Source organism: Lethenteron reissneri, chromosome 39 (assembly GCF_015708825.2).
Source record: "Lethenteron reissneri isolate LAM-NWPU_2019-01 chromosome 39, ASM1570882v1, whole genome shotgun sequence".
Classification (NCBI taxonomy): Eukaryota; Metazoa; Chordata; class Hyperoartia; order Petromyzontiformes; family Petromyzontidae; genus Lethenteron; species Lethenteron reissneri.
Genome location: NC_083817.1, coordinates 5796026 through 5912964, shown reverse-complemented (window position 1 = coordinate 5912964; position 116939 = coordinate 5796026). Strand labels below are relative to the sequence as shown.

The 116939-nt window shown below is 47.7% G+C and overlaps 6 protein-coding genes and 1 long non-coding RNA gene across 11 annotated transcripts; 2 read left to right on the top strand and 5 right to left on the bottom strand.

Annotated features, from left to right (window-relative positions):
- Window positions 1-3597: 3597 nt before the first annotated feature.
- On the bottom strand, window positions 3598-16626 carry GTF2F1 (general transcription factor IIF subunit 1). The gene is made up of 13 exons (XM_061567528.1): window positions 16383-16626; window positions 14922-14971; window positions 14238-14310; window positions 13582-13775; window positions 12717-12887; window positions 11031-11227; window positions 9050-9209; window positions 8347-8408; window positions 8068-8199; window positions 7382-7449; window positions 6423-6582; window positions 5114-5207; window positions 3598-4658 (listed from the first exon to the last, which is right to left on the bottom strand). The coding sequence occupies exons 1-13, from the start codon at window positions 16392-16394 to the stop codon at window positions 4445-4447; spliced, it is 1587 nt and encodes a 528-aa protein (XP_061423512.1). The 5' UTR covers window positions 16395-16626; the 3' UTR covers window positions 3598-4444.
- A 2290-nt stretch (window positions 16627-18916) lies between these two features.
- LOC133351925 (excitatory amino acid transporter 1-like) lies at window positions 18917-35702 on the bottom strand. 2 transcript variants are annotated; one of them, XM_061567535.1, is made up of 9 exons: window positions 35402-35702; window positions 32142-32279; window positions 28546-28750; window positions 27825-27867; window positions 26149-26603; window positions 25482-25715; window positions 24999-25193; window positions 24453-24587; window positions 18917-21825 (listed from the first exon to the last, which is right to left on the bottom strand). In XM_061567535.1, the coding sequence occupies exons 1-9, from the start codon at window positions 35580-35582 to the stop codon at window positions 21564-21566; spliced, it is 1848 nt and encodes a 615-aa protein (XP_061423519.1). In that variant the 5' UTR covers window positions 35583-35702; the 3' UTR covers window positions 18917-21563. The 2 variants fall into 2 exon arrangements, with proteins under 2 accessions (XP_061423519.1, XP_061423518.1); XM_061567534.1 differs by lacking the exons at window positions 32142-32279; window positions 35402-35702 and adding an exon at window positions 30546-30696.
- Window positions 35703-38124: 2422 nt separating this feature from the next.
- On the bottom strand, window positions 38125-40641 carry LOC133351995 (uncharacterized). The gene is made up of 3 exons (XR_009756242.1): window positions 40085-40641; window positions 39161-39194; window positions 38125-38326 (listed from the first exon to the last, which is right to left on the bottom strand). It is a non-coding gene; the product is annotated as an uncharacterized LOC133351995 (long non-coding RNA).
- Window positions 40642-47765: 7124 nt separating this feature from the next.
- ANTKMT (adenine nucleotide translocase lysine methyltransferase) lies at window positions 47766-54328 on the top strand. Its single transcript, XM_061567393.1, has 6 exons — window positions 47766-47918; window positions 48332-48512; window positions 51142-51246; window positions 51761-51901; window positions 52585-52635; window positions 53777-54328. The coding sequence occupies exons 2-6, from the start codon at window positions 48465-48467 to the stop codon at window positions 53975-53977; spliced, it is 546 nt and encodes a 181-aa protein (XP_061423377.1). The 5' UTR covers window positions 47766-47918; window positions 48332-48464; the 3' UTR covers window positions 53978-54328.
- Window positions 54329-54504: 176 nt separating this feature from the next.
- Window positions 54505-81971, bottom strand: CCDC78 (coiled-coil domain containing 78). The gene is given in 23 exon segments (XM_061567392.1): window positions 54505-55849; window positions 56528-56627; window positions 56720-56783; window positions 57358-57395; window positions 57838-58012; window positions 59183-59391; window positions 59913-60038; window positions 61015-61093; window positions 62122-62156; window positions 62158-62211; window positions 63054-63104; window positions 63766-63918; window positions 64376-64555; window positions 64833-64919; window positions 67757-67888; window positions 69002-69130; window positions 73813-73990; window positions 74850-75043; window positions 75671-75817; window positions 77082-77224; window positions 78224-78489; window positions 79420-79589; window positions 81836-81971. Coding segments are annotated over 22 exon segments (2802 nt in total). The 5' UTR covers window positions 79542-79589; window positions 81836-81971; the 3' UTR covers window positions 54505-55709.
- A 1300-nt stretch (window positions 81972-83271) lies between these two features.
- Window positions 83272-84951, top strand: RMI2 (RecQ mediated genome instability 2). The gene is made up of 2 exons (XM_061567819.1): window positions 83272-84225; window positions 84702-84951. Exons 1-2 carry the CDS (start codon window positions 83784-83786, stop codon window positions 84848-84850), a joined length of 591 nt encoding a protein of 196 aa, XP_061423803.1. The 5' UTR covers window positions 83272-83783; the 3' UTR covers window positions 84851-84951.
- A 1605-nt stretch (window positions 84952-86556) lies between these two features.
- On the bottom strand, window positions 86557-116114 carry MYSM1 (Myb like, SWIRM and MPN domains 1). 4 transcript variants are annotated; one of them, XM_061567814.1, is made up of 20 exons: window positions 116000-116114; window positions 114788-114857; window positions 109802-109872; window positions 109085-109165; window positions 106744-106776; window positions 103913-104030; window positions 103060-103158; window positions 101245-102086; window positions 100399-100529; window positions 98738-98868; window positions 97568-97645; window positions 96748-96851; window positions 95944-95998; window positions 95517-95567; window positions 93558-93632; window positions 92469-92657; window positions 91461-91590; window positions 89986-90091; window positions 88061-88118; window positions 86557-87283 (listed from the first exon to the last, which is right to left on the bottom strand). In XM_061567814.1, the coding sequence occupies exons 1-20, from the start codon at window positions 116077-116079 to the stop codon at window positions 87116-87118; spliced, it is 2670 nt and encodes an 889-aa protein (XP_061423798.1). In that variant the 5' UTR covers window positions 116080-116114; the 3' UTR covers window positions 86557-87115. The 4 variants fall into 4 exon arrangements, with proteins under 4 accessions (XP_061423798.1, XP_061423799.1, XP_061423802.1 ...); XM_061567815.1 differs by having other exon boundaries at window positions 101245-102083; XM_061567818.1 differs by lacking the exon at window positions 91461-91590.
- Between the last annotated feature and the right edge of the window lie 825 nt (window positions 116115-116939).

Here is a 116939-nt window from a genome sequence, read left to right as displayed (position 1 = left end):
CTTCTTGAGCCACTCCTTTGTTGCCTTGGCCGAGTGTTTTGGGTCATTGTCATGCTGGAATACCCATCCACGACCCATTTTCAATGCCCTGGCCTAGGGAAGGAGGTTCTCACCCAAGATTTGACGGTACATGGCCCCGTCCATCGTCCCTTTGATGCGGTGAAGTTGTCCTGTCCCCTTAGCAGCATAATGTTTCCACCTCCATGTTTGACGGTGGGGATGGTGTTCTTGGGGTCATAGGCAGCATTCCTCCTCCAAACACGGCGAGTTTAGTTGATCCCAAAGAGCTCCATTTTGGTCTCATCTGACCACAACACTTTCACCCAGTTGTCCTCTGAATCATTCAGATGTTTATTGCCAAACTTCAGACGGGCATGTATATGTGCTTTCTTGAGCAGGGGATCCTTGCGGGCGCTGCAGGATTTCAGTCCTTCATGGCGTAGTGTGTTACCAACTGTTTTATTGGTGACTATGGTCCCAGCTGCCTTGAGATCATTGACAAGATCCTCCCGTGTAGTTCTGGGCTGATTCCTCACCGTTCTCATGATCATTGCAACTCCACGAGGTGAGATCTTGCATGGAGCCCCAGGCCGAGGGAGATTGACAGTTCTTTTGTGTTTCTTCCATTTGCGAATAATCGCACCAACTTCTTCTTGGTTCTTTCGGTAAAGTCACGTAGAAGGGAAGTAATAAAATAATAAAAATAAAACATAATAAAACAATTCTCACGACGTTTCGGCCACAACGCAAGCAGCCGTCCTCAGGTGAAAACCAGGTCCGTCGAGGCGACAGAGTCTGAATGAAACAGCACACGAGCTTGGAGCATATATATAAGCTGGGCGCATTGACAAAGGAATTTGCATATCAAAAGGAATTTAGCATATTTATGGGAAATGCAGGAATGTGATTAGTACTGCATATGCATGTGCATTATGCAGGATTAACAGCATCAAAGGGAGCTGCTGTTACTGCTGCTGCTGAACTTGCTGCTGCTGCTGCAGTTGCTGCCTTATCCATTTTAATATAACACTATGTATTATTCTACCCACCCTAATGTGTATCATACTGCTATATGTTTACTGTACAATTACTGTACAATTACGTAATTGTACAGTAAACATATAGCAGTATGATACACATTAGGGTGGGTAGAATAATACATAGTGTTATATTAAAATGGATAAGGCAGCAACTGCAGCAGCAGCAGCAAGTTCAGCAGCAGCAGTAACAGCAGCTCCCTTTGATGCTGTTAATCCTGCATAATGCACATGCATATGCAGTACTAATCACATTCCTGCATTTCCCATAAATATGCTAAATTCCTTTTGATATGCAAATTCCTTTGTCAATGCGCCCAGCTTATATATATGCTCCAAGCTCGTGTGCTGTTTCATTCAGACTCTGTCGCCTCGACGGACCTGGTTTTCACCTGAGGACGGCTGCTTGCGTTGTGGCCGAAACGTCGTGAGAATTGTTTTATTATGTTTTATTTTTATTATTTTATTACTTCCCTTCTACGTGACTTTACCGAAAGAACCAAGAAGATGAATCCCTGCAGTCACGAAAGCTTTAAATCGAAATCGCACCAACTGTTGTCACCTTCTCACCAAGCTGCTCGGCGATGGTCTTGTAGCCCATTCCAGTCTTGCGTAGGTCTACAATCTTGTCCCTGACATCCTTGGAGAGCTCTTTGGTCTTGGCCATGGTGGAGAGCTTGGAATCTGATTGATTACTTCTGTGAACAGGTGTCTTTTACACAGGTAACAAGCTGAGATTAGGAGCACTCCCTTTAAGAGTGTGCTCCTAATCTCAGCTCGTTACCTGTATAACATACACCTGGGAGCCAGAAATCTTTATGATTGAGAGGGGGTCAAATACTTATTTCCCTCATTAAAATGCAAATCAATTCATAACATTTTTGACATGCGTTTTTCTGGATTATTTTGTTTCTCACTGTTCAAACAACCCTACCATTAAAATTATAGACTGATCATTTCTTTGTCAGTGGGCAAACGTACAAAATCAGCAGGGGATCAAATACTTTTTTCCCTCACTGTACTTATGTCATACTGATGACAATACTATATTCTATCATAAAAAATAAAAACATTTTAAAACATTTTTTATATGTTTCGGCTTGGCTCTAATCGTCCACGCTCAACTGACGTTGGCTGTAAATCACCACGGCCCCTTTCGTTATGGCAAGCCTCGGGGCCACTTCCTGGAGTCGTGGAGTTCTTCCATTACTAGTACGGTACATTACATTAAATTGAGTTTAAAAAAAGTTTTTTTTTAATATTACTTATTAAAGGTTTAAAATGAGCATAGCCCAAGCGTCCTGGTATCAGAACGAAGTGGGCAGGGCACAAGTGCCCTGCTACCAGCACAAGCGGAGATGGTTATGTTAATGTGAAATCAGGAGTAGGGGAGCCGCATGAGACGTGGAGAAATTAACAACTTGTGTGGTACGTCCAATACAGAGGCGACACCGCAGGAACTGGAATTGCTTGTCCCATCTTTAGTAAAATAAAACTAACATCGGAAGGTGATAAGATGGAAACATCTTCGCCAGTTATGACTTAAACTGGTTGATTACGTCCTTCTAATGATTGCTGAGTTTGTACCCATCCTCTCGGTTGAAATTGTCTGTATACAGTAAAACCTTAGATTTTTCGTCCTTTTTTCCACCCGATGACGGTCACTTGTTGTGATCGAGACGTCGTAGTTTGCTGTTCATTTTATTCTTTTTTAAACTATCTACGCGATTTTACCTAAAGACAAAGAACACGGTAGTTTATTTTAACCGGGCGTGAACTCAAGGCATCCGATGGTTCAGAAATGTCACTACTGCATCTGCGACCGGCCTCCGAAAGTGATTGAGAGCTTAGTTCGAGGGAGACGGCTGTCACCTTTTGGACACTTCACCTGTCGTGATGCGCAAACTTCTGGAGGAAGTTTAACACGTAGGCTTTCGCGACTAATATCCTTTTAAAATCCTTTATATTAAGTTCACTTGCTTGCTTGCGTGCTTGCTTACGACCGTGCAAATCTTTCGGTCGTTTTTTAACCCACTTCCCGTGATCCAATCGAGCTGACATTTTGCACACAGACTCGTTGTGCGTGACAATTTATTTTCGTGAAAAAAAAAATTAAAAAACGTTTCACTTTTTAGGTAAATTTTTTTATATTTAATTACCAATTGCTTAATGGTGGCAGGCAATCATCTGACCCATAGGTGGCAGCCATCTCAAGCCAGAGGACGAGAGGACTCTAGCCACCCGTTTCAAAGACCAATGTGGGCTGGGTTGTGGCCCATTGAACACGCATATAAAGGATTTATAATGAAAAACTTTGTTTTAACGGGTTAATTTTTTTGGGTTAGATTGTGTAAATGTCGTTAAACCTGCCACCACCAATGAGTAAGGTTTGTCACAAAAACAAAATATGCCAATTTGTTGCGAGTTCAGCACAACAGGTGTGTTCCTGCAGGAAATTGGTGGTTTGTTCCTTGACAAGATTTAGCAAGGTATTGTGGTTCATTTGTGGTAAGCACTTGGTGTGTAATGAGCACGACCTTATAACAAAAATGCACAAATGGTGTGTGCATTGGTACATTTATTTCTGGGGAACAAAAAAGTCAGTTACAAAATGTCACAAAATCTGGTAGAGTAAACAACATTTGCTTTTTGCGATGTCAACTTTAGTGTGCAAATTTATCGTTATTTATTCACAAAGGGGACGTCAAAAGCAGCAAGAAAATGTTTTTGATTGACAAATATGTCACACACTCAACATGACAAGTTACGATACTGCCGACAATTCGCTCTAAAAGTTCGCATTGAGCACACACAAACCACCACACGGCTCTGTTAACAGCTCTTGGGCATTTCACATCCGTGTGATGTCCCACACTTCGTTACAATTGGGACCTGGACTGCTGCAAACTCATCGAATGTGTGAAAATAACTTTTCAGCAAAGCTATGGTTAAGATGAGAATAACTCGACCCACTGACACTGACATGCAGACGAGATGCATTTATGATGAACACAGCTAAAAACAATTTCTGAAAAAAACACGGACGTCTGGATTAAAGAGTCCTTTACAAAGACAACGCTTCGAAAGTTTGTCTTCAAAGGAGTCCCTACATTACAGGTAACAACACTGCCTATGACAAACACTGATACTCTTACACACAGCAGCCAAAATGCTATGACTTTGGGGAACATGAAATCCATTCACACATCTTACAGCTGCAATGGAAGCTCATCACGTTATAAAAAAAAAACGTATGAGAAAGAATTTGTTTCATCCAATGCCCTGAATATGGCCAAGACCTTTGGTCTAATAGCTCAAGTTGTATTTCCCCTGGACTGCTGCTACCAAAGACCCACCAACTCTGCAATGACCATCCCCCCGACGTCCCCCAACATCATCTGAACACTTCAGCCACTGGACTCCTTGAGAAAGAAGTGCATCTTGTCGCTGATGAGCTTGCGCTCAGGGTTGAGCTTCTTCAGGATCTGTGCGATGATGTTCACCGTCTGGTTGCTGCTCAGCCCCGTCTTTTTGGTCTGAAACTTCTTGAGGAGGTCCTTGGTAGTCATGGGCTTCCTGGAGAGATACCTCCTCACCGCGTCCTCCGTCAGTTGCACGTCACTGAAGGAAAACGGGCGCAAGGGCATCAGTGTGTGTGCTTATCGTGCAAAACCGATTACAGAAAAAGTATGAAAGCCATTCATTCATCCATGTTTGGATTTATTGTCGCCCCTTAGGCAGTGCCCAACTGTCCCCACAAAAGTATGAGGAATGGCTTGTCCAAATCTAGCGCCTGATGCATAGGCAGCAGTAGGGCAATGATAGATATAATCCGATTCCTAACAAGGTAGAAAACATTGCATGATTGTCTAATTATCCTGCTGCTATATAAAATGAAATGGCCACTAAGGCTTTTTTGAGTTACCATAATACAGGCAAGTATGGCGATGCCATGTGATATGCAAGGCATGACGGAAGGACTGATCCACTGGTCACAACTTTTGCTGTCTAGAAATCACAATTTGCATGAATCATTACACTTAACTCTGCTACAAATACAAGCACAACAGCCTTACCCAGAGCTGGGTGTAGATTTCCCCGATGAGGGCGGAGTCTCCAGTTTCTGTCGCTTAGCTGCCGGCTTGTCCATGCCTTCTGCCAGCAGCTTGCCTACACCATCCGCAACAGCACAACAATCATCGCCGGTCCCCATTCAAAAGCTCAATGCATTTGTTTACAATTCTGGCTACAAAGTCATCTGTAATGAGGCTTGCCGGTGAAGGGCTCCGGCCCACCCGGAGGATGCAATGGGACTCGTTGGTGCTGCTCTGGCTGAGCCGGCTTTTTTCCCTCAGACTCAATATTGTCGTTGCTGGGCCCTGGTTGCTGCTTCATCAAGGGCTGTGCCACAGCATCTCTCTTCTCTTCCCAGTGTTTGCTTGTTCCGTCTCCCCCCCCCACGACCATCCTTCTACTCTAATGTAGTTTCTCATTTTAGCAAACAGTCTTTAGAAGTGGTGGCATTCAGATGATTTCTATTTTTTCTATATTCACATCACCAACCTTTTCCTTTCAGAGTTATTTGGTGCTCTCAAGAAGGGTCGTTACCTGAAATGTTGTCTATAAAATATTTTTTTCTTTTAAGGCAGTGATATTGATTGTGTTATGTTTTTAGTTGAGGACTAAATAGGACTTCCACATTAACACACACATGAGTGTTATCCAATAATAATGTGACAGTAGTGACTGGGCAATTAGAATCAGTGTTCCTGCCAGGTTGAAAACATTCCACTTTAGTACCGGATCAGTGCAACTAAGATGCTTGCAGTGACAATTAAATATTGTTTGGGCTGATGTTTCTCAGTGATTGGGCTCATGTGGCCACAGGCCGTGTACAATGCAGTCTCGGCCATATCCAGTCTGTAGAGTGTGTGTGTGTTCCCCACCCCCATCCTACAGCTCACCATCCAACTGTTGCTAGGTGACCCTTGCGAGAAACTTGTGCTCGTGCACAAGCGTGACTGGTTGTGAGCACACATGATTTGAGTAAACACAACGTGTATGTGCATGCGGGGGAGCGGTAGTGTAGCGGTTAGCGCACTGCACTAGGAGCCCGGCAACCCGGGTTCGATTCCCGCTTATCTGAACTGGTCCTGGGCCTCCCCTAGGTCGACTCAGTCTCAAATGAGTACCAGCTGCGATGTGTAAATATTGACACTGGGGGAGACAAAGGCGGCCAGGCGCGTTGATGGCCACCCACCCCCTAAGTGTGCCGTGTCGGCCTTCGTAAGTGCTTGCTAACCAACACTTGCCCCAACAGACTGTTCAAGCTATATGGGGGGGGGGATCTTTGTCTTTGTCTGCGTGTGTGCATGAGTAACATACGAGCCGGCGTGCCGCGCTCGAGCTTATTGGCGGCGGCGCGCAGCGTGGCGGAAGTGCCGCTCTCCACCGCGGGTGAGCTGGGGCGGCTATTCCCACGGCTCGAGCTCCGGCTGCCCCCCGACGGCTTCCTCGCCCGCTTCGGTGGGGACGGCTTCTTTTTCTGGAAATATTACATTTGTATTGTTCCGTTTCAGCGTAGCATGTGCAACAGGGGAGGCAACGCCATTCCACCGAAAACCAGGAATGAGTGGGATTAATAATACTTTGATTTTGTAAAGTGCCATTCGTGCTAATAGCATCCCATAACGCTGTACATTAATTATATATAAGGACCAAATCCCATATAAGCCACTACCAAGAAAATGAAAACCCTACTACCTAGCAAAACCAAAAATTAATAAATAAATTAAGAAATGGCACCAAAACAAAAAGCATAAACAGAAAAAAAAAGTTATCACAACAAATAAATTAGTCCATGGGGTCTACACATCTCAGACCACAATCCCAACTCCCCAACCAAACCAATGAAACATTCACAGGAGGGGTGGTAGAGTTCCAACATGTTACGACTCATTTATATCGATCGGTCCAGTGTCTAAAATGTGATTATCTATTTTGTCAGCGTATACCCTGAGTGAATAAAAAGGACACTTGGTTTTAGATTTGACTAATATTGAGTCCAGTGTGGAGTAGGATTGTATTCTTGGGTTTTTTCGGTAAAGTCAAGTAGGTAAAAAATTTAAATTAATAAAAGTAAAATAAAATAAAAATCACGACGTTTCGGAGGCAACACAAGCTTCCATCTTCAGGTGGAACCGTCACAGCACGCTTGCTGTATCAAGTAAAAAAAAACCCAAGAATATGAATCCTTGCAGTCACGAAAGCTTCAAATCTGGAGTCGGATGGTATTCCAGACTGCAAGGGCTTAGCCATGAGAAACAGGCATTCCGTGAACTTACAGCAATGAAGAGGGCTGAGGATGTGGCGTCGTCAATGTCACTTTCCTCCGAAGACTCCGTGTCGCTGGCTGTGCACACATTAACAGAGTGATTAAAAATATATGTCATAATACCGTCGCATCAGTATAATAATAAATTCGCCCCCAAATAATAGGCTTTTTAAAGTATGAAAAAATACCTTTTCCCGATTTGTATCCCAATTGTGCAACTGATGTCATAAGATGAAGTATCCATTCGGATCTCTCGCAGAGCAAGTATAACCTTTCATGGAAGACAATGGTCCTTGAAATCAAGAATCTTTATTTAAAATTGAGGAATCCGATAAGCTAGAAAGCTCATTTTCACAGGGATACCTCGGAGATCCCCTTAACTGTCCTCTGGCGCACAGTAAGGGCCACGACTTTACTAACCCTCTCTTCCACAACGAGTAATGTTCAACACGGTCACATCGATATTTGTAGCTAGATGAGTTGTTGAACCAAATTTTACGTGGTGGATTTTTTTTTGTGTGCAGTCATTCGTGAGACCATCAGAAACCAGTTCAATCACAGGCGGCTGCCTGGATTCGTGCTCAGTATCTCAGCAGTCTCATCTCAGACCTCTAAGCCACTCCCAGCAGCACAAGCAAAATGTGCTGAATGAAGGTGCACAAACGTGGGGCACAAGAAGTAACCCAAGATCTCAACCTTTCTTTTTCTTTTCCTTCTTCTCCAAGACCGGTGTTTTCTTTCCTTCCTCCTCCTCCTCTTCCTTCTTTTCCTCCTCATTCTCGTGCTCAGATTCACTCTCGTCGCTGCTGCCCACCTCCTCGTCCACGCCTGCCCCACAGCCACGAAAACAACCACAAACGGGAGCCTTCAATCGCACCGCTTCGCAGCACTGCAAGGTTCGCCACTCACGAGACCGTTCCACGAGACCGCCCAAAGAGATATCGCGCGACAAGCAAAAGAGAGAGGTTCCCTCACCTTTTTGTACGTCTTTCTCCGTCGACTGCTTCAGCTTCTCATTGTCGAGTTCCTCCTCCTCGCTGCAACAAACGACCAATCACGTTCAACACTTTTACACATTCTACGATTACATATCATTTCTGCTGAATGGGATTTCTTGAACAGATTGCATGTACTTGCACAAACCCTGTTGTAAATTCACTGCTGGAAGAAGGCCTACTCACACGACACAGATTGTGGTGGTTATTTGACCGTTCTTCCAGTCTAAAGATTCTTCCAGTCTAAAGATTCCGATTCTGACTTGACCATACTAGTCAGTGCGGGTTGGTGAAGGCGAGGAATATGTAGGAGCATACAAGTAAGGTACACAGCAATGGATTTTGCTGCACCGCCCTCTGCTGTCGATGGAAGTAGCATCGCCCGTGCACGCTATAATACCTAATATGCACGGTGATCACCAGTCCAAGCACAAGCTTAATCCTGTTAAGCTTCCGAGATCTGTCTTATTCCGAGTGGTTCGGTCGCAGGCAAACAGACTACACCTTGCTAATGACACTCAATTAATTCTTAACTGTTAAATCGATGTCTATGTTGACAACATACCTTTTTGACATATCAATGTGAAAGATAGCACAGGCAACGTTTTTGTATTGCATGCACGCGCGCAATCAACATGAAGCGATGCTTGAAAAAGTACACTGTTGCGAAAGGAGTTTGAGACCTGGACTCATCGGAAAAGTAGTCGACCTCCAGCCCCTCGTAATCGCCGTCGTCGCTCTCTTCGAGCACGTCCTCCTCGTCGCTGCCTTTCTTCTTCTTCTTCTTCTTGGCCGCGGCCTTCTTGTCTTTGCCCTTGTCCGGACGCTTCTGGCTTCCCTCTTCTGGAATTGGGAGAGACGGAGCGGGAAGGGCGCGCGGGGAAAAATTGTGAAGGTGAACTACGTGGGAGAGGCAGTTTGGGCTGCGCAATTATCGCAGGCAGGATTACGTGGACCAAGGCAGACGTGCTGTGTTTATTCTACTTCTTTGCTACGAGTGAAATTTCCTTCAAAAACTTTGTGCCATTACCCGTAAATAAAATAATGAGGCGCATCTGTACACAAATTAACACAGCATAAATAATTTTCCAGTTGGAGCAGTAATGCAGTGGTTGGCATGCTGCACCAGGCTACGGCTTACATAATTGGTGCATGATAACTCAACCAGTCATGTTTCTATATCAAAAAAACTTTTATTTTACCAAGTGAGACCCACTGAGATATATAGCTCTATAAGAGGTTTTTTTTGGGTTAGATCGCGTACATTTTTAAATGTTTCATTAAAACCTGCCACCACCCGCCACAGCCAACTAGTAAGGGTTGTAAAGACTAATTAGAGAATCTATCGAAATTGAAAGAAATAAAAATAATTTTAACCGTTCGGATAGCTACCGCCTTAGTGCTGCGTGGAAACGAATCATCAAAACATACATTATTTAAATTAATGCGTATAAAGGGCAGCATACTTCAATAGGGATTACCGTTGGTACAGCTATTTTAATACACACAATAGACAGGAAGGACAAGATCAAAGGGCTCGCATAATGCCCCCCCCACACTTTCCACAAGAGCGCAGAAGAGTGGTCACCACATCTACGCCTCTATATAAGGATCGAAGCGAGTCTTGACTTAAAGCTTTCATGACTGCAGGAATTCATATTCTCTGGGTCTTTCGGTAAAGTGGCGTAGATAGGTTCAAATGAATGAAAATAAAATTTAAAAAACTACGACGTTTCGATCACAACACAAGCGATCGTCATCAGAAGAGGGGGAAAGCTTCTGAGGCAGACTGTTTTAAAGGTTTAAAATGGGTGTAGCCCAAGGGTTATAAACGACTTGGGCGGGGCTAGTGATGTTAATGTGAGAGATTAGCATGTTACTGTAAGATCATCGAGCGGTCTCTATGACGAGGGCGTGGAGGTGGCTATGTTAATGTGAGAGATTAGCATGTTAATGCCGTCGAGGCCGGCGCGTAGAGGTGGCTGTGTTGGTGTGAACATTTTTTAACCTGTTAATGTAAAATCGGAGCCGAAGCCATGGGGAAAATAAAAACTAACATCGGAAAGTGGCAGGATAAGAACATCACAGCCAGTTATAACTTAAACTGGTTGATGACGTCCTTCCAATGATTGCCGAGTTTGTACTCATCCTCTCGGTTGAAATGGTGTCTGTATATGTGGATGGCTTCATGAACGAATCTTTGTTGATAGCCAGTGGGCTTACAAAGTACCTTCGTCTTAGAGAAATCAATTTCGCGTGAGCCAACCGCATTAAAACAATGATCAGCCACGGCCGACGCGAAGATAACATCACACGACCCGTGGTGCCCCTTAAATAAATAAAGAATATAAGTTGCATCATCAATTCTCAAGCTTGGGAAAGACACCAACACAATGGCACAAAAGTCCCAGACAACACCAAGACAACATTTTCCCTGAAGAAAAATTGCACATTAAAATTAAACTTTAAATACATTAAGGATCAAATTTACAAATCGCATTTGCAAATGTGCTAAATAGTTAAAATGTAAATGTTGTGGGTTTACTCTCTAATTTGGCTGTGTCGGGTGGTGGCGGGGTTAGAGACACATTTATATTTATGCGATCTAACCCAAAAACCCTTTATTGTGAATTAAACAATTCGGAGCAGGACAATCGCACTCACCATTGTCATCGGAGTCCTTCTCGCTATCCGAGGACATCTGCAGGTGCTCCTCCAGATCAGAGATGCGCAGGTCACCGCTCTTCTTCTTGCCTTTCTTCCCTTTCTTGCCATCCTCATCAGCATCATCGACCTCTTCCCCACCCTCTTTCAACCGCTTCTGCACCATGATCGCGAAGTGATTCAGCACCTTATTCCGCCTGCTCGAGGCGGACAGAGGATAGGAGAGGGTTATTAAAACTCGGAGAACCCGGAGAGAACACACACACATACAAGCGGATGCCACCCAGGGGTTCTCACAGACAGGTTCAACACATTCCTGCGGAGGGAGCTGGTAGGAACGTTGGGTTGCTCGGTCAATGGCCAGGGTCAACGGCGGCGTGGTGTATCCCGCAAATATGCCCGACTGTGAGGGCGGGCACAAGCCGGCGTGAGTAAGTTAAACGTTGAGTTTGTTAAGGGCATCACGGGGAGACCAGCCCCTCCCCACCCAGCCCCACCCTTCCCACCCCGCCCCACCCTCCCCACCCAGCCCCTCCCCTCCCAGCCCCTCCCTCCCCACCCAGCCCCTCCCTGCACTGACGGACACAATAATCCCCTGTGGGTTGGTGTAACCAGGAGGTTCCAACCAGTATTAATCCACTGCCTGTGCTGCCATCTCTTAAGCCAACTCACAGTCCAGAGGAGGTTGGTGGAATCACTAGTGTATATGATTCACCAATCATTGCATCAAGGGTAATGGATCACAAGTACCTTAAAACTTCGTTGATGTTCTGTGGGTTAAATAAATGCTGATATTAGATGCTGGGGTATGACACTCAAACTGTACAAAAAATATAACTTTCAGAAGCCCACTTGCTAAAAGATCAGTGCTGAGTTGGCACCGGTAAGATCCGGGTTTGAATCCAGGCAGCTTTGATTAAATCGGGTTCTCAAGTGTAGAGAGTGGATGGTCTCAGCTCAGTCGCCAATGAATGCTCTACACAACCATCAGAGTAAATCTGGTTTTACAACTAATTTGGCTAAATTACAGCTCTGAAAATTAAAAATATCTGTTTGACTATCATGTGATGAACCTTGCTCTGGACCGTGTGGAAGAAAAGTCACTTGAAGAGATTTCCAAGTCGGGTCTGTGGTATCCATTTCCGTTTGCCGTTGTCGAGCATTAAGGGTTGCACTACTCTGCAAGAGATCCAAAAGGATAATTAATCTCATGACATAACACTATTTTTATTCTTTGGGTCTTTCGGTAAAGTCACGTAGATAGGTTCAAAGAAAATAACAAAAAATATGAATTTCTGCAGTCACGAAAGCTTTAAGTCAAGATATTTCACTATTTAGCTAAATTTCGATTTAAAGCTTTCGTGACTGCCGGGATTCATCTTCTTGGTTCTTTCGGTAAAGTCACGTAGAAGGGAAGTAATAAAATAATAAAAATAAAACACAATAAAATAATTCTCACGACGTTTCGGCCACAACGCAAGCAGCCGTCCTCAGGTGAAAATCAGGTCTGACGGCTGCTTGCGTTGTGGCCGAAACGTCGTGAGAATTATTTTATTGTGTTTTATTTTCATTATTTTATTTAGCTAAAGTCAATTTAACATGACCCCAGCTGTCCAAGCGAATTGATGATGACGACGACGATGATGATCACCCAGGTGCACAGGGTCTGTGTGTGCGCTGTCTCACCGCCCCCACTCCTCCTCGGCCTCCTCGGCAGTGAGCGTGCGGTGCTTGGACTGCGCCGTGAAGTTGTACCAGCTGCTCACGGGGAATGCCTCAAACGCTCCGTCAGCGCACTGCGCAAACACGTAGTAGCAGGCGTTCTCCGTCACCCCGCCCTTCTTCACACCTTTGTACCTGCAGCCAACAGCGAAGAAGCCACTCATCAGCTACGACCTGTCAATTGATGAAGGCAGCCAGATGCTGTGACCATTTCTCCCAGTTTCACGATGCATACGAACTGAGCTCATCACTGCAAATCTGTGGTGAGTGTCATTTTGAGTGTGTTTCCTTCTTTGGCTACCACAACATTGTTAAGTCTCGACCACAGGCCATAATCTCTTCTAACAAAATGTTTTACCAAAGCCCACTTTTAATAGCAGTCAATATGATGTTGCTACTTGTCGTTTTTGTCATATTCGTATTGAGATGTACTGCATAAGAGTCGTGGTATAAATGTTGTGAGATGATTTAAAGTTTTCTATCTCTCAGTCTAATTCCCAGCATGCATATCCACATGCTTAAGTTTTAGCTTAATTTTTTTTCCCATTGTCTATGTTGTTGATTCATGGTCATGGCAGGTGAATTATAATAAAAATACTTAACAAAATATTAACATATTTAGAAGCCCATAATAGGCCAGTCAAAATATATTATTGCTTGCTTACAACGCTCAACACAAGTGGATGTTTGAGAGTAAAAATTCCGATTGGTAGATCGATTCCCTCTCGCCATCTCTCCTTCGCCACACACGGCACCTCACTAAGCCACACGCGGCACCTCACCAGGCCTCATACGGCACCTCACCAGGCGTCACAGCGATGGGTCTCACCTGCGGCCCGCCTTCCCATTGACCTTGAGCAGCCAGGGCTGGTCCTCGATCTTGAACTTGCGCAGAGTGATGCCGTATTTCTTGCGCCGCGCCTCCTCACGCTGCTTGCGCCTGAACTCGCTGCCAGCACCAAACTCGGGCAACTCCTCTTCACCGTACATCTTCTTGTTCGTCAGGTCCCGTTCCATCTTCGCCTACGTGAGATTGTGCGCCGGTCGTTACAGCGTGCTACAACAAGTACTTGTACAGCCCGTTCTGAAACCCACTGCTGAATGAAAGCCTTGTAGGCAGTGGGGTACATTTGACCATACTTCATCATGCTGGTCAGTGCGAGTTTAAGATGGGGGGAGTGCAAAACCATGAAGCACAAAAGACGGTTGCTTGTTGCAACTGTCCTTTGTGCTTGGTAGCCACCCATGCAGGCACTATCCAGGCTCACAAAATGCTGCTTAACTTTCGAGATCTGATATTGGGTCCATTCTGGGCGATTTGTTAATAGGAAAAGGAAAAAAAACCCGAAAATGAGACAAAAAACGTAAATGTACATTGTGTAAAAAATAAACGTAGTTATTCAAACGATAAAACCAAAGCTCCAAAGTTGAAATTCCCTCGACCATCTCAATTCTCGGCAGACAGGGGAGAAGGCACCAACGCACCTGTGTCCAGGCAGAGAAGTCCACCTTGTCAGCAGGGTTGAAGGCCATGAGGTTGAACCTCTTCGTGTTGTTTCTGCACAAATAACAGATGTGTCGAAACGCTCAAAATTAGCAATGCAATTGTCACCAAATACTTCCGAAAAATTTATATTTTCACGTACGGATGACGAATGAGGGAATCAATGAGGAGCAGTGAAATAGGATTTCTATCAGTAAGCTTAAGCGTGAATGTGCATTGACAGCCACATGACATTTCTGTAATTGTGCCATTTCTGGAAACGTCAATTTCATAAAGAGAATCACCATTTTTTGCCAAGGTGGCCCTCCGCCCGTTTTATATGCAGTATTTTCCCCAAACGATATTGTAACTGTGTTATTGGCTTCATGTCATGAACAACTCTTGTGTCACCCCATGTTGGTGAACTACCTCTTTAAGATGGCATCACATTACTACTTCAGTTTTTTTTATTTGCCTACTTATTCACGGTGTCACCTTCTCAGATGCCCTGCTGTCGATGTTCTCATGCTGTTCATCAAGAGCCCAGGAGTCAGGCTCTTGATGAATGTGATAAAGGCACCAACAGTAGATTGTGGATTAAATATAACCCAAAGTCATGTCATGTGGTTGCAGTAAACTGTGTGTCCACAGAGATAACTGCGACACTGGGAGCAATGGGAACTCACTTGGGCACACGCACCACATACTCCGTGCTCGTTGTCTGAGAGCTGCCACCCTGCAGGATATACACACACACACGTTTAGACGCACATACTATATGGGGCAAGCATTGTTAGTGAACACCTATTAAGGGCTAGCATGTCACGTGAAAGGGTGTTGTGGCCATTGAACTGTCTGACCGTCTTCATGGTGCTAACTTATTGCATCGGGTACACATTGATGGTTCAGTCGGCGTGGCTCAGGATATCGGGTTCGCTACGAAATATAAAGTACAACAACAACGCCATTCGCCACGAAGAGGCGGCTATGTCACCAAGATGCTTGTGACAAAATTCGAGTGCAACTTCGAGCCGACCACATATGGCACACGAACACTCTCGCAAAACACAAACACGCCTCCAGCCACACGCTTCCAGAGACGTCATCTTACAACATTGTCTAATTGAACAGATCCTGAGGTCAATATAATTAAAGCAGTCTTTGTTTTATTCTACACAGTTGCTGAACAAAGGACAGAAACATCAAGCGACCAACAGACAGCACAATCAACGTTGTGATGGACACGGCATAACACGTTTCTTGAATTTAAATACTACAGGTTTGACAGCTTGGGATATAAGAGACGATGATGGGTATGATACCTCAGGTCTTATAATAGACAAAGATCCCCTGTATAGCCTGTAAGACGATTGGGACCAGTTCTGCTAGCGAGCACCTATTAAGGCCGGCACGGCACACAAGGCGGTGGGTGGCCAACACCACGTCCGGCCGCCTTTGTCTCCCCAGTGGCGATGTTTACTTCACACCGCACCAGCTATTAATGTAAAACCGAGTCGACCGGTCTGATAATAATGACTAAAAAACCAACACAATCACCTTGTAGCCGCGCGTCACATAACGTCCCCCACACGAAGCTTGGTCAATGAAAACAAAACAATTTATTTTAAAGTCAAGGAACACGCTCGTGAGTGACGGTCACTGCGAAGCCAACCCCCCCCCCCGTCAACTTTATAACGAGAGCAACAACAGCCGTGACTTGACAATGGTTTCTTCATATTCTTGGTTCTTTCGGTAAAGTCACGTAGAAGGGAAATAATAAAATAATATATTGTTTATATTCTTGGTTCTTTCGGTAAAGTCACGTAGAAGGTAAATAATAATATAAAATTTGTTTATATTTCTATTATTTTATTCTTTCCCTTCTACGTGACTTTACCGAAAGAACAAAGAATATGAATCCCCGCAGTCACGAAAGCTTTAAATCGAAATAGGTTTCATTAGTTTACTCAAAACCATTCACGGGGATTAACGTCTCACGCGACGGGGAAAAACCAAGGACCGACTCCAGATTCCGGACCTGCGATTGGGCAAAGGGTGGCTACGTAGGGCGCAGAAGAAGTCCGCACATAACCTACGGTGGTACAGAGCACCATAACGAGGCACAAACACAAACATCGCTCGCTCACCGGGGTCGCCATGTCGTCTTATTCACGAGTTCACCTACTCAGTAAATGTACGTTCACTCTTATAACCATTACTATATCTATCACAACTGTTGCCTGTGATAATGAGGACGATTGTTTCGTTGTTATTATGATGATAATGATGATTATTATCGCTGCTGCTGCTGTTGATGTTGTTGATGGTGGCGGTGGTGATGACGGAAACGCCACCCGTCTCCTCGGTACAGTGCGACTCGAGGGGCGGATGTGACGCGTGGAAACGCGATGACGTCATCGCGCGTGGACACGCGTAACAGCGCGATGACGTCATCGCGCGTAAACACGCGTAACAGCGCAATGACGTCATCGCACGTAGACACGCGTAACAGCGCGATGACGTCATCGCGCGTGGACACGCGTAACAGCGCAATGACGTCATCTCGCGTGGACACGCGTAACAGCGCGATGACGTCATCGCGCGTGGACACGCGTAACAGCGCGATGACGTCATCGCGCGTAGACACGCGTAACAGCGCGATGACGTCATCGCTCGCGAACTGCGCGAGACGACGCGGCGACGTCATTGTTGTATCTTCTTGGTTCTTTCGGTAAAGTCACGTAGAAGGGAAATAATACAATAATTAAAATAAAAATTTTAATAATTCTCACGACGTTTCGGCCACAACGCAAGCAGCCGTCCTCAGGTGAAGAACAGGTCTGTCATTCAGACGCTGTCTTTCCGACAGACCTGTTCTTCACCTGAGGACGGCTGCTTGCGTTGTGGCCGAAACGTCGTGAGAATTGTATTTTATTATGTTTTATTTTTATTATTTTATTACTTCCCTTCTACGTGACTTTACCGAAAGAACCAAGAAGATGAATCCCTGCAGTCACGAAAGCTTTACATCGAAATTGTATTTTATGTTTTATTTATTTTAATTTTATTATTTCCCTTCTACGTGACTTTACCGAAAGAACCAAGAAGAGTGATGGATATTCTTAGGTTTTTTTCGGTAAAGTCACGTAGGTAAAACATCAAAATTAATAAAAATAAAATAAAATAAAGATCACGACGTTTCGGAGGCAACACAGAGTGATGGACCTGTTGTATTAACTGGTTGACCCCCGAGGCCCGATTGTACGTCTGTGAAAAGAGCTTCATTGCTGATCGGATTCCTCCTCCCGCGGTCTGAATCAACATTCTCATTCTTGGGTGTCCGTCAGCATGGCGATGTTACTTCTTAATTTTAGAACTTTCGTGACTGCAGGAATTATTATTTGGTTCTTTCGGTTAAGTCACGTCTAAAGATAAAATAATAAATTAAATTAAATAATAGAATACGACGTTTCGATTGCAACACAAGCAATCATCATCAGGTATAATGAAATAGCGACATAAATTCTAACCAGAAAACTATAGACAGACATATTAGCAGACAGATATCACCAAGATACAAAGCGAGAGCAACACAGGTAACAGAGGTGGTCGTCTCTGTGGGGATGGCGATGTTACTTCTCTACGCGATTCTCTTGTGCACATTGATTCTGATGTTGGACAGCAGATGGCAGCACGGGACAGGTTTAGGACCAACATTAGGGGCCGTCCTAAATGACGTCACGCGATTTTGGACGATTTTTGACCCCTCCCCCCTCCGAGTCACACGGCGTCACAAAGTCATACCCCCCCTCCCTCAAATATGACGTCACAAAGCTCTGCCCCCCTCCCCCCCCCCAAAATAAAACATGCTTCAAATCGCTTTAAACTATTGTCATTGTAGTGCGTGTTTAATGTGCCGCTGCACTCTGATGTTATAGGAGAAAACATTAAAAAGTCTATTTAATTAAGTAGAACGTGTTATCTATATTTAAAGTTTCGCATTTTGATGTGACGTCACATTTCTCACCCCCCCCCCCCCTCGTCACATATCGTCACAATTGTCTGACCCCCCCCCCCTAGGTGCGTGACGTCATTTATGGACGGCCCCTTACGCTGAATGATACAATAACACGGTGGCATATCCCTCGTTATTTGTGCCACCGCCTCGCCGCGTGTAAGGACGTCGTGTCTCGCCAAACGTTATCGTTACATTCATTCTCATGGCGAAATGCACGAGCATAATTTGACTGTGAGACCCCCCCCCCACCACCTACACATTCCACAAGTAGTGACTAATCCCATATCTGCATTTGCCATAAATATGCTAAATTCATCTGTTGATATGCAAATTCCTTTGTCAAGGCGCCCTTCCTCCCCTAACTTAAATATACGCTGCCAAGCATGGTGGTGTTCATTCAGACGCTGTCTTTCCGACAGAGGACGGCTGCTTGCGTTGTGGCCGAAACGTGGTGAGAATTGTATTTAATTATTTTTATTTTATTATTTCCCTTCTACGTGACTTTACCGAAAGAACCAAGAAGATGAAATTGTTTTCGCTCAACGCAGCACTTTTAAGGAACGCATCTGCCGCTTTAAACGAGGACTGTTTTGTTTGAGTATTCCACTTTATGCATCTCCGTGTCATTAAAAAACAAGTCACCCAACGCAAATTGCACTCCTTTACGGATAATGAACGTTTATATTCGGCACAAAGCACAGCGAACGAACGAATTTTAGTATTAAAATGTAATCACACAAAAACAAACACGCTACAGTACTTGGCTCAAAAAAACAATGCAAAATGAAATTTACTATATGCTACAATCTATAAAGGTTGGCCAATACACGTAAATAACCTCACTTCAATAAACATCATTCTTGTCGGTTTCAAACTTGCTTTTGCAGATTTTTTTAAACTCAGGTTAGCTTTGTCATCACTTACACAGCTTGCATAACATAGCCTGCACGTTGGTTAGACACAAACTCAACTGATACATCCACATTACATTAATGTATTTTACTTTAACGTAGTCTTATATTTGTTGCGTTTAATAACGATGATGTCGCACTATAATACCCTCTACTCCTTGATAATAAGACAAATGGAGAAAGCATAAATGTCGTTATCTAGAACAGTTTGAATTTTTTATCACAACTCTGAAGAGTTCGACTGAACCAAAGTATTTATTTTCATATTCTTGGTTCTTTAGGTAAAGTCACGTAGAAGGGAAATAATAAAATAATAAAAATAAACCAATAAAATTATCACGACGTTTCGATTGCAACACAAGCCATCATCATCAGGTGTGAAAACCATAGCAAGAAATTTTGAAACGTCGTGAGAATATTGTTTTATTTTTTAAATTTTATTATTTCCCTTCTACGTGACTTTACCGAAAGAACCAAGAATATGAATCCCTGCAGTCGCGAAAGCTTTAAATCGAAATTTATTTCTTTTCAATTAAAGATTGCACATTACTGTCAACTTATACTGGCTTCATGTTCTTAGTGCTCATCAGCACGCCACAATTGTTTCGTAATTTCCTTTAAGAGAATGAGATCACGTGCAAGACGCTTATAAAGTGAACCCGTATTGTTGTTATGAGTTGGTATTTAAGTTAATTGCTCTTCATGTATAGTATACCAAGTTCGTGTTAAGTCAGGTAAGCATGGAGTAGAACGTGCCATGTGATTATTGTGGCGTTACAAAACCAGCATAACTCACTTGTAACTTTAACTTCTTTACAGACCACTGCACACACACAAGATATGCACTCGGGCACATTGTACACAAATCTAGCTTTTACACCGGCACAGTAATATAACTCAATATCGAGTCTCCTACGACATAATACACAAGAGGGATTCATTTCAACCGGGTCTCTCCCAAGTCGGCGACGCGTAAAATATATTCTTACTCTGCACACCACATCCAGTATACCTATCGCTGTGGCTGTGGTTACTAAAGTAGTCACGTACCACCCCACTCCAGTCTACCGGTGACCAGGCAAATATTCAGAGAGAAGGTTGAACCCTGAGTAAATATGACTCCAGCACAGGACACAATCTCGTGATTAGGCTGTTGGGTTTCGCGTGTGGGAATCAGCTGGACTCCCTCTAAAGCTGCCCACAGCACAGTAATGTGTGTAGCACAATATTACTGCACTATTACACACGCAAATTGTGAGCCATTGTGTGCATATGATACTCATCCATAGAAAAAAAAACAATATAAGTGGGATGTAGTACAGCAAGTTGATTACCGGCCAATCTGTGCAAAGATACAACCGCTCACAGACTCAACAACTTTGTTCTGTACAGATACATTCAAGAATCTACTTGCTGTACTGCATCTCGTGGTCACCATGCAGTCATAGTTCACACCACCTTGTATTCCCAGGCAGTCTCCCACCCAGGCAAAAAACAGACTCAGCCCTGCTTAGTTTCTGAGATCGGATAGGATAGGATGCGCCACATTCTGGGTGACTTGATCGTAGATTCCCCCCCATCTTCATAGATAACTTGGCTGCAATGGGTCTGAATGAATACAACTGGCTTGCACGAAAAACTCAACACGTTCATCAATAACATGGCATTGGAGAGGAAACGATATATGAGGTGACATTTTGGGCAACGGTCCTTCTGCATAGCAAAGAGATTCCTAGCAGAGAGATGCTATGAAGGGCCATTCCTCTAAACGTCACTCATGTACATTTATATTTTTTCCTGTTGAGGGATGTCATTGACGAAATAGTTGCTTTATGCCACGTGTGCTTGTGCACGACTGCCAAGACAGTTTGTCACAGATGTGTTTAAATTGTAATAGGTCCGATTTAACGGAAGCGATTGAATAGACATCAGTACTTGCAGTGGATCTGGTTGAATAGATTACACAAAATAATCACGAACATCTTTGTGGAGAATATATATAACAAACTAAGCAAACAATACACATCCTTCACAAAAACACATCGTGTGAAGGAGGCCTTCATATTATGGAGAGGTACTAATTGAATAGAGTTGCCATGGCTGCAATTCAACACGGGTGACTTGTCACGGTGTTCAAAATCAGAATATTGATACTGGAGGAATCCGATGAGCTATGAAGCTCTTTTCACGGATGTCCAGTATGGGCGGGTCAGCAAGTTACAACGGCAAATATAATCGATCTGATTGGATAGAGCTGAGTTGTGATGGCTGTATGATTTAACACAGGTGACTTGCCATGGTGTTGATATAACAGATCTTATTGGATTGAGCTGGCCCACGTTTGCAATGGCTACGAGCGAACACAGCCGGCCCTGCGAGCACGTGGCCCTCTCCCCGCTTCACATGTTGGTCTCCAGGCTGCTGGCTGCGGCGGTGCCGCCGCTGTGTGGGACGCGTGCCCGACAGCCGAGAGGCTCCTCGGGACAGATGGGCTGGTACATGGAACCCTTGCGGGGGGCGATGCCACCGACGTCTCCCTCCATCCCGGCCTCCGCCATCTCGAGCGCGTCCTGGCGCGCCAGCTCGTGCCGGGACAGGTGCTCCACGATGCCGGCGCCCAGCGAGTCGCCCAGCACGTTCGTGGTGGTGCGCAGTCGGTCCCTGCGCGCAGGCAGGCGGCGGTGGTGTTGGTGGAGGTGATAGTCGTGGTGGTCGTGGTGGAAATGATGATCACGATTATAGTGGTGATGGTGGCGGTGGTGATAGTGGAGGTGATAGTCGTGGTGGCAATGATGATCACGATTATAGTGGTGATGGTGGTGGCCATGATGATGAAATGATTACGATTGTGTCCGTAGTGATTATGGTAGCAGTGATGTTTATGGTTATGGTGATGATGGTTGTGATGGTGGTGATGGTATTATGGTGGAGTAATAATGAATAGATTTGTTATCATGGTGGTGGTGGTCGTGTGATGATGGCAGCAATAATGATCATGATTGTATAGTGGTGGTGGTGGTGGTGATGATGATAATTATTTAACGTGGTGGTGGAGCCGGTGGTGATTTCAGTATCAGTGATCATGATGGTGATGGTGGTGGAAGGGTGATATTACGATGTTAATTATAATGACAGTGGTAAGTGGTGTTTGTGGTAATGGTGATGTGGTATGAGAAAGGCAAGTGGGCATGATTGTCAGAGAGAGGCGCTCAAATTCGAACATCAATGTAACTATAGCACTGAACGTGTAAGCAAAGGGTAGTAAGAGGTGACTCAAGTGAGCGCGTGGGACAGCAAACGCCAATGAGGAGCAAGAAGATTGGGAGAAGATGAGGTGGAAGAAGTTGAAAACGTAGAACAGAGCTTTACATACCCACCCAAGATATGTATTTACGAGATGAGAGCCAGATTGAGCTGGATTGTTTAACATGAATCTGAAGTCTTCTTGGTTCTTTCGGTAAAGTCACATAGAAGGGAAATAATAAAATAATAAAAATATTACATAATAAAATAATTCTCACGACGTTTCGGCCACAACGCAAGCAGCCGTCCTCAGGTGAAGAACAGGTCTTTCCGAGGACGGCTGCTTGCGTTGTGGCCGAAACGTCGTGAGAATTATTTTATTATGTTTTATTTTTATTATTTTATTATTTCCCTTCTACGTGACTTTACCGAAAGAACCATGAATATGAATCCCTGCAGTCACGAAAGCTTTAAATCGAAAAAAAATGACTCTGAAGCTTCAGTAAATAAATAAGGATTGTTAACATTATGATCAGACGCTTCGTTATAGTATCGCGATAGTCCGTAACATCACTAAGCCACTCCATTGCAGCACAACAAGACATCGCTAGCGTGCTGATGGAGAGCCCGAGTATGATTTCACTGCATATTTCTCATAAATAAAGCTTTAAACTTATTTCAGAAATCCATACACAGCTTAGGTGTGGATTCACCATAGATATTTGTAACTTCCTTATGGAAGGCCGCACAGCACTTTCAAATATATTTGTGCGGACCACACGTTGACACACACCCGAGCATGATCCAATAATAAACCAAGAAAATAGTATGCCTGTTAAACCAAGCTTAAAGAGGCCTTTGCAGTGACAGTAGTGACTGAGTGCAATGAAACCCCAAACATGGAGTGGTGTCGTGAAGCCAAAAGCATTCCGACCTAGTCGTAGTGTCCGATTCGTGCAGCTAAGATGCTTGCGGTGATGGAAAGATATAATTTGTAGGCCTCATGTGGCTATTGGCGTTGTGGGCCATATCTGGCCTGCGTGCCGTAGGTTATCCACCCACGGCCTAGGGCAGGGGTCGGCAACCAAAATAACAAGAAGAGTCATTTTTTTTTATTCCGTAAAAATAAACAAATAGATTTTTCACGAGCCGCAATGCACGTGAATAAGGTCACGACGAAGTAGCCCTTAAAGAGCCGCAGGTTGCTGACCCCAATGACCTAGGGGGTTGCAAGGGATGCATGCAAGCAACTAGCAGCCGGGAGGAATAAGATTTTACGACATTCAGGTGACCATCTTATCTGACAGGCACTATTTTACTTCACCGAGTGTTAACATCCCTAACGTTTAACAGTACTCTTTATTGTCAGCCAACACTGGTATAAACATGGGCATTTCCGCCCCTTTTCTATTATGTACATCCACAGTTACTTGCGCAACACGTCCCTGACCACAAGTCCATTCATCCTACAGTGACTTGCGCATAAACAGCATAACAAAGAGCGGCTTAATCGTATCTAATTCATTTACCCACCCAGCAGTATAACAAAAGCAGTAATTGACCACTTCACAACTCCTCCTCCCCCGCTGCCCTTCCTGGCTCCTCCCCTCTCAACCACTATATAAGGTACAGATATTTTGCTGTGACGGTTTCACCTGAAGACGGAAGCTTGTGTTGCCTCCGAAACGTCGTGATTTTTATTGTTTTATTTGTATTAATTTTACCTACGTGACTTTACCGAAAGAACTAAGAGTATGAATCCTTGCAGCACGAAAGCTTCAAATCTAGAATTATGTGGGTCAGGAGTCAGAGACTGGGGGGCCAGTGAGTCCCCCCCCCCACCCTGCTTTAAGTGGAAGGAGTGAGGAGGTGGAATGGGAGCAGAGATGCAGAAGAGTTCTTTAGGTGGAGATAGCGAGGAGGTGGTTGGGGACAAGGAGGAGGATGTGGAGTCCGAGGGGCAAGACGAGATGGGGAGGGAGGTCTCGGTGGAAGGCACCGATTGTATGGAGAGATCAGAGTGAGGAGACGGGAGCGGCACTCACAGGAACCAGTCCACGGCGATGATGAGGGTGATGTCCTCTGTGGGGAGCCCCACAGACGTGAGGACGATGATCATGGTGACCAGCCCGGCCTGCGGTATTCCAGCCGCACCGATGCTCGCGGCTGTGGCCGTGATACTGGGCCCCCGACGCACGTAACCGGCACACGAGGAGACAGAAGATCGCTCACTTAGTGCGGGTCGAGTGATGTGGCGAGCGCTATGCTGCCCTGAGCAACCTGTACCACAACATACAATGCTAGATGCTCAGTGAGAATCACATGATGATCATGGTGGTGGTTATAGTGCTGTGATGGTGATCTTAGTATTGGTGGTGGTGAGGGTAAGATTATGTTAATGATGGAATGATAGTGGTGCATTTTTAATGATGGAAAGGTGAGGACGGCATGACGGAAGCAGTGTATGTATGTCGTAGGTATGTATGTTGAACTTCTTTCGCACCGTACGTAGCCAACCGTACTAATCGGAGGTGTTGGGAATAGATTTACTCATCAGTAATAGTTAATCGTCGTCGTCGTCATCGCCGCACCTGATGGTGATGATCTGACCCAGGTTGAGCTCGTAGTCGTTGACCTGCGCTATGAAGATGGCCGCCACGGCCTCGTACAGCGCCGTGCCGTCCATGTTGATGGTGGCCCCGACGGGCAGCACGAAGCGAGTCACCCTCTTGTCCACCCCGAGGTTCTCTTCCAGGCACTTGAAGGTGACGGGCAGAGTCGCAGAGCTGGGGTGGGGGGGGGGGGGGGGGCGGAAATGGCCAGTGATTATCAAACGCACAATGTTATACAGGACAAAAATCCACCGTATAACCTTAACAGACTGTTGGAGCAAGTACTATGAAGGCCGGCACAGCATACGGTGGGGTGGGTGGCCAGCACCACGTCTGACCGCCTTTGTCTCCCGCATGGCGATGTTTACACACCGCACCCCGATCTTTCCCTGTCCTTGTCCCGACCATACCCCGGTCGCCCTGATCTTTTTCCTGACCCTGCCCCAGACCGTGCCCCCTCACCTGGACGAGGTTCCCAGGGCCGTGACGAGGGCCTGCAGGACTCCGCCGATGTACGTCCAGGGGTTGCGTCGCGTGAAGAGGAAGAAGAGCAGCGGCAGCACCACGAGGGAGTGCACGGCGAGGCCGGCGATCACCGTCACCGTGTAGAGGCCCAGCTGGCCCCCGACGGCGCCCAGGTCCTCCATCTCCAGGATGCGGCCCGTGATGAGGAACATGATGCCCACCGGTGCGTACCTGTTGGAGACGCACGCGTGTGTCAGTCCGGGCGTCGGGGGGGGGGGGGGGGGGAGCTGTAGTGTAGTGGTTGGTGCGCCGCGCTACACAACCCGGTGCCCCGAGTAAAATTCTTGCTCACGGCCCAACACCAGTGACGATTGTCTGAACTGAACTGATCCTGGGCCTCCCCTAGGTTGGCTCAGCCTCAAATGAATATAGTACCTGGTGCAGTGTGTAAACATCTCCACTGGGGAGACAAAGGCTGCCGGGTGTGGTGCTGGCCACCCACCCCCTCGTGTGCCGTGTCGGCCTTCATAGGTGCATGCTAACAGCACATGTTACAAAAGTCTGTTAAGACTATACGGGGCATATTTTTGCTGTTAGCGAGCATCCCCCCCGTGTCCCCCTGGCACAAACACCCCCCCCCCTCCACCCCACACTCCGCACTCACCACATGATGATGGTGACGAGCTTCATGATGGTCTCGTTGAGGCTGTCGAAGAAGTCACGCACCACCTGCCCGCGCTCGCGCACGCTGCTCAACACCAGCCCGAAGCACATGGAGAACACCACGAGGCCCAGCACGTTCATGCCGTTGCTGGACCCGGCGGCGGGCACCAGCTCCTCCTCCTCCTCGCCTGGGGCCGCCGAGCCGGCCGGGTCGGCCTCGCCGGGCCGCATCGCCGCCAGCGCCGCCGTGGCGTTGAGCAGGAAGCCGGCCGCCTCCTCCGCAGAGGTCGCATTCCCCCGGAGCAGCTCGGCCGTGGCGTTCATCACGGCCACCGTCAGGCTCAAGCGCTCGGTTGTTGCTGTTGCTGTTGCGGCGGTGGCTGCGGTGGTGGCGGTGGCTGCGGTGGTGGTGGCGTGGCCTCTTGGAATCTTCACCGTCTCATATTGAGTCTTGTACTGCGGTGTGGGTCGGTGTCGGAAGAGAAGGAAGGGGTGATGGGATTATGCACGTGTGAATGTACGTCGGAACTTCTTTTTCAGCCTACGTGGACAACCGTGCTAATCGGAGGTGATTGGAAGCAGAGTGTCTGTGTACTGCATGGGAGGAAGCAGTGTAAATAATACATGGTGATCTTTCGATTTAAAGCTTTCGTGACTGCAGGGATTCATCTTCTTGGTTCTTTCGGTAAAGTCACGTAGAAGGGAAATAATAAAATAAAATAAATTAAAAACAAACAATTATGAGAATTATTTTAGTATGTTTAATTTTTCTTATTTTATTATTTCCCTTCTACGTGACTTTACCGAAAGAACCAAGAAGACATTGGTGATCATGAGAATGATCTGACTCGATGATTGCGGAGAGCACCGGGTGCTCGGGCTGATGCGGCCAGTCACAATTACTTCACAATAGAATGCAAGGTGCTGTACAGACACACTGGGCATGCGTATTTTGTGGCGGCAGTCCACTCTCAGAGACAAACAGGAGCAGGTTTTGAGCCTGGACTTGAACCGGGGCAGGGAGTCGACAGCACGGACGGCTGCAAGAAGTGAAATTCAGACAATGGGGCCAGCAGAGGAGAATGAGCGACCTCACCTCCAAACTGACCGTATGATACCTACAGCCATTGCATTGGGAAGCATGCACGTATGTACATAATATTTGTACTTCTTATATTCTATGTATGTATGCATTGTGCTTGTATAAATTATGTGCCGTGTCCCTCCAAGTATGAATCTGTTGCAATATAGCAGTGGTACTGCACTGGAGGTGATAAATGAAGAATCTAATGGAGAAGACTGCAAACTGAGGCTAAAGATAAAATGTTTATCAACACAGATGTCAAGCGAAACGAAATATGTACGCAAGGCCGCACATAGGCGGAGGGGTGAGCAGGGTGAGCAGGGGGTGCAGGGCCCGGGGCAAACCGCCCCCCCCCCCCCCCCCGACGCCTTCAAACTAAACCGCAATTATTACAAATGACGCCGTGACATCAAAGCGCGGGGCCCCCCAAAGCGCGGGGCCCGGGGCTGTCGCCCCAATTCGCCGTGCTTCCTAGGCGCGGCTCTGTGCGTGTTGTTTCTGAAATGCATATCCTGCGCGAATACATGCAGCGTATACGCACGCATTACGTGTGTGCGTGTGTGTATGTCTGGACGGCAGGTGTTACTACGCACCTGTTTGAAGCACGCCTCCACCAGGTTTGGGGGAAACATATTCCTGCGGGGCAGAGAGGCGAGAGACAAAGTGTGACGATGTGACCGAGATGAACGAATCAGACGGGCCGTGGCAATAGCCCTCTGGGTCACGTTACCATCTAAACCAAAACGAAACTAAATTTCGATTTAAAGCTTTCGTGACTGCAGGGATTCATCTTCTTGGTTCTTTCGGTAAAGTCACGTAGAAATAAAATAAAATAATAGAATTCACGACGTTTCCATTGCAACACAAGCAACCGTCATCAGGTGTGAAAGAACGCAAGCTCGGAGAGAGACACACCTGATGACGCTTGCTTGTGTTGCAATGAGAACGTCGTGTATTATATCATTTTATTTTATTTCTACGTGACTTTACCGAAAGAACCAAAGCGTAATTCCTGCAGTCACGAAAGCTTCAGATCAAACATACGCACTGTCTTTGAAACTGATCGGCCTTCAGCATTTCTTCACGGCCTCGTCTCACCACCCCGGTGTGTTGTTTAATTTTTATTACTTTATTACTTCCCTTCTACGTGACTTTACCGAAAGAACCAAGAAGATGAATCCCTGCAGTCACGAAAGCTTTAAATCGAAATTTAACGCCAAAAAGGTCGAAGAGCGGCAACGAAGGCACCGCAATCATCAGAACCACGTTTAGCTCGCGTCGAGTTCAAATCCCCGAGCCGAGCTCCGACCGCACCGGATGAGGTCGAGGAACGCGTCGGCGGCGTGGAGTCGCTCCAGCTGATTGTGCGCCCTGGGGGCATCGCGACCCCCTCGGCCGGGCTGGATGGCCATCACCATCACGATGCCCACGAAGACGGCGAGCAGCGTGGTGATCATGTAGTAGACGGCGGCGCGCACGCCCATGCGGCTTGACGCGTTGCGATCCAGCGTGGACATCCCTTGGAGATGGATGGGGGGGGCGAGACGGTGTTTGTGTGTTAGCGCGCTGGGCTACGAACCCGGCGACCCGAGTTCGATTCCAGGCTCACGGCTACCAATGGTGACGATTGTCTGAACCGGTCCTGGGCCGTCTCCGAGGTCGTCTCAGCCGCAAATTGGAGTACCCGGTGCACTCTGTATGTTGAACTTCTTTCGCACCGTGCGTTGCCAGCCGTGCTAATTGGTGAGTAATCATCAGCGGTTGGGGAGATAAAGGCGGCCGGGCGTGGTGCGCCATTCCAGCCTTCATAGGTGCTTGCTAACAACACCTGCTCCAAAAGTCTGTTCAGGCTATTCGGGGGATCTTTGTCTTTGACACGGCACAGCAGGGGACACAGGCGGTGCATCCGCCAGTCTTATCAAGTCAGTCAACCCATGGCACCCTGGGGCTGCCCTGTGACCGGCCCGCAGCGAGCCTTCGACACTTCACGTGGCCTCGGAGTGCACCTGGCTTGGCACAGGCACGGCTGAGTTGGGGGAATCGCATTCGCCGCTCGGTGCGATCATCTGGTTGGGGGAAAAGGCGTGGCAGCGCCCCCCCACATGCCAATCAATGTTGGCACGTGGTTGGAAACGTTGGACCAACGTTAGCCCAACGTTCCATATTTGCTGGGTTGCTTCTGCGAAAATACTGCAGACTAGGCCTTGTTACGGACTTGCTACTCGCCATAAAACTGCTCACACCAAATTGCGCTAGTACTTTGATTTTCCAGAGCTGCTCGGTTTGAGCCCGGCGGCTGCCCTGGTTAATATTGCGTGCGTTATTAACCACGAGTTCAAACGTAGATCACAACACACCGTCTGCTTCACTGTGGACGTTGAAAATACCGAGCGGCCATGCGTGCCGGCGTCACGGTGCACACGTGCCGCACTTTAAGATGACACGGACCCCCGGCACACCACATCCACACCCCATCCACTCCCCATCCACACCCCATCCATTTTATGGACACCACATCCACTAAACAAAGAAATCTACGGGATGTGGCTGCTAGTCACGTGCTACCCGGCACGCCACATCCAGTATACACTTCGATATGGGGGGGGGGGGGGAGAGATGGGTGTCACATCATCAGTACATGGAGTGGAAGATGGCAGCCTTCACGCGCCCCGCTCTGTTAAGTGAGAAATCACGACTAATGCCATCAACGTGGGCGACCGAACATCGATCATCATCGATCTCCCGGTCCCCAGACCAACAACACAAGCACATGTATTATATTTCTATTTAAAACTTTCGTGACTGCAGGGATTCATATTCTTGGTTCTTTCGGTAAAGTCACGTAGAAGGGAAATAATAAAATAATAAAAATAAAACTATTACATTCTCACGACGTTTCGATTGCAACACAAACAATCATCATCAGGTGTGAAAACCATAGCAAGAAAACAAATCAAAAATGATCTTGCTGTGGTTTTCACATCTGATGATGATTGCTTGTGTTGCAATCGAAACGTCGTGAGAATTTTATTATTTTTTCAAAACAATTCTTGCTGTGGGTTTCACACCTGATGATGATTGCGTGTGTTGCAATCGAAACGTCGTGAGAATTTTATTGTTTTACTTTTATCATTTTATTATTTCCCTTCTACGTGACTTTACCGAAAGAACCAAGAATACACATGTATTATTATACATCTTTTGTTTAAAACAACAGTCGCCCCCCCCCCACCGCCTGAGCCCCCCTTCCCACCCCACCCTCCCCCCAATTCCACGAGGTCTCCCTGGAAGGTGCCCAGCGCTTGGGTTCGCACCCGTGACGAGGCTGGAGACGATGAGCGGCAGCACGAGCATGTGCAGCATGCGCATGAGCAGTTCTCCCGGGAAGAGAAAGTATCGCACCTCGCGGCGAGACAGCGGGTACACGCGCAGGCAGAAGCCCATCACGATACCTGCGGGCACAAAGACAAAGATTCCACCTGACCCCACTCCCACCAGCGTAGCCTTTAACAGACGGATGGGGCAAGTGCTGTTGGTGAGTAGCAGACGCTGTCTCCCCGACAGACCTGGTCTTCACCTGAGGACGGCTGCTTGCGTTGTGGCCGAAACGTCGTGAGAATTGATGATTGTTTTTTTTACCCTTCTATCTGGCAACAAAACTGACACCTTTTTACAAGGAGTCATGTTTGCATAGACCGCAATACCTGTAGTCATAATACAAACAAAAGACATAACTCTGATAATGTGCACTGTCCTTGAAGTTGATTGGACCAGATGACGCCTTTTGTGAGACTAGGCTCTAAGGAAAGTTGTCTCGGGTGTGGACCAATCAACTTCAAGGACAGTGCACATGATCAGAGTTATGTCTTTTGTTTGTATTATGACTGCAGGTATTGCGGTCTATGCAAACATGACTCCTTGTAAAAAGGTGTCAGTTTTGTTGCCAGATAGAAGGGTAAAAAAAACAATCATCAATTCTCACGACGTTTCGGCCACAACGCAAGCAGCCGTCCTCAGGTGAAGACCAGGTCTGTCGGGGAGACAGCGTCTGCTACTCACCAACAGCACTTGCCCCATCCGTCTGTTAAAGGCTACGCTGGTGGGAGTGGGGTCAGGTGGAATCTTTGTCTTTGTGCCCGCAGGTATCGTGATGGGCTTCTGCCTGCGCGTGTACCCGCTGTCTCGCCGCGAGGTGCGATACTTTCTCTTCCCGGGAGAACTGCTCATGCGCATGCTGCACATGCTCGTGCTGCCGCTCATCGTCTCCAGCCTCGTCACGGGTGCGAACCCAAGCGCTGGGCACCTTCCAGGGAGACCTCGTGGAATTGGGGGGAGGGTGGGGTGGGAAGGGGGGCTCAGGCGGTGGGGGGGGGGCGACTGTTGTTTTAAACAAAAGATGTATAATAATACATGTGTATTCTTGGTTCTTTCGGTAAAGTCACGTAGAAGGGAAATAATAAAATGATAAAAGTAAAACAATAAAATTCTCACGACGTTTCGATTGCAACACACGCAATCATCATCAGGTGTGAAACCCACAGCAAGAATTGTTTTGAAAAAATAATAAAATTCTCACGACGTTTCGATTGCAACACAAGCAATCATCATCAGATGTGAAAACCACAGCAAGATCATTTTTGATTTGTTTTCTTGCTATGGTTTTCACACCTGATGATGATTGTTTGTGTTGCAATCGAAACGTCGTGAGAATGTAATAGTTTTATTTTTATTATTTTATTATTTCCCTTCTACGTGACTTTACCGAAAGAACCAAGAATACACATGTATTATTATACATCTTTTTTTAAACAACAGTCGCCCCCCCCCCACCGCCTGAGCCCCCCTCCCCCCCCCCTCCCCCCCCATTCCACGAGGTCTCCCTGGAAGGTGCCCAGCGCTTGGGTTCGCACCCGTGACGAGGCTGGAGACGATGAGCGGCAGCACGAGCATGTGCAGCATGCGCATGAGCAGTTCTCCCGGGAAGAGAAAGTATCGCACCTCGCGGCGAGACAGCGGGTACACGCGCAGGCAGAAGCCCATCACGATACCTGCGGGCACAAAGACAAAGATTCCACCTGACCCCACTCCCACCAGCGTAGCCTTTAACAGACGGATGGGGCAAGTGCTGTTGGTGAGTAGCAGACGCTGTCTCCCCGACAGACCTGGTCTTCACCTGAGGACGGCTGCTTGCGTTGTGGCCGAAACGTCGTGAGAATTGATGATTGTTTTTTTACCCTTCTATCTGGCAACAAAACTGACACCTTTTTACAAGGAGTCATGTTTGCATAGACCGCAATACCTGTAGTCATAATACAAACAAAAGACATAACTCTGATAATGTGCACTGTCCTTGAAGTTGATTGGACCAGATGACGCCTTTTGTGAGACTAGGCTCTAAGGAAAGTTGTCTCGGGTGTGGACCAATCAACTTCAAGGACAGTGCACATGATCAGAGTTATGTCTTTTGTTTGTATTATGACTGCAGGTATTGCGGTCTATGCAAACATGACTCCTTGTAAAAAGGTGTCAATTTTGTTGCCAGATAGAAGGGTAAAAAACCAATTATCATATTTTTACTGGCAAATGAGGTTCCTGATGGTGTCGTGAAAATTATTTTATGTTTTATTTTTATTATTTTATTACTTCCCTTCTACGTGACTTTACCGAAAAAACCAAGAAGAGTAGCAACCTATGAAGGCCCGCACGGCAACACAAGGAGGTTGGGTGGCCAGCAATTACGCCCGGCTGCCTTTGTCTCCCCCCGTGGCGATGTTTGCTACACACCGCGCACCAGGTACTCATTTGAGGCTGAATTGGTCGAGGGGAGGCCCAGGATTGGGCACGCACTCGGGGGACGGATCTGTGAGCCATGGAGGTAACGAGGAGAGGCAGTGACATTTGGGTGATGTCTTTAATAATGTATCACTCTCAACTTAGCTTTCAGCTTCACCCGAGCTGCCACGCTAATCCGTACTTTAAGCCTAATCCTACCTCTAACTCTTAATTGCCTTAAGTTCGAACAATAACACTTTCCCATGAGCATTGGAATACGGGCATCGTGCTATTCAGAGGGTGAGAAGAGCACACGTACTGAAATGTGTGCGGCATCACTGTATGCCAGTGTCACTGTGTGTGTCTGAGTACGTGGTACATCAGCACTGGGGAGACAAAGGCGGCCGGGCGTGGTGCTGGCTACCCACCCCCTCGTGTGCCGTTCCGGCCTTCATAGGTGCTACTCACTAACAGCACTTGCCCCAACAGTCCGTTAAGGCTACACGGGGGATCTTTGTCTTTGGTGCAGTGTGTAAACATCAGCACTGGGGAGACGAAGGCGGCCTTTGTGGGCCGTGCCGACCTTCATAGTTCCTCGTTCACATCAGTTGACCCAACAGCCTGCTAGAAGCTACACGGGAGATCTTGTGTTTGTGTCTCTGTGCCCGTGTTGCTGTGTGTGCGTGTCTGCATTGCTGTGCGTGTCTCCGTCTGTACCACCGTGTGTGCCTCATCAATGTGTGTTACCAGTATCACTGTGCGCGCCCATCACCGTGTGCCAGCGTTACTCTGCGTGTGTCAGCGTTGCTGTATGAATCGGCATCTCTCCGTGCGTGTCACCGTGCCCCGTGGAGTCAACGCATTTATAATTCATGGGTCTCTCCGCGGTGCTTGGCGCCGTTCAAATGTCACCCGTGCGTACTTATTGGGGTGGGTGGTCCCCCCTTCTCCTGTGGTGCACCCATGGCGGGTGTCCCTCTCCCATTGACTGCCAGCACCGCAAAGTTAATTGAGTTTAAATCTGAACTCTGAATTCACATTTCAGCTGTTGTTTGGATAGTCCTGTATCTAACCTAAAAACAGTGCCGGATTAAGCTCGTGCGGGGCCTGTAGCATATGTTATAAAGGGGCCATAAAAAAACACATAAGTATTAAAATACACAATTTTTTTACTTATATAGTAAACTAATTGTATTTTTTCATTTGCTATACAGCCAGATAATACGACAAATCGCTAACCTTAAACACCCAGTCGTTCATAAAAGTTGAAGGCAGTATAGTACTATAGTAATAGAGCAAGTGCAGAATCACTGAACCGGAATTGATAGCTTGAAAGCATTTAGCGCGGGGTCCTTGAAAGTGCGGGGCCCGTAGCATTTGCTACTTTTGCTACGAGGAAAATCCGGCACTGCCTATAACCCGACTATAATTCAAAGCCCGTTTGTCAATCCACTGCTGGATGAAAGCCACCCCCTTCCGCGTCGGTCATGGGGGTTGCTTGACCATACTTCACCATGCTGGACAGTGCGAAGTAGAATTCAGGACCGGTTTGAATATCACTCGCTGCCCACGTTAGCCTGGGTAACCGGGTTCATTGCACCGTGTGCTAACCACTGTGCCACCGCTCCGCCCATAATCCCATCTCAGTTTCAATCTCAACTCAAGATTAATCTCTCCTCTGTTGTTTGGTTCATACTCAAATTCACGTATGTAGTCTCATCATAATTTTCGTTCTGTCAACACAATTGCTGATGGAATCCACACATTTTAGTCCTCATTTTATTGCGGGTCAACTCAAACCTTTTGCGATAAGAGCTTAGATGTCACTTGTGGTCAGGAATCAAAGCCAGGTCGCCGAGATTGTAGCACACAACCTGCGAACCACTTCACTTTGGCTCATACTTACACGCAAACAAAAATCCCCGTATAGCCTTAACAGCCTGCTGGGACAAGTGCTATTACAGAGCACATATGAAGGCCGGCGCGACCCACAAGGGGGTGAGTGGCCAACACCACGTCCGGCCGCCTTTGTCTCTCCAGTGGCGATGTTTACACATCGCACTAGGTAATCATTTGAGGCTGAGTCGACCTAGGGGAGGCCCAGGACCGGTTCAGATAATCGTCACTGGTGTTTTTCGTGAGCGGGAATCGAACTCGTGTTGCCGGGTTCGTAGCACAGCGCGCTGACCGCTACACTACCGCTCCACCACGGACACAATCACACGGACACAATCACACGGACACAATCACACGTACACAATCACACGGACACAATCACACGGACACAATCACACGTACACAATCACACGGACACAATCACACGGACACAATCACACGTACACAATCACACGGACACAATCACACGGACACAATCACACGTACGCGCGTACGTACGTACCCAAGACGACTCCCAGCAGGGTGAAAATGACGAAGGCGTTCCGGGCGAGGAACCTCCTCAAGGCCGCCACCGTCAGCCCCCGCATGCATTTGCTCGCCATGGCTGTGCGAACCCTCACCCCGTCGCGAAAACGAGGCCGTCCCGCCGGGACCCCCGCAGAGCCCCCCTCGGTGCCAGGCATGATGATGATGATGAGGCCCCCCTCTCCCCTTAATTTGAGGAGTGGATTCGACGATCGGCGGATCCGATCGCTCAAGGCTAACCGATGTCGATCCGGCAGATTGGGATGCCACTAGCAGATTGGTGCCTCCAGCAGATAGATGCCACCAGCAAATAGGTGCCACCACCTGCATGGGTGAAGGCAGGGGTGTGCAAACATTTATGAGACTTTCAAATACCACCGCCAAAACCACCATAACCTGAGCGCAGCTCTTCGTTGCTATAAGCGTCTTGAGAAACGCGGTTGCCCTTCGTCGTTATTTAAGTTGCTGATATGTGCGGGGAGCTTTTTACTTGCTGGAGGCTGAGTAGGACTTCTAAATTACCTTTCACGAGGTACATTGACACGAACCTCGCCGCTACCCAACAAGCAAGCGGCGTATAATGCGCGCACCGACCAAAATTAGAAACGCAGAGTTCTTCCCAGGACGAAGATACCCACCTCTGCTACCTGATTAGCGCGGCTAATATTCTTGCAAGTGACGGGACACATGTCGTTCGTTTATGGGCCGTTGTTTTATAAGGGGCAGCCTCACGTGGCCGTGAGAAACGAAGCTGTGTGCTGTATCCGACCCACGGGCCGTAGGCTACCAGGACTTTTTCACTCAACAATAAATATTTTTACGGCGCTTTACTGTAAAACAATTCCATACGAAAGAAATAAGAAAACTGTGAAACTACACGAATCTTAAACTGAATGTACACTTTTCTATAAAAAGGATCCTTAATTTACACAAATGAACAAGTTTTTTTTACATCACAAATATTGTTTCGTGAAATATTTGAAAGAAACAAAAGCTTGCAAAGTGGGTGTCTCACGCACGTGATCTCTTGATGATCCACTAACCCCATCTCCTAATGGCCGGGTCGCAGGCGTGCACCACCACACTCGTCCACGGCGTGGAGCACGATGACAGTTCAGCTGTTGTTCTTGCCATTGTTGTTGCCATTGTTGTTGTATGTGAATGTTAATAGCTCTTGACCCCGAATTAGGCCGGCAGCTTGTTTATGGGGTTTCGCCGGGTAAACAGAAGGCGCTAAGTATTGGACCCCCGGCAGAGTGGCATGGCACTGACCTTACATCAATGCGCCGCGTGTGATGTATAAATCATCACACGATGGGATGGACAGAGTGATGAAGCGATGGAGCGATACGGAGGGATGAAGCTTGGAGGTAGTAGGGAGGATGGACAGAAGACCTTGTCCCATTGCTGTGGCAGAATATTGGTGCTGGATACAATCACGTTTAGAAATGTGATTTGTTATTTTTTTTTTATCCTTACCACCCGTGTATCGATAGCTACATTTTAATGTGAACTTTCACTCAGGGACTGTGTGTTGTTGTCTTGGTGTGGTCCGGGATTGTTTTGTTGTTTTTCTGTGTTGCCCAAAAAGCTTGCATTTAGTCTTCTTGGTTCTTTCGGTAAAGTCACGTAGAAGGGAAGTAATAAAATAATAAAAACAAAACATAATAAAATAATTCTCACGCCGTCCTCAAGTGAAGACCAGGTCTGTCGGGGAGACAGCGGCTGCTTGCGTTGTGGCCGAAACGTCGTGAGAATTATTTTATTATGTTTTATTTTTATTATTTTATTACTTCCCTTTTACGTGACTTTACCGAAAGAACCAAGAAGATGAATCCCTGCAGTCACGAAAGCTTTAAATCGAAACTTGCATTTAGTGTTAACAAAAAATCATCACGAATTTCTGTACTTGTGCAATTTGTACTCATATGCTTTATTTGATACTTAGTTATTTATTTTTCGTGATGTGCTTTCTTTTTCTGTATTTTTTGCACTCCCATCGTTAGTCTTTTTAAAAGTGTTTTTTTATTGTTTATTGTTGAAACCTGCTGATCCGCCCCTACTGGAACATCTGTGAAAAAAGCTTCATAGCTCATCGGATTTCCCCAGTCTAAATAAAGATTCTAATAAATAATTTACGGGGATACTAACTCGGTTCGCAGCCCACGTTGGGCATTTCACAATGGGTACTAACCTTGTTCTGTATTTATTTATATGTATCGACTTAAATGTAGAAGACTTAATAATAATAATAATTTTTTTAAATACTGCTGTGTGTCAGTGGCGCACCCAGAAAAACATTCAGAGGAGGCAAATGAAAACTTCCCATGACTTAGAAAATTTACCTAAAATGAAATGAACAGCAAGAAGTCTACATTATTTACCTATAATTTAACATTTCAAACAAACAAAAACATTATTAATCACACAAGGACCATCTTAAAAATGATGAGCGAGGAGGAATTGCCCCCTTTTGCCCCCCTGGCGTCACCTCTGAAGTGTGTAAAGCCTCATTCACCTATTCTACCAGTGCATACTATCCATTTAATAGTGTGTTTTATACATATCTGTAATAACTTGAATAGTTTCGAAAAATTGAATGGAGATTGCTTGATGAACACGAACAACTTGCACGGCACATATGACGACATCGTTACTAACACGGCCGCAGTGCGCACGTAGCCACGATGTCCTCACCTCGCCCAGCGGTGATGTCCTCACGACCTCTTGCACCCGGTCCACGACAAGTGTGAACTCTCGGTCCACGTGGGGACAAGAGCCGGGGATCGTCTCCCTCCGAGAACCCTCGGCCACCAGCACCACCACCAGCAGCACCAGCACCGTCTCCTCCTTCTCCGCGGCTCCCACTCAGGATCCGTGTGGTTCCTCCTCTGCTCCGGACCTCCTCACCGCACGTTAAAGGTCAGCACATCAAACCACCTCCTGCGCACCGCGGCCGGGTCCTCATTAGCACAGCAAAGAGGAGGTGGGGGGGGGGCAGCGGGCGAGAGGGATTTGGACGGGGATGGCAGGAGGAGGAGATGGGCAGGTGCCATCTGTTTTGGGGTCTGCATCTAATCTGATGCTAATTGAGCACTGATTGCCTATGGACAGATAGCCTTTGAATGTGCCTGAGATCTCGTCAGATCTCGGAAGCTAAGCAGAGTTGAGCCCGGTTCGTGCTTAGATGGGAGGCCACCTGGGAATAGCATCTGTTGTAGGCATGGGTTGTGAGTTGGTCAAGAGATGGAAGTACAGAAATGGATGATTGAATCTATCTGTTAGGAGATGTGTGAATCGCTCCCCTTGTATGCGGGTAAATCTTGTAATGTGACTCCAGTTTCCTCCTAAACACATTACTATTATGAAACTGTGAAAATATTCCAATGCAGGACACCCCTGAAAACATTTTGAGACTCGATGAGGATGCCGTGAGTACCAAAAGGGCATCATTATTCATATTCTTAGGTGTTTTCGGTAAAGTCACGTAGGTAAAACATCAAAATTAATCAAAATAATAAAATAAAATAAAGATCACGACGTTTCTTTATTTTATTTTATTATTTTTATTAATTTTGATGTTTTACCTACGTGACTTTACCGAAAACACCTAAGAATATGATTCCTTGCAGTCACGAAAGCTTCAAGTCTAGAATCATTATTCATTGTAATAATGATTCAGAGCCAGTTAGGTTGTGTGGCTCATGCTGAGATGATGCACGTGTGAGGCACCCACCTTCAGGGCAATGATATGGTTGGAACTTGCTCACCTGATAAAGTAAAGAAAGTAGGTTACAATAGCCTAAATGTATCGTGTGGGTTTAGCATCAAGACTTGTAATCAGCACTTTGGAAGCAAAGATTGGTGGATCTCATACATTTGTAAACCTCCCAAATCCAATGGTCTGAATCCATCTGTGCGGACCTGTGTCATCTCGCTCATATGTGTGGTGGTTTACCTCTTGGAACTCCGGATTCCTCCCACACACGGAGAAAAATACAAAACTGGGCCAACCATGCCCTGTAGCAGGACCCTCCTGAAAAAAAGCCTCGATGAGACTCGCTGAGCCTCCCCATTATATACACTGGACATTTGTGAAAAAGAGCTTCATAGCTCATCGGATTCCTCCAGCATTAAATACATATTCAGATTCTGATAAAGATTCTGATATACACGGTGACACGGTAGCGAGATGTTAACTACCTCGCCTGATATTGCAGGAGGTCGTGGGTTCGATCCCGACCCTGACGCCTGCTGCTGTATATTTGGAGGTTGCATGTCTCTCTCTCCGTGGTCGTGTGGGTCCTCGGGTTTTTTCCCTCCACATTTAGAAACATGCGTTCAGAGTATTTGGCTGCTATACATTTCCACGTGATAAGCCACTTCGTTGAGCTATCATTTGTGGCCAGGTGGCTCAGTGGGCCTTACTTGGTAACATTTGTATTAGTCTATGTTGAAAAAAATACGCAACATACCGAGTCATCATTATGAATGTCGTAAGATTTTTCGATTTAAGTAGTGAGAATTATTTTATTATGTAATAATATTATTTTATTATATCATATTATTATATTATTTTATTATGTTTTATTTTATTATTTTATTACTTCCCTTCTACGTGACTTTACCGAAAGAACCAAGAAAATGTCGTGAGACTCACTTGCCCAGCTCAGGGCAGGAGCAGCAGCAGCACCAGCAGGTGCAGTCGGATGGGTGGTGGGAACTCCGTCAGCGCGTCCCGGTGCTGTGGCGACGGTGGTGGAGGTGGCGTAAGGAGCAGACCCGGGTCACGCACCATTCCTGGCCGGGCACGCGCTCTGCACCACGTGGCACGCGCCTCACCCAGCAAATACGAGCACCTCCACCCAAGCAATGGCACAGATCCCCCGGAGAGCCGTTAAACAGAACTTCACCGCAGACACGCAACCCCGCTGTGTACCTACGCGGACAAAAACGTGTCTATCTCCTGCAAAGAGTCTGCAGTGGAGGCTCTGGGTGGTGTTGGTGGTGATGGTAGTGGGATGTAGATTTTGCTGGTGGTAGAAGTGCTGGTGGTGTTGGTGGTGGTGGTGTCAGCTGTGAGGATGGTGGCGATGGTCGTCTGATTTTCGAGTGGGTGGTTTGGTGGATTTTATGCTCTGGAGCAGGCTGGGGAGTCGAACCCATGCGCCCCACACGTGCCTTGCTTGCATTGAGTGAGTCACCGTTGGCGATGAGAAATCTGCGGAAGTTACAAAATCACAACCTGCATTCGATGACGTCATATGATTTGTTCAGAGATCGGTAAAACAATTCTCATTATTTTTTTCTGATTAAGACCAGTTTTATCTTTGTTCTGGTGATACAGAAGACCCTGTTTTATAGTGCTGATTTACCCTGCTAATTGCTTCATGTATGTTGAATTTCTACGTACGGTGCAAAGGTAGTTCAACATATATATACAGCTGGAAAATTCTCGGGGTTGGCATTTACAAATAGGTATCGTAACTTTACTAACTAAAGTAAAATGTATAACTAAAATGTATAACTAAAGTAAAATGTATTCCTTCTCAGCATCCTCTTAGAGTTAAATATATTTCCTGTACTTAGACAATAAAGTGATTTAGATTTGCCCTCTCCTTTGTTTGGAATTAAAATTAAAGGAAGGGTCACAGTTTGTTATCCAGGCCATGGATTTTCCATTCTCTTTTGTAATCAGATTTTATTCGAGCAAAAAACGCAAAAAGTGAACCTATTATACATTGTAAGTAATATATATTACTGTGTAATTACGTATGGCCTTTATGCCAATCCACTGCTGTATGAAGGCATATGTCAGTCGCAGGGATTGTTTCTCATTGCAGGACCGCTGATATTAGCTGTGGCTGGGAATTGAAATCGGCTCACCTGGTTGAAAGTGGAGCGCGTGAATCACTGCCACCGTTTCGTCCCAGTCGTATTTAGACACTAAACAAAAGTTAATTACATTGTACTGTGATAGGCAGATTTTTTTAAAAAAATTACACTCAGGTGAGAGCCTATTGAGTCAAGAAGTCTCTCCATCAAGGGGCACTTGGTTAACAAAGGCACACATACAATATAATAGGTTCGGCCAAAAAAACAATAAATGTCAAATTCCGTAGATGCGATGTCAGATGTATATTTGACAGTGGAAAATATGAACACAAATCCGTGATGTAAACAGGGAAGGGGAGCGCTTCCAAGGATTTCTACTTTAATATTTTTGCCTACCGCGGAACCCCCACCACCATCAACCCTCCTGGCTCCCGGATCGAACTGGAGATTTCACCGAGTCCAGTATTAGCCTCGTGGGATCCGGTCAGCACCTGGTCCCTGCAGGTTTGTCCTGCTCCCAGCTCACCCCACTTATCGATAATAAATAAATAAGAACCCACCGATAAGTGGCTGAGTCTCTGTTTATCGGAGCACTCATCATGACCACGTCAGGGAGACCCTGAGTCAGCCACTGTTAAGCCAAGTCTCGGTCTAAACTCGATTTCCAATAACGGCGCAACGTGCAGGATTAATGGCGTGAAAATCACGCGAAATTAATTAAAGCATTGCAATCTTAAATCCACCCAACTATTGGATCCCGACTCAGTACTAAACCAACTGCTTGCGTGCTCATGTGTATTACACATTCCGTCTTCAGCACAACCAGAATCGCGTCCCCCTTGCTGAAGGGAGAAAAACCCCTAAACACGATTTTTTCGGGGTGTCTCGTAGCGACACGATTAACACATTCCTGCGGAGGGAGCTGGTAGGAACGTTGGATTGCTCGGTCAATGGCTGCAGGGTCAACGGCGGCGTGGTGTATTCCGCAAATATGCCCGACTATGAGGGTGGGCACAAGCCGGCGTGAGTAGGTTAAACGTTGAGTTTTATAAGGGCACCACGGGGTGACCAGCCCCTCCCCACCCAGCCCCACCCCTCCCACCCCCCACCCAGCCCCACCCTCCCCGCCCACCCAGCCCCTCCCCACCCTCCCCACCCAGCCCCTCCCCACCCTCCCCTCCCCACCCAGCCCCACCCTCCCCTCCCCATCCAGCCCCACCCTCCCCACCCAGCCCCACCCTCCCCACCCAGCCCCTTCCCACCCAGCCCCTCCCCACCCACCCTCCCCTCCCCACCCAGCCCCACCCTCCCCACCTAGCCCCTCCCCACCCAGCCCCACCCTCCCCACCCAGCCCCTCCCCACCCTCCCCTCCCCATCCAGCCCCTCCCTGCACGACGGACGGACACAATAATCCCCAGTGGGCTGGTGTAACCAGGGGGTTCCTACCAGTATTATCGATATATCGCTTCGACATTCTCGGTGCTGTCCAGTCACTGACGGGCACGCGCTGGTATCGGCTGCCCCCCTCATCCCGCCTCTCCCTCGCGAGAGGCTGCCCGTGTGTGGGATACCTCTCTGGTTATAAATATTAGGGATGTGCCGTGTCACCTCCGAACACAAGGACAAACACCCCCCCCCGACCCCCCCCCGTATAGCCTTAACAGAGTCTAGGGGGCTGTCCATAAATGACGTCAAGCACCTAGGGGGGGGTCAGACATTTGTGACGATGTGTGACGAGGAGGGGGGTGAGAAATGTGACGTCACATCAAAATGCGCAACTTTAAATATAGACAACACGTTCTACTTAATTAAATAGACGTTTTAATAAAATGTTTTCTTTTCTCCTCCAACATCAGAGTGCAGCGCCACATTAAATACGCACTACAATGATAATAGCTTAAAGCGATTTGAAGCATGTTTTATTTTTGGGGGGGGCAGAGCTTTGTGACGTCATATTTGAGGGGGGGTCTGACTTTTTGTGACGCCGTGTGAGGAGTGGGGTGGGGGGTAAAAAATCGTCCCAAATCGCGTGACGTCATTTATGGACGGCCCCTCTAGGGGCAAGTGCTGTTAGGGAGCACCTATGAAGGCCGGCACGGCACGCATAGGGGGTGGGTGGCCAGCGCCTGGCCCGACCGCCTTTGTCTCCCTCGTGGCGATGGTTTACACACAGCACCCGGTAGAGTGCTCGTTTGAGGCTGAGTCGACCTCGGGAAGACCCACTCCCGGGTCACGCACACACGCATGCACACACACACACACGTGCACGCACACACGCACACACACACACACGTGCACGCACACACGCACACACACACGTACGCACACACACGCACACATACACACGCACACACACACATACACTCGCACACGCACATGCACACACACACGCACACACACGCGCACACACACACGCGCACACGCACACACACACGCACACACACACGCGCACACGCACACACACGCACACACACACACACGCGCACGCACACACACACACACGCACACACGCACACGCACACACACGCACACGCACATGCACACACACACACACGCACACACACACACGCACATGCACACACACACACACGCGCACACGCACACACATACGCGCACGCACACACGCACACACATACGCACACGCGCACACACACGCGCACACGCACACACACACGCACACACACACACGCGCACGCACACACATACACACACACGCGTTTGACGTTTTAAAAGACCTGTCAGCTGTTGCTCTCCTGTCCCCACTTTTATGTCACAGTGTCTGCTACTTGTGGCTCACGTTATCGCGTCTGTCTCTACCCCCCCCCCCCCTTGTGTCTATTTCCGTGGCTGTCCGTGTCTGTGTGTTGCCGTTGTGCGTGCGTTTGTGTAGCTGCGTGCGTCACGAACCCGGCCACTCGAGTTCGATTCCCACTCACGGCCAAGGAGCCGTCCATAAATGACGTCACGCGATTTTGGACGATTTTTGACCCCCCCCCTCCCCTTCGTCACACGGCGTCACAAAAAGTGAGACCCCCCCCTCAAATATGACGTCACAAAGCTCTGCCCCCCCCCCCCAAAATAAAACATGCTTCAAATCGCTTTAAACTATTGTCATTGTAGTGCGTGTTTAATGTGGCGCTGCACTATGATGTTGTAGGAGAAAACATTTATTAAAAAGTCTAATTAATTAAATAGAACGTGTTGTCTATATTGTATTTAAAGTTGCGCATTTTGATGTGACGTCACATTTCTCAACCCCCACCCCCCTCGTCACAAATGTCTGACCCCCCCCCCCCCTAGGTGCGTGACGTCATTTATGGACGGCTCTTATGACATCCGAATCGATCCCGAGCCACACTCCTTCACCAACCCGGACTCACCATCGCGGAGAAGTATGGCCAAACAAATCAAAGCAACCGCAGTGAGCCCGCCACGACTTGGGTGGGGGAGGAGGAGGTGTGAGGGTGACTGCAGGGATTCATCTTCTTGGTTCTTTCGGTAAAGTCACGTAGAAGGGAAGTAATAAAATAATTAAAATAAAACATAATAAAATAATTCTCACGACGTTTCGGCCACAACGGCTGCTTGCGTTGTGGCCGAAACGTCGTGAGAATGATTTGATTATGTTTTTTTTATTTTTTATTTTATTATTTCCCTTCTACGTGACTTTACCGAAAGAACCAAGAAGAAGAGGTGTGAGGGTGTTGGGTTTCATCCAGCAGTGGATAGACGCAAGGCCGTAGCCATGGAGTCAACATTGGGGGGGGACCCAAATCTCCAAGGGGTCTGGGGTCCCCCCCCCCCCAGAAAAAAATCTAAATTTTAAAACGAATTTCGTGCCTAAAAAAAAATATTTCATTAACACATGGGACTGACTTTTAATTTATTTGTTACAATAATGTCTAATAGTGTATTGTATTACATTTCTCTTTTTTCTTTTTTTACCTTTTCTTGTTTCATTGTATGTAATGGCAGAGATTAGGGATTAATAAAGTACAACCATAACCACAATCATATCAACAGAAATCTATTTTATAGCAATATATTGGGGGGGACATTTTGAGCATATTTGAATTATAATATATATTGGGGGGGGGGGGGTGTGCCCCCCCCTCCAATATACATTATAATTAGGGCCTTGGATAGACGACACGGGGGGGGGGGGGGGATAAAGATAAAGATCCCCCGTATAGCCTTAACAGACTGTAGGGGCAAGTGCTGTTAGCGAGCACTTATGAAGGCCGGAACGGTACACGAGGGGATGGGTGGCCAGCAACCACGCCCGACCGCCTTTGTCTCCCCAGTGGCGATGTTTACACACCGCACCAGGTACTCATTTAAGGCTGAGTCGACCTAGGGGAGGCCCATGACCGGGTCGCCAGGTTCATAGCGCAGCGCGCTAACCACTACACCACCGCTCCCCACACACACACACCACGTGCTCGGCGCCTTTGGCACCTCCCACCTGCGTCACCAGCGGCAGCCGACCAATCACCGGGCTCAGTCTCACAACACGTGACGACAACAACAACAACAGTGACGTCATCGTCGTCATCATCGCTGTCGCTAAACACCATCACCAGCAGGACCGAAGCCGCCTTCCACCGCCTTCCACCGCCTTAACATCATCACCATCACTACCACCACCCCCATTACCACCACCCCCATCACTACCACCACCCCCATCACCACCACCCCCATCACCACCACCCCATCACCACCACCCCCATCACTCCCATCACTACCACCACTCCCATCACTACCACCACCCCATCACCCCCCCACCTCCTTCCATCACCACCACCCCCATCATCACCACCCCCATCACCACCACCCCCATCACTCCCATCACTACCACCACTCCCATCACTACCACCACCCCCATCACCACCACCCCCACCTCCTTCCATCACCACCACCCCATCACCACCACCCCATCACCACCACCCCCATCACCACCCCCATCATCACCACCCCCATCACCACCACCCCCATCACTCCCATCACTACCACCACTCCCATCACTACCACCACCCCCATCACCACCACCCCCACCTCCTTCCATCACCACCACCCCATCACCACCACCACCCCCATCATCACCAACCCCATCACCACCCCCATCATCACCACCCCCACCACCACTCCCATCACCACCACCCCCATCACCACCACCACCACTCCCATCACCACCCCCACCACCCCCATCACCACCACCCCCATCATCACCACCACCACCCCTACCACCACCCCCATCACCACCACCACCCCCACTACGGAGCGCTGACCCTGCCCTGCCCGTGAGTAATCAGCACGCCGCCCGTGCCGATGAGACTCGGACATGTCGCACCGGGCCGGTCTCGGGCCGCTTGAAACGGCAACGTTCGATCGTGAGCCCACGCGGCTCTACGGGTGGATGTGCGCGCGTGTGTTTGTTTGTGTTTGTTTGCGTGTGTTTTAAACATTGTACGTTTGACACATTTGGCATCTTTGTGCGTACTTGTCACCATTAAGAGAGTGGTGGCGCAGTGGTTAGCGCACTGCGCCAGGAGAAAACATTTATTAAAAAGTATATTTAATTAAGTAGAACGTCTTCTTGGTTCTTTCGGTAAAGTCACGTCGAAGGGAAGTAATAAAATAATAAAAATAAAACAATAAAAATAAATTCTCACGACGTTTCGGCCACAACGCAAGCAGCCGTCCTCAGGTGAAGAACAGGTCTGTCGGAAAGACAGCGTCTGAATGAACCATTGTCTTTCCGACAGCCCTGTTCTTCACCTGAGGACGGCTGCTTGCGTTGTGGCCGAAACGTCGTGAGAATTGTATTTTATTATGTTTTATTTTTATTATTTTATTATTTCCCTTCTACGTGACTTTACCGAAAGAACCAAGAAGAAAAACACATTTACTTGTAACTGGTATTGTTGGGCAAAACGTCCCAATGCTGAAAAGTTGCACTGCAGATTGCAGTGCCATTAGCGAGCACCTATGAAGGTCACTACCGCAGACGAGGGGGTGGGTGGCCTGCACCACGCCCGGCTGCCTTTGTCTCCCCAGTGGTGATGTTTACACACCACATCAGGTACTCACCAAGTACCCATACACATCTTCTTGGTTCTTTCGGTAAAGTCACGTAGAAGGGAAGTAATATTACTTCCCTTCTACGTGACTTTACCGAAAGAAACAAGAAGATGAATCCCTGCAGTCACGAAAGCTTTAAATCGAAATTTACCCATACACACACACCTAACATCAAGATCAAATTCAATCAGCGCCCTCTGCACCACGTGGGTGTCACCTTTAGCAATCATCAGGCTTGTGCGGCGTGTAACTTCCTATCTCGCAGCGGCTGCGAAGCTGGACTTGCGTGCTAGTTCAACCGCGACTGGAGATTCGGGAAATCTTTTGCCTAATTCGCCAATAAACGGCGCTGATTCTCGTGCAGGGTCGAGAGAGATTGAGAACAGGCATGGAGCCTGTGGATGCACACGAGGAGATGCATGGGGTCGGACGCCAAGAAGGAGGAGGAGGTGGTGAAGGAGCGAGGCTCGGTGCCTGGGGCCTCCTGCAGGCGGCCGGCTGTTGCGCGCTGTCGGGCTACGCCGTGTGGGCTCTGCTTCTCATGCCGGGCTTCCGCCGCGTCCCCCTGCGCCTCCAGGTAACATTCCCACACCCGAGTTGGATTCGCACGTCCGTGGGCCGTGGTGATTCTAGAACGCGGTCAACAAGGGGGACGTATTCTTTGGGTCTTTCGGTAAAGTCACGTAGATAGGTTCAAAGAAAATAAAAACTACGACGTTTTGATCGCAACACAAGCGGTCGTCATTAGGAAAAGGCTTTTGCGATCGAAACGTCGTAGTGTTTTGTTATTTTTTTGAACCTATCTACGTGACTTTACCGAAAGACCCAAAGAATATAAATTCCTGCAGTCACAAAAGCTTAAGTCAAGATTTAACTAGGGGGATGACCTACTATTGGGGGCCACCAGCTACTAATATTGTGGTGGTAATCGTATCACAATGTTTATTTAAACTGGAGGAATCCGATGAACTATGAAGCTCTTTTTCACAGATCTCCAGTAGGGGCGGGTCAGGAAGTTACAATTATTCTCAGCCTCGGTGTAGAGTGGCACACGAGTGGGACGGGTCTGTCAGGGAAGACCTCGACAGTAACCGCTGCGGATTCTGGCGCAAGGAAGGAGGCGATGGCGAGGTGCAGTGGCGTCCACGATTGTCACCTTGCCCACAGCACGGTAATGAATGCATGTAACCAGCACATTTTATGTAGATTATTCAAGTCAACAATCAATTCACCAATTGCTTACTTAATTAGTTGGTAGTTACAGTTAGAGATAGGGCTACTCACTACTACTAGTGGCAGCCGACAGCCGAAGCTACTCCTCGTTTTCCTCTAGATCCACTCAGCCTTAAAATGGGAAACTTCACAGAGCCCCGTTTACACCACCCCTCAAACTCTCCGAGCACCTTGCCCCATCTCCCCCCCACCTCCTCCGCATCTCCCCACTTTTACAGAAACACCTCGATCAAAGAGAATGAAGCCGATATTTTTTCTAAAAAAAAAAAATCCAACCGGCGCTTTCATCTCTTTGGCCGCTTAAAATGACACGAGAATTGGGATCGACGCGGGCTTTCATGGGGATCGCGATCCTTGGTTTAATCGAGGGCAGCAGTCACGCTTTGACCCTCCCGCCCCCCCCGTTGGAGGAGTTTGCGATGATTGGTGTGTGTGTGTTTAAAGGTTACCGTGCCCTTTAAACAAAACTACAACAAAAAAATCACTTCATTTCACGACTCCCAAATATAATCCGATTGTGTAATCGGCATCGCGTCATGGCGAGAATAAACTTCTGAAGGTTTCTCAGCGAGGTGTGCACCACCTTGTGTCGGAGAAAGATCCATAGCTGTCAACCGCTTATCAATGCCTACCTTATTACAGACCAATTCAGACCTCATTGGTAACCCCGTGCCCTTATAAATATCAACGTGCATCCTACAAAGTCCCATCACAAGGGAGAAACACAAACAAATAGACGCAAAACAAATTTTTGCCCGTATTAAAACGGCTGTACTCCGTATGGTCCTGAAACTAAATTTCCTTGCACAAGAATTCGGGTAAACCGTATCGGTTGACAGGTATGAAGGTCCCACAAGAATACGTGACACAACTTACTTATGTACGGTACCATTTGTGTGCTCGGCATCATGGCACGACATGGAATTAAAGCACATTACAGGCGGTCACCGCTTTTACTTTACGACACAATGCGCTCCTGGAAAGCCCGTCGTAAATCGGAGCCTATTTTACCATAGGCAGTTGTAAAAGTAGAAACATCACTTGCCGATGTGTGTTTTGTCCCCATTTATTAGCCATGTTTATTGGGTTTAATAGGTAAAAATACACAAAAACACTTGAAAACAGAAGCTACACGCCCTCACATCGAAAACCAGACTGACTCTGTTCAATTGTGTTCGGAGTCATGTCGGAAGGTGCGTCGTCAGCTCAGGGCTGGGGTGGAAGGGTGGTGGCGGGCGGCGAGTATTTTGTTGTTTTGTTACCGGGGATGTTGTCTGTGTTCAGTCACACGACCGGTTACACCAGGTCCGTGTTTGTTAGAAAAATGCGGCGTCGCAGTCGCGGCCTGTGGCGAGTGTCATCCGCGCTCACCCAGATCGCTCCTGCACTTCTAAAGTGCGTCACCACGTATCCTAACGTTTTGCAATTTTGCTTCTTTTGAGTTAATTCCTCCTGGGACCTGTATATGTAGCGTAGCTCAGCTCCACGGAGGGTGCGTGAGAGATCACTGCATGCAAATGCAAACTTACATTTTTGGTCGAAAAGTGGGACATTATAGTATAAATGTTTTTTTTTTTAGTCGGTGTCCAAAAAAAGCATCCTGGAGTTTTCAAGGGTACTATGCTAATTCAATTTTTGTAAAACAATTAGGACCTGTAGAAGACCGATCAGCATAATCTGATTATCCTGTACAGGTACACATTGGCAACACCAATGGCCAAATCACCCAGAATGCAAGATTACTCGATTTTAATTATACACGGCAATCATCGTCACCGACTGGCAGACTAACGTCCACAGGTGCATCTACCACTGGGGGTGCCCTTTAAAATGTGATGTGATGTACTGTACAACACCCTTGAGACGCCAGTTCTCGTCAGATCTCAGAAGCTAAGCATGCTTGAGGCTAGCTTGTGTTTTAATGGTGTGACCATGATTCATAACAGATGTTAGATCACCATTGGAACCTCCTTTGCCAGTAGCAAAATATGATAATTGTTTTTTTACCCTTTTATCTGGCAACAAAACTGACACCTTTTGGCGTAATCTGGTCCAACACCATGTGAGACTAGGCTCTTAGAAAAGCTGTCTCAGGTGTGGACCAATCATTTTCAAGGACAGTGTATACATTATCAGAGTTGTGTTTTTTGTTTGCATTCCGACCGCAGGTATTGTGGTCAATGCAAACATGACTCCTTGTAAAAAAGGTGTCAGTTTTGTTGCCAGATAAAAGGGTAAAAAAACAATTATCAGATGTTAGATCCTGTGGGGATACAATGTGGGCAGCGTCGGGCAATGCAGCAAACCCCAATGTGGTACAGTGCTCCTATGTTGCCGCACCTATGCTCCCTGCCTCCACCAACCCACACTGCTCAAGGTGGTGAAGTATGACGAAACAGCCCCCGGTGATTGACACGTCACGGAGAGTTCATCCAGCAGTAGACTCACGGTTGTTAACGACGATGGCGTTGATGGCGAAAAGCGGAGCTCGTGACCATCCCTCAATCCTCCACATTCAAACCCTTTCTCCCCTCTGTTCCCTCCATCCTTGCACCGCTATCACCCAGGTCCCCTACCTCCCTGCCAGCCCCCAGCAGGTGAATAACGTGATGAGGCTGCTCGGGGGTCGATCAGGACCCCTCGCGGACCTGGGGTCTGGGGACGGCCGGATCGTGAGTGCAGGTCCCACCGCTCACAAATTCCGTCTTCTCCGCTGTACAACTGACCCGGGCGCAGAAGGCACCAGGTTGTTTTTCCACTGCAGAAGCTGAACCGTGCTGCTGACGTTGAATGCAAAATACTCGTCATGAGTCCCACTCTTGACCCTGATTGGCCACCCGAGCCCAGTTCAGATGACTTGTGAGGGCAGCGTGTCGCTGTTTGGTTCTGGCTCGGTGCGGCAAACAGCCAATGGATAACCACCCGTACCGTGAGGGCACCGCGCTGGCTCGGATGTGCCAGTGGAATAGGCGAAATAGTGTACATACACATAGTGTACATATACACACTGTACTTCAACTATTAACCCATACCTACATTATTAGTGTTTACATTCAGTGTCTGTAAAGGCGCGTACGTCACACAATATGTCGACACACTTTGGAGAGTGTTCCCGGTAAACAAAACTGTAAACAAAACTGACGCTGGCGTCGCGTGGTCTCCGCGCGTGCCTGCCGGGGCGTGCAGGTGCTGGAGGCTTGCCGCCGCGGTTTCTCCCCGGCCATGGGCTATGAGCTCAACCCGTGGCTCCTCGCCATTTCGCGTCTCCGAGCCTGGAGATCCGGCCTAAGTGGGATGGCCAGTTTCCAGCGACGCGACCTGTGGAAGGTGCGTCGAGCGGCCCCCACTGGGCTCTCTTAACCCCAAACTCGGGGGTTCTTGAAACGTATTTTCTGATGGGCCGTGGAATAAAAATGTTTAGGGACTGTCAAAGTACCGTAGCCAGGATACCCTATACATTTCAAATGTAAACAGGCAACAGTGCAGCCTTGCATTGTCTTGCTCACTAGCAAGTCACTGTTGACGCAAAGGTCTCCAGCAGAGGGAGCTGTAGAGGGTATTTGGCCTACTCTTCTACGCTGGCCAGATGTCTTGGGAGAGGTGGGAGTACCCACACTTTATTCCACCTGCCGATCGACTCATTTAATGTCAACTGTATTTAGGATTAATGTCTGTTAGGGATCATCGGTAAATGGCAGTCCAGCTACGAAATTGCCACCGATGTGCTTTTTCGCCATTCATTTTTCAAACATGACACCTGGGGAAGCTTGAAAAGTATTTCGCTATTTTTCTGGAAAAAAAAAATTAACGCCAGTTGTCTTTCAGAGGGTTTATGAAAGTGATTTTCCCTAAACATCCAAGCTTGTGGCTTGTCACGTGTCAAGGGACACACGGCCAAGTCGTGCAGTTACAATTCGTGTCTGCTTATCGTTTTTCTTCCATTACTTGATGGCTTACGAATCACGTTGTAGAAATGCTTCACCTTTACCCGACCTTTTCCCCCACTGCAGGTTGACCTCTCGAGCTACAATAACGTGACCGTGTTCCTGGCCCCAAGCGTGGTGAGTGGAGGGACGATGATGTGACTCTGGCATGTTCATACTCTTAGTTTTTTCGGTAAAGTCACGTAGGTAAAAAAATGAAATTAACATTAATAAAAATAAAATAATAAAAATCACGACGTTTCGGAGGCAACACAAGTCTCCGTCATCAGGTGGGACCGTCACAGCCAGATTTGCTGTATCATACAGCAAATCTGGCTGTGACTGTATCATACAGCAAATCTGGCTGTGACGGTCCCACCTGATGACGGAGACTTGTGTTGCCTCCGAAACGTCGTGATTTTATTATTTTATTTTTATTCATTTTAATTTCATTTTTTACCTACGTGACTTTACCGAAAAAACTAAGAGTATGAATCCTTGCAGTCACAAAAACTTCAAATCTAGAATCTGGCATGTTCACTCAAGAAGAGAGCACGAGTCACTTTTTGATCACTGGTAACAAATAAAATTACACCGTGCTCAAGTTAGTTCACTGTTGAAGGCTTCCGCAAGCCATGTCGGTCATGGGGGGGGGGGGGTTGTTTGACCATATTTCACCACCCTGATCATTGCGTGTTGGTGATGGGCTGGCCCAGGATCGGTTCAGATATCACTCGCCACCAATGTCCATCGTGGCTGGGAATCGAACTCAGGTGAACGGCTTCATAGCACAGAGTGATGAGGAGTGGGCCACTGCTGTGGGTCCCTCCCCTTCACCAAATCGTATTGACCAGCACGGTGAGGTATGGTCAAAAACAAGACCCGTGACCAACATGGTGTGGCCTTTAATTTGACGAAAGAGACCATTTAAAAACATTACATTCACATTTCTACCAAATGCGTAGATTTTTGCAGTTGAGCTGTGTGGCTCTCTTGATGTATTTGCGGGTCATAGCGTGTGCTATTAGCCATGGTGTCCAACGTTTCACTCCAACTGCTAGAAGCTTCTTTAGGAACTGAATACTGAAGCTCCTAGCATGCTCCTGGCACGCTGTGGGCATGTGGAGCAAAATGTCAGACATCATGGAGAACCGAAAAAACATTGGAGAGCTGTTCACATGTGTACTGTAATGGTAGCCAACTGACTACATTTGGACGCATGTTGTGGTTTTGTGCCATCACTGCCATGGTTGCGCTCTCGCCCCCCCCCCCCCTCCAGCTGCACCAGCTGGAGCACAAGCTGGCCACCGAGCTGCCGGACGGCGCCCGCGTGGTCGCTGGTCGCTTTCCGCTGCCGACGTGGGCCCCCGCTGCCCAAGCGGGAGACGGGGAACATCGGGCCTGGCTCTACCACGTGCAGCGGTCCGACGGCACCCACGCGGAGCCAGGCCAACTCCCAGGGAGCCACAACAAAACGTAGAGGAGAGTGACGCGGCCCACAGGTTGCCAAGGGGGGACCCGAGTACTCCCTTCACGCTGGCATATCCGTGCCGAGCCAGTGCGGGGTCCCCACGGTACGGGTTCTTTTCCACTGGCTATTTGACATGCCTAGTCGTGACCAAACCGTAGTACGCTGGCACCACAAGAAATCTGAATCTACCTCTGGGGGTCAGGCAGGGTTACCCACAAGGTCAGTTACGCACGTCTCGACGTCAAACGTCACGTGTGCGATATTGGCGGCACGGTTTTGGTTACGTAGTGGAAAACGACGTGCACCTCCTGAGCCGCACTGGCCTGCTTCAGTCAGGCTCGGCATGGCTCAGATGCGCCAGTGGAAAAGGGGAAAGAGGAGAGCTTGCCCAAACCAGGAACCACGGGTGACCCGAGTGGAAAGTAGTGGCAGTCCTGCAGAGCAACCTTTGTTCTCGTTCACTCTACAGTCACTCCAGTGAGGTGCTCTGATAACAGGAATTTCAAGTTTTGCACACATTTGGACAGGCAAGCTAATTAAAACCGTCTTATACCCTGAGGCATATTTATTTATTATTTATTTATGGCATGGGTATAACATTTCATGGAAGCATAGATTTTAAAATATGTAGTTCTTGCACAGAGTTTTATTAAAACTAACAATTCAATATTCGCCTCAAATACACTACTTAGTATTTTATAATGAATCACCATTCATTATTTATTATATTGTAAAGCTATTTTTAACATTTCGGGGATTGTGCAGTTGTCGGTGCTGTGGGATTTCTCTCTAACTTTCGACGTTGGTTAATTGTACAATTTTTACAACACTTTTAACCTTTTCAGAATCTAAAAGTGTAACATATTGAAAATTATAATGTATATAAAAGTATACATTTATAACATGTACCTCCTCCTTGTGTTCATTTTCTGACCCATGCCGCATGTTATCATCATCATCATCATCAGTCATTATCAATCCACTGCTGCATTAAGGTCACCGCAAGCTCTTGTTCCCCAGTGGTGTGAATTCATTAAATGTCATGCATCCTATGTATACACTGTACACTCAAGATTCTAGTGGTTTGACTTGCGCCTGACATAGGAATTTCTACCGTGGGCCAACGTTTGTGAATAGAAAATATCAGGACCCCATGCTTCAGCAATACAGACTTGATCTTTTAGGCTAAAGTCACATCTTGATGAAATTGTCCAAAACATGTCTCCTTGGCAATGAGTGCTGTAATCTCTGATGGAGACAGTCGGACAAGTATATGTAACAACGCGTTTGTCAATCCACTGCTGGATGAGGGCCTGCCCCTAAAAGGTGGGTCGTAAGGGTTGTTTGATTCTACTTAACCACCCTGGTCAGTGGAAGAAAGAATTGGCCTGTTTGACAAATGTACGTGAATGACGTATATCACTAATAGACCATACAAGGTGTGGCCACAAACCATAAACCTGTGAGACGAAAGCCTTGAGTTGGGGCTGATTATGCTTAGGATCGAGAGTCTGATTTGGTAGAGAAACCTTTCTTAAACCATGCTAGGTCACGTGGTTGGTGGGCCTCTAAACATTTCATTATTCTGTTCCCAACGATCTTCGTGAACGATGTATAGTCGTGCCGTATGCGGGCAATGGCACTGTCGGTCTTCAAAATAATTTGTATCAACTGCTAACGATAGCACTCGCAGAACGAATGCTGAGATCACAACAAGGACGGTGGCGGGGGTGGGGTGGGGTCAGTACTCCCGGCTGCGCAGAGTGACCCTGCGTCTGGCAGCGCGGCCCGGAGGCTCGGGCGTGGAGGCGCTGGACACTCGCGGGAGGCCGGCCTCCTGGCCCAACATCCCTCGCAGCCGAGTCACCTCCTGCTTGTATCCTGCGAAAGGGGGTCCGCCGGGAGTGGGAGAGTAGCGGGCACGGCGGCGGTAAGTAACACAAGTGACTCGTCGGTGGCCAAGTGATTCAGTAGGATGATATATATTATCAGGACTCAGCAGGCGCAGCTAATGTCACTGGTGAATTCGTGTTTCAGCCACCCGTGATTAAAACTGGGTTCTCAAGTGGGAGCGAGGTGATGGTGTCAGCTTGTTCGCTATAGACTGGACAAAAAATGCGTTGCATTGTACTCTACCATACCCCAACATCTGTGCTCACTGCCGTCAATGACTCGCACTGAGCAGCGTGATGAAGCATGGTAAAACAATTCCCATTTTGTTACTTAATTTGGCTTATTCGATGGAGCTCTGAAAAAATATATTCTTGAATTAATGGTATATGGCAAACGATTGCGTACATCTAAACGTATACAGTATCTACAAATTACACAAAAAAAAGGAATTAATCACTGAATCAAACCGTGACCTCGCATTGTGACAAATCATCGATTCTCCTGCCTGTGCGTATCGTTAGACGCCTACTTTACATAATGACGGCCACACAGCTACACGTGGTGCGGGCACGGTGGTGTGAGGCAGAGCTTTGATTCGAGCTTCACCTGACGAGACTGGGATATTTTTTGGAGACTGACCGATCGAGAGACAGCGACGTTCACACCTGATCAGGTGAGTGTCCACGTACTCCTGCAGCTCCGCCAGCTGCTCCTCCGCAACGAGCGCTCGGCTCAGGAGCTGCGCGCGCTCCCGCTCCAGGTCCTCCTGCGTTAGCGAAGGACAAGACGCGGTCAACGATGATCGCAATCGCCCGCACGCCCCGCTACCACCCCATCCCTCGGGTGCTCGGCTCTCACCTGCGTGGTGTGAGTGAACTCTCTCAGCTGTTTCTTCAGCTCGGCCCAGCCGCCGTGCCCCGCACTGTGGATATACGTGTGACCTTTCAATTATTGGGGGGGATGCAACCCAAGTAACAAGTTAATGACTTTGAAAGATATGTACCGAGACTGTGTCCTGGGTCTGTGCGAAAAGTGTGAAGCTTTGTTTAGTGCAGCCCTTTGCCAATCCACTGCTGGATAATTGACCTCGCTTTACTATTGTTTTGGGGGTGGTGGAGTCCAAGAGCTTGCCAAAGATGTTAGCCATGGCCGGGACTCAAACTCAGGTCATAGGTTCGTCGCGCAATGTGCTTGCCACTCGACGACCACTCACCAATCCACTCGTGAGAAAACAAGACTGTAAAATCTCACAACAAGTGTGATTGCTGTGATTTTTATTCCACCACCATCACTGCAGCAATGTCACGAGGGTGCTCTCCTTGAAATCAATCTGACATCTGTTTTCTCAAATAATAAACCTTAAACGTGTGGGTGACAGCCCAGAACATGCAGCCATTCTGTGTATCCTTCAACATAAAATGATAAATTTTGGATCGTATATTTCTTGAAACACGTCTTTGTAAAAAGCATCAGCGGACACGTTTCTCCTGACTCACTCGATGTTTCCTGCTGGAGTGCCTCCCGAGACCTTCAGCTGTGAATGGAGGTCACACAAAGCGTTAAAACACAATTACCGTGGCCCAGGTTTAATTTAATACAAACAAAAATAAGTAACATTCGTTTATAACCAGGTAAGGGACAAATCGACAAAATAGTCCTTTATATAGAATGCGAGAAACTTGCATAAACGCCCATAAATTTACACACAGACCTATAAACTCACACAGACCTACAACGCTACCCATAGACCTACACAGGCTTTACGTGGAGACTCAGATGAGACCACCGCGACCAGCCAGACGTGTCTGTTTCACGGGCGACCTGGGTTAGGTAATTTAGCCCCCATTGTTCAAAAGAAAAGTAATCGACCACAAAACAAATTCACGTTGCTTAATCAGCTAACCCGACTGTAATCACCTGTCCGTCATCTCACAGCCCCCCCCCCCGCGACCGCCCCCCCCCCCACCGTGACGCACCTGGTCGCTGAGTTCACGGACGCGCCCCTCCAACTGCGCCTTGTTCTCGCGCAGCTGAGCGAGCTCGCGCGAGTGAGCCGTCTGCAGCTCGGCGTCCGTGAGCGAGAAGCGCGCCTCGGGCGGCCCCGGGTCCACGTCGGCGCGGCCCAGCGACACCACCTGGTCCCGCAGCACCCTGCACGCGGGCGGGCGGGGCGGGGTGTAACAACGCACGGACCGCGCTCGTTTAATTTCACACGCTCGCTCTGTCTGACTCTCTCTCTCTCTCTTGTGCGTATGGCTCAATGAATAGCAACTTCCATAATGGATGCTTTTGATGTTAGATCGCGTGAATATAAATGTGTCGTTAAATCCGCCACCACCCGACACAGCCAATTTGTAAGTTTGTCACGTACACAAAACGCGTCAATTCGTTACGAGTACAGCACGTCGGTCTGTTGGAGAGTAAACCCACAACATTTACCGTTCGAGTACAGTGTTTCGTGAGTAATTACAACCAGCCTCATCAGGCGACAGCCAGAGTTGTGGAGAAATCCTCCTGTTTCGGTCTTAAATAGAGACCAAGCGTGGGGATTGGACTAATAGCAATTTAAAAGTCAATGTCTGGAATAATAGGGCCAGGAAATGGCTTCGGTTGATGTGTGGCAGATTGCTTCGTTGCCTCTGTTGAACTTTCACCGCTGTAGAATCTATGGTCTGGTCGGCGTTCCCCACAATCGCACGGAGCTTTATTCGAGTTTCCACTTATGAAGGTTGTGGGCCGACCTGCCGTGAAACGTGGGATTGGATGTAACGTGGACCATGTCTTTTTTTGAGGTGGAGATGAAATCCCAGAGGTTCTGGGTTGGGTGATCCGGTGCTTCTTCGCGATATTGGCGGTTTCCCAAATCTGTCGCCGTTTCTATGAAGCATTAACAAAGCCCAAATGTCCAAGTGGTCTCTGGCTGTGCTCACGAGCGACACAGGTGAACGTTAACAACCTTCACTGAGGTTAGGCACTCTAAACACAAATTAACGTCATGAAATTTACTTCAGAGCAATTCATACGGCCCCAGTATAGCACAACTCATTGAGATGTTAACTACCTCCCTGACCCTGACGCCTGCTGTTGTACATTTGGAGTTTGCATGTTCTCCCCGTGGTCGCGTGGATTTTTCTCCGGATCCTCCGGTTTTTCCCTCCGCATTTAGAAACGTGCATTTAGAGTTTTTGTCCGCTATAAATGTCCACACGATAAGCCACTTCGTTGTGCTATAATTTCTGGTCGCTTCCGAAAATGACCTGCATAGCTCAGTTGGCCTGGTAACATATAAAAATAGACCGCCCCCCCCCGCCCGCACCACACCTGTAGGCAATGAGCAGCGGCTCGTGTTGTTTCAGCACGTTGCGCGCGCGTTTCTTGTAGGACCGTGCGGCGGCCGCGAGCTGCTCCTCGCGCGCTCGATGTGCCGCGCGCACGTCCTGCAGCATCGCGTCCACGTAGTGACGCGTTCGGGCGCCCTGCAGCCCACCGCCCTCTCCCATGCCCCGCGCCGCCGCCCCGTCCACGTAGTCCTGCCCGGGATGTAGGTGGCGCAGAGCGAGCAACGACGGTCATGCCAACGCGTGGGTACTCGCGGTTGTGCGGCAGTGTAGCGGTTAGCGCGTCGCGCTACGAACCTGCGATTATTTGAATCGGTTCTGGGCCTCCCCTTGGTCAAATCAACCTAAAATGAGTACCTGGTGTGGTGTGTAAACATCGTCACCGGGCAGACAAAGGCATAACGTTTGCATGATTTCAGGTTCCACCGCATGTCGTTAAGCACGGCGTTGATTTCTTTTCGGGTTGTACCGCACGTTGTTTGGCATGCTGTCAAGGTACAACCAGAAAGACACATCCCAGAGCAATCTTGGAGCTTGTCGCCACTGATCAGATGAACTTTCGCGAATCCCATTTGATACATGAAATGACTGAATGGTATTCTGCACTAGATAGACTGGAAGTAAAGTAATCTGGACAAATAACGACGTTGATTTGTGTGAACGTGACTGTCGGTCGCTGAACGAGTCCGAATGTTTCGCCCCTGCCAGCTTACAGCGAGGTCCCGCACGTAGCGCTGCAGCCGTGAGCGGTACTCCTCATTGAGCTCCTTGAGCTGCAGCTGCAGGCGAGAGTTTTCCACCTCCACATCCTTCAGGTTGCTCTCTGACGTGAGCAGCGCCTGTCGGGGTCGGGAAGTGAGGAGGTGAGAGCAACGGGATCGTCGGATCAAGGTTAGAGGCACATTAGCCAGGCAGGTTTGTCTTTTACAATTGATAAACCAGAGCACCTAGAGAAAATATACCATGCTCACAAAGAGATAAAGACACTCAAAAGTCCGCACAGATGGGTTCACAAACCTGCTTACTATGCTGCGATCTCCTGGAAAATTCACAGCCGTGCGTGTTTGGGATTCTCAAACATTTATGCGATACCCCCTTTCCTCAAAAACATTGCATTAGAGACGTGAGCCACTTCTCCCGGCTCGATGTGACGAGCGAGAGCATCGGCTGTCACAAACTAGTGACCTTTTATACATTTAGGTCAACGCGGCGCCATTCAGCTGCACGACGCAACACCACACAGCACCGCGCAACACCACGCAACACCACACAACACCACGCAACACCACGCGACACCACGCAGCACCGCAAAACACCACGCAACACCACGCAACACCACACAACACCACGCAACACCACGCAACACCACGCGACACCACGCGACACCACGCAGCACCGCACAACACCACGCGACACCACGCAGCACCTCACAACACCACGCAACACCACACAACACCACGCGACACCACGCAGCACCGCACAACACCACGCAACGCCACGCAGCACCACACAACACCACACAACACCACGCAGCACCACACAACACCACGCGACACCACGCGACACCACGCAACACCACGCAATACCACGCGACACCACGCGACACCACGCAGCACCACGCGACACCACGCAACACCACGCAGCACCACACAACACCACGCGACACCACGCAGCACCGCACAACACCACGCAACACCACGCAGCACCACGCAACACCACGCAACACCACGCGACACCACGCAGCACCACACAACACCACGCGACACCACGCAGCACCATGCAACACCACACAACACCACACAGCACCGCACGTACCGCGGCCTGCTCGGCCAGCTTGTGCTGCGCTTCACGAGTGGACCTCCGTGCCTCCTGGAGCTCACGTCCCATTGACACCCTGCTTGACACGGAGACAGGGTAAAATGTCCCTATACGTAGAGATGCAATTCGTGACATTGGCGAGCGCTGCCATGTGCGTCTGAACTCAGAGCGGGCAGCTGACCGTTTCGCTTGCAATGCCAACTCCTCGATATCCGCACTATGCCGGTGAAACTCGCTTCCCCTACCCCTCTGCCTTGCTGTTATCTGTCTATCAACGTTAGATCCTCTCTGGCGTAGGTTTTTGCCGTTGTGATATCGAGCCGAACAACGCGCAGCACAACTCTAAAACATATCGGCGAGTCATTAAAATCTCTTGCTCAAACTGTGTCTCTTATGTGCAACCTTTGCCGCCAGGCTACCGATGTGCCTGACCGGCGATGGGTCATCCCGACCTTGACTGCCAGTGGGTCGTTTCGACCTCCACAACAACCGATCAATCGCAGCGTTTCATGTGACGACCCAAGGCTCAAGGTCCGAGTCAATAGCAGAATTTCCACAACCTCGTGGTGCCTTCAGGGTAATCTGTCAGGTTCGTTCTGGTCTCATTCCATGGCAGATTTCCAGTGAGCCCTCCTTTTCATTTCTTCCCCTTTTTTCTGTGCAGTGTTGTAAGCTCTTCAGAGCAAAGCTTTACCACACCATCTGTTTGTGTTTGCATGTTTGTTGTTGTACATTTTTAGGTTATTACCCTGATTTAAATTGATTAATACGTGAACAGCTTTTCTCAGGAAATAAATACCTTGCTGATCTCATCAAGGAACATAAACCATCACGCGAACTCCCCGCAACGGCGCATCGCGTACTTTCAGATGCGCTTCTGCGGCCGTCTGGAACGCTCCTCCTTCCGATATGAGGAAGCCACAGGAGCTATGCACTTTGAAATCTAGACTGAAAACTCATTTAGAACTGCTTTTTGTGTTTGGTTTATTGTCCTTCCCCCGCACCTCCGATTAACACGGTTGGCTACGTGCAGTGTGAAAGAACATACATGAGAGTGCTGAAGAAAATAAAATAAAACTGATGGTCATGAGAGTGATGACTCACACTTTGTCCTCCAGCCTCTTCTGTTGCTCATCGTACTGTCTTTTTCAGAGACTCCAGCTCACCCCTCATTTGAGTCTGGTTGCCGAACAGCTGGTCACACGCAGGCCCATCAACAGAAATCAAAATCAGAAGTTTATTTTCCCTGAGAAAAGCCCACTGAGCTAAGAAGCTATCTTTCAAGGGCGACTTGACCCACGAACAACATCAAAGCATTCCATAATCATAGATTAAAAAAAACACAAAAAACTTAACAATCGCAATTATGTTGTGAAATTACATTCACACTTAAACGTTATTTATTTTAAGAGAGTAAGTTTCAATGAGGACAGATAGGGCAGAATGGAGATGCCAAGAGACGACACTACTGTGGTTCCAAAACCTTGGGGCAGCTACATTAAATGCTTTTGATCCGAATTGTGTGCAGCATCTGGGAACTATGTATAGATGTTCCAATGGTAATAACAACAGGCCAAACAAATAAAGAGCAGATCTACGGACAAAAAATAGCCTTGCAAATGAAAATATCCCTGCAGTGAAAATGTCTTCTTCTCACGTCATGGACTAGAGGTCACAATGATGTACGTATGTTGAGCTTCTTTCACACCGGACATAGCCAACCGTGCTAATCGGAGCTGCAGGGGTAGGCCAACAAACTCAAACACAAAAAGCAGTTCTAGAGAAATGAGTTTACAATCTAAATGGTTTAAAAGTGCGAAGTTCCAGTGACTTCGAAATATCAGGAGGAAGAGCGTTCCAGACGGCTGCGGAAGCGCATTTAAAAGCGCTCGATGTAGTGTCCTACATTGAGTATCCACTGGGAGTCGTAATGCAGCATGGAAAAACCGAGTAAAACAATGACACACTCCTCATTGCTTGAGATGGTGCTGTGGTTAAAGCTACGTGAGACAGAGCTGTAGAGTCAGTTCACTCACGCTCCTCTCCAGGGCTCTCCGCTCCCGCTCCGAAGCTATGATATCTTCAGGCTAGAACAAGATATGAAAACCATGAACAGAGCAAAAAGCAGACATTTCAATGACACGCTACGAGTAAACAAATGGTGAGTGTGTGGGTAGTTGTCACCGACTTCAGCCCTTATGATGAAGTGAAATCATGTATTTGATATGAAGGCAAAAATGTGTTAATTACAACTACCAAATATGATGTACACAACTCTCTCTTCTCATACACCGATCGTTAACTCACTCTCTCTTTATTCTCAATAAAGATACTCTGTATATCCTTAAGGAGCAAGTGCTGTTAGCAAACACAAATGAAGGCCGGCATGGTACACGAGGTGGTGGGTGGTCAGCACCACGCCCGGCCGCCTTTGTCTCCCCGGTGACGATGTTTACACACCGCAGCAGGTACTCATTCGAGGTTGAGCCGAACTTGGAGAAGCCCAAGATCGGTTCAGGTAATTGTCGCTGCTGATGCCCGTGATTGCGATTCGAACTCGGATCGCCAATTTCGTAGCACAACGCACAAACCACTACACTACCACTCCCCACAGCACCCCCCACACACTTTTCCTTTCACCTCCAGCACCTCTTTCGGCTGTCCTCCCACTCACCCGACCCCTCCTCCTCCTATTTTTTACTTTGATGGCTTCCTCCATCTGCTCCGCCTCCTCCTCTTGCCGCTCACCTTGATCGCTCTCTCGGAGAGGCGGCTGACGAGCGACCGCACGCGCTGCAGCTCAGCGGCAGCCTCCTGATAGGCGGCGTGGGAGCGCGTGAGCCCCTCGTGTTGCCCAGCCACGCGCATCAGCTCCATGCTCAGCTCCTCCGTTTTGGCCACCTGCAAACGCCGTGAGATGCGAGGAACGGCACAACAGCCGGTTCCGTGAATGCAGCATTTTGCCTTTATAACCTGTGTCAATCCACTGCTGGATGAAGGCCTCTGTCGCGTTAGAAAATATTCACAAGCACTGGTTAGTGCGAGTTGGTTATGGCGGGCGGCATCGAAGTTGCAGCATGGTACAGTACAATGCGATTGTTATTTTTGTGCAGTCATTGGTTACCGGACTGAGACCATCAAACTCCCCACACTTGACAACCTGGTCTAACCACAGCGCGGCTGAACCCCAGCATCTCAGACCAAAGATCTCAGTGGCGCCGGCTTAGAATCTCTGACCGCTGAAGCAGACCTGATCCCCTCCTGATTGCATCTTCCAGTGATGTTCATCAGGAGGTGTAAGGAGACAACACCTCCCCCCCCCGTGTGGGTGGGTGGGTGGTGCGTCAGAGCCCCGCACCTCCTTCTCGTGCTCCTTGGACAGCGCCATGTAGTTGCCCTTGAGAGCGATGTACTCGTCCGCCAGCTGCTTGCGGTTGCGCTCCACGTCCCCGAGGCGCGTGCGCAGCGCCTTGGCGTCGCGCGCGATCCGCTCGCGCTCCGACTCCAACGCGTGCACACGGCTCTCCAGCGACACCACCTGCGGGGGGGGGGGTGAGTCGGGGGGGGGGCAGCAAAGGGAGGCACGAACAATGGACGCAGGCAGGCACAAACACGGTAAAAGATGTCTGTAAGCGAGAGAGCTTAACGTATGGGAGCGATGTCACAGTGCGCCAGCATGCCTGCAGGCCACCTCAGAATCGGATTCACCTCCAGTGGTACCGCCAAGTGAATTATGTATTTACGTTGAATTTCACAATCGATCTCATCTGGACCCGCCGACGAATCGTGGTAGCCAACGCAACACGACCGCTCACCGTGTTTTTGAGCTCAAAGCCCTCAGCCTCGTAGTGCTCACGCATGTGGTTTGCTTGGATCTGCAGCTCGATGAGTTCCTTGGAAATCTGCACGGGCAACACATACACACGTGTACTGTGGGGGCACTGGTGTTCTACTCCAAATAGAATATCAGGGTCAAGGTTGGCGGCAGTGCAGTAGCACAGGCTGCGATTTTGTTAATACCCTCGCCCTGTCCCCATCTGCATGCACCCTTCACATCACCCACGCCCGCATGTATCCTGTATCACGCCCAACTCTGTATCATTCACCCCACCCAACCCTGCATGCATCCTTCACCCCACTCACCGCACCTGTATGTCTCCTCTACACCACCCACACCTGTAACATTTACCCCACTCCTCCACGCATCCTTCACCCCACTCACCGCACCTGTATGTTTCCTAAACACCATCCACACTTGTAACATTTACCCCGCTCCTACACACATCCTTCACCCTGTTGTGTATGTACCCCCTTTTTATTTTTTTTAATATTATTTTTTTTAAGGCTTATTCTGCCATCATATATAATATTGTTTTTTTAATAGACACGGGGCCACGTGGGAACGAACACGCCCCCACACTTCCACAGAGGCCCCCACACTTCCACAGATGCGCGCATACCTCATTTCAAAGGAAAGAGGACATGACAGGGGGGGCAATAAGGTAATAAAAAAAAAAACTCCCCTAAATTCACACAAGAGGAACAAGGGAGGGGGGGAATTGCAGGCGGGGGGTTGCAGAACCAGGAGACACGGAGGAAGAGATAATTATATTCTGAACAAAGATAAGCCGGGATATCAGATTAAATAATCACAAGAAGTCAAATAATAAGTACGGAATTAAAGTAGAAGAGGAATCAAGGGCGGAGAAGGCTCTCAAAATTAACCAAACACAACACCCATGGGAAGCGAGCAACACGGCCGCCTTTGTCTTTCCGAGAGGATCTCCACACACAGGCACCAAGCTAGGAAATGACACCCATAAAGGGGGCAATGGCTCAAAGGAAATAAACACGTCTTCGAATAAATAAGCGCATGCGCCGGGTGCTCCCACCGTGGAAACAACCGCCTTTGTCTCCCCACAACACGGACAAACACGCACGCGAAACACACGGACGGACACACACACGGACGCAGATGGTTCAGCCCACAGGAAGGTTTTATGACACAGCCTTTGAACAACTCGGGAAGCCGAGTGGAAGTTTCCGATATAAACCGAAGGAAAATCCATACAACTCAGATCGTCAGGGGCTCTGGCCCCCATCACAGAGATCGTCAGGGGCTCTGGCCCCCATCACAGAGATCGACAGGGGCTCTGGCCCCCATCACAGATCTCCAGGGCTGTGGCTCCATCTCTCCTCGTCGCCGCCAACGAAGAAGCTCCTGTCATTCAGAATGACGAGGTTTGCGGAGTAGCGACGCGTAGCTACAAGCCGAGGTCTGCACCACCTGAGAAGAATCGCTACCCTGAGTCGCAGAGCTGCGAGTGAAGCCAACAAAGACGCCAACGTCCACCCTGCCACGAACGAAGCATCGCTCCTCGTCAGAGTGACGACCAGCGAACAACCCGCAGGAAAGGCGGAGATCGCTGAACGAGCGACAACGAGCGACACCTTGCGCCACCGAGCGACACCGAGCGACACGAGCGACCGAGCATCTTCAAGGACAGCATCGTGCCAACTCGTCATCTAGCAGTAGAAAGAGAGAGCGCACGAGCAGCACCAAGCCCCGGAACCATCAAGCGCCAAGCAAGCAAGTTTCTTCAAGGAACATCGTGCCAACGCCGCTCAATCCAGCAGTGGAGAGAGAGAGAGAGAGCAAAAGCCGAGCGACACGCCGAGCGAGGGAGCAGCAGGAGCTGTTCGTATCCTCCCACACCACACAAGCTAACGACACAATTAATATTACGAGGGGACAACGCACACACAGCACGCACACGAATAAGACTTTAAAAGAAAAACTGTCTTTTCGTTTCAAAAAGGGTTGCCATTTCGAGGTGGTGCGTTCAATATCAACTGATCGTGCAAAGCAGTTGCTGCCGTCGAGTTACATAAATGCATAAGAGTTTTCGTTATTCATATTGCATAATTGCATAATGTCACAACTGCATAAGTTTTTGTCGTTCATATTAGTTAATTGCATAATCTTGCCCATGAATTATTGACGCATGTTTGACCTGCATGATAGAATGTCACGTGCTTGTTAGAATAAAATTGTAATCCAGAAGCATATCGAGTGTTCCTTCCAAGTCCATGCAAAACTGTCTTATTCTTGACAACTGTATCCTGTGATGAGATCTGAACCTGGAGACTAAAAATAATAAACACACTAAGATAATCAGCAAATGTTTAATCGATGATAATCGTGTTATCCTGATTGATATAACCCTGGATAAACGAAACCAAGCCTAATTAACATAACTGCACACATTAACATAACCGCAAGCATCCGCATAAATTACTACGATTATCATAATTTATGCATATAAATTACACGCATTATCATAATTTATGCATATTAATACACACACTATCATAATTAATGCGATTTGCGCATTTTTCGGAAAATTATTAATTTTTATTATTTTCATCAAATTTCATAATTCCAAGACATACAACAACCCCACTCACTGCACCTGTATGTCTCCTCTACACCACCCACACCTGTAACATTTACCCCGCTCCTACACACATCCTTCACCCCACTCACCGCACCTGTATGTCTCCTCTACACCACCCACACCTGTAACATTTACCCCGCTCCTACACACATCCTTCACCCCACTCACCGCACCTGTATGTCTCCTCTACACCACCCACACCTGTGACATTTACCCCGCTCCTACACACATCCTTCACCCCACTCACCATACCTGGATACATCGCTAAGTCCGGTCAGTACCTTCAGCTTCTCCTCCTCGCTCATCACCAGCTTGCTGGACAGGTCGCTGCGCGACCCTGCCAGCTGTCCCAGGCGCTCCTGAGCCTCCTGCAGCTTGTTGTACACGCGCTCGTTCTTGTCCCGCAGTTGCTCCTGCAGCGGAAAGCAAATGACATCACGAGTAGATTTGGTATTCACGCCGTTCTTAGAGCGCAGGGCAGTCACAAACGAGCTACGTTTCACAAGATGGAGAGAGTCTGCAGTAGTTTCGCAGTCGGTCACAATGTTTGTATGTTGCTGTACCTAATGAGGTAGTGGGAGCGGTAGTGTAGTGGTTAGCCCGCTATACAACGAACCCGGTGACCCGAGTTCAATTACCGCTCACGGCCAACACCAGTGACGGTTATCTGAACCGGTCCTGGGCCTCCCCTAGGTCGACTCAGCCTCAAATGAGGACCTGGTGTGGTGTGTAAACATCGCTACTGGGGAGACAAAGACAGTCGGGCGTGGTGCTGACCACCCACCCCCTCGTGTGCCATGCCGGCCTTCATAGGTGCTCGCTAACAGCACTTACTCCTACAGTTTGTTAAGGTTATATGGGGGATCTTTGTCTAATGAAGTAATTTACGAGTATTTTTTTATTTGGTAATTTGGACATTGAAGTTGCAGTGTTGGGATAACTGACCATGGTGGTCCCTGTCGAGCATCCACGAGTTACTAGTGGATATTAATTAATGTGACTATTTATTGGCTATTCATTTTAGAGATTTTCTCAAGTTACTCCACTGCTCTCTCACATGAACCCAACGATCATTCACGGAAATGGTCAAACATCCCCACATTCAGGACCTTCCTGAAAAGGAGTCTTGGGATTTAGTGAGATTTTCTTCGATTTTATTCGGTCATTATTATTATTACTTACGATAGTGTGTTTGTACTGTCGTGTGTTGCTGTTGACAGTGGGGAACACAGGTGGTTTATCTGCTTGTCATCTCAGTCAATTAGCCCATAACACCTGGGCTTGTCAAGTAACATATAACGAAATTACTAGACATCTATGAATATTACTGGACATCTGTGAAAACAAGCTTCATAGCTCATCGGATTCCTCCAGTATAAATAAATATTCTGATTCTGAAGCGAGAATTGGACATTCACATGTCGTCAAAGTGCACCGAACTTAGCACAGGCACCATGACAATGTGACCACTACTTAGTGGGGAATTGCGTCTGTTATCGTTGTTGTTGTTGTCGTCGTTGTCGTACGTTCTCATTGGTGAGCCGTCGCACATGTTCCCGCAGGGCCTGGGTGGCCTCGTCCGCTTTGGGGCCCATGCCTAGTGCAGCGACCCCACGCGCCGCCTGCAGTCGCGCCCGCAGCTGAGTAAGCAGCCCCTGTGACACGACACGGACCACGGGACACGGGCAAAGGACAACTCAATCGAGTGCACGTATCTCTTTACGTAAGGAAAACTGCGGGCGGTGCCGTGTGGTGGTCAGCATAGTGGAGCAAAAAAAACGATGTAGTGCTGTACATCTGTGTGTCTATGCTCCTCCCTGCGTTCACCAACCCGCACTTACCACCTTGGTGAAGTATGAAAAAAAATAACCGCCACGACATGCACGGTGTGTGGGGAGGCCACATCCACCAGTGGATTGACAAAAGGGCTGTGCGTATACATCTATTTCAGCGTGGGCGTGAGAATAAAGGGGGCTCAGAGGACTGGTGGCCCCAAATATTTGGACATGAGTGGCAAGTACATTTGCCATTCCCCTCAATGAAAGGAAGACGAGACAAAAACCACATACAGCTCTGAGTCCGCAGACACCGCTATATAATGAGTCGGAAGCTTCATTAATGAGAAAACACGTACGGCCGGGTACGGGTACCCGTTTGCGACTCTGGTGCGGCCAGGTACGGGTACGGGTAAGGAATCAAAACCCGTTTGCGACCTCTGCCCTACGCCAAGTGGTTATTAAATTAAACTGCGCCACGCTTGTCAGTGCAGCTTGCTAAAGGTGGGAGGCACAGATGTGGAAGAACAGAAGTGCAACAATGGATTTAGCTGCAGTGCCCTCTGCTGCCCACAACGTAGACCTGCAGCAGCCTATAACAACCTGGAGTACGCATTGGCAGTCACCGGTTCAAGGACTACCCAGGCTCAAGCCAGCTCAACTCCAGAGATCTGATGAGATCGGGTGCATTCCGGATGATTTGGCCATAGGCTCACTACTTTAAACTCATACTCTTTGGTTCTTTCGGTAAAGTCACGTAGGTGAAAATAAATAAACAAAATTACTGTAGGTGACAAGCTTGCCATAAACAGCTCTCTTTGCCCACTACAAAAATTTTGTTTCTTGCTATGGTTGTCCCACCTGATGACGGAAGCTTGTGTTGCTTCCGAAACGTCGTGATTTAATTTCGTTATTTTTATTCTTATTTTTATTTTCACCGACGTGACTTTACCGAAAGAACCAAAGAGTATGGATCCTTGCAATCACGAAAACTTCAAATCTACTTTGAATTCATATATGGGGTGATGATTCAGTGACCTCGCTATAATGGACAGAATGACCATCTCTCCAATGCTGCCGATGTCTCAGCAGTCAACAAAGGCGAGCATTGCCTCTCCAATGCCGATATTTAATGACCACACCGCTACCACAGAGGGCGTTAATTTTAGGCTAAGTTAATCAAAGGGAAGCACAGGCCAGTTTCGGTAGGTTTCGTTTTTATCAATTTAAAGTAAGGTTTATACACGAAACACAGTATTATACATGTTAATTAAAGACATCTTTAAAATAAACAAGCGTCATTATAAATATTTAATTTTACACATATATATGCAAAGATTAACTTTATTTATAAACAGGTGACAGAACACAGAAAGAAGCAAGAGGCAGTTCCACAATTTCAGAAGTAAGTTTCAGACACTTTCAAGATGTATGTACTCAGCATATTCATGAAGTGGCGTTTTACTTCGGCATGCCATGTCAACCAATTAGGACTGTAATTCTGATAGAAGTACTTTGTCCACTTTTTGGGATAAGGGAGAAATGCTGAAATTACACAGCATTTGTTTGCACCCCAGGTCTCCCATGCAAAATACATGTTTTTCTCAGTGGGCTGTATGTATGTATGGTGAACTTATTTCGTGCTGTATGTAGCCAACCGCGTGAATTCGACGTGCAAATGAAAGTCATGCAGGTTTGTAGGAATTCAATTCGGATGGTACACTCATATGAACATAGCTTTTTCTCAACGTAATACTGTACTTCAACTGATTCACCCACAAAACCCACATGCACACAAACTGTGTAAACGTACCTTTGTATCCGACAGCCGGTGATAATAACTAAGCACGGCGGTCCATTATACTGCAGCGATCCACAACAGACGATTTTTTTTAAATAACTGCCGATGTTTATCGTTTTAGTCTCATCGTGATCTCACGATCTATGTGCGGTGGCCGGTCTTCTCCACGGCTAAGAAAGCAATTTCACGGGCGCGATACCAGTGCCAAGAGGACGGAAATTAAACCAAACAACACAACAAAAGAGAGGAGCGCATTTAATAAATTAAAAAGCCGACAAACTCATTCCTCTTCTCTCGGGGCAACCCTAATACAACATGACGCCGAGTAGCCGAGGTAGCGAGGTCGCGAGGCAACCGGACGGCCAGAGCCCTTGGTGGCGAAGCTCTGCTGTTGACTCAAAGGTGTGCTCGCTCGAGAAACCAAACAAAACTCACCGAAAGATTTGCTCTGGAATGTGCACTCAATGGGCCGCACTCAATGGGCCGTGCCGTGCATGCATTCGTGCATGTATGCAAGGGGCGACTATGAGTCAAAGTGTTGATTTGACATTTGTCTACATGTACTGCACAATTATTTTTGGCAATAAAACAGGTGTTAAAATGTTCAAACACCAAATAGATAAATTTTGCGAGGCATCGAGTCTGCATTAACCACACATACTTGTGGCAAAACATGCAAACAAACGTGCTCTGATAATGATATAAGCAATGTCTTTGTAACTCTATTGGCCTACACCAGAGACAGCTTTCTTTATGGGCTTGTCTCATCTATGGGACCTTTTTGACACTGGCAAAGAGGTCCCATAGATACAATTATTTTTGTTTGTAAAATCACCAAAATGATGATCGTCAGCCTCATCATCATTAGCAACAGCAAGCCTTTGCCCGTGAAATGCCAGCTCAAGGTCTCCCCCCACACCATGGCTACCCATTGCATAACTTTTTATTTACCCATGCAAGGTCGTGAAGGATGCGTGAAATGAGATGCCGCATGTACATTGTGCACATGCCAACACGATAAATGAACTCAGATGTGCCAAGTGTCCTGTGCCGTGGTGTTGCTTTACTAAGCCATGCTATTATAAGCTTATCTGTGGCATGGGGTAGGCTGTTATTCGCTCTCCTAAGCTGACATCAAACTGAGAAATTCAAGTTTAAAATGTATTAACATCACGTAACCTCGCCACGATGGTGAGATGTTAACTACCTCGGATGGTATACAGGAGGTCGTGGGTTCGATCCCGACCATGATGCCTGTATATTTGGAGTTTGAGTGTCTCTCTCCCTGTGGTCACGTGGATTTTTCTCCAGGTCCTCCGAGTATTCCCTCCACATTTAGAGTACCGGTATTTGGCTGCTATAAATCTCCACGTGATTAGCCACTTCACTGAGCTATAAATTGTGGCCAGATCGCTTCTGAAAATGAGCTATAAAGCTCAGTGTTCCTTACCTGGTTAAAAAAAATGTTTAAATCGTTTAGTGTTGTGTTTAACCAGCTTAGAACTCAAGGCATCAGCATAGTCTAATTTACAAAATAAGTTGTGACCAGTTGAAAGGGTAAAAACCTATTACTATATTTTGCCACTGGTAAAGGAGGTCTCATAGTGTAAATGCTTACCCCGAGCTCTCAATACTCTGATAGTGCGCTGTCTTTGAGTTGTACGCCTTTTGGCGTCATCTGGTCCAACACCAATGGAGACTAGGCTCTAAGAAAAGCTGTCTCGGGTGTGGACCAATCAACTTCAAGGACAGTGTATATCATTATCAGAGTTGTTTATTTTTGTTTGCATTTTGACTGCTTCTATTGTGATTATTGCAAACATGATCCCTTGTATAAAGGTGTCAGTTTTTGTACCAGTTGAAAGGGTAAAAACCTATTACTATAAGTTGTGATCTTGTTTCAATCTATGGACCACAGCAGGAATTTGTACCACCTGACGTGGGAAAACTATTATCAAATGTGGCCAATATAACATTCCCCCTGGCCGCTGACGTTACAGTACCTGCTCAGGGTATCACTACGCCACTGGATCAACCTACCGCCACCTGCTGGCTACTCGCACACATTGACCTTTCAAGCTCAACAGGCAGGAATTCCACGCACCTACAGGCAGTAACCATCTGCATGCATGTGTTCAGTGCCCCCACTTCTTTACGAACCCCCAGAATTAAATGTGGTTTTCTTTTTCCCCGTGTAACTCTGCGTCTCTTTGATTCTCGATCTGTGTCTGTCTATTCATGTTTGTCTCTGTGTTTGACTTTCATATCTGTCATTGTGTGTGTGTATCCCTCCACGTTGCCTTTCTCTCTTTGTGCAGCTCTCTCCATGTCAGCCTCACCCCATATCTCTCTCCATGTATCTCCGTAGCTACGTCTATAGGGCTACTCTCTCCCCAGGACACAGCCCCGCTTCGTGCCGATATGGATCTGCCCTGCAGTTACTTATACCTGTAAGTGGGAATGGCTCTGCCCACAGTCAGAGCCGTAGATATGTTGAAAGAACTGGCAGGGTGCCATCCTCTCGCCATCTCACCCCCACACCCACCCCCCAGTTGCTACGGCGCGGGCACCACCCACCAAAAATCTGAGCTACCATCCGCCACTATTTGCTTCATCTGCAACAATTTGGCTACACATTTGGACAACGCCTCACTCGGAAGGGGCAACCGGGGGCGGCTGTCCCCGCCTGCCCGCCCGCCCGCCCGTCCGTCCGCCCGCCCCAACTCACCCTTGGTATGGCACTGCCCGCAGTTACTCATACCTGGACATGGTAATGGTTGGACGCCGGGAAGTTGCAGACCCGAGCCAGCGCCGCGCACAGGCGCAACGTGGCACCCACGAGGGGCGCGGGCGCGGGATCCCGGGGCAGGGTGCATAGCACGCGCGTCGCGCAGTTTCCACCCAGCACGTCGCTCAGCAGCTCCGTGAGCACCGAGCCGCTGAGACGAAGACACACGGCAGGGTGTCACTCGGCGAGGAACCTCAATGCTACGACTAGCTATGTAAAAGATTCGTCTGTTCATTGATTAAAATGGATTTGTACGCTCATGCACACGATTATTTAAATCTTGATTTGAAGCTTTCGTGCCTGCAGGAATCCATACTCTTTGGTTCTTTCGGTAAAGTCACGTAGGTATAAAATAAAATAAATCACGACGTTTTGGGTGCAACACATCAGGTGGGAAAGCTTTCCCACCTGATGGACGCTTGTGTTGCGCCCGAAACGTCGTGATTTATTTTATTTTATACCTACGTTACTTTACTGAAAGAACCAAAGAGTATAATTATTTAAATGTTTCGGATGTTGGTGTCATGCTTAGCACAATGGACTTGAAGTCCAGAGGTCCCCGGTCCAGTCTCCAAGGATGGCAGTTGAAACAATGACAGAAGTTTTTTCAACGCGTAGATTTTCTAATATATGTCCATAATATATGTCCACCCAGCAGTAGAATTGGACGCACCGTAGTTATTTGATCGGCGAGGTAATAATTGGTGGTGGGGTAAAATGTGGGTACTCTGTACGAAGATGCCTGGCCAGCGTGGAAAAGTAGGCCAAGATACCCTCCAGGGGGGCTTACTGCAGCTCACTTTAGTAGAGGAACCTTCTGCGAGCAGTATCTGCAGGGCTGCACCTTTACCTGTTCTTGTAGGCAGAAGAAATGGTATCGCCTTGGTGTTCACTAAGGTACCGCCACCTCTGAGACGACCCCAATGAGTTCAATATCTGATCGGGTCCCATGGACTATGTTATTTGTCTGCATAAGCCAGATATCCACAGGCACTCTCCAGCCCGCGCACCTGTAGTCAATGACGCGGTCGGCACCCGGCGAATCGGCCAGGGAGCCAGCGACTCGAGCCAGAGCACGGAGGCTCCTGCTGCCCGGCTGCTCGTGCCCACCCCCCTCGCCCTCCGCTCCAGGCAGCCCCTCGGTGCCAGGCAGCTCGACGAATCGGAGCCACGAGCTCGTACCGTGCGGGTCCCCGTGTGCGTGCTGTTCAATGGGACGAGCGGTGATGATAACAAAATGTAGATGATGCCAAATAAGCACAGTGGAAATTTCCAGGTGGCTCAATACTTTACACAATGGATACGTTTTGAATTAAACATGTTTGATTTTCAATTAAAATTTCATATCTCTTGGATCATTTTGCAAAACGTCTTCCTGCTGATAATAGTGACATAACCTGATGTCAACTAGCTCTTTGCTTACAAATCTCTCTACTGGTCGTCTTTTCAGGCATGTGTCAATCCACTGATGGAAGAGGGCCTCCCCACACAGTAAGAGTTATTTGGCCATACTTCCCCACACTGGTTGATGAAGGTGGGGAGAGTGTAGAACAAGAATTGATTTTGCTGCGCTGACCTCAACGTCTACCTTCCGAAGGTGCAGACTACGGCCGACTCCATCCAAAGCGACTGCCTCAATCCACCATCTCAATAACCGCAACATAAATGCCCAGTTGGAAGTTACTGTGGTAACCATGTCAAAAATGGGCCGTATCCTAAATACTCTCTTAGATGAGGTCAATATCTGGTCGGGTCCCATGGACTATGTTATTTATCTACACAAGCCAGAACTCCATGCAGAGCGGTGCATCGGGGAGGGCGGTGGCGTTACCAGGTGCAGATGCAAGGTGAGGATGAGCGTGGAGCCGGGCGAGCTGATGCCGAACTCAGAGGGAACGGCCCCGGCTCGTCGCGCCCAACCGCGGTGGAAGACCGTGCTTGCCTCGGCCGCCGATCCAACAGCCACCCGTCTCAACCCCTGGGATGCAGACACAGGCAGGTACATCCATGCTCCATCAGCACACGAGCCCATGGGCCCTTGACTAACGTCTCCCTTGTTACGACTGCGTAGGTGTTCGTGGTTGTGCCGTATGGCTCTCTGATGTAGTTTTCGGGTTGCTCGGCGTGTTGTTTGGCAAGATGTCCCAACGTTACACTCCCATGTGCTTCAGGAACTGAATTCAGGAAAAATGTAGGTGTAGTACATATGTGGAACTTCTTTCGCACCGTAAGTAGCCAACCGTGCTAATTGGGAGGTGCGTAGGCATTGCATTGGTGAGGTAGAGGTGAACTCCTCACGCTGTTATTGGATAATGCTGAGGTGTGTGTTAATGTGTGGTTGTCCACTAAATGTATTTAAAAGTTCTATTTGGCTCTCACTAGGTAATTGGATCCCTACTCCTGCTATAATACGAATGGTTGCACCGTTAATTGAAAGATCCGAAAGGCTACTACGTCTCATGATGTGACATCACAGGCACATCTTCTTGGTGCTTTCGGTAAAGTCACGTAGAAGGAAAATAATAAAATAATAAAAATGAAACAATACAAAAATAATTCTCACGACGTTTCGGCCACAACGCAAGCAGCCGTCTTCAGGTGGAGAACAGGTCTGTCGAGAAGACAGAGTCTGAATGGCACGCCCCAGGCTCCACCTGAAGACGGCTGCTTGCGTTGTGGCCGAAACGTCGTGAGAATTCTTTTATTATGTTTTATTTTTATTATTTTATTATTTTCGTTCTACGTGACTTTACCGAAAGAACCAAGAAGATGAATCCCTGCAGTCACGAAAGCTTTAAATCGAAAAATCACAGGCACAATCCAGCATAACATTGGGGGGAGAAAAAAACCCCCACATCTCTTTTTAAATTCTTTATATTAAGTTCGCTTGCTTGCTTGCGTGCTTGCTTGCTTGCTTACGACCGTGCAAACCTTTCGGTCATTTTTTAACCCACTTCCCGTGATCCAATCGAGCTGACATTTTGCACACAGACTCGTTGTGCGAGACAATTAATGTTCGTGCAATTTTTTTTCAAAATTTTACACTGTTTAGGGAAAACAAATTAAATATTTAATTACCAATTGCTTAATACTGGCAGACAATCATCTGACCCATAGGTGGCAGCCATCTCAAGCCAGAGGACGAGAGGACTCTAGCCGCCACGCATATAAAGGATTTATAGTGAAAAACTTTGTTTTTACGGGTTATACTTATTTAAACCTTTGTAAGTGCGGTGGCTCACCCGCACGTAGATGCCCTCCTGTGGGCTGAAGTCGAGCTGCAGGACTCCCTCGTTTCCTGGGGCCGGCGGATCCCACATCATGAGATCCCTCACACTCTCATCGGCGCTCATCTCGCACAGGGACAGCGCCACTGCACGGCTCCCTGCGCAAACAGTCAATAGAACAAAAAAAATGCTCAAAGCAGCGATGGGACAGTAGAGTGATAAAGAGGTGAATTTCAACCCTTTGCAAGCTGGATCCTGATATAAAAGATATATTTGGTTAATTAGTTTCTTGATAATCTTTTGAAGGTTCAAGGTTTTAAGAACTAACTTTTAATGCAATTTTTAAGAGTTGTTATTATACAGCTATCATAACCATTGCATATGTTTTGTAAGGCTATGTGGAGTGGATCAGTCATGCACCGGTTAGTGTGCTGCTCTATGAATTATATGACCTGAGTTCAATTCCCAGCCAGAGTTAACATCAGTGGCAAGTGATATATGAAACAGTCCTCAGCCCCCACCTTTCCCAACCTCACCAACCTGCACTGAGCAGCATGGCAAATTGCCTGATGATGCCTGGTTGCAACTACCAGTGAAACGGCCTACCAAATTGTTGAATGTTGTGGATTTCTCTCCAACATAAAATTGTGCTGAAGCAATAGTAAATTGGCACGTTTGTCATGAATGAAAACTTTATTTATCTGTGCCGGGTGGAGGAGGTTGTATGCCATGCATTGGAATTTTACTAACATGGTCTGATCGAAAAATCAATTATGAGTTAATAAATCAATATATATTCTTTTTCGATTTAAAGCTTTCGTGACTGCAGGGATTCATCTTCTTGGTTCTTTCGGTAAAGTCACGTAGAAGGGAAATACAAAAATATTATATTATTATACTATAATGGTATTGTATTCTTTATTATTTTGTTATGGTTTATTTTTATTATTTTATTATATTATTATTTCCCTTCTACGTGACTTTACCGAAAGAACCAAGAAGACAATATATATTTCTTCCTATTCCAATGAATCTACCTTGCATGTGTCACCCGAGACTCAAAAATCCAAGGCGGATATTGCTACATCCTTAAACCGGAGCCACGGTGCCACCACCAGCAACACCAAGACAACTCTATCAGAACTCTTCCTCCGTACCAGGCGTGGCACCACTCTCCAATGCGGCGAACAGCCTCTGCATGGCAAGCGGCACGAGCCCCGTCGCCCGCTGCTGCCCAGCACCGACCCCGGTTACGACTTGCATCTGGGAGGACACCATGCCGGCCAGGACCCTCTCCTTGTCTGAGCCTGTAGGCCCCAGCAGTAGCATGCAGCCATTGTGGCCTGTGAGCAGGCCATCCAACAGCGGATCGAGCAGGCGGCCCAGTGAGGTACGGCCTGTGTCCCCGAGGAGCTCTCGAAAGCTGTTTGTGGTCAGGGTAGGGAAGATCAGCGAGGAGTCATTCAAAATTCACAATGTCTTTTTCAACGGAAACTCTACTTCACCACTCTGGTGTATATGGGTTCTTGAAGCCAGGGAACACAGTCGTGAAAGCTTTCTATGTGCCTTCTTGTCCTCGATGTTCTCAATCTTTGTTGTCTCTCTATGCTACTCCTTCTCCTTGTGCTCAATCACGCTTTCGCTTTTTCTCTTCTCGCTCCCCTTCACTGGAACAAACTTGCCCTCCACATTAAACAGTCGCCTTCGCTCACTAGCTTCCGCTCCTCATTCAAAACTCACTTCTTTTCTCTAGCTCATCCCACAACCACTAAATCTCTCCCCCATAACCACGACTGTGACTGTCTCCTCTTCATATTCTCATTATATGGCTATCACTCATTCATTAAAACCATTCATCATCATTTACTGTAATAAATTTTGATTTCACGCATCACAGATTTTCCATTGCTTCCTCTCATCTATTTTATTCACCTCATCTCTGCCATTAAGTATGCATATGTACCACTCTCAATTCTATGTAAAGCGCCTTGGTTAAGGCGCTATATAAATCACGTTAAGATAAGTACAGTGCAACATTGATATTTGCTGCACTATCCTCTGCTGCTACAGCGTAGCCCGTCAGCAGCCTAAAGCATATTTTTACGTGAGGTGAGCATCCATTCCAGCGCTATCCAGGCTAAAGCCTGCTTGGCTATCAAGATCTGACAAGTTTGAGCACCTTCTGGGTGATTTTGTCAAAGGCCTAGACAACAAACTAAACGTAAAATTGCTTTTTATTATTTATTGTCCTTTAACCCGCACCTCCGATTAGCACGGTGGGCTACGCACGGTGCAAACGAAGTTGAACATACATACATACACACGTATTGCTAACGTATGATGTGCTACTCACGTGAAGGTGAACCCGCCAGGACCCGGGCAGCTGAACGTTCTGTCGTCAACGAGGCCACGCAGAGAGCGGACGCTCTCTTCAGGTAGGGTCTCGGGCAGCAGTGCCCACACCTCGGTGTCCATTGCAACCCAGGAGGAGACCTCCGCTCGGCTGCCAACACCGTCCCCTCACTGTCAAAGAACGAAGTCAGCGTTGCCGTGTTCAAACAAGAGCTGGATATTGCGCATTTTTATGACATCGTAATCTATCCCCAACGTTATCCCCGTCGTGCTTATTGGTGGCATGTCATGAAATGAGGTATGTATGTGAATCTCTCACAGATCCGCACCTTCGATTAGCGCGGTTGGCTACGTACGGTGCGAAAGCAGTTGAACATACGTACAGAGTGGATTTCTTCATGTTACGGAATGGCCTGTGGAAATGGATAAGTACAGAGCTACCTCCGAGATCCTTTCCAGTGACGTGTGGTCCACAAAGAAGGGGGCAGCATTTCCACACACATGATAGTAGTGTTCATCAGGTGACGGGATCTTTTTTATTTAAATGATCAGAGCTATATTAAGACAAATTAATACAGAGCCAATTGATGTGATGCCTTTTGTCCAGTCATTGGGGACTGAGTTATGACCATCAACTCACCGCACGTGAGAACCCAAAACCTATTGTTGTACTGCACGGTAACTTTCCATGCTCCGACATTCTATGACTTCTTGCTTCTTTCGGTAAAGTCACGTAGAAGGGAAATAATAAAATAATAAACATAAAAAAATACAATTCTCACGACGTTTCGACTACAACGCAAGCAGCCGTCCTCAGGTGAAGAACAGGTCTGTCGGAAAGACAGCGTCTGAATGAACACCACCAAGCTTGGCAGCGTATATTTAAGCTGGGTTAGAGGAGGAAGGGCGCCTTGACAAAGTAATTTGCATATCAACAGATGAATTTAGCATATTTATGGAAAATGTAAATATGGGATTAGTCACTACTTGTGGAATGCGTAGGAGGTGGGGGGGGGGGTCTCAAAGTCATATTATGCCCGTGCATTATTTAGGATTAGTAGCAACAAAGGGAGGAAGTAGGGTTAGCAGTAATAAGGGGAAGGAATTTTAATAGTAAGGAGCTGCAGCAGCCAAACCACCACGTAAAAAAACTGGGTTGGACCATGTGAGACTAGGCTCTAAGGAAAGCTGTCTCAGGTATGGACCAATCAACTTCAAGGACAGTGCACATTATCAGAGTTGTGTTTTTTGTTTGCATTATGACTGCAGGTATTGTGGTCTATACAAACATGACTCCTTGTAAAAAGGTGTCAGTTTTGTTGCCAGATAGAAGGGTAAAACACCAATTATCATATTTTTACTGGCAAATGAGGTTCCAATGGTACATCAATATCATCAATATACTAAATATACTCTCCTATATGCTGAGCTACTAACAGTAAGTCAAAAAAATATAATATGCCTCCAGCTAAACTTTTTCCTTACATCACACGGATCTACCCGGTACTATATACTGCCATAGACAAACCCAACATTAAATTATATACTGCATTACTACCCACCCTACTGAATACCGTAGGGTGGGTAGAATAATACATAGTGTAATATTACAATGTATAGTCTAAGGTGGTGTATAGTAATGCAGTACGGTGACGATAATCGGAACCGGTCCCGGGCTTCCCCTAGGTCGACTCGGCCTCAAATGAGTACCTGGTGCGGTGTAAACGTCGCCACTGGGGAGACAAAGGCGGCTGGGCGTGGTGCTGGACCACGCAACCTCTCTCGCTCACATCACTTCAAGTTCATTCAGTTTCATTGATTAGGTGTAGCCCTGTGAGCCATTCGGCTCTTGAATCGGGTGCAACCGCAACAAACAAAAAACAAAAACATGAACAAGAAAACATCTTAAAGTGACTATGTGACTGAGTGCAAACAGAACATTCAAGAAAAGACAGCAAAATATTGCAGAAAAAGCACCGTACACCAACGCTGTGTGCAAAAATCCCAGTGGGATGCAAGTCAAACAACAACAACAACCACAAGACAACTTAGATTAAGGCCATCAGTCTAACTCTGTACTACAACAACACAAACAACAACAACAACCACAAGACAACTTAGATTAAGGCCATCAGTCTAACTCTGTACTACAACAACACAAACAACAACAACAACAACCACAAGACAACTTAGATTAAGGCCATCAGTCTAACTCTGTACTACAACAACACAAACAACAACAACAACAACCACAAGACAACTTAGATTAAGGCCATCAGTCTAACTCCGTACTACAACAACACTAACATGGCCCCAGCAATATGCATTTTTGTTCGGGCTCTACGCTGGGATTCTTTGTCTTTAGGGTTCGTGTGAGTACACGCACATACGTGCGTGTGTGTATTCTGTTTACATACCTTAACAAGTAATTTTAAAGTGTACGCGTCGCTTGAATGTTGGGGCTTCGTCAATGTCCAATTTCAGCTTTCACGCCATGGCGACCGAGGGTGACAGCGGCTCCCGTCTCCATGGAGACCGCGCTTCGGATTTCCCAGCGCGGATAGGCGCCGGCTCGACTCTGCCCCGCGGGCCGAGGCGCAGCGGCAGCGCAACTCGGGGCTGCCTATCCAGACTGTGAAATTTAACTCGTGTCGTAATCGGAGTTTTAGAAAGTGCACGAGCGCCTTGCAATGTTAAAAGTTTATTTTAAAAAATGTTTTTAATTCTTAGGTTTTTTTTTTTCGGTAAAGTCACGTAGGTAAAAAGTCAACTATTTTATTTTAAAATATTTTATTTTACTTTTTGATGTTTTTACCTACGTGACTTTACCGAAAAAAAACCTAAGAATATGAATCATTGCAGTCACGAAAGCTTCAAATCTAGAAATGTTTTTAATTCTACTTCACTTGGATAATGTCATCGGGGGGGGGGGGGGGGGGGGATGGAATATTTTTGTTTAGGAGGGTGTTTAATTGATACACGGATGGTGAACGCGCTTTCAAACTTTGCAGATCAATAATGAATAGGGTGTACATTATATTGATGCAATGAATATCGACACCCACAGAGTCAATGAATGAATGAATGGCATCGTGGTGCACAAGCCGGTACACGTGAGATGCATTCTTATCTGTAACAGTTGCAGATGTTCTGCCAGAGTGATGAGAGCAGACGGGTGGTGTGAAGGCAAGTTGGGCTGGATATGACATCAAACTAAACTATTTTATTTACCAGGTAAGGGGCCGTCCATAAATGACGTCACGCACCTAGGGGGGGGGTTGAGAAATGTGACGTCACATAAAAATGCGCAAATTTAAATAAATATAGACAACACGTTCTATTTAATTAGACGTTTTAATAAGTGTTTTCTCCTACAACATCAGTGCAGCGCCACATTAAATACGCACTACAATGACAATAGTTTAAAGCGATTTGAAGCAAGCGTCAGTTAACAGCTTTTATTTTACAACAGTATTTTTTTTTAAGTTGCGACAGCAAAAGAAATCCACACATTCCCATCGACTTAACATCTTTTTTAAAAACTCGCGCGCCAAATGACGTCACCTGGCGTCACGCAACTCGCTTAACAAACTATGACGTCATTTGCGCGCTCCCCCACCACGTTCACGTCTCTCGCTCGTTGATTAAAGCTTCAAACTCGCGCGCCAAATGACGTCACCCGGCGTCACGCAACTCGCTTAACAAACTATGACGTCATTTACGCGCTCCCCCACCACGGTAACGTCTCTCGCTCTCTTCAAATTCGCGCGCCAAATGACGTCACGCAACTCGCTTAACAAACTATGACGTCATTTGCGCGCTCCCCCACCCACCCCCGCGTTAACGTCTCTGGCTCGCTCGTTCTCTCGCTGATTAAAGCTTCAAACTCGCGTGGGGCAATGCGAGACGCGAACTTGCGACGTTTCAAGAGATCTGCAAACTCTGCCGCTCGTAGAAACATCGAAACGTGAAGCCCCCAAGGAAGACGCGGGGCCCAAGTCTGCCACAACGACCGCCTCCTATTAGACCCTTACGCCATCAATAACTTCTCGTCGCTTTCCTTCTCTACGATTAAATGTGCCGAGATTGTTCCCTGAGCGGCTTTATATTCGTTCAGTTGCCTTCGCTGTTTCTCCCGAGGCTGCACTCAGCTTATAACTCGTTCTTTTAGTCGAGGGGCAATTCGTTATTGCATTGGTGTGGCCCACAGTGCAGCTGATTATTCCTTCAGCTGCCTTCATTCATTCGCCTGTTGTCACTGTCTTCATTCGCCCGCCGTCATTGTCTTCATTCGCCTGCCGTCACTATCTTCATTTAAAGCCACTTCGATTTCATCCACGCCTTCACTTCCATTCATTTCACTCCATGTGCCCGCCTGCAGTAGTTCATTCACTACACCAATCCACACACTCCCATCCATCCCTCCATCCCTACGTCCAAGCTGTAGGAAATCCATCAGTGGAGAGAGACAGAGAGAAGCAAGAGGGAATGTCAGCGCCAGTCATCGCCGTGCCGCTTAAAGTCCTCGCCGTGCAGCTCTCCGCCTGCCCCGGTGCCCGGCCCGACGACGACGACGAGAAGCCCCCCCACACGTGCGCCGTGACCCGGGGCCGTGGAGCAACACAGACCGGGTTCGAACCCAGGCCCGGCTGCTCGCCCTTGCGGGCGTCCTACGTGTGGATGCAGGGAGACGTCGTGTCCGTGGGGGAGAGCCACGGTGGCTCGGCCAGGATCTCTGACGGCACCGGGGAGTTCACAGTGCGTGGGTTGGACGCCGTGCCCAGGGGCAGTTCTTGCCTGGCTCCAGGCGAGTGGTGGCTCATGGTGATGTTGACTCGGCTGGGTTAAAGCCACGTGGTTAAAGCCGAGAAATGAGAAAATTAACCTGGAAAAGTCGATAGTTGTCGCAGTTCTAGACCTTTTTAAGGTCGTGGAAATGTCACGAGACTACATCAAATTGTTAAACAAAGTAAACTTGTATACGACCCTTACTACAGACCTGGAATGTCGTTTGACAATTCACCAATTACTCTGTTACAAATAGAAAAGTGATACAAAAGGGGTTCTTATACTACTTGAAATCATTGCTGAATAGCGTTGAATTATAATTATCACTGTTGTGGACCACGTATTCTGAAACCTTGATGTGTACCATTATTTTACTGGGCATCTGTGAAAAAGAGCTTCATCGCTCATCGGATTCCTCCAGTGTAAATCAATGTTCTGATTCTGTATGGCGTCGTTGTCTCTTGCGTGGCACGTGGCTTTGAATGCTCCTGCCAGGCGAGTACGTGCTGGTGTACGGCGCAATCGTCTCCTGTGGCCCGGACATTATCATCAAGGCCACCAAGGTGACGGGGCTGACGAGCAACCCGTCCCACAGGGCCATGTGGAGGGCAGAAGTGGCCGACCTGCAGCAGAACCTCCCCTGAGCGACTAGCAGGAAGCCACGCACACCGGTCTCATCGTCATCACCACCAGCACAATGCAATCTACCCACAATGTCTAGACAGGTGCCTACCCCCCCCCCCCCCCCGCCAAAGAAAATGTCTTGGACACTGTCACCCAGCCCTAAACTGGGGAGTCAAACTTGCAGAGGAATGGTGCTGGATGGTTCCACCCCAGTGGATCTGTTTCTCGCAGGAAGGGACCAGTGGTCTTGACTGCTGATGGGGCTACGCCATAGCAAATAGGTTCAGAACCAATGGACTGATTAACTAGGTTTCTCACAATGCATTGCTAATGACCATCGATAAAAGCTCGTGTTGTCTTCGTGCGATACCAGCATTTACACAATTGAGACACGTAGCCTAGAAGTGTAGATACGAGAGATGCAAAATGGGACCTTTTTTGCCAGTATAAAGTATGAAAAAATAGGAATGTTTAAACGCCATATAGAAACCTTTTGCAAGGAATCATATCTGCATTAACCACACATACTTGTGGTGAACATGCAAACAAACATACTCTAACATATGCATTGTTTTTTAAACTGATTGGCTTACACCAGACAGCCTTCTTTCGGGCTTAGTCGCAACCATAGACCAGAGAACGTCAAAAGGCAAACAGTGCAAAGCCAATGCACGTACCAGTGCACAGGCTATGGAGACACGAATTCTTCAGACACGAGCATATTGGTCAGAGATATGTCTGCATTGGAATCAGCGTGTAAACTATGCAGACAAGGACTATGGCGTACAGCAGCTTCCAGCAAGACTTCACCTTTTGACATCACGTGCCAAATGCTTTCCTTGAAATAAAAAGTTACTCATTCTTGGGTCTTTCGGTAAAGTCACGTAGATAGGTTAAAAGAAAATAACAAAAAGTTACTTCACTACCTCCGACTCTAACCATCGTACCAACAGATTTTCATGTGAAAACTCACCACAGCATTCACAAAAACTACTGCGACGCATTAACACGTTAAAAGCATTGTGGTGTGGCGACCCCCTAATCAAAACTAATATTACCTGCATACCTATGAACCCCTGAGTGCCCACCTTATTACAGACCAATTCAGACCTAATTGGTCACCACGTGCCCTTATAAATCTCAACGTTCATCCTATAAAGTCCCATCACAAGGCAGGAACACAAATAGACAAAAACATGTTTTGCCAGGATTAAAACGTTGTATGCCATATGGATCTAAAAACTCAATTTCCCTTACAAGAATACGGGTAAATCGTTTGGGTTGACAGGAAATGTACCTGTGCCCCTACTCAAAAATACAAGGTTGCTCAGGTCACATGACAAGAGAGATCACGTCTCTAATCAACACGGTGTAAACCAAACACATTTCATGTCGTGTATGATGCCGCAATGACGTTCCCCGCACGCGTATCCATGATTCAGCCTCTGCGCCCCCCCCATGAAAAACGTTTGCACCCTTGGGGGGGAAAGCAGGGTAGGGGGGGTTAAGAACCGCTGGGTTAACATGACTTAAGGCCACAGTAAAAGCCCCAACGTTGCTTTAGCTTCACCATGTGTGACGTGTAATGGAATGAAGATTTATACTTGGCTTGGATGTAAAGTTTCAATAATGTCTTTATAGATTATATGGAATAATATGCTCATGTGGTAAGATCCTTGTAAATCAAGTTCATCTCTTGTACATCATTTTGTTGCAGCTGCTGTATAGACATTTACATTCCACACCGGATTTTAATTACGATTGAATTCATGCATAGCTTGTAATGCATTGCTTTGTTTTATTAGGTAAACATCAACAACACTCATTCGGGTTCTTGCTTACGTGAACTGTGCCACAATGCTTATGCACACAATAAATTATTTACAAACTTTAAACACCTCCATATTGCAGTGTCACTCGTTTAATGACTGCGCCTGCTAGCACACACGGACAGGACACCGTTATTTCAGTAAAAAAAATGAAGGGGTTGTAAATATAAAAAAAAGTATAAAATACATTGTATTGCAACAAAACATTGTAACAATTGCTCCTCCCTCGGCAGTTAAATGAAATGTCACGATTTGAGTTGCGATAAATATTATTTCCGGTCTTGTCCAAATCACTTGTATTGTTCATTTCTATCTCAGCTGCACATGTTTGTGCAGTGACTAAATGGCGCACAGCTAGAGCATAAACTGTAAATAATCGATCTTCATGCGGATGATTCAATGCGCAATATCGCGAGTGTAACGATTGATTTCAATCGTCAAATCGCTTCTCCTCCGCTACAGCGCAGGAGCGTGCGACAGTGTCTCGGAAGCCGCCGCCACGTACACCGCCGTGAAGATCCTTTCCACCTCGGCGACGACTTCTCCAGAGTCTTCCGCTCCATCTCCCACAGCTGCGTCTTCTTCAGAATCCACCTCTAGCCAGTGCCGCAGGCTGACGAGCATCTGTGCAGCCCGGCATATGCGCGCGCACACACACACACGTGTCCCACTATTAAGCCCGAGGCACTGTTTAATCGCTGACTTTACTATTTGCTAATGTCCTGCTTCGGTTTTTAAGCATTCCTTTTTTTTATCACACTCTGATGTTTTTTCAGGTTGCTATGTGTTGTTCGGAATGACATGCGACATTTGGCTCCAGGTGTTGCGAGTTCCATGTTCTGGGAGTGTAAGTTCAACCACTGAATTAATAATTGAATTTAGAAGCTCCCGGGATGCAGATGGAAACGTCAGACATTCCAAACAACATGTGATATCGCCTGAAAATACGTCGGAGAGCTAAACTCCACAACGGCAAAAACCCTACGCACGAGTATTTTTAGCACATCCCGTGTAAACACCGCTGTGTCGAAACACAAAGGCTGTTCACCCCCCATTCCCATCCTAGTTGAGAAACATTTTGACAATTTACTGGTAAAGTGCTTTTTTCAGAATAGTGCTTCTTTAGTTTCTTAAATCCCTTTTGGAATTTTTTTTTTGCTTTGGCCATGCATCTCTTTCTGTGAAAGTAGCTGTGTTTGTTTTTTACACAAACACTGCAATCGAGCAGAAAAAACCTTTCTCGAACAACGGCAAACTGGGTCGCCTGCGTTGTGTAACGCTCTCAATCACCCAGTGGTGCGTGTCGCTCACACGGAGACGACTAAGCAACAATCCCTGACAATTTGCTGCGCCGTGTGCGGCGAGGCACGGGGAGCTAGCGCCGCAAGGTGTGGACGTCACCTTCTGCAGGTAGGTGAGCTCCACGCAGCCCCGGCACGGGTGAAGCATCGGAACCCCGCTGGCGGTAACGGAGAGGGGCGGGGGGGGGGGTGGAAAAAAAGGGACACGATTACCAACAACGTTAGTGAAAAAACTGGTGGAGAAACGTGTGGGGGCGGTGCGAAACGTCTACGATCAGCACTTGCAGAGCACGTGCGCACCCACACGCACCCAAGGCCGGGTTAACGCAGAGGCATTTTAGGGGGTTGTGGCCCAGCACACTGCATTGAATTGTAAATGATGTGTGTGATTTTGTCATTAAAGTCACTATCACTAAGTGTATTAGTACCACTTATGCCAATGTTTAATAGTTCTTACTTAGAGGTTAGCTTTACGTTTTGCATATCACATCTAAAAACTATAACTTTAAATCACGACTATAGAACTGGAGTTTTTTTACACCGGACATTTGTGGTGGTAAAACGATAAAGAATGTAATATACACGAGGGAATGCGTCCGAATGGACATCCACCGTGGAGATGGGGCGATGAAAACAGTTCAGGTGCAGGCGCCAGATACATTTTTCATCCCAAGATTCATGAGGGGTGGTAGTGGCTTGGTGAGACCTTCATCCTGCAGTGGATTGATCCGTGGGTGCTGCTGCTGATGACGACGATACAAAGAGGGCACCCACCCCCAAAAGTATACCAGCCCAGGCTCCCTATCAAACTTAATCTGGCCATGCCTCCACCGTCTCATCCAGAAACCCATCCACAGCAGATACTGCTGCGAGGCACGGTTGAATTCTAGTCAGCCCACGACCCATCCACCCGCCGTGTAAATAAACAGACGCGTGGAATAGCAAATAAATGTCGTCGTTTGCATCGGCTATAGCGGTCGCTTTGTACTCTTAACTCGAACCACATGCCCGTGCCGCCACATTTTATTCGGACACGGGTGGACAAAAAAATTACTTGGGTGTTGTGAAGATTCACGGATGCTGACGCAGTTGTGTGGTTCTCTAAGTGAAGCGCTGAACCCCGCGGGTTTCCGAAGTTGTGTCAGCATTTTGGTAGGGATGGTCAGAAAAGTACACAAACCATAATATGGCGACGGTCTGCAAGTAATGCAGCATCACCATGAGGTGGCATAGTTACAGGGTGAACCACCAGCACTGCTAATTGTAAGAGATTGTGTTATCTTGATGAGGAGATAAGGGACTGTTTCATCACTAAAAAGTAAAATGTAGGTCAATCAGCCAATGGGCTTTCTGAACCAATGTTCTCCAGCACTGTTTATTTTAAGGCATACGCAAAGAAAAACAAAGAGCTCTTATCTTGTCGATATATACCTAAACTGTGTGTTGTTCTGGCTGTCTGTCATGAGTTTGATGTTTTGTAATTGAAAAAAGACCTTAAGTACTCATCAGGGTCCCCCAATATGGCATTGACGCATGAATCCGGATGGTAGTGATGTCAGTGACATCATCAGAATGTCGTAACGACGAATTTCATCGTTATAGTCACAATCAACCTACTGTGCTTGATGAAAGCCTGCCCACGCCATCGCCATCTTGCGACGTAACAATCCATCTCACACCTGCACACGAGCTGATTTCATCGCTCCATCTACTCGGCGGACGTACTCTTGGGCATGCTCTCTCCTTTGACTGCCACTCTGTCATTCGTCTCCACCACCGGCCATCACCCCCTTCTGGTGACATGTCCTGCCCAAGCCCACTGTTACTTTTCAGTCAATAGGTTTACATTTTTTAACTTCTAACTTTCAAGTGTGCCTCTCTCTCTCGGCAACTGTGTATTTTGCAACTTCCATTCAATTATTTTCCCCATCAGTGTCAACGTTTCTGATCTATATGGACCAAGTCAAAAAGTTATCCCCTTTAGGCACGCCGGTATGTTTGGTCTTCCTCTATTATGTTCAGTACCTGTGTAGCGTCGAGTATTTCTCCGCGATGGCCCTAGCCTTGGTGAGCACGTCGAGCGGATCGTACACGAAAGCCGTCTTCTCTGTCTGCAGCCTAAATGGCAAACCTGCCGCGGGGGGGGGGGGGGGGGGGGGAACATCGATTTGATGCTCGGATCATGAGCTTAAGAATCTAATATTCATGAATGCGTGCACATTTACTGTTCTCATGTAAATATACTGCAATAAAGTCGTACACTATTAATATTCATTTCAAGTAAAATGTCAATGCTTTGAATTGCAGGACAGATGGGTAGAAAGAGAGCCGTATACACACACGGAATCGATTCATTTCATCCAAATGTATCCGAGCGCCTGAAGTTGTGCAATGTCAATCGTGACCACTAACATAAATTTGGTGCTTTGGTGTCAATAACTTTCATCAGACCACTTCATCCCACACACCCCGCCACAATTTAAAATGGTAAAAATGTTCTGCTGTAATTACTGGCATGCATTGAGAGAACCACGTATAACACGGCAAATTAATGAAAATGTCTTTCCAACCATCCGTCGCGAGGACTCGGGGGACTATGGTTTATTTACAAACATGGCTGTGTGCCGTATCAAACCCCGCGTGCACGGAGGGCACACGGCACAGGCCACGTAACCCAAGTCGCAAAAACGCGCTTCGGCCTTTAGTACACGGACGACAGTGGCGTAGGTTGGGTTGGCATGAGCCTTGGTGCGAGGAATTAACTGGAGACTGCCCGCCCCCCCCCCCCCCCCCCCCAAACTGTCCAATTTCCCTCCTATTCGTAGCCTGGCTCCTGGGGCCCTCCTGCCCATGTGCCGGTGGTGCCGTCCAGTAACACCACCTGCATACTCGTCACTGGCAATGCCATGCAGGGCTCGTTAAAAGGCTTAAGATTAAGCGGTTGACATGGGCAAGGAGACATGGAAAATTGAATGTTGTCTTTGTCAATGCAGCTTTAATTATGAATCTTCAAATGCAGAGTGTCTTGCACACGAGGGTGGCTGTTCCACAGATGCCGCCACCACCACTTGGCATATGAATGGATGTTTCACCGCTGGCTCGGGGCTGTAAATAGACGAGCACAGTCGCCTGGCCATGAACAGGATCAGGGAGTCGTCAGCAGCACAAACTCAAAACACGGGAAGCAGAGAGAGAATGAGTGACCTCCCAATGATCGAAAGTTGACTAGGTTTTGATAAAAAAGCCTGAGTTGCCGGACTGCAGAGGGGATTAGAGTGAGGTCAGAGGGAGAGAGTTAGCAGAGTGCATAGGTAGGAGAGTGCATGTAGGGGAGTAAAGTGAGATAAAAGAGTGGCAAGTCCGCAGAGGATCTTAACGATGGCGAGGGTGATCTTGAAATTGATCCGGGCTTGGATTAGGAGGCAATCGAAGGATTGACAAAGGTCTGTATATATTAATACCCAATGATGATTATTATTACTAGTTTAATAGTGTCTTACGGTGGCCTTCGAGGCTGACGTCGTGAGTCACAGTGAGGCACATGAGCTGGGAGTGCGGAGAGGGGTGGCCCGGGTCGTACGGGCTGATAATCATCCCCACAAACTGAGCTCCACCCTGCGCAAAGTAGCCCTGCAGAGAGAAGGTACGATCCCACAGCAGCAACGACGACACGAGTGAACGTACCACAAACGCAGGCACGGGGACACGTGTGTGTGTGTGTGTGCATGCGTGTGCGTTTGGCACACGCGGACGTATGGGCGAAGGAGAACACACAACCGGTCGATTGTTATTTGTGTAAAGGAGTTCCAAGCACGATGAGTCTTGAACGTCGTCTTTCTTACGTCTTTCGCACAGCGCGTCACATACCAGGGGATTAACTCGTTCAGGCACCATGAACCCACTCCGCACCCTACTTGTATTCTCTTCCCCACCCTTTTCATGACTCTCCACCAATCCCATTAATTTCCCCCAATAACGGTGTTTCAACCGACTTGTCATTTCCTTTTAGTTTTTCCTTGATGACCAATCCGATTTTAATGGCTCACCACCTTCAAATCCGATTGGGTGCCCGCTACGTGAACTCCCCACCCTGCAATAGCTCCTCGCCAACGACAGTCGAGCACGCTATTCAAACTCGGGAGCCGTTCGGACTCGGTGAGTGTATATTTATTCATTTCCGAATAGCGATTGCATCTCGGCATCCTTTACACATGTGTCCAGTAGGGTGGCAAAGCGGCCAATTTGCGATGCGGTTACAACTGGGGCAATCGTTACGCAATTTTCTCTGATCCAATGTGTCATAGCAGGTACTATTTTTGCCCATAGAAGCAAAACGACTAACTATATGTCACCACTTTCAATAACGTACGACGAAGCACAGCAATGGACAGCGCAATGGGAAGAGGTTAACAAGCAAAGCCACCGAAACCCGTGTTCACGTCTCGTGATAAAAGCACCGGGGGCGCCCGTCTGCTCGCGCTCGGCGAGGCCGGGTAGCGCCGCCGTACCTGGTACTTGGCCTGCGTGTCGATGTCGCGCAGCGAAGGGCTGGGCGGGAAGGCCGGGTGGGAGTGGTACCAGCCCAGCACCGCTCGTCCCCGCGCACGCAGCGCCTCGCTCGCCCGCGTCTGCGCCACCGCGTCCATCTCGCACTGCAGCCCTGTGCTGACACCATCGCACGGCTCCGCCGCGCACACCTTCACACCGCGGAGTCGTGCATGCACAAAGGCAAAGATCCCCGCGGAGGTTTTGACAAGACCTTTGGGGGCAAGTGCTGTTAGCAAATGGCACCGATGAAGGCCGGCACAGCCAAGTGAGAGGGTGGGTGGTCAACACCATGCTTGACAAACTTTGTCTGTCGAGTGGTGATGTTTATACATCACACCAGGTACTCATTTAAGGCCGAGTCGACCTAGGCGAGGCCCTGGACCGTGTCCGATTATCGCCATTGGTGTTTGACATGAGCTGCAATTGAACTCAGGTCGTCGGGTTCGTAGCACAGCGTGCTAATTATTACGCCACCGCCCTCCTCAAACACACACGCACACAAACTCTTGCGATTGCTCACAAACGCAAGACACCGATGTAGTCACACGCAGGGGAACATCATTTTCATACAGCACATACACCGACTGTGGTCGCACACATGCACCACACACAAGTACGCTGCATTGATCATGCGTAAACGCACACACATGAAATAAACACGCATGCACGCTTGCTGCGACAGCACAACACACCTGCTGGTTCAGTAGCCTCGCAAGGGAAAGGTTTTCATACTGTCAGCCACTGAGCTGTCTTGTGTGCATGAACAGTCCTTATTAAATCCACTGCCGGATGAGGGCCTCCGCTTAAAGTGCAGGTCGTGGGTAGTTATTTGACCATACTTCACCACGCTGGTCAGTGCGGGTTGGTGAAGTTGGTGAAGATGCGGGGTGGGGGGGGGGCCTGAGAAACGGAACCGCTTGGTGAAGGTGGGTGGAGCGTACAAGTACAGTACAATGGCTACCGATGCCCTGCCTTCTGTTGCCACGGTAATCCTGTGACACTCGCGCCGTGCAAATTCTGTTTCACGATCTCCCGTCTCGGCTCCTCACCTCCAGCTGTTGCTGGTCGGGGTGGAAGTGGCCACCCAGCAGCCCGATGACCTCAGCGCTGGACACGTGCGCGTGCTGCGGAACAAGCGGGTCAGAGACGGTGCCACGCAATGACGAAGGGCTGCTGTTGTTGTTTGCGACGCGCAGCAGGGGGGCGTCTGGAGCGCGCACGGCCGTGAACGAGCGTATTGGTGGCAGGGGCTGGCAGATGTCACGGTGTTTGGAGACTTCCAAATCCACCGGGCGGTGAGGCAGTCAGGATTATAGCGGCACAGCAGGCAAGACTTGGGAACAGATCTACACAGACCTTCGAATGTCATCTCATATGTGCAGCTTTTCTCTGCCTACTCCAAATTCCTCCCATGATCGGAAGTCAAAAGGTAGAGGCAAAAATATCTCAATACAGGATCCCTCTGAAAAACTGAGGAACTTCTGGATAAATACTTTATGACTGCAGGTATATTAATTGCCAAAATACACAACGTCAAATAAATAACGGATGTAATTTTGTCACTTGTAGCTCAATTCAATTGTTTGACGTTGGTTAAGCGAGCGCTCAAAACACCCCCATGCTCAACAGAACATTGGGAAATGTTCATCTTCCATCTTCACTGCCGGTCCTCAACCAGCAGTACAACTTCCACATTCCTATGGGAGGGACCAGGAGGGGACTTTATGATGTTGAACATATTGGTTTTCCCACGAACTCCCTTGGTTACAAATCGGGTGAGCCACATGTGAGTGTTTACACACTGTGAGGTCGCAAAAGCAATGGAGGATCAACCCCCCCAAAGCACCCACGCGGAGGAACGATGTTTCTGCACCTGACTTCCCTTGTGAAGTCTCTGCTAAACCCGCTCTCCGTGTTTGTTGTTACGCCGCGTCTCGGGCTTTGCCATTTCCCCCCCCCACCCAGTCACGATGAGTCGGGCACAACGGGAGCGCGGGGGTTGCGACCTTCAGTTCTCCCGGTGGCCCTGATAACAGGGTCCCCTTTCAAAGCCCCGATCTCCCCCCACACCGCACCGACCCGCTCAACTTTACCCCCGAAAGAAAATTTAAACACGGATTCCCTTATTTTCGTAGGTTTTTTTGCTGTTGTTCCTTCTCTTTCTATTTTCTTGTTCTAAGTCGATGCGTCAGTGCTTTAACCACGGCCACCAAACTATTTATTGTCCCAAGTTATTAATGAAAACATGTTGTCTCCAGCTTGGGTCAATAAATCCAGCGCTTCCCGTTAAATCGTTGTTGACGGTCGAGCGGCTCTTGCACCGCGATCACTCGGCCCCCTGCGTTTGCCCGCCAGCTTTGTCCACTCCTTTAGAAGATGCTTTCCCCCCTTTGATTTGCGTTTCCTTTCTTCGAATTATATGCCAGCTGTGCCACTGGTGTTAACGGCAAGAGATGATAAATATCTACTCGGAAATGTCGCGGCGAGCAGTGCACCACTCTGCGTCAGAGCACAGTCCCGGAAAATGATGATGATGAAAGAGACGTTCATCTGTTTTTGTCGGGCATATGGCTTTGTCTGAAATTATGCGTGTGATAAATTGCATTATTATTATGACTTAAATCTAAAGTCACTTTATCAGCAATCAAACAAATATTTATCATCTTTTTTGTACAGTTATTGGTGACTGGACTGAGACTATTATCTGGTTGCTCGTGAGAATCCGGTTTAATCATAGATGGCTGAAACCTTAAATGGAATCCTGGACAAATCACCCAACCAACCTCCCCCTCCAGCTACCCAGTTGCTTCGATGTGTCCTTAATGGTATTGGCAGTGACCCAGGTTGGCAATTCATTACCCAGAGGAAATAACATTTCATCGATTGACCAAAGCGCCTTGCCGTCAAAACAAACCTGCATACCTATTTAATTAGTTTTTAAGTCATGAACAGTTTAAGCTTCTCGCGTCAATTTGCCAGCAACGTTACCGTACGCACGCGCCACTCACAATGTCCATCACGATCAAGGCGTCTGCGCGCACCAAAACTCGGAACGGTGCCTGCGACGGGGGGAAACAACAGGGAGAGGAATTAACCGATGTTTCGCGGCCAGGTCGAACGTACAAACGCGTCAGGGGCACCGAGATCCGAGCCTCCGAGTCAACGCATGCCCCCCCACCCCCCCCCGACATTCTCTCGCACGGCTCGAAGAGCTGCCGGGGCTTATCGACCGAACAATTTGTGGAAACTGGCGAACGAGTGGCAGGGTAAATGAGCAAGGACGATGCCATTGACAGCGTCGTTCGTTACTGTCGGCCGCTGGTGGGCGGTGAAGTCGAATCTGGAGGGTGCGACAATGCGGGGTGAAAACAACACGAACACAGAAAGAGCGATACCGCATGGAAACAGGACAACTCTTGTGCTGTGCGGACGTACCGGCCTGTCTGCTGTGAACGAAGAACACGGCACCAGCCGGAAGGGGCACAGAGAACTACATAGGGATGACGACAACAACGATTATTACATGCTATATCAAGATCCTTATTCCCTCAATCAGTTTAATTAATTTGAAATGTAGGTTGTGTATAGTTTGATTATATTATTATTGTGGTGGTGGTGGTAGCAATGATGGGATGGTGGCAGGGATACCAATGGTTTCGATGGTGGTGGAATATACGGGTCATTGGGAAAGAATATAGTGGGGCAGTGAGTCAGGAAGTGTGGTGGGATGAATGGAGGGAACGGGGCAATGTTGGCATTGGAGCAGTGGGACAGTGAGTTTGTGAAATGGGCAGGGTGGTACATATTATTGGTGTTCGGGTGGTGGTGGGACAATGTTGGTTATGGGTCATGGTGTGGCTGTAGTGGTGTGACGGTTTGTATGACGGTGCGTATGACGAGTTGACGGTAAAGCTGTGGTGGTGTGGCGGTGTGGGTGTGACTGTGACAGTATGATGGTGTGGCAGTGTGGCAGTGGCTATGTGTATGATGGTGTGTATGATGGTGTGGTGGTGTGACGGTGTGGGTGTGACTGTGTATGATGGTGTGGCAGTGGCTATGTGTATGATGGTGTGGTGGTGTGCCTGTGGCGCTATGACGGTGTGTACGATGGTGTGACGCTGTGGCCTGTACAATGGTGTGACGGCAATGTATGATGGTGTGTGTGACCGTGTGGCTGTGGCGGTGTGTATAATGTTGTTTATGATGGTGGCGGTGCGGTAGCAGGGAGAGCGGTCACACCCGCGCGGTCGCTTTTGAGGCCGCGTCCCGCGCTCTGCTCGCCGCGCCTCCTCTTCCGCCTCCTGGCGTCGTCTCCTCTCCGCCAGCTCCTCTGCCGTCAGGTGCTTTGCAGTCACACAGCAGCACTCGTCACCATCGGCACCGTCGGCAAGGGCCATGCTCTATCCCACTGGTGAAACGAAGGCCTCCCCCCGATCCATCGACGTTCGCCAATAATATTCGGTGGTGAAAAATTCTTCCGGTTTGAGGAATGTTTTTTCGATAAGTAGTGGAGATCGTAAAAAACGTGTGGTATTACAATAACAATGTAATATAACAATAAAAAAAATATGTATGCGTTTTAGCCCTTTGTCACTCGAATGATGGGAGAGTGCCTGCCCACTCCGTGCAGGGAATGGGGGGTTAATTAGCCATACTGTAAGACGCTGGTTAATGTGGGTTTGGTGAAGACTGGGAACACAAATACGGGAGTACGACAATGGATTTTGGGCCACTGCCCTCTGGTGCCCCCAACGCAGCCCTGCAGGAGCCTACAACGACGATTATGCATGGCGGTTACGCGTCCAAGGCACTAGCCGGGGCTTAACCGCGCTCAGCTTTCTGAGATCTGACGAGTACCGGCATATTGCTGGGTAATTATGGATTCCTGCAGTCGAAATTAAGATTCTGATTTAGTCACGCCGCGCAAACAACGCGAGCAAGCCACTGACGACAGCAGACCGCACGCAGCGGGCGACTGGTGGCTGCTGTGGCTTTCATTGTAAATGAACGCTCACGTACGTGGGAAGGAGGGGGGAACACGAGTGAAATGTCTCCGTACCTCGTACGTCTGTCCCTCCAGCTCGCGCTCGCTGCACCAGTTTCCCGAGGAGTCTCTCACACGTCGCTTCCTCGTGCGCTGCAGAAATCAAAAGGAGGAAGAGTTTCCGGTGGTGGGGTGACTCAGAAGTTCAGAGACGTTGAGTCGGCGCTGCTGAGAGTCTGCGTTTCAATGCAGGCAAGCCGCCACCAGCTGTGATTAAACCGAGTTATCAAGTGTATGTATGTGCGTATGTTGAACTTTTACACCGTACGTAGCCAACCGTGCAAATCGGAGGTGCAGGGGGAAGGACAACAAACTGAATACAAAAAGCAGTTTTAAGGAAATTAGTTTTTAATATTGAAAATGAGTCAGAGTTGATGGATTTAGCCCATTCATCAATGACTGCATAAAAAATAAAATCATATAAAATTTCATTCTGTTCTATATTTTTTGTGGTCCATGGAAGTGTTATTTACGAATGGGGCGAGTTGATTGATCCGTGCAGGAGGAATAGCTATAGCTTCTCAGAAAAACTGATCATCAAATACGCTGCACTGTAGGTCACCACTCGTTACACAGCTCAACGTCATTAAGAAGCCGTTACTGATCAAGCAAAATCTTCTTAATTGTCGAACCAACGGAGACACTTGTAGCCCACAGTAGGAACCAGGTACGATGCTCTACCTGATCGCTGTTTGAACCATGTAAACATGATGCAGCCCACGAGGCCAATCCACACAGTCATGTAACCTCGCCCCGTTGGCGTCATAGGCTTTGCCGATGAGTGGGGCAGCCTTCACCGGTGCCATCAAGATGTCCTTTCAATCCAGGCAAACTGCCCTGCGACTACAATCACCATTGCAACCACTGCCACCACCACTCACCATCGGGGCTTAACTTCAGCCAGATCTGTCCAGGGTTGAGTACCCAGAAACTCTTGCCATGGCTGCGGCTACTAGTCTCAGCCATAGTGAGAGAATTATAAAGAGATATCAGTAAAGGAAACGGTCATGTCCCAAAGGCCCAATAGGCCTAGGGACTTGAATACGATCAAGATTATTAGGCACATGCCCACTTCAAGTATCCAATTAGCACGGTTGGCTACGTACGGTGCGAAAGAAGGTCAACATACATGCAGTCTATCAGTGGCCCTGAGAATATTCAGCGAGAAAGTAAACGGCCACTCACCATGGACTGTAGCCTGTGTGCCAGCGCGACGGAACCATCATCATCAGCCCCATCAGGCCAGCCCGTGCCACCACGCCCCACACCACCACGCGCGCCACCCACCACCCGCGGGCGCTTGCACACCGCCAGCTCTGCAGTGGAGGAACAACACGGAGGGGAGGGGCAGGGGTGGTTTTTGGCGGTGAGGTTGGGAGGAACGGCGTTGATGCCGATCACCGTAGAGCAAAACCGTAGTGGAGCGAGGCAGCGCCTACAGTAAGCGGAGTGGCTTGTGACGTCGCGGCAACCCTCAAGGCTCTCACCACCTGCCAAGATCCGGTGTCTCCACCCGGTTATTTTTAAATTGCATCCGCTACAAATAGGCGGGGGAGGTATGTGATGCCAATTCCCGTAGTCAATCGGGAGCAGTGCGGAACACAGAGTTTCTTGGCCTGGGACGGATAGGCCGAGTGAGAGGTTGCTGACCTCTCGCCCACTACTGTCTGTCGCCACCTCCCCCTGCCTGCCCCCCCCCCGCCCCTCTCCCCATCACCACTGCCGCCCCTCTCCTCTCCCCTCGCTCACACCTACTAGACCCTCTAAGCTTCCTGACCTGCACACCCGCTCATTCACTCGGGTGGCGGCGATATAACTATTCACGATATGATACAAGATAAAAAAAATTGTGATATGACAATTATCGCGATATCAGTTTCTCACAGTCTCGTGATTTATGTTGTATTCTTTGTGTGCTTCTCTCTGCTTCGGGTACAAAATAGATCACGAATGTTATTCAACTGTAGTTGCCTCGACTTAATCTTGCCAAATGGCTTTCCAGTCATCGGAATCTAGAACACTTATAATGCACATGCTGTCAGTTACATCGAAAATAATTAACTAACTCTTATCATCACCCCCCTTCAGTTACTCGGGGAAACAGTTTAACAATCATTAATTTATTGGATACTAGCTATTCATATACAATTTTCATTGATTTTGTTTTGAAGTTTTCGTGACTGCAGGAATCCATACTCTTGGGTTCTTTCGGTAAAGTCACGTAGGTATAAAATAAAATAAATCACATAGGTGATTTATGATAACGGACGCTTGTGTTGCGCCCGAAATGTCGGGATTTATTTTATTTTATACCTACGTGACTTTACCGAAAGAACCAAAGAGTATAATTTTCATTGAGTCTATATTTTTTATATTTTGTCCAGAAAAAAAAATAAAAGAAAAACTGCACAAGCAATGGCAACTATGACGTAACATTTAGCAAAACCGACGATATGATTTTTGTGGATACTATTATCGTATGATGTATCAGAGTACTGCCAAACTGTGGCAACCCTAACACCCACTTACCAACCCACCCACCCACCCCCTCACCACACCAACCAGCCACTACCCACACAGCCACTCAACCACCAACAAAGCCACCTACCGACCAACCCACCCATGCCCTCACCAAACTAGCTACCAACCTACTTGCTACCAAGCCACCCACCCACTCATCCAACCATGGCATCACCACACCACACCACCAATCTACCTACCTAACACCTCACATCATCCACCCATTCGTTCTCGCACACTCCCACAGAGCACCACCCACCCACCCAACCCACCGACCCACCCATGCACTACACCAGCCCAGATGGCGGTGCTGCATCAGGGCTCACCGCAGCCGAAGTTGATGGCTCCGAGCCGCTCAAGAGCCGTGTGCACGCGGCCGATGCAGTTGACGTCACCGCAGTTCTTGAGGCCGGATCGCACGGCCGTCTTGTTGAGGTAGCGCGGACGGATTCTCTCCCTGGTAGCCAACAGACGAAGATCACGCGTAATGCCTTAAGACAGCAAATACATTTGTGGGCTTGCTCATGTGCATACAGATATAACAAAACCTAGAAATATATCCCCTGTATTAGCCTTGAACAGACTGTTAGGGCAAGTGCTGTTAGCGAGCACCTATGAAGACCGGCGCGGCACACGAGCGGGTGGGTGGCCCGCACCACGCCTTCAGCCGCCTTTGTCTCGCTAGCGGTGATATTTACACACCGTACCAGGCTGACGGTGAGCGGAAATCAAACCCGGGCTGCCGGGTTCGTAGCGGAGCACGCTAACCGCTGCACTACCGCTGCCCACAGGCAGAGCAGGGTCTCACAAACAGCCTCGGTGTGTAGCTACAAGAGCACTGTACCTCTTTAACGCTCTCCAACCAATAGCTGAAAGTGTTTACGCAATAGCCATGTCCGTCTGTAACGCGGGAGGGGGCACCCCTCTCGTAAAGATGAGTAAATATGAATGAAATTGTAGCATTAAGTTGCGTCGCTATTAGGGACTTACCCTGTTCAAAAACAGCCCGAAAACTTGGCTAGAGCGAAAACAAATTTAATTCTAATATACAGTTAGCTGTCGGCTTCCATGCCTCTTAACTAAATACTTTCGAGGACAAACACGTTGGATCCATGCACATGCATCATGACTTTTGTAAAATTGTCTGGATTCGTCTCATTGAACAAGCATACCATTCCTCCACGATGTAGTTGCGGATCTTTAAATAGCGCTCGGGCGTCTTTGAAGGCCTCCCCTGGAAAAACTCCTCGCTCGCTCTCCTCTCTGCGTCAGTGATCACATCCGGCTCCAGCAACAGCTCCTGTAAAGGTGCCGCCGCCCCCTCCTCCTCCACCTCCTCGCTCTCCTCCTCCTCTTCCTCTTCCTCGTACTCCTCGTTATGCTTGTTTTGGTTGTCCTGCCGCCTGCCGCTGCTGCCGGCGTCGTCGTCTGCGTCTTTCCGCTGAGACGGCTCCTCCAGCTCCGTGCCATCAAATTTGTCCGCGACGTTTCTCTCTTCCGGAATGTTACAGTTGTCACAGTCACCACCACCTCCACCACCACCACCGCCGCCGCTGACCGCGCCACCACCAGCATCGTCATTGTCATCGTCAGCATCGTTCCCCTTTCTCTGTTTCACGTCAGATTCGCCACGTGGTGTCGGACACAGCTCGAGAGCCGCCGCCGCGTGGTCATCCAGCTCGCTGCTTGACACAGCCGGAGCGGTGTCGCCACGGTCACCGCTCCGCCCAGTCACGTCGCACCCTCCTACTCGTCCTCCTCGCTCGCCACCCTCCCTCTCGTCCTCCGTGTCGGAAGCTTCCGAGCCGGTTCCTCGCTCATTCTCCAGGACGTCCACCTCCACCTCGGAGTCGGAGCCGTCGGACAGCGTCCGCACGCGCACCGTCTCGCTCCCCGCCAGCCCGCCCACCAGAGGCTCGGTGGAGTCGCCCGAAGCGACGGCAGTCTCTGAGCCCGAGCCGGAGGAACCCGCCGTGAACTCGGAGCCGTCGCCGCTGCCGGTTAACCTATTCTGCTGATCAAACGCGTAACCGAAACAAACTTTGGTGCTCCGGACAACTCCATGTGCCACACTAAGAATGGAGCGCTGGATTTCAAAGACGTCTACGGCGCGCGCGTGAGTGTGTTCCCCGTGACGCGGTTTAGCAATCATCGTACGCCTGTAGCTTATAATGACTTAATTTACATTCGAAGAAAGTGTGGAAGACGTGAAAAGGCAGAATGGAGTGCATCATGAGGATTGGCATTCGAGAAACCCCAGAATATACAATATCGTCATCTGTTTTCATATCTATCATCGACTGTAGATGCTGCAGTAACTCCCCGTCAGATACAACAGAAATGGGACCACAGACATCAGAAGCAGCCGGGCTTGGTGGCACATGCTTGTGATGCAGCGGCTTTGGAGGCAAGGGTTGGGTGGATCACGTGCAGATATGTGACACTCCCAAACCTGAACCAAGAGATGGCAGTACGGCAAGCGGGTTTAGGATCATGCCTCTGCGAATCTTTCGAGTGATATTCCTTCTCATGCGGGAGGGGGGGTATCTCAAGGTACTCCGCTCTTGTCCCCACAATGAAAACACTCCTTGAAAATAAAAAGGAACCAGAAAAATATCCCAAACCAGGACCACCCTGAAAACTCTAATTACAAGAAAAAGATTTTGTCAGCAAAATTTTTTTTTAACATTTTCAGACAGTTTAAAAAAACATTCTTCTTTATCTCAGAGAACCAGGCAATGAAATGTGTGACTTTCAAAACGAAAATAAAAATTAAATAAAAAACCATGGCGTATAAACTTCGCAATTACCCAGATAATTTATGGATAATTGCTGGAACTAACCTGTCCAGTGTTGTCAGGTTATAATTTCCCATTGTCTAACTAAAACGCCACGGCTGCATTACGCTGCCCGACTCGGGGCTCCCTCTTGCAACGCACGAGAGCGCAAGAAGATAAACTGCGCCTGTCGCCTCCCGTGCGACCCACCTTGTGCTTGAGGTAGTGCCGCGCGTAGCTCCTGACTTGCAACAGCGTGCGCGATGGAATCAGCTCGGATAGCTTCGTCCATCTCTTCCCATACTGTGCCTGGATGAAAAGAGAAACCGTCGCCATGAGCGTCGTCAACTTTCATCCAGCCACTGCTGGACGGAGATCTTTATTGATAGCCTTAGAAGCTCTCTGAATAAAAATAAAATGTGAACAGGATGCGATTGTATTAAGCAACAACCATACCACCAATATACCCAGTCCAGCACTCAATCAACTCAGCGTTGAAGGCCTATTCTCAGAGAGAATTGTGATTATATTGACACACCTATAAACAGGTATTCATGATATCTGGAGTAACTCCATCACTCTAGGGTTGATCATCGTCATAGGCGGCTATAACCTATGCACTGCAGAAAAAGGCCTTTCCACTTCAACGCCATTCTGTCTTCCAATGTACACGCAACGGCCCTTTTTCCACCAATGGATGAGGAAATCCCGACGCGGCGAGGGTCGTGTGGCGGTTATTCAACCATACTTCACCACGCTGGTCAGTGCAGGTCATTGAAGGCGGGGAGCATGTATGCAGAAGCATAGTAGTATAGTGAAACAGATTTTTCTGCACTGCTCTCTACAGCACAGAATGCAGCACTGCAGGGAAGCCTATAGCACCTGTTATGCATGATGATCGCCTCGAGGCCTGAAAAGATCGGAACGTATTCTGGGTGATTTGGTCGTGGGTTCCGTGTTACAGGAACAGTGTCGTAGCTAAAGACCGTCGCAACAATCACAAGCGTCGGCGAGGCTCATTACAACCGTCACGGAATCGTGGCGACTGCACGCATTCATTTACCAGCCCTTCCTCAAAAGCGGCCTTTTCCGAGGAGCTCCAGAGACCGTGTCTGCCGCCGCCACCACTGCCGCCACCACCGGTGGAGAATGAGGTACCACATGTTTTACCGGCCGCTTTCCTGCTGACAGGACACACACACACGCAGCTTAGCAGTGCCATCACTCGGTCCCTCGAAATCCACATTGGGTTGGATTCCTTCGATGTGCGTATCGAAGCTTCTCTGTCATCCAGACGGTCGGTCTTACACGTGCTATTTGTGTTGAGCACTTGAGACTGCTCGAGCTTCACATCTTAATGTCGATGCACTGCCATTTGGTAACAGAGAAAATTGACATTTTACCTTGCTGATCTCAAGGAACATAAACCATCACACTAACTCCGGTCATCCTCGCAGTGGCTTTTGGCGAGCCATCGAACAAGGACGGTCACCGCTTCGCGCGCTTTCAGATGCGCTTCTGCGGCTGTCTGGAACGCTCTCCTTCTGGAGCCATACACTTTTAAATCGAGATTGAACACGAATTTCTTGAAAACTGCTGTTTTTGTTTAGTTTGTTGTCTTTCCCCCGCACCCCAGATTAGCACGGTTGGCTATGTACGGTGCGAAAGAAGTTCAAAATAATACATGTTTTTGCCAAACACCGATATAAAGTGTACTTTTGCCAACAACTACCCTGATACGTCATGTGTGCATGCAGAGCTTGCTTGTAAATCCACTGACGGATGAGAGCTGCCCCACTCCGTGACAGGTCGGGGGAGTTGCACTACACGTTGGTAGAGGTTGGGAGTATAGACGTGGTAGCATAAAAGTATAGTACAACAACGGATATTTTTTCACCGCCGCCGGCTACTCACCACATAGCTCCACAACCTATAGCACCTATTGTGCAGTGGTTTTCGCGCAGGTCATCGTTATCTAGCTTCTGAGATCTGGTGAGATAAGGCGCATTCCGAGTGATTTGGTCACAGTCAAACTATGTGTACAGTTGTGTTTCGAGAACAAAAATGCTATTATATCTATAAAAATAAAGTAGCCTTTGCGGGTGTGTGTGTGTGTGTGAAACAAATTTCGCCAACACCATGAAGCCGACACACCCCAAAATTCTCATGCATAGTCAAGGATGTGTGAGTGTGTTTTAGCACTATTTTTAACTTCCCTGCTCACCTGCAACACGTGTAACGCCTATACAGTTCAACCTGCCCGCCGCTGTACACCCCCCCCCGCCCCTCTCTCGCCACGTACAAAAGCCCAGGCCATTATCACTACTCCCGGTTTGCCACACGCGCAAACACATTATGAAATGTTCTATAATACTAGACAGTACTCATGGAAAAGTCTGCCTTTTCATACTACCCTCACTTAATTTACGCTTCCGATCCATTAGTTTGTATTGCTTCCATGTCTACTTCTTGCAGCTACTGCCATACGATGACCTGGAAAGGACAACCTACAGGGCTATGCTGCTCCAGTGGCAAGGTTCAGCTGCCTTCAATTAATTACCCTCCCCAGCCTGTATTACTGAGACCCGTGCAAAGCCGGGTAACTTAGCTCGTAGTAAATAAATGTCGCTATGGGCTGTGCGTTCTGGGCTATCTGACATGAGTGTGACCATTTATTAATGTGAACAAAAATGTATCTCAACACGGAGGCTTTCGCAACCAATATCATCCGTAATACAGGTTTCTTTTGGGTTAGATCATGTGAAAATGTGACGTGAAACAAATTGGCATGTTCTGTTTACGTGACAAACCTTACTAATTGGCTGTGTCGGGTGGTGGCGGGTTTAAGGACACATTCATATATTTACACGATCTAAGCAAAAAAAACCTGTATAATAAAAAATTCCTCTGTTGAAGTATGAGTTCGGTGTGCGGTAGTTAAGTAACTGTCGCATCACTCCTGTGTATATTAACGTGTCACACTGTGATGGTGTGTTCGCCTGAGCTGTTACTTACATTTTTTAACATTTAATTACGAAGCTTTACATTACATTCGTGTCGCAACGCCTGGGACATAGCCTCTTGGCGTTGAGCTGCAAGGAAACTGCTGTGTGTTTTGAGTTGTGTCTTCCTTTAAACACGGAGTTGTCTTAAAGCAATTTTCCTAATTTACGTCAAAAATATGATTTTCCCAACAGAAACCGTCATCGTTGTGTTAAGCGTGTAGCTGCCACAAAAAGATCACTGCACTTTGCGCCAAACACAGCTGCTCTTATTCAATATGCCTGTGCTACATTCCTCAAGGGACGCTGCCGCGGTGTAATTGTTAGCACACTGAACTTGCAATCTAGGGGTCGCCCAGTTCGATCTGATCTTCCGGTGCAGCAGTTGAAATAATGAGCAAGTATTTTTTATTTTATTCCCCACCCCACACCCGCCTCTGTCCACCCAGCAGTACAATTGAGTGCACCACAGCGAGTCGATCGGCAAGGTCGCGTGCGGTGCTTGTAAAGTGTTGGTACTCTGACCTGTTTCAGATATCTGGACGGCGTGAAAGAGTCAGGCTAAGACACCCTCTAGACTCTATAGGGAGGTGCTATCTCGTGTTCCCGTCCACCGTAAGCCATTCTGCAAGCAGTGGTGTCAGCAAGAAGATGCAGGGCTGCTCCTTTACCTATACATTTTACAGTACTCACATGACCGTCCCAACGTGACACATGTTGTACGACTGCACTGCTTGTTATTGTCAGCAATGAGGAATTAGCTCCGATGTGTTTGGTGAATGCGTGCACCTCCGATTAGCACGGATGGCTATGCACCATGCGAAAGAAGTTCAACAAACACACATACATACTTTACTTTTTACACAAGTGGTGGTGATTTCGATCCACTCACCCCTTGCCTTTGGCAGATTTTCTTTTCACGGGGCTGCCAAGAGGAGGAGATAGAACACGAAATTAAAAACGAGCTCTGTTTGAACGCTGTCAACGTGCACTGCCGTGGGGGTTTGAGAAAATGCCCGCAAGTCGCCAGTTCGCGCACGGACATTAATGAGTTTGGTTTACGGACACCTTAAATTTTTACCGACGTTAGTTTTTGCAGTTATGCACATAGTTCTCCGATGTGTTTTGGATGTTTTTCTTTTTCAGCGTGACACGTCGTTTCAGTAAAAAAAATGAAATGAATTTGGTTCAGTTCCTGATGCTCCCGGCACGTGCAGCGAGAAGTCGAACATCAAGCTGAGCAACACGCGGTACTACCGGAAAACATCGGCGAACTACACCTTCCACTTATTGCGATTTTCAATGTTACAACACTTGCTCGTGCTCCTCGTATCTGCTCTGTAATCGTAATGACAGCGATCCGTTTTGGAGAATGCGCCTTTTCACGCCGGGGTGCCTTAGAGCGATTTACACACGAGAGGTGACTTGCATCTCATCCCAACATGTTTCAAAGGACCACCCCCCTTCCTCGGTGTGGCAGCTCACCCTGTGTGCCACAAAGTGACTACGAAACCTGGCCTCCAAGCAGGCATTAGTCTGCCAGGAGGGGGTGATGATTACTTCTATATTTAATCTCATGTGAGTTACACCTCGGTCTCAACTGAAAGAGAGACTTGCCAGTCTCAATGTTTAGATAAAGGAAATATAGATTTTGCACATGTGATGTCCAAGTGACTAAATGCTTTAACAGATTATTGTACAAGCAACTTCTATATTGCTTTATAATATACAAATAAACATGTACAGTGTTCATTTACATCAGCAGACCATATGTGGCGCTTGAGCGGTTACACAGAGGCGAGTTGTAAGGTATAGACACAACAGAGTGCACTGCACTATGAACGCAGCGACCCGAGTTCTAATCCCGACCATCAGGAGCGATGCCTAAACCAGTCACGGTGCCCCCCAAAACCCGCACTGACCAACGTGGTGAAGTATAATCAAACAAACCAACACGGTGTGTTAAGGGCTTCATCTTGGGTATTTTCAAACATGAAAAATACTATATCGAAGAAAACGTCAACCCGATCCATCTCAAACCTCTGAATAACACATGGAGGGGAGGGGGGGGGGGGTCCCTTTGTGATCATAACAAGAACATCGAGTTGTGCCACAGCGCTGTACGTTTTGCAAAGTTGCAATTTTGCCCACCTTGAAGCTCGCCGAACTTTTCGGCTTAAAGAGCAAAGGAAAACCAACCCGTGGTTTCTACTGTGGTGAACACGCGCAGGACTAATTGTTCGAGAGCGCACGCCGCGAAAGCCGTCAGTGTGACCTGTCATGTGCGGGGGGGGGGGGGTAAATCACCCGTGGGCCCGAAACTTTACTTGTCACACGAGGCAAGGGACAGGTGGCAAGAGTGCCGGAGCATTTACATTCCTGTGTTTTTAGGCCTTTTACCCTGGAGGGATGAAACCTCTACCCACAGTGATTACACACACACACTGTATGATACGCTACCACAAATGGTGTAACGGTTGGCACATTTGGACTTGTAATCCAGAGGTCGCCGGTTCGATTCCATCTCCTGGCGTGGCAGTCGAAACAGTGGGTTTCATTTTCTCAAACTGCGACTGCCTCTCTCTGCCCGGCAGTAATAATGGATACCCCCACAGTTGGTTGTGTCTGGCCAGCGTGGAAGAGTAGGCCAAATACCCTCAACAAGGGGGCAGCTATCTAGAGCCTCCTCTAGTGGAGGCCCTTGACACCAGCAGTGGTGTGATTATGAAATTGCACAGCTGCACCTTTATCTTTACATTTGGATACTTAAAAACAATCCAGAAGTTACAAAAAAAGTTACAAAAGGCACAGCGCCCTGCGTTGCGAAGTCAATGGTCTGAGATTGATTGCCGGCCACGGCTAACATCAGTGGCGAGTGCTATCTGAACCGGTCCCGAAGCCTTTCACCTTGACGGCTGTTGAGCATCTAACTATTTGGTGCAACATGCCTGTTTATATTGTTATTTTTTTGTTCTACAATCAATATTTTTGTCAGCACCTCTTTGACGCGTTCCGTTACCGTTGCTGCGTGTTCCTCCGTACGGATCACTCTGATGATGTTGTTGTTGTTCTTGTTCTGTGTAGACGAGGTGGGTAACTGGCTACAAGCGGAATTTCCGTGAAATCAAAAGAACATTGATTGATTGACCTATCAACATCGAGCGACTTTTTGAGGTTTGCTTGGCGACTTTCCGCGACGAGAAGTTGGACGACGAGCAGAGGAGGCAACTCACCTCAGTGAGGCGTCTTGTGACACCAGGGGCCCCAGGGGCTCCATCGGCTCATCCAAGTGGCCCCTGCCAGTCAGGTAGTAGCTGGGCACGTGGCGCTAAGGGTCAAAGTACCGCATGGCACAATCGAGCAAAGCGACGTTTGCCACGAATGTTTTTTCTCGACTGCACTTTGCGGGGTAGGTGCAGAGAGGGGCTTTGCGAATCATTACAATCATTTCTCACACACATGGTACGTGCATCGGATCGTACGTTTAATTCCCGATCGTTATCGATTAATTAAAAAAGCTCTTAAGGTGAATGGATATTGCAGAGAATAAGACAGTACAAGGGAGATATGGTCGTAACAATCCATTTCAAGTCGTACAAATTAGAGAACAAAATACACACAGCAGAAATGAGACAGACAGTACAAACGAGACGGTACTAAAAAGGCAGACAATACGAAAGAAACAGATTGTACAAACGTATGTATGAACTTTTTTCGCACCGTGCTAACAGTACAGACAAAATGGCACAAACAAGACAGATGATACAAACAAGCAATACAAATGAGATTTTTTTCATGAAAAAAAATTGATTCTTGAATCCTCATCGCACAACTCCAATTTGTGACAAGTCAGTGCATTGCTGAAGGGAGGCAGTGGATCGCAACAATGCCAATTAGGTTAGAGGGTGCATCGATGTGCACGCAAGTGATGTGATTTTTTGTAAGGATACTCCTCCTCCTGCAACATCTTCCTGATGACAGCGCGGCTCTCCTCGTCAATAGAGTAATCCAACGTCCAAGCCTGACCGTGCAAGAGCAGAACATGTGCGCGTATGCGATAAAAAAACCGCATGGATATTTAAACGCACACGTCGTGTATGCCAACGGGCCAAACCCTGAATCGGGAAAAGCACGCAACTGTTAGTTCAACAGCGGAGAACAGCATGTCGCACTGTTTACACGCTTGTGTTGCATATTTTTTTAAATAAAAAAACTACAAAACAAACACGTGCACGTGCACCCTATTGTTCACACAAAGCCAAAATATCCCCAAAAAACCTTTAACAGACTGTTGGGGCAAGTGCTATTAGCGAGCACCTATGAAGGCCAATATGACACACAAGGGGGTGGGTGGCCAGCACCACTCACGGCCGCCTTTGTATCCCTAGTGGCGAAGTTTACACACTGCACTAGGTACTCATTTAAGGCTAAGTCGACCTAGGGGAGGCACAGGACCGGATTAGATAATCGTTACTGGTGTTGGCCGTGAGCCGGAATTCAACTCGGGTCACTGGGTTTGTAGCGCAGCACGCTAACCGCTACACTACCACTCCTCACTATTGTTCACACATGCGCGCACACACACACACACATACACTCAGGACAATTCACGTGCGATAATAATATATTTCTTTTTTTTTAAGTTATAATTTAAACAAATGCACATTTTTATTTAGCTCCAAAGGCGTCGGCGTGCTGCATTCTCTCCACCGGCCAGGTGTGTTCACGGTAGGGATTGCTAACGCTGACAGCATTTGCAAGCTAAATAAGCCTATTACAGCACAATCATGCTTAATGACCACGAGCCTGCATGGTGCACTGGACCGAAATGCAAATGCGCAATTAACGCAGCCGACTGCTCAGCAGAGTGTTAATCTAGAACCATGCGCTAACGGAGCAGCACAAAGGACCGATAACATTCCTACACGCACCTACACACAACTGCACAAAAAGAAAAAGGCAAAGATCCCCCAGCCTTAACAGACTGTTGGGGCCAGTGCTGTTAGTGGGGGACCTATTAAGGCTGTCAAAGAACATGAGATGATGGGTGGCGAGCACGATGCCCCGGTCGCCTTTGTCTCCTCAGTGCTGATGTTAGCACACAGAACCAGGCGCTCATTTGAGGCTGCATCGACCGAGGACCGGGTCAGATAACTGTCACTGGCGTTGGCCGTGAGCGGGAATCGAACTCGGTTCTCCGGTTTCTTAGCACAGCGCGCTGACGGCTACACTACTACCGCTCCCATAAACGCACACACATGCACACACACATGCACGCAAGAACAAAAGCACCTACTTTGCCAAACGGTCGCGCATTTGCCTCTCGCTGCGGCGCATTTACCAAATAAAATATGCACCGTCTTCTTCACAGTGGACATTACAGATTTCGTAACGATATTTGAAAAAGCGTTATCCATTGCGTGCCGGCATGATGTCCACATTTTTCATATTTGAAGATTTCTCACGGAATAACTTCATTGGGAAAAACCACAAAGCAACCAACCCCGACCCCCCTACTGGCGCACAATACTCGTCTGTGAGTTATAATGATTACAAACGTATTGTTTATTTTTACCAACAGCACCGCTCCATTACTGTACATCAGTTTTCCATTAGTGATATTTGCATGACGCAACCCGACATAACGCAGTTCAAACAACTTTTTAAAAAACCTGATCTCAACGCATGTCCTTTTTCTATAACATTGTCAATGCGACCGATGGCAATATACATGAAAAAGCAAACCATCTAACCGCAGATTGAAACACGGCGTCGATCGCGCTAACGGTATATGCGTGCGGCATGCTCGCGCAAGACCTGCGTTGATAACCGTTTTGTCGAATTGTCGCTTAGGCCAGGCTGGCCTGTGCCACAGGCGTTTTGGTACTGAAAGGGCTGGGGTACAATACAAAATAATTTGGATTCTTTAACATCTGTTGAGATATAACATGTAATTATCACACAAGGCCCTTTTAGATTATGGGGCATTTTACGCACTCAAATACTGCAAATTCCTATTCCCTATCTAAGAGTTGCAACAACTGGAAAGTTTCTGAAATCCAGTTGAAACAAATTTCTTAAAATGTGTGTCGTTAAGATGCTTACCCCACACATCATAACCAAACAGATTTAAATGCTGCGTGATGCACAAGCGTTTAAAGTGGCAATTATTATTATTGTTTCAGTTCCTGTGTGAGTTGAAGAACAATTCTCACAACCAAGATTAGTAATTAGATCACATGACTGGACGGTTTTGATTAAGACTATGTCAAGCATCTCCAGGAGATCTATAAAGTCAGAATAAAAAATACAGGATGACAGGTTGACTTCCTGGATTGGTGGACTGCCTTAACGACACAAATGTGGCCAAATTATTTGGTGACTTGACTCAAATATGAACCATAATTATACTATTGCCTGTGAAGATCTACGTGTTAAGTTATGCTGCATTTAGCTTTATGTTAATACTTTCCTACTTTAATGGTCTTTGGTTCATGGTATTTTTCATTTGACTTTCATTGTTATGCAACAGCCTTTTACTCGTCTATTTTCCCTGTTTCGCAGGTCTCCCTTGAAAAGAGAGTTTCATAGTCTCATTGGCAGAGGTGTGGACTCGAGTCATGTGACTTGGACTCGAGTCATGTGACTTGGACTCGAGTCAGACTCGAGTCATGAATTTGATGACTTCAGACTCGACTTGGACTTGCATAACAATGACTTTGTCCCACCTCTGCTCATTGGGGCTCTCAGAGTTTGTTGAAATAAAGGGAAATTAATCAGTGAATTCACGTATTGAGACGACCAACCGACTTGATGCTTGAACAGATGTATTTGTGCAGGCAAATTCTAAATTGCTCTATAATATATGAAGACGTAGCATCATCAGCCATGGTCAATCCACTGCTGGATGAAGGGCTCGACAAACCGTCACCATCTCTCAAGGTCTCACAATTCATCAATCCACGCAGAACCTGCACACGAGCTAATCGCATTGCTCCGTCTCAACAGCTGACATTCACTCAACCAAGTTCGCCCCTTTGCTACCACTCCTTTATTACTACTGACCACCGGCCATCATCCATTGTGGCAACACATTCTGCCAAAACCCGTCTACTTTTTTACGTAAAATATGCAGTGTATGAATTTACATCTCTAGACATTATACACCACGAACAATATACATCATATATATAAATAGAATTGGAAACACTAACTTGTGCCTCCAAACCTCTGAATAGCACACGGGGTTGCTTTATAATATTTCAAGAGCAGTACGGTTTGCGTCACCCCCATAAGTTTTGCAATGTTGCAATTTGTTCATTTTGTGGCTCGAAGATTTTTCGCTTAAAAAAACAAAAAACACTTTGGCTTACTGTAGCGACCCTGTGGGATCATATTGTGTTCTAGACCACACGCTGTTCCACACTGCACGCATACGGTCGTTGCAATGGCGATAAAAAAACAAAGCTCATGTCGCAGACACAGAGAAGACGGACTGAGACGATGTTGCAGACACAAAGTGTCAGATGTACTGGTGTGAAACACTATCTTAAGATGGCAGCCAGCGTGTGACACACTTCACAGCACATTCTAAGGTTCTTGACCAATCTTTGTTCTGATGACAGTTTGGTTGGTGGGGGGAGGGGGAGAAGTGGAAGTGACGTGAAATGGTGTTTTCGGTTGACGTTATGCGATATTGAAATACGATTTGTCCTAATGCCACTCGATTAGTGCCAAGCAGTAAATGTTCCACAATGCCGTTAACAAAATTTCCACGTTGGTTTTCACGTGAAAGCTTATTGAACAAGCGTGGCAAGGTGGCAAATGAGGTTCTAATGTGTCTCAAACAGATTTAACGCACGATCCCAAAAACACACATCTTGTATTTAGAAGATGTGGAACTACAGAAAAGAAGCGCAAGCCCTCCTGATTAAACAAAAAGTCCCCACCAAACATCCCTATGCCAGGTTCCGTAAAGTCTGGGCCAAACAATTTCCCCCTATGATTACCCCTCAAGTGTACAATGGAAGGACATACGAGGAACCAGTTCCTCTTCTGGAAATAGTGATGTTTTCTGCATCATGCACAAAGGCTGTGTGATGTTGACACATTCCTGCATGTTGTTTGAAAACTCCAGTTTTTTGGTCCAGCCTGCCTTTAATTCGGTGATGGGTTTCTCTTGTCATTTCCAGGATTATTGTTCGCATTATCCATGCTAATGGGCCCCATAGAGTCGAGGTGGGATACTCCACGTGTATGATTTATGCTGATGGGTCCGAAGGATGGGTAAACCAATCCATAGTTGTCTCTTGCCACATCACTGCTGCTGTCTATTGGTCACATTTTCTCATAATTTATTTTAATAGTTGCCAAAGCCAAGTGGACCATAATGTGCTTCTTTAGGATATAGTTTTTTTGCATACGCACAAAAAGTGGTGTGCCTTTTAACACTTCCGACTAGCATGGTTGGCGACGTACGGTGCGAAAGAAGTTAATTTGTGTGTCGTTTGAAACTTAAAATTTCCCCTGTGTAATCCTTCTTTCTTTAATTACTGGTTAAAGTCGCCACGGTGGCAAGATGTTAATTACCTCGCCAGGTATAAAGGAGGTCCTAGGTTTGATCCCAACCCTGACGCCTGTATATTTGGAGTTTGCACTTTCTCCCCGTGATCGCGTGGATTTTCCTTCGGGTCCTCCGGTTTTTCCCTCTACATTTTGAATCAACGTGCGTTTAGAGTATTTAGCTGCTATAAATGTCCACATAAGCCACTTCGTTGAGCGATCATTTGTGATAGCCAGGTAACTTCTGAAAAATAGTTATACAACTCAGTCGGTTTTGTTTTTTACCTGATAAAATAAAAATTGTTTAAACGTTTAATAGTTTCGTAAATGCCCCTGAAGCAGACCACCACACATCTGTCACCATGTGAACTCACCGAGTTGTCACCACCGAGACCCCATGGGCATCCGGGGAAGACGTGGGATTGATTACCCAGCTCTCCACTCCTGTCACACACAAGGAAGCAATGGAGAAGTTACACGAAAAATTACAGACGTGTGTACAATTCAGACACTTTAAAGATATGCGTAATCACTATCATAATCATGGCACATTCAGTCAGAATCTTTATTTATCCTGGAGAAATCCGATGAGCTATGAAGCTCTTTGTTTCAAAGATGTCCAGTTGGGGTGGGTCAAAAAGTTCCAATAACAAACAATACAAAACACGATAGCGTGGATGAATGAAATGGGTGGTGTTGAGTAACATCCCACGCTGGTATCAAATGTTTCCCTTATCCACAAATACACATTGTTTAGCATTGCGAACTATGGGCTTAATTTGATGACTTGAACACGTTATCTATGTTATGCATTTCATGTTATAGGTGATGGCGATGGGGAAATTGGAGTTTTGTGCACGCGTTCAACGATTCACCCATTCCAAAACAGAAGTAATTACTTTGAAATGACAGCCCGACTGACATGCATTGCGAGAATTCGGTTGTTGTTTTTACGGCGAGGTGACACAACAATGCGGAATATTCCGAGCGCAACAGGGGGCACAGGATGAAGTGCACCTGCAATGGTTCGTCAGATTCGCATTGCATCTTTGCCACGTAGTACACGCAGTCGAGTTTGCATCATCATCATAATGTAGGGGGCTGTATTAATTCCACTGCTTGATTAGGGGCCTCACAATTCCGTGACAAGTCGTGGGGGCTGATCGTACTTCACCACGCTGGTCAGTGCGGGTTGCTGAACGCGTGCAGCACAGACGTGGGAGCATTCATGTACAACATGACGACTGATTTTGCTGCTCGCGACCTAAAACACCCGCAATTACGATGGACGAGACTGGTGGAGGAATGGCAGCAAAAGGAGAGAAAGCGTCCAGGAAGACACAACCCCGCCGTGGAGACGGAGGACTGCCAACGTCATGGGGGAGGCTTTCATCCAGCAGCGGCTAGACAATGACCGACGTCGATGATGCCACACGCACGCGCGCCAATTCGTGTCACGGTGGCGAATCGCATGTAAACAACAATCAAACGACAAATGGATGTCGCGTGTGTCGTCACGCTGACCAAACGGGCGAACAACCACGAGGACCAGGGAGACAGTGGCACGAGGGGAAGGAGCTGTGTACCCCGAGAGGCCGAGGCCCAGGAGGGCCGCCTCGTCGTCGCCATCTCCCTCCACGTCCACTTCGGGAACGGGTCCCGCCATGTTTGTTATCCGCGACGCTTTACGACTCTTCTCCGAGTATGCTTTACGGCAGTTGAGTGGTGGGGCGGGGGGGGGGCTGCCGTGCTGGGTGTCTTTACGGCACTCGCGCGCCGTAAGGGACGGATGACGTCACCGGTGGCGCGGTGACGTCACCGTTAAAATGACGGTGACGACGATTTCATATTGAACAATTGACTGTTGCCTGATGAAGCTGGTTGTAATTACTGGCGAAACGTCGTACTCAGGTTTATAATGTGATGGATTTTATCCCCAACACACCGGTGCGCTGTACTGGTAACGAATGTTCTGTTTACGTGACAAACCTTACTAATTGGCTGTGCCGGGCGGTGGCGAGTTTAACGACACATTTATATTTAACACAAAATAAATACCTATATTACGGATGATATTGGTCACGAAAGCCTAAGTGTTATGTTATTTTTTTTACCAGGTCTGGGTCCGCTGAGCTTTGTAAGAAGCGACTTGGCTATCACAACGATAGCCCAACGGAAGTGGCTTATCAACGTGGAAATGCATAGCAACCAAATACTCTGAGCGAACGTTTATTTGAAATGTGGAAAAGGAAAAAAATAATAATCGACTACTGAGTACGTGGAAGAATCACGAACCCCACCTCTCATACTCAATGGCTGTATCCATTGGGCCAAATCTCAGCACTGGAGCATCTCAGCTATGAGCTCAAGGAAGAAGAACACAGCACGTGCATGGGGTCCATTCCTAAACATTAGAACAATCTTAAATACCTGAGCCCAGAATGGCAGTGACCTGACCAATCCCCCCTCCACGCCTGCTCTGATGAGTCCGGTGTGCCTGACACCGTCGATGCAACTGGTAATGCC

Excerpts from the sequence above, each read along its gene's own strand:
- GTF2F1 (XM_061567528.1), bottom strand. Across the intron at positions 13,776-14,237 it reads ACTTCTCTGCCTGGACACAG|GCGAAGATGGAACGGGACCT; the intron begins GTGCGTTGGTGC and ends AATCTCACGTAG. Across the intron at positions 6,583-7,381 it reads CCTCAGCCCTCTTCATTGCT|AAAAAGAAGCCGTCCCCACC; the intron begins GTAAGTTCACGG and ends TAATATTTCCAG.
- LOC133351925 (XM_061567535.1), bottom strand. The coding sequence starts at position 35,582 with ATGCCTGGCACCGAGGGGGGCTCTGCGGGGGTCCCGGCGGGACGGCCT. Across the intron at positions 27,868-28,545 it reads GCGTTCCTCGACCTCATCCG|GAATATGTTTCCCCCAAACC; the intron begins GTGCGGTCGGAG and ends TCTGCCCCGCAG. Across the intron at positions 21,826-24,452 it reads ATCGCCGTGGACTGGTTCCT|GGACCGACTGCGCACCACCA; the intron begins GTGAGTGCCGCT and ends GCCTGCGCGCAG.
- ANTKMT (XM_061567393.1), top strand. The coding sequence starts at position 48,465 with ATGGCGAGGTGCAGTGGCGTCCACGATTGTCACCTTGCCCACAGCACG. Across the intron at positions 48,513-51,141 it reads GTCACCTTGCCCACAGCACG|GTCCCCTACCTCCCTGCCAG; the intron begins GTAATGAATGCA and ends GCTATCACCCAG. Across the intron at positions 52,636-53,776 it reads TGTTCCTGGCCCCAAGCGTG|CTGCACCAGCTGGAGCACAA; the intron begins GTGAGTGGAGGG and ends CCCCCCCTCCAG.
- RMI2 (XM_061567819.1), top strand. The coding sequence starts at position 83,784 with ATGTGCCCGCCTGCAGTAGTTCATTCACTACACCAATCCACACACTCC. Across the intron at positions 84,226-84,701 it reads CAGTTCTTGCCTGGCTCCAG|GCGAGTACGTGCTGGTGTAC; the intron begins GCGAGTGGTGGC and ends TGCTCCTGCCAG.
- MYSM1 (XM_061567814.1), bottom strand. The coding sequence starts at position 116,079 with ATGGCGGGACCCGTTCCCGAAGTGGACGTGGAGGGAGATGGCGACGAC. Across the intron at positions 100,530-101,244 it reads AACTACATCGTGGAGGAATG|GGAGAGAATCCGTCCGCGCT; the intron begins GTATGCTTGTTC and ends GTTGGCTACCAG. Across the intron at positions 90,092-91,460 it reads CGTCAGCCTCGAAGGCCACC|GTTTGCCATTTAGGCTGCAG; the intron begins GTAAGACACTAT and ends CCCCCGCGGCAG.